This window comes from Ranitomeya imitator, chromosome 2 (assembly GCF_032444005.1).
Source record: "Ranitomeya imitator isolate aRanImi1 chromosome 2, aRanImi1.pri, whole genome shotgun sequence".
Taxonomy (NCBI): Eukaryota; Metazoa; Chordata; class Amphibia; order Anura; family Dendrobatidae; genus Ranitomeya; species Ranitomeya imitator.
This window is the reverse complement of record NC_091283.1, coordinates 580511976-580656154: the sequence shown is the minus strand read 5'-3', so window position 1 is coordinate 580656154 and position 144179 is coordinate 580511976. Positions and strand designations below refer to the sequence as shown.

General features: G+C 44.8%; 3 protein-coding genes across 7 annotated transcripts; 1 reads left to right on the top strand and 2 right to left on the bottom strand.

The window, feature by feature from the left end:
* Nucleotides 1-32558: 32558 nt before the first annotated feature.
* Nucleotides 32559-143807, bottom strand: WFDC3 (WAP four-disulfide core domain 3). Its single transcript, XM_069752232.1, has 6 exons — nucleotides 143651-143807; nucleotides 106082-106231; nucleotides 77025-77162; nucleotides 76254-76397; nucleotides 40057-40194; nucleotides 32559-33155 (listed from the first exon to the last, which is right to left on the bottom strand). Exons 1-6 carry the CDS (start codon nucleotides 143724-143726, stop codon nucleotides 33145-33147), a joined length of 657 nt encoding a protein of 218 aa, XP_069608333.1. The 5' UTR covers nucleotides 143727-143807; the 3' UTR covers nucleotides 32559-33144.
* Nucleotides 63439-65739, top strand: LOC138665067 (uncharacterized). The gene is made up of 2 exons (XM_069752230.1): nucleotides 63439-64003; nucleotides 64155-65739. Exons 1-2 carry the CDS (start codon nucleotides 63657-63659, stop codon nucleotides 65038-65040), a joined length of 1233 nt encoding a protein of 410 aa, XP_069608331.1. The 5' UTR covers nucleotides 63439-63656; the 3' UTR covers nucleotides 65041-65739.
* LOC138665065 (pneumococcal serine-rich repeat protein-like) lies at nucleotides 66852-75304 on the bottom strand. 5 transcript variants are annotated; one of them, XM_069752225.1, is made up of 7 exons: nucleotides 70932-75304; nucleotides 70480-70562; nucleotides 69593-69654; nucleotides 69420-69506; nucleotides 69067-69262; nucleotides 68760-68919; nucleotides 66852-67987 (listed from the first exon to the last, which is right to left on the bottom strand). In XM_069752225.1, exons 3-7 carry the CDS (start codon nucleotides 69635-69637, stop codon nucleotides 66886-66888), a joined length of 1590 nt encoding a protein of 529 aa, XP_069608326.1. In that variant the 5' UTR covers nucleotides 69638-69654; nucleotides 70480-70562; nucleotides 70932-75304; the 3' UTR covers nucleotides 66852-66885. The 5 variants fall into 5 exon arrangements, with proteins under 5 accessions (XP_069608326.1, XP_069608329.1, XP_069608330.1 ...); XM_069752228.1 differs by having other exon boundaries at nucleotides 70480-71014; nucleotides 71384-75304; XM_069752229.1 differs by having other exon boundaries at nucleotides 70480-71466; nucleotides 71836-75304.
* Nucleotides 143808-144179: the final 372 nt, after the last annotated feature.

The window sequence follows — 144179 nt, the reverse complement described above, 5'->3', positions numbered from 1 at the left end:
ATCTGGACCCTTAAAACTGTTGCTCCATTAGGCCTCAATGAGAATTTTAATTTTGCATCTTTTTTTGTGAACCGTTTATTTCCCCCCTTTTTATTCCCCCCATTTTAATCTTACTGGTTAGGTCTTTTATGTATGTTTTATTGTGCATATATATATATGGGCATGTGGTCATGTATATACATCTACTTATATTTGCTATCTTTATATTTTTTGGATGGCATTTTTTCCTTCCTTTTACTCACATGCGCTTATATGCCTGTTATATTTATTTTTCTATATTTTTTCGATCTTACATGTTTATAACAACTATTTAACTGGATATATGGTATATTTTGGTTGCTACGTTTTTTCCCCCTTCCTAATTTTTACTTTTTTATATTATCTATCTAGTTTATCGTATGGTGATTTGTTGACTAGTGTTTCATCCGGCACCAAGATGTTCATCCTGGACCTTCTTGAGTATCCACGTCATTATGGCTATCTGTCCACCCGAAGACTTCTGGCTCATATTTCCATTTTCTCCAGGATTTACCGGATGTCATAACCTTCTTATTTTATTGGACTTTTTGTGTACATATATAATATATATATATTTTTTTATATATATGTTTATCATTAGCATTATTATTCATTATCCTTCTCTCCCCTATTTTTGTCCGTGTATACCTATATATGGATACCTGCTTTGATGGTAATTGCTATTTTTTTCCATCATATATTTTTACAGGTTTTTGTGTATGTTTTTATATGTATTCATGCCATGCCCATTCACTTATTTTTTTATTTTGATTTTTTATTTATTTTTCCTGTGCATCTGTATGCGGACTATATACCCTTTTCAGGCATATATGGATAGTCTCTATATGCATTATATTCCTTTCTGCATATTCCGTTTATATTTTTATATTGGTTTTCATTTATATATATAATCTTTTCATTTTTATTTCCCCTCACACTTTTTTTCCCCCCGTCCCGTATTATTATTTTCCCTGTAGCACCATCCTTCATTTACTACTAATATTACTTTTTTCTGCCCATGATTGGGGGCTGTTGCTGTACGCATGCGCTGTCTGTGCCCCTTTGTTTGTGCGTTCCGGGTCCTTGGTACTTTGGTGGCTCCTTGCTGCCGATTCCGGGCCTTGGCTCACACATCTTTGGGTCCTCCTGATGACGCATGCGTCGCTATGCTTCTGTTCCCTCATCGGCAGGTTATATTCTCCCCTCCGATGGTGTGGGTGCCGCCGCCGTGCGCATGCGCCGCTCGGGTCCCGCTTGCTGCGCGTCCTGCGTCTTCGCTGCCTTGGCAACGCTTCTCTGCCGGGTCGTGTGACGCGGGCTCCGTGCACTTCCGGGTCTTTCGGGTGACGCATGCGCCGTTCCAGCGCTGGCCTCACTCATCGGCGGTATGTCCCCCTACACATATATATAGACCTCCGGTTCCTCCAGTACGCCACCCCCTGACGAAGGACACAGTTCGAAACGCGCATCGGGGTGCGCTGTACCTGGAGGACCGGACACTTAGTTGGCAGAGGTAATTATCGTTGGTGGCCGTATGGTCATTTCTACATTGAGCAGCTTCTGTGATCTTGGGCTCATTTTTTCACCACTCCTACACGCTGTGTGTTTACTGGTGTTTGATCACTTAGTAGTCCTTTTGTACTTCTAGCCTGATTTGCTTTATACTGCACGTTTATTTGCACCTTTTTCCATTGTGGACACTTTACACGTTATGTGTTCTTAAATTACACTTTCATTAGTATATATATATTTTTATATATAATTTTTCTACATAGCCCTCAATATAGCCTGCTCAGTGCCCATCCTTTCCCTCTATTATACGGCCATTTTTCTACATACGGATATTATACTAATATTGCCATCTATATACATAGTATACATATATATATTGCTCTTTATTTCTATTTTTTTATATATTTTTTGCTTTCTTTTTTATATACACCTAGCCCTCTTTGTGTCCGTTACTATATTGCTGCTATTATTTTTTTGCTGCTATTTTTATTATTCTGTCCTCCAGTTACAGGCACACTTTTTGTGGTTGCCTATTGTTGTCCTGTATAAAATATACATATTTATGTAATAAAGGCATTTTAGTTCATTGTACCTTTCCTTGGTTTTATATTTTTATATATTTTTTATTATTTTACCTGGGTATTCTTTATACACCCATGTAGGGTTTTATCATAATCTTGATTTCCATACTTTAGGTTCTTTTTTTCACTCTTACACCGAATGGTCTGCCATTCATGATTAAGTAGTGGTCCTCTTGTATTTGCACATTTTGCACAACCCTTTAATTATTACTATTTCAGCACATCTGTGGGTGCCATATCGTCAGTTATTTGATCGACCGCTACTTCTGTCCCATGGCTCGAAACGTGTAGACTTCCAAAGATGCGATTTCCATAGCTCAGAAAGCCAGCCTGATGCCTCCGTGCACCGCACCTTATGCTGAGGTATTTCTCACACCAGTGAGCTGATGACAGCTTCTACTTATGTTGTAACATATGTTTGTGTATATTTGTATTGCATTTTCACAAAAAAAAAGATTTAATTGTAATTAAACTCTAATGTAAATTTACTCCAAAATGGCCAGTTCATCATCTGAAATACAACCGCTACTGCTAGACACACAGCCAAATTTATCATGTTCTTGACAGAGGACAAGACACAGTTTCCCTGTCTCCACAGGTAAGAGATATCTATATATATGATTGTCTAAGGGTCACTTCCGTCTGTCTATCTGTCCCGGAAATCCCGCGTCGCTGATTGGTCTCGCCAGCTGCCTGTCCTGGCTGCCGCAACCAATCAGCGACGGGCACAGTCCGGCCGAGAATTAGTCCCTCCCTACTTCTGTCCAGTCAGTGCCCGGCGCCCACTCCATACTCCCCTCCAGTCAGTGCTCACACAGGGTTAATGACAGCGTTAACGGATCGCGTTATACCTCGGGTAACGCACACCGTTAACGCTGCTATTAACCCTGTGTGACCAACTTTTTACTATTGATGCTGCAGCATCAATAGTAAAAAGATCTAATGTTAAAAATTAAAAAAAAACAAAAAACCTGCTATTCTTACCTTCCGTCGTCCGCCGATGAGCACGCGGCTGCCGCCAGCTTCCGTTCCCAGAGATGCATTGTCTACGTCATCTGGGTAATTTCTCAATGCATCCTGGGAACGGAAGCTGGCGTCAGCCGCGCGCATCGACACAGCTTCGCTGGACCCCGGCGGGAGAGTATATAACTATTTTTTATTTTAATTATTTTTTTTAACAGGGATAAGGTGCCCACACTGCTATATACTACATGGGCTGTGTTATATACTACGTGGGCTACGTTATATACTACATGGCTGCTATATTATTATTATTATTATTTATTTATATAGCACCATTAATTCCATGATGCTGTACATGAGAAGGGGTTACATCAAAATACAAATATCACTTACAGTAAACAAACTAACAATGACAGTCTGGTACAGAGGGAAGAGGACCCTGCCCTTGCGGGCTTACATTCTACAGATATATACTGCGTGGGATGTGTTATATACTATGTGGGCTGTGTTATATACTGCGTGGCTGCTATATACTACATGGGCAGTGTTATATACTATGTGGGCAATGTTATATACTGCGTGGGCTGTGTTATATACTGTTTGGGCTGTGTTATATACTGCGTAGCCACTGTTATATAATGCGTGGCCTGTATTAACGCATCGGGTATTCTAGAATATGTCGTGGCCTGTGCTACATACTATGTGGCCGCTATATACATACACATTCTATAATACCTGATGTGTTAGAAACGGACCACCATCTAGTTTGTACAATAACCATTACAAATTGCTGCAATTGCAGATTTTTCCTAGAGGATTTTCCTCTTTATTTATATAAATTGTTACAAGTATACTATGGTGCCGTCGGCTGGCACTATTTCAGCTCACGTTCAGCTCATGCAAGTGTTTTCAATGAGGAGGCCTCTGTAGCAGATGCTTATTTGATGCACAAGCATCCAATTCCCTAGTCAGCCATGTGTATGAGCAGATTTTTGGAACTTGCATAAAATATTTTAGCATTGCTGTAGCCTGTAATATTAAAAGATCAATTGCGGAGAATTCATATCCAGACAAATACCATACATTACGATTCCAATAAGAAAGTAGAAATTACACAAAACATCAAGGGTTGAAGACTATCCATATCCAAAGATGAAGATCACCTTTTAGTTTAGGACAGAGATTTGGCAAATTTGTTTTTCTACAGTCTCACCATTCCTAACTACAATATCATAGATATAAAGAAGAAGGCCATATAGTCACTTTATGTGGATCAATGGCAAATTCCTATAATAGAGGGAAAGGTCTGCTTGGCCAAACAATAGGACACATAGTACGGTTCTTATAAGACTCCGTAGAAAATATTTAGAATTGAGAGTCCTCAGTGGTTGATACCTTTAATGGCTAACTGAAAAGATGGTAACAAATTGCAAGCTTTCGAGACTACTCAGGTCTCTTCATCAGGTATAGTCTAATATAAAATCTGAAGAATCACATATTTATACACCAGACAGTACAGAATGAAATAATGCAATAGATAAGACAAGTGAACTATTATTATGGGAGAATAACAGTTGTGGCCATAAATATTGGAACAGTTCATAGATAATACATACATACATACATAATACATTGATTCTGTGGTGAAACTTATAAAATTCATCCTCACCCGCAATTACTTTGAATTTGACAACAAAATATATCTACAGGAGACTGGCACAGCAATGGGAAGTAAAATGGCTCCACAATATACAAATCTTTTCATTGCCAAGATTGAAAGTGACTTTTTGTCCTCATGTCTCATCAGGCCTCTGGCCTACTACCAATACATTAATGATATTTTAATCATCTGGACAGAGTCTGAGCCACAGCTAAAGACGTTTCATTAATTAATTTTATCCCACCATCAACTTAACACTCTACTACTCCTGCACTGAAATTAACTTTTTAGGCTTGTTTCACACTAGCATCGGGCTCGGCCCGTCGCAGTGCGTCGGGCCGAGGTTACCGATGCTAGCGTTGTAAGCACCGCACAACAGGTGCAGCGGATTCAGATTTTCATCGCATCCGCTGCCCCATTGTGAGGTGCGGGGAGGAGTTCCGGCCGCGCATGCGCGGTCAGAAAAAGCGGTCCGTCGGCAGCAAAAAACGTTACATGTAGTGTTTTTTTGTGCCGACGGTCCGCCAAAGCATGACGCATCCATCGCACGACGGATGCGACGTGTGGCAATCCGTCGCAATGCGTCGCCAATACAAGTCTATGGGGAAAAAACGCATCCTGCAAGCACTTTTGCAGGATGCGTTTTTTCAGCAAAACGACGCATTGTGATGGATTGCAGTTAACGCTAGTGTGAAAGTAGCCTAAGACACAATCATTAAGCTACAGAACAATGAAATCGAGACATCCCTGTATCAGAAGCCAACTGACCATCCAACATACATTAAATGGAACAGTTTCCATCCAAAACACATAAAAAACTCTATTGTCTACAGCCAAGCCATTAGATACAATCGTATATGTTCCAACCCAATGGATAGGGATGAACACCTTGGTCGCCTCAGAAACACCTTTTTGGATCAGGGCTACCATCCAAGAACAATTCAAAACCAAATCACAAGAGCCACTAGAATATGAAGGAATCACCTGCTACATTACAAAGCTAAAGAAGAAAATAACCGGGTGCCTCTAGTAGTCACCTAAAATCTAATTCTGGAGGTGCTAAGTGGAGCTGCACGGAAATTACAACCTTTACTACCAAAAGATGCCCGATTAAAATCCATTTTTCCAGATCCCCTACTACTGTGTTTTAGGCAGCCCCAAAATCTAAGAAGCAGCATTGTCAGAAGCTCCTTGTCCTCTCCAACAGCTGCAGGAACCATTCCTTGCAACCAGAAAAAATGTAAAACCTGTCCATTTATAATGACCACGGACAAGATAAAGATCCCCAATTTACATCAGGACTACAAGATCCCAGGTACTTTCAGCTGCATCACATCTAATATGGTGTACTTAATTTCTTGTACTAAATGTCCAACTGGGCATCTGTATTTAGGGGAGACAGAGCAAAAGCTTAGAACAAGGATGAATTCTCATAGCCACAAAATAACAGCAAAAAGAATGGATCTACCTGTCGCCAAACATTTTTGTATCCCAGATCACAGCACCATGGACATAAAATTACATGTATTAAAAGGTAACTTCAAATCTCAGAGAGACAGAAGAGTCTGGGAGTATAAACTGATGACAACCTTTGACACTCTTAGTGCAGGAATGAATGTGGCGAATCGATTTATGTATTTTTACATCAATTAAGGAATTTGCTCCTCAGACCTTTTGGGAGCATCGCAACACAGAACCAGACCCCAATCAGAGGACAATAAAACATTCACACTCCTTATCTATGAACTGTTCCAATATTTATGGCCACAACTGTTTATCACTCTCCCATAATGATAGTTCTGCTCCACGTCACTTGTCTTATCTATTGCATTATTTCTGTGCTGAGTTCTGTATAAATATGTGATTTTTTTAGATTTTATATTAGTCTATGCCTGGTGAAGGGACCTGAGTAGTCTCGAAAGCTTGCAATTACCATCTTTTCAGTTAGCCATTAAAAGATATCAACCATGGAGGACTCTCAATTCTAAATATTTTTCTATCTACTGGTTAACACAGTACAAAGATATACAGTATATCTTTCCTGTATAAGACTCCATAGCAGATGAAGGACAACAATTAATCCTATTGTGGTATCCCACAAAGTGGCCATCTCCATGGGATACCAGATGCATAGTGTGCTCCATGCAAATACTGTGATTTCTGTGTGAACTGTATGTTGTAATATATTGTGAGACTTGCTGACACACAGCACAAAGGGGCTGCAGTGCTTACCTGTCCAGGTCTCTGAACTAGGGCACTCTAAAGGTACCTTCACACTGAGCAACTTTCCAACGAGAACGACAGCAATCCGTGATGTTGCAGCATCCTGGATAGCGATCTCGTTGTGTTTGACACGCAGCAGCGATCTGGATCCCGCTGTGATATCGCTGGTCGGAGCTAGAAGTCCGGAACTTTATTTGGTCGTCAGGTCGGCGTGTATCGTCATGTTTGACATCAAAAGCAACGATGCCAGCAATGTGTTACATGGAGCTAACAACCAGCGAGAACGAGAAGTGAGTCGCCGTTACGTCACTGGATCGCTCCTGCATCGTTCTGCAGTTGCTGTGTTTGACGTCTCTACAACGACCTAAACAGCGACGCTCCAGCGATCGGCTCGTTGTCTATATCGCTGCAGCGTCGCTGAGTGTGACGGTACCTTTAGGATGCAGCAAACCAATGTTTGCCCAGCACTATCTAAATGCATCCCATGAGGGCAAACACCTAAGTTTACAAGGCCAAAAATACTGGGCCTGGTTGCACCCTGAAAAAATGAAGTGCAAAAAACATGTATATAAATATGAGGCATTAGTCGATATTTTGGCCAAAATATGTAAGCTTGCAACCCACGTCAAGGGTCCTCACATTTGCAAGTCCTAACACTAAACTTCAAGTAAGGTAGTCGTGGGCGAGCTTCTGTCCCCACTCGCTCTGGCATCCTACAGACAAGGGGTGTCTCAGTCCTGGTGTGCTGCTGTGTATGTCGTACTTCCCACTTACTTCTGGCTGGCAGGCCTCTTCTGGAACCAGGGCAGCAAACAATCCAGAAGACATGTGGTTAATAAAAAACAAACTTTTTTGTTGAGAATGGCAGTCTGTACAGTATTTACAAGCAAGTTTAACCCCTTCATGACCTTGGGATTTTCCGTTTTTCCGTGTTCGTTTTTCGCTCCCCTCCTTCCCAGAGCCATAACTGTTTTATTTTTCCATCAATATGGCCATGTGAGGGCTTATTTTTTGCAGAATGAGTTGTACTTTTGAACGACATCATTGGTTTTACCATGTCATGTACTAGAAAACAGGAAAAAATTTCCAAGTGCGGTGAAATTGCAAAAAAAGTGCAATCCCACACTTGTTTTTTTGTTTGGCTTTTTTGCTAGGTTCACTAAATGCTAAAACTGACCTGATATTATGATTCTCCAGGTCATTATGAGTTCATAGACACCAAACATGTCTAGGTTCTCTTTTATCTAAGTGGTGAAAAAAATTCCAAACTTTTCTAAAAAAAAAAAAATTGCGTCATATTCCGATACCCCTTGCGTCTACATTTTTCATGATCTGGGGTCGATTGAAGGCTTATTTTTTGCGTTCCAAGCTGCCTTTTTTATTGATACCACATTTGTGCAGATACGTTCTTTTTATCGCCCGTTATTGCATTTTAATATAAATTTTTTTCTCACTACGTTGCTTAGTGATCAGGTTAATGCTTTTTTTTATTGATAGCTCGGGCGATTCTGAATGCGGCGATACCAAATATGTGTAGGGTTTTTGTTATTGTTTTATTTTGAATGGGGCGAAAGGGGGGTGATTTAAACTTTTATATTTTTTTCACATTTTTTTTTTACTTTTTTTTAACTTTTGTCATGCTTCAATAGCCTCCATGGGAGGCTAGAAGCTGGCACAACTCGATCGGCTCTTCTACATAGCAGCGATCATCAGATCGCTGCTATGTAGCTGAATTGCAGGCTTGCTATGAGCACCGACCACAGGGTGGCGCTCACAGCAAACCGGCATCAGTAACCATAGAGATCTCAAGGACCTCTATGGTTACTATGCAGAAGCATCGCTGACCCCCGACCATGTGACGGGGTCAGCGATGCGCTCATTTCCGGCCCGATGGCCGGAAGCATGGGTTAAATGCCGCTGTCTGCGTTTGATAGCGGCATTTAACTAGTTAATAGCGGTGGGTGAATCGCGATTTCACCCGCTGCTATTGCGGGCACATGTCAGCTGTTCAAAACAGCTGACACGTCCCGACTTTGATGTGGGCTCACCGCCGGAGCCCGCATCAAAGCGGGGGTTCTGACCTCGGACGTACTATCCCACTATCCCAGATCAGAAAGGGGTTAAAGAATAAGGCCCAATGGGTTGTCATTTTTCCCGCAGGTACTGGATACAACTTTAGCCCTGGTTCTCGGGATACGTGGCATATCCCCTTTCTGGCTTTTCAAGCCCTTGGGGATCTTCCTCACCTCTAACAGCATTTCTGGATTGTGATACCTTCCACTGCATGTAGTCTGAGTCCATGCTTTCATCTACCTTCACAAGCTGAGTGCAGCCCAGGCCCATGACGTCCATTTCGAGGTTACCCTTGGCCATTAGATGGAATCACATGGAAGGTATTTACAACAATCTGCTGTCCTGAATATTGAGCTCACTTGTCCCTAGCAGCCCACTATTCCTGATGCATATGCACTCCTGCCCTCTCATTAACTGAACTGTCACAATCTTCCTCTGCCTCTAACACTCAGTTTCCCCCCTTCCATCTGGGTTTGCCACTACAATTAACCCTGTTCCAGCTAGCTGCAGCCCCATGGGGTATTCTATCTGTATCACATACAAGTACATAAAACACATTTAACCCTTGGGGATCTGGAAGCAGTCCATGATCTTCCACCACTGTTACAGACAGGCAGCACTTGAAGCACTAATCTTTCCTCTTCTGCCGCAGGGACTTGTTTATATGACTCAGCTCTGCTTGTTATGTAGAAGTTTCTGGAAAGAGCTGGAGCAAACTCCCTGGAGGTTAGCTAATGATAAGAGTTGCAAGAGAGAGAACTCAGTAGAGGAAGGCAGACTGCAACAGGGAGACCCCGATTGCTGGGTCTAGAAGGGAACAAAAAAAAAGGAGGAGGACTGACAGCCTTCAGATTGAAAGGATTTCTGTTGCACCCCCATGAGGAAAAAAATGCCTCAGAAGAGGAGCACATCTCTGACATAATTAAGAAATATTGAGTGAATATTACCAGAAAGACAGCCTGAGAATCAGTGAATTAAATTAATAAGACAAGAGCCTGCATCACCACCCGGCGCACCTGGGCAAGACCCAAGGTCTTGGACAAATGGGGAACCACTCGCCGCTGGGGACACCAGCACGCTCCTCAAATACTCACCTCTCCCCGTTCCATGCTGCTTCGGTCTCTTCAGCGTATTCTGACTCTCTGTGACGTCTCAGGGCAGAAGGAGCGATGATGTTACTACAGTGCGCCCTATGCCGAGCATTGCATAGAGATGCAGAAAAAGAGTCCGCGTTGCCCAAGTTGAACCTTGAACACACAAGGTTAAAGCATGAATGCAGTTTATTGTGTTAACGCGTTTCAAGGTTTCCAAACCTCTTCATCAGGACCAAACACAATGATAGCATACAATTCAAAAAGTGAGGGAATATATTGACAAAGTATTCAAAAAAGTGTGCGCAGTAACGAACCTTTGTAGTCATATCATACCATGTCATTGTAGTATATACAGAGTAAAAGTAAACTACAAAAACATAAAAGTATGTAATTATGACAGATACGGATAAGAAATTAAATAATGGAATGATTAAATATATAGGAAACATTTAATTGTGTATGTTGTCATTTGGGGCCCATTATACTGTATAGGGTACTATATGGGACCATTATATACTATATGAAGCAATATATGGGGCCCATTATACTGTACTGAGCATTAAATGGGGCCATTTTACTTTATGGAGCATTGTATGGGCCCATTATACTGTGTGGAGCTTTATATGGGGCCCATTATACTGTATGGAGCATCATATGGGGACCATTATACTGTTTGGGGCATTATATGGGGCCCATTATACTGTATATTGCAATATAGAGCAATATATGGAGCCCATAACAGTGTATGGAGCAATATTTGGAGACCATAATAGTGTATGAAGCAATAAGTGGTGCTCCTAATGCTGTATGGAGGACTATGTGGTGCCCATAATAGTGTATGGAAGATTATGTGGTGTGCGACTTCAGACTTTTGAATTCCCCCAGAGCACGTACTGTGCGCTGCGAGGATTTGCCGGTTTCTGAGCTACTGTAGAATTTACAATAGATATCACTCATGTAATGTAAGAAGTGAAATTTTTAGCATTGTACAACACCTATATTTCTCTGCTGTATATGTGCATCAGGGATCGTGGTATACTATTTTGCCCGGGGCCCACAAAAACCTGGAGCCGATCCTGGATAAAACAAGTATACCACAGATATCTGCCAGTCAGCATGTATGGGTCAACCTTCAACTGTGAGTGTAAATTTGACCACCAATTACCTACTACTTCATGATTGGGGATTAGCTGCACAAGCAACTACCACCACCACCATACTCTACTTCCAGTGGCAGCTACTGTGCAAATCATCATTCATCACATTACCCTCTCTGAAGTGCGCAGATTTGGGATTCGTTATCAGCCCTGTGTTCAGATTCTCATCTCTAACTGTCTGATACGCACCTGGCGTCACGACAAACTATTTCCCACTGTTACATTTTTTTTTATATTTTATGTGGGAACGTTTGTGTGTGTGTGTGTGTGTAATTAGAGAGGAGGAAAAGATTCTTAGTGACAGAAAGCTTGGCCACCGTGATGCAGATTACAGACGACCAGGAGCACAATTCCCCCTCTGCCGTACACCACATGAGGTTACCGCACTATGGGTATACAAAGCATAACATCAATATACCTAATTTGGACGTGTCCGTGGGTCTGTGGACAATGAGTCATCCACAGTTGGGCGTAACCATGGATACATAAGGAGAGGAGCTCTCCCTTTTGGAGAGTTAAGGCATAAGCCTTTTTTGAATTTTAGCCTGTGAGGCAACACTGTGAGGCAACATTGCAAAGATGGATCAAATTGAGTGCGCTGCTGCATGTAGAGAAGCGAATTGCATACGGATGCGTAACCTGTGTCTTAATGAAACAGAAGATGAACGAAATTGTCGAAAAACTGCTGATGCAGCCTGACAGAGGGCGGCCAAAGAAAGAGAAACGAATGAAGTAACTGAATCTCGTAGAGCATCTAATGCTGCACGACAATGAGCAACACGCAACGCGCAAAGTGATACACATATTTCACAAAAAAGAGAACAAGATAGAATACGTGTCCAAAATGCAACAGCCACTCAACGACGGCAAGTTACATTTGCCGCTAGAGGACTTCTCAGTCAAATTGATGAGACACCTATTGAAGAGCACTATGCTGGCGAACTGATATTTCGATGTCACTTCTGCCAATCTAAAAATTTCAAAGACGAAATGGCGCAGGATAAAACATTCCCTTCCTGCTGCAAGAGACGGTGCATCCAATTACGTCCCATTCGTATGGATGATCAATTAGTCAAGTTGATGAACGGAGAGCATCAGCACTCCAATAACTTTATGGCTAATATGAGGCAATACAATAGCTTGCTTGCTTTGGCATCAATGCGAGCACAAGTAGCGCCACCTCCTGGGCATGGTCCATACTGTTTTCGAATTCATGGACAAATTTACCACAGAATTGCCCCATTGCATCCCGCCGTGGGTAGTACTCCCAAGTTTGCCCACATTTATATCTTGGACTGTGAAGAAGCATTAAGTACAAGAAGTAAAGCAAATAAAAAGTGCCTCCCAGCACTGCTATCATCTCTTGGAGAGAAAATGAAAGCAATTAACCCACTCACAAGAGCCTTCCCAATGAGGAGGGAATTTGAAATAGAGGAAGAGAGGATTGCTGAATTAGAAAATCGCGATCCACTCGAAATAACAATGTCAATTATAAATGACTTCAGTGATGACCAGAGGCACTACAATGCACCAAGGTGCAATGAAGTAGCTATAATTTATTAAAATGCAATGGGTGAACCCCCGTTTAATAGGGACATCAGAGTTCACCTCAAAAGTGAAAACCAAACTGTTCAAATCAGCTTTCTTCATAGAAAGTGTGATGCAATGACCTATCCACTTCTATTTCCATATAGGGACAGTGGATGGACAATAAATTTGACAACTCCAATTGCTCTAAGTGTGCAACATCAAGGAATTGGTGACATTCATCAACCATGCATACCAGTGGATCAAGATCGACAAGAAAAAAACACCTTGTTGCAGTACTATGCATACAGGCTTGCCATTCGTGACAAGTTTAATCCCCTTTTAAATGCTGGGAAGTTGACGCAACAATTTATCGTTGACAGTTATGTCAAAATTGAATCCGACAGGATCGAATATATAAAACAAAATCAAAAGACATTACGCTTCAACAGTTATGCCGGCGTTATGGATCACATCCATAGTACTGCATTACACCAAGGGCTAAAAGCTGGGACACCAGTAATTTTACCGTCCACTTTCATTGGAAGCCCAAGAGCTATGCAGCAAAATTACCAAGACGCCATGACAATTGTCTGAAAATTTGGAAAGCCAGATCTTTTTGTTACGATGACCTGTAACCCAAAGTGGAAAGAAATTACTGAAAACTTAGAACCATGGCAAAGGCCAGAGATCAGACCAGATTTGGTTGCACGAGTATTTAAAATCAAACTCCAAGCCGTGCTTAACAAGATTTTGAAAAAACACATTTTTGGCCGTGTATATGCTTATGTGCATGTAATGGAATTTCAAAAGCGTGAACTACCACATGCTCACATGCTCTTAATCCTCGGAGAGGAAGATAAACCGAGGGACAAGGAAATTATTGACGAATTGGTCTCTGCTGAAATCCCAAATGAGACAGCAAATCAAAAACTGCATGAGGCAGTGATGAAGCACATGATTCATGGCCCATGTGGTGAAGATCAACCTGGTGCTACATGCATGACAGATAGTCAATGCGCAAAAAAATTCCCAAAGGAATTTAATACAGAAACAAACTGACAAACTGATGGTTACCCACAGTACCGTCAACGTAATACTGGGAAAACTAGAGGAGGAACGTGAGAAATCGACAATAGATGGGTAGTTCCATACAACTCCTATTTATTACTCAAGTAAAATTGCCATATCAATGTTGAGATATGTGCTTCAATAAAAAGTGTTAAATATCTTTTCAAATATGTATACAAAGGACATGACTGTGCCAATATCAAGTTTGATACATTAAACTGGAATGAACCAGCCATGTACCTAGATTCTCAGTATATAAGCGCCCCTTAGGGCATGTGAAGAATCAGAAAAAATAAAATGCATGATGCTTCACATACCATTAAAAGGCTTGCTGCTCACCTTGAAAACATGCAGCAAGAGTGTTTCGAAGATGGCAATGTGGATATGGTTATTTAAGACTCAAAAGCCTCTACTCTGCAGGCTTATTTTGAGCTAAACAGAGTTGACGCTTCCGCCTATCAGCATTTGTACATTGAAATCCCTGAACACTATGTCTGGGATAGAAAAGCTGTACTAGAAGGATGGAAAAAATGACAGATTGAATTTCGGAAAACAATTGCCTGAATGTATACAGTCTCTTTAACAGATAGTGAGCTGTATTACCTAAGACTCCTTCACGTAAGAGGAGCAAAGTCTTATGCTGACTTAAGGACTGTCAATGGAGTCGTACATGACACGTATAAAAATGCGTGCATTGATCTTCATCTTTTTGTAGACGATTCTCAATGGGAAGACGGTATAACGGATGCAATCGCTTTCCAAATACCCTACCAACTTCGCAAATTATTTGCTATAATTTGTGTATATGGGGAACCAGCTAAACCATTGGCATTATGAGACACAGGTCTGTCTGGACTGTGGTCTGTCTCTAGAAGGATGTCTCTAAAAGGATAACAGCAAATATGACAGCAGAAATATGCCAGAAAAATAACCCCCTGCTATAGATGCTTCATTATTATTATTATTATTACTATACTTTGTTATTGCTATCAATCTGACAATCAATCTGCTTCATCCTCAGGTATGTCCGCTGTCTGCACCACCAATCCCATCACCATCACTCAACTTTCCTGATCTTTCAAACCGCACATACAAGCTCTCGCCACCTCCTGTCACCTCCAGCTCAAAAATATTTACAGAATCCGTCCTTTACATCAACACTCACTCGACCAAAATGCTTGTGCATGCCCTAATCATCTCTCGCCTACTACTGCAACATCCTCCTCTGTGGCCTACCTTCTAACACTCTCGCACCCCTCCAGTCCGTCCATAACTCTGCTGCCCGACTAATTAATCTCTCTCCTCGCTACACTCCTGCTTCTCCTCTTTGCAAATCCCTTCACTGGCTCCCAATTTCCCAGCGTATCCAGTTTAAACTACTAACACTGACCTACAAAGCCATCCATAACCTTTCTCCTCTGTATATTTCCATACTGATCTCTCAATATCTTCCCTCACGTAATCTCTGGTCCTCTCAAGACCTCCTTCTCTCCTCCACGCTTATTCGCTCCTCACCTAATCGCCTTCAAGACTTCTCCCGAATATCCCCCATCCTCTGGAATTCTGTGCCCCAACACATCCGGTTATCCACCAGATTTGGATCCTTCAAAAGAAACCTGAAAACCCACCTCTTCAAAGATGCTTACAGCCTGTAATGACCACACGGCCACCTCAACACCATCGGAGCTACTGCAACCCTCGACCTACTGTCTCCTTCCCCATAATCCTGTAGAATGTAAGCCCGCAAGGGCAGGGTCCTCTTCCTTCTGTATCAGTCTGACATTGTTAGTTTTGTTTACTGTAAGTGATATTTGTATTTTGATGCAGCCCCTTCTCATGTACAGCACCATGGAATTAATGGTGCTATATAAATAAATAATAATAATATGGCAAAAATATAAAACCGAATTTATGGAGGATTACACCAGGAGGTATACTCCAGAAATTGCTGAACAACTAGCTCTTCGTGATATTAATGAAGTGCTCTTAAGCAATAAAAACTCCTGTGCTGACTGTGGATTGCCAACTCCAGTAAATGTTTCAGATGAAATACTGGACCAACTGAATTATGCTGTAATAAAGCAGGAGGCTGAGCAATTGAAAGCTATGTTTAATGAAGCTCAGAAATCATCTAATCACCTTTTGATGCAATTATGCAATCAGTCAATGCTGCATCACAGCCAAACGACACTAAAGGTACCGTCACACAGTGGCATTTTGATCGCTACGACGGCACGATCCGTGACGCTCCAGCATCGTAACAATATCGCTCCAGCGTCGTAGACTGCTGTCACACTTTGCAATGTACGATGCTGGAGTGATAATTTCATGACGTATGTGCAATGTAGAAGCCGTTGGTTACTATGCGCACATCGTATACAATATCGTGCACACCTTAGTTACACCATGCGATCATGCCGCCACAGCGGGACACTAGATGACGAAAGAAAGTTTCAAACGATCTGCTACGACGTACGATTCTCAGCGGGGTCCCTGATCGCAGGAGCGTGTCAGACACTGCGAGATCGTAACTATATCGCTGGAACGTCACGAATCGTGCTGTCGTAGCGATCAAAATGCCATTGTGTGACGGTACCCTAACTCCAGTGGCAACCGTCACACAGGGTACCGTCACACAGTGAAACTTTCTTTCGTCGTCTAGTGTCCCGCTGTGGCGGCATGATCGCATGGTGTAACAAAGGTGTGCACGATATTGTATACGATGTGCGCATAGTAACCAACGGCTTCTACATCGCACATACGTCATGAAATTATCGCTCCAGCGTCGTACATTGCAAAGTGTGACAGCAGTCTACAACGCTGGAGCGATATTGTTACGATGCTGGAGCGTCACGGATCGTGCCGTCGTAGCGATCAAAATGCCACTGTGTGACGGTACCCTTACTCACACTGTTTTTTTCTGGACAGCCCAGGAGGCAGTGGGAAGACATTTTTGTACAACTGCTTGCACAAGACACTACAAGCAGAAATTAGTCTAATTGCTCAGCAGCCTCCACTGGATTGGTGGCTACATTGCTACAAAACGGTAGCACCTACCATTCCAAGTTCGACCTTGGAATTACAATAAATGACACAGTGTCAAAAATTAAGCCAACCTCACTTCAAGCAAAGGAGCTAAGGGAGTCATCTGTCATTATTTGGGACGAAGTAACAATGACTCCCTGCTTTAATATGAACGCTGTGGATAATTTGTTCCAAGACATGTGGAAAAAAAGACCATTTGGTGGAAAAGTTTACATAAACAGTGGTGACTTTCGTCAACCCTACCAATAGTGGAAGGTGGAAAAAGAGCCCAAATTGTACAGTCCACCATTAAATACTCAAAATTCTGGAATCAGTTTTCATGGTTCTAGTTACAACAGAATATGAGAACATCTCAGGACGAAGTTGAGTACAACTCATGGTTACTGAAACTTGGCAAAGGAGAGTTGTCAAATATATATGGTCTACCAGAAGACACAATTGAAATCCTGAATTCTTTTATTGAAGAGGGTGATTTAATTACAGCTATTTTTGGTGACTCAATTGAGATTACCGATGCAATGGTAGAAGCAATTGCCAATAAAGCAATTCTTAAGCCATTGAATGATGACTTTCACGCCTTGAACAACAAAATTCTTAGTCAAGTTTAAGGTGAACACTCAACATATCGCTCTGTCGACACAATTGCAGAAGAGGAGGGTATGATTCTCACAGATTACCCTGTAGAGTTTCTAAATTCTTTGCATCGCACTGGGATGCCTCCTCATGAACTAAATCTGAAACCAGGAGCTGTAATTATGTTCCTGCGTAATCTTAACAGAAAGTGTGGCCTTTGTAATGGCACAAGGCTTTATGTGAAAAGCTTAAAATCAAATGTTATTCATGCCGTTGCTTTAAATGGAAAAGCAAAGGGTCAGACAGTTATTATTCCAAGAATTGACCTGATTTCCAAAGATAAAAACTTGCTAGTCCGGATGCGACGGCGTCAGTTTCCTGTCATGTTGGCTTTTGCAATGACCATCAATAAATCTCAGGGACAGTCCTTGGCTATTGTTGGAATGTATTTGCCTCTCCCAGTGTTTTCACATGGGCAGTTATATGTGGCTTTCTCCAGGGGAAGGAAAAGCCAACAAATAAGGGTCAAAATATTTGAGACCAGAAGCAAAGTAAACTTATTCCTAACGTTGAGAAATGGTTTAATGTAACTGTGTGTACAAAGAAGTCTTTTATTAAGCTTTTTAACAATTGTAAAAGCCAAAAAATTTTGTACACAAAAGCGGCACTAACTCCTAGCTGTGGTCTAAGGACCAAACATTGGGCATGGGCAGGGAATAGGGGGCAGATCCCAAGTGCGCTCAACCATGTGAAATAGCTTAGGCTCAGGAACATTGAGGAATAGGGCTAAGTTATAGCTCTACCCGTTCACTTTCTTCATGAATAGCGCTATCGGATAGCTCTACCTGAACAGTGTTAACTACAGAGCATTTTCATACACAAGGTAGGAGTGGCAGGATAGGTACACCAGGTATTTATGTTTGCTATTAGTCTGCAAATATGCCTGTCTGCTGCGTGGGTACACCCCATTGCGTGGTTCGTAATCACCGCGCGTACACGAAGGGCGCGCAGTCACTCGTTAATTCTAGATTGTTAGTTTGGGAAAAGTGGATATAACTATAACAACCCAAAAACGTAAGGATTTCCCTCCTGCAATCAAAGAAAATATGAGTGATTAACACATCAGGCATTTCAGTTGGAATACTCATTAATCATATATGCTGGGTTAAAAACAAATCACATGCTGAGCAAATGTGACAATGCAAAGCCATTACACAATGTTGTTTTCCAGCCTCCTGACCTGGTTATCTGCTCTCCTTCTGTTCTCTATATGGACTTGTATTCTGGTTTTATTACAGCAATTTGTACATGTCCCAATGATCTACTGAGACAATCTTTTAAAAACAGAAAGAGAAATAATGGAGCTTGGTGATATGGAGAACAGCATTCCTAGCATGCTAATAAAATGAAAACTATTGTATGCATATTAGGATGAAACTTTATATTAAGAACTGTAGTTAAAAGACATTAGGGAGACAATGAAAAACCAAGCCCAGATTAGTTATCTAACTGAATTGTAACATCGTGTACATGTAATTACTTAAGTCTGATGTCTTTATAACAATCTAAGGTGCATTCGCATTATAAATTTAGAGTTTTTTTTTACAGGTGCTTTTCATTGCACTTAAAGAGAACATATCAGCACAATTTTGTAATGTAATGTGAAGACATGGCCGTAATGGGCCTGGAATACTAATTAAATTGGTATGCTTGGTGAATAAATCCGCTTTGTTGTTCTTCTTTAATCACCATTTAAAGTTTTCTATTACTTAGATTTCAGTGTAATGGGGCTGGGCTGTACACCGGGTCTCCTCCCTGTTTGTGGTTCCCCAGTCCCTCGGCCTGCCCCCAATACGTGAATGACCTGCCCCCAGTCTGTGAATAACTTGCCTCCTCTGTTTGAAATATCAGCAGTAACCTATTATTAAAAGACCAGACGCAGGCGGAGGGAGCGGGGAATCAGAGATTGAAGGCAGACAGAGGGGCCGGGGAATCACAGAGAGGTATAAGACCAGTGTACAGTCCGACCCCTGTGCACCGAAATCTAATTAGCAGAAAACTTCAAAGGGTGATTAAAAAATAACCACAAATCGAATTTCTTCACCAAATGTATCAGTGTAATCACTTTTACAGCCCCATTACAGCCATGTATTTATTTTACAATACAAAATTGGGCTGATAGGTTCTCTTTAAAGATGTCACATCAATTCAAGACAATTCCTTTGCAAACTGAAGCTGACCAGATGATTAGATGATGTGGATCTGACTTTAGCAACTATGGACATCCAGGCAAAGTTATAACTAAAGGAGCCACAACCCCATCGCAAACTTTTGAAACTACTCCCCCATCATACCAGGTTCTCTGAAAAAAACTTTCTTGCCAAGTAATGTTTTAAAGAAAATATAGATATAAATATTATAATGTATTCAAATATATTATTTCTGGTTAAAAGCATCACTAAAGCAGTTCAGTGTACTCCACTCTGAACCAGTGTACAGGTGGACAATTTGCATGAAAAGGAAACGTTAGGCAACAATTTCTTTAGGCAAAATTCAGACATTGGTGTATTACAGGCCAATTGTTAGGCTCACCTGGTGAGGCGGGTCCACAATGTCACAGGTCAGGGTGGACACATGGACCCCAGGTGTCAACACAGCAGGCTGTCAGGCTCGTGGTATGAGGAGGACATGGATAACTGGCAATGCAAGCAATAGCCAAACTGGCAATGCAGGACATGCTGGCAGTCATAGAAGTAGGAGGACAGAAGTAGGAAGATGGCAGGTGTGAAGCAAGCACGCAGATCAACTGTCTTCAATAACAGTTCAGAATGTTTACAGTAGGTAGTGGGTTAAAAGGCAACAGGGGCAAATAGTATTGCAAACAGGCTTTAGTTCAACCTGCTATAATGATGAAGAGTTCTTAGAAGTCTGAGGGAACAGCAGGAACCAAAGACTTGGATAATGTCAGATTTAAACACGTCTGTAGGACACAGTTGGGGTTTAATTTTCAGGCATGAGGTGTGTCCAAACAGGCCTTAATAGGCCTAGAGAGATGATGTGTGGATGGCACATGAGGCCACTTGTAAAACCTGATGTGGAGCAAAGCAGAGTGCAGCAGCCATAGGGGAAGGACTCGGAGCCCTGCCAAGCCAAGATAGATGCGTAATACAAAATATTGACCAAAATGTGTGAACTGGCTATTGGTCTCCTGACCCAAACTTAGTAGCTTCATATATGAGGCTATGAGGCCATCAAGTTCCGGTCAAGAGACCCTAGGCCAGTCTGTGCTTTGCTATCTGTACTCCAACCTTTTATCACAGATGTCTTAATATGGCCTTATTTGTAAAGATAAATCCAGCACAGCACAATCGATGGAGAAAGGAGATGTTTAGAGATGTACTGTAAAACCTCATACTGATGTAGAGCTAAGTCTGACTCATTTCAAGCTTAAAGGGAACCTGTCACAAGGTTTGGCCAATACGAGTTATGGCCAACCTTTTAAGGGCTGACATACAGCATTCTATAATGCTGTATATCTGCCCCCAACCCAACCTATAAGAGAAGAAAAATAAGTTTTGTTATACTTACCTGTGGGGCAATTTGGTCCGATAGGTGTCGCTCTTCTTGAACCGGTGCCTCCCATTTTCTTACGTTCCCTGTCCTCCTGCTTGCTTCATGTGGATGATGTGTCCCTGCGTCATCCACAAAGTCTCCTCGACACAGCATTCCTGCGCAGATGTACTTCTCTCCCCTGTTGAGGGCAGAGAAAAGTTTTGCAACGCGCAGGCGCCAGGAAAGGTCAGAGAGGCACGGCGCCTGCCCACTGCAGGACTTTGCTGCAGGACTTTGCTGTGCCCTCAACTGGGCATATAAGTACACCTGTGCAGGAGCGTGATTCCGGGGAGCCTGAGTGGATGACACGGGGATGTCGAAGCAAGCAGGAGGATGGCATTGCAAGAAGATGGGAGGTACCGGACCAAGACCAGCGACGCCCATCGGACCGGACAGCCCCCCCAGGTGAGTATAATAGAAGTTATTTTTCTTCTCTTACAGGTCGGATCGGGGGCTTATATACAACATTATAGACAGGGCTGGTTTTAGACAAAGTGGGGCCCTGGGTAAAAGTTTAAAGTGGGGCCCCAAATGCTAACATATTGCACCATCACACAGAAACATTTACAAGCACTAAGTTCAGACAGCTAAACGTGATCGACAATATTGAAGTAGTTCGACACTTGTTTCCCGGCCTCCTTACGGTAGGTGCACACGTTCAGTAGCTGGTAGCACTTCCAGCTATTGAACGCAGGTGAATCCTCATGTGTTCATTGGACCGTGCAGATTCATTTCGTCCAATACATTGTACAGGTGAAATTTATTTTGCAGAGACAAAGACAAATAGACATGCTGCAGTCCCATATAGTGCATATAGTAAAATGCACTTTCCATGGTCCTTGGTAGAGTATAATACAGGCCCCTCAGAGTATACTGCGGCCCCCCCTGAGAGTATACTGCAGCCACCCCCATAAAGTATAATGCAGCCCTCTCAGAGTATCATGCAGCCCCTTAATAGTATAATGCAAACCCCCTCACACTGTATAATGCAGCCCTCTCATAGTATAATGCAGCCCCACACACACAGTATAATGCAGGCCCCATACACAAACACACAGTATAGTGCAGCCCACTTTACACACAATGTAATGCAGCCCCTCCACACAGTATAATGCAGCCCTCCAGAGTATAATGCAACCCCCTCAAAGTATAATGCAGCCTCCACACACAGTATAATGCAGGCCCCGCCCCCACACAGTATAATTCAGCCCCCCACAAACACACACAGTATACTGCAGCCCCCACACACAGTATAATGCAGTCCCCTTCACAAACAATATAATGCAGCCCCCCACACATAGTATAATGAAGCTCCCAGAGTATAAAGCAGCCCCCTCAGTGTATAATGCAGCCTCCAGAGTATAAAGCAGCCCCACCCTCTGAGTATAATGCAGCCCTACACACCATATAATGCAGACCCCCAAACACACACAGTATAGTGCAGCCTCCCACACACACAGTGTAGTGCAGTCCCCCCCACACACAGTGTAGTGCAGCCCCCTCTGAGTATAATGGAGCTCCCTAAGAGTATAATGCAGTCCCCCACACACACACTTTATAATGCAGTCCCCCCACACACAGTATAGTGCAGTACCCCCACACACACTATTGTGCGGCAGACACACACACTATAATGCAGACAGACAGACACACACACACAGGCATATAGTAACATATAGTTAGTAAGGCCGAAAAAAGACATTTGTCCATCCAGTTCAGCCTATATTCCATCATAATAAATCCCCAGATCTACGTCCTTCTACAGAACCTAATAATTGTATGATACAAAATTGTTCTGCTCCAGGAAGACATCCAGGCCTCTCTTGAACCCCTCGACTGAGTTTGCCATCACCACCTCCTCAGGCAAGCAATTCCAGATTCTCACTGCCCTAACAGTAAAGAATCCTCTTCTATGTTGGTGGAAAAACCTTCTCTCCTCCAGACGCAAAGAATGCCCCCTTGTGCCCGTCACCTTCCTTGGTATAAACAGATCCTCAGCGAGATATTTGTATTGTCCCCTTATATACTTATACATGGTTATTAGATCGCCCCTCAGTCGTCTTTTTTCTAGACTAAATAATCCTAATTTCGCTAATCTATCTGGGTATTGTAGTTCTCCCATCCCCTTTATTAATTTTGTTGCCCTCCTTTGTACTCTCTCTAGTTCTATTATATCCTTCCTGAGCACCGGTGCCCAAAACTGGACACAGTACTCCATGTGCCGTCTAACTAGGGATTTGTACAGAGGCAGTATAATGCTCTCATCATGTGTATCCAGACCTCTTTTAATGCACCCCATGATCCTGTTTGCCTTGGCAGCTGCTGCCTGGCACTGGCTGCTCCAGGTAAGTTTATCATTAACTAGGATCCCCAAGTCCTTCTCCCTGTCAGATTTACCCAGTGGTTTCCCGTTCAGTGTGTAATGGTGATATTGATTCCTTCTTCCCATGTGTATTACCTTACATTTATCATTGTTAAACCTCATCTGCCACCTTTCAGCCCAAGTTTCCAACTTATCCAGATCCACCTGTAGCAGAATACTATCTTCTCTTGTATTAACTGCTTTACATAGTTTTGTATCATCTGCAAATATCGATATTTTACTGTGTAAACCTTCTACCAGATCATTCATGAATATGTTGAAGAGAACAGGTCCCAATACAGACCCCTGCGGTACCCCACTGGTCACAGCAACCCAGTTAGAGACTATACCATTTATAACCACCCTCTGCTTTCTATCACTAAGCCAGTTACTAAACCATTTACACACATTTTCCCCCAGACCAAGCATTTTCATTTTGTGTACCAACCTCTTGTGCGGCACGGTATCAAACGCTTTGGAAAAATCGAGATATACCACGTCCAATGACTCACCGTGGTCTAGCCTATAGCTTACCTCTTCATAAAAACTGATTAGATTGGTTTGACAGGAGCGATTTCTCATAAACCCATGCTGATATGGAGTTAAACAGTTATTCTCATTATGTTAACTATATGTTACTATATGTTACTTATAAAATGTGTCCCCTCATACCATGAAACCGTCCCGGAGATGGCACTTTCCTTCGTAATGAGACGCAGCACAGCCATTATTCCCCCCCCCCGCCCTTCCTTGGCGCCGGGTGCCGCCTCCTCAGCGTTGTTTGAATCTGTCCCGTAGCCTGCGCTGTTATGTTAAACTTTGGCCATGCGCAGTTAGCACTGCCCTTCTTCTGACATCATTTGGTGTCAGGCTGACTGCACCTGTGCGGCCGCGCTGCCCGAGATCCCGCCTCGCAGTGTCTTCTGATTTTATCACACTGTGGGGCTGGGATTCCTGGGCATGCGCAGTGCATATCTTCGCCTCTCACTCATCTCCTTCCGGCTTCTTCAGACTGTGCGGCATCACGGCCATGGCATTCAATTAGGGATCAGCTGACGCCGCACAGTCTCAAGAAGGCATAGGGTGATGAGTGAGAGCCTGAGGCGAAGATATGCACAGCGCATGCCCATGAATCCCAGCCCCGCAGTGTGAATAAATCAGAAGACACTGCGAGGCGTGATCTCTGGCAGACACATTTTATAAGTGTTTAGTTCTGCGTTTGCAAGGAACATAATTAAAAGAGCCACACACAATACTTACCTCTCCTCCTTGTTTCCCTGCTGCTCTGATTTCTGCAGTGCGTCTCAGCGTCTCATCAGTTTCACTGCTGAAACACGCTGTGTCAGAGGCAGAGGGGGAGTGTTGGTTGAGGGAGAGTCACATGACACTCTCTCCTCCATCACTGCTTTCAACTTTATGGGCAAATAGAGACTGATAAAAAGTGATAATGGGCAGCATGGTAGCTCTGTGTTTGGGGGGGGGTTTCCTCTGGGTACTCTGGTTTCCTCCCACATTCCAAAGACATACTGATAGGGAATTTAGATTGTGAGCCCAATAGGGGACAGCTATGATAATGTGTACAAACTGTAAAGCACTGCGAATATGTTAGTGCTATATAAAAAAATTAAGTTGAATGCGATAAGTTGAATGCGCAATGTGGGGAGGGTGGCGCCGGGCCCTCTTACTCCATCTTACTCAGGGGCCCCATAGCGGCTACTAGCTGGGGGCCCCTGGATGAGTGGGGGCCCTAGGCGGCTGCCTGGTCTGCCTGCCCCTAACGTTGGCCCGGATTATGGAATGCTGTATATGAGCCCTGAAAGGCGGTGACCGTAACTCGTAGGGGCCAAAACTACTGATAGGTTCACTTTAAGCATGTATTTTACATTTTGTTTCAATAAACTCCCTCTAAAATTTGTATACGTTTATATTTTAGAGAGAGAAGGTAGGCTGTAGGACACCAATAGGCACTAGAGGTGAGCAAATGATTCAATTAACTGAATTTGCGCCAAATTTTCTGGAATTCAATAAATCAAATTCAAATAGTAATTGGCTTTGTGCAAATCTCCTAAAATAGCCACCATCATTTTACACATTTCAGAAGATTTTATAAGCCAGGGAAAACTTATATGACGTCAAGCACGGCCGAGTAGACTTCCCAATAAATGCCTTACTGCTATCAAATCACTGGGTGTTGTTCAGCCAATCGAGAGAGATTATCATGACAGTGATTAATCTGGATAACTAGAGAATGTCACAGCTTAAGGTACCTTCACACATAACGATATTGTTAACGATATCATTGCTTTTTGTGACGTAGCAACGATATCGTTAATGAAATCGTTATGTGTGACAGCAACCAACGATCAGGCCCCTGCTGGGAGATCGTTGGTCGTTGAATAAAGTCCAGAACTTTATTTCGTCGCTGGACTCCTGCTGACATCGCTGGATCGGCGTGTGTGACACCGATCCAGCGATGTCTTCACTGGTAACCAGGGTAAACATCGGGTAACTAAGCGCAGGGCCGCGCTTAGTAACCCGATGTTTACCCTGGTTACCATCCTAAAAGTTAAAAAAAACAAACAGTACATACTTACCTACAGCCGTCTGTCCTCCAGCGCTGTGCTCTGCACTCCTCCTGTACTGGCTGTGAGCGTCGGTCAGCCGGAAAGCAGAGCGGTGACGTCACCGCTCTGCTTTCCGGCCGCTGTGCTCACAGCCAGTACAGGAGGAGTGCAGAGAAGCCCAGCGCCGGGGACAGACGGCTGTAGGTAAGTATGTAGTGTTTGTTTTTTTTTACTTTTAGGATGGTAACCAGGGTAAAGATCGGGTTACTAAGCGCGGCCCTGCGCTTAGTTACCCGATGTTTACCCTGGTTACCGGCATCATTGGTCGCTGGAGAGCGGTCTGTGTGACAGCTCTCCAGCGACCAAACAGCGACGCTGCAGCGATCCGGATCGTTGTCGGTATCGCTGCAGCGTCGCTTAATGTGAAGGGGCCTTTAGCCGTAGAGATAGGGAGTGAAAGTCATAAACACAGAATAAACTGTACAGATAGTGTGTGAGACAGTGAAGCAGTAGTTTAGAGCATGAGGAAAAGAGAAATAATACAGAGATTTAATTGATAGGGAAAGAGGGACAGGAAAGCTGGCAGCTGCTGCTTTCTTGATAAGTATGGTCACAATGCTGCTGATTTACTTCGTTTCAGTAACAAAAATTTTTTTAATTTATGCAGAAGCTGGCCACCAATATTTCTCAATAAAAAATTATCTCTGACAACCTGTCTCGCAAAGTTTCTGTGTGTCAAAGGACTTATTTTTTTGCACACCTGTTTTATTAGTCTAATTTGACTTACATACGTGGCACCAATACTGTGACCTGTTTCCACTATTATTTTTTGGAGTTTAGCTAGCATTTATTGGCTGTTCCATTTGGGAAAGAGTGGAATATTGTTAAAAAGAATATAATAAAAATAGTCATTTAACTCTGTGCCTCACAAAGTGTGCATGTCACAAACTACAGAATTTTTGCACACTGGCTTTATTAGTCAAATTTGTATGTACACACCTCACCAAATACTTTGGCAAGCTTCTTCTGCAGTTTTTAGGTGTGTACCTGGCATTTCTTGGTCACTCCTTTTTGAAATGGGAGAATGTGTTAAAAAATTAAAAAAAGTAAAAAATACAGACATTTTACTTTGTGACTGTGTGCTACACAAAGTGTGCTTGTCATGAACTACTGCTTTTCTTCCATAACAAAGGGTATTGGAGAGTTGTGATGAACAAGCACTAAAATGCTCGAGTGCTTGCTACTCGAATCGAGCAGGTCAGACACTCGAACGAGCTCAACTCGAGTAACGAGTATAATGGAAGTCAATTAGGTTAACGAAGAAAGAGGTCAACGACCCTTTATATGCTAGTTTCAAACTTGCAGCTCCACCTCATAGCTGTTCCTGACCTGGTCATTTCCTCTCTCTATAAAATCTGGCCAGACCTTCAATTGCTTACCAGTTAAAGTTTTATTTCTGAGCTCCTTGGAGTTGCTATACAAGTTGAAGATTATTGTTGCTGCTGGACATTGTTGCATGCTATTTTGGGGTGTTTCCTTTCCTCATTGTCCTATTCCCATTTGGTTTGTACATTCTTACTCTTCCTTATATACCTCTCTACCTTTGGTGAGTGTTTTGCATGTTTCAGGAGGGGACAGCTTAGGGAATAACAGGAGAACAGTAACGCTGTTGGCCCAAACATCCTCACCTTCAGAGATAGCTTTGGGAGCAGGGATAGTTAGGGTCCTAGTCCTAGGGATGGTTTAGGGCCCCTTTCACAAATCACGTACAGTCACAGCATGACAATATTTCATCTGCTACATATGTATGCGGAGTCTCAACTATTGACTATACGCTTGCATGGAACTATATGTCTCCTTTTCGACGTGTAGCATCTATATTTGGTTGTGCGCCCTCTCTTTTTGTACATCCCCTACTGACTACCTTGATCCCTAATAAATTGTTAATTCTTTATATTTGAATGATTTATAGACTACTTGGTAGTTTTTTCTCATTTTTATTGTTCTTGGTGTGTTTTTTAACTAACTCGTCCTATTGGCATAATTGTCCAATGACATGTTTATGTAAGAGAGATGGACTGTTCTGTTGTGTTCCTACCTCTGAAGACAACAATTGCACTATGTGTACAGTATCATGTGGTTTTACATGTAATATGACTAGTGTTGTGCATCTTCTATATTGATGGTAGTGTACAATGTATAAGTAAAGTGTCAATTTACCATGTGAGTAGCTCCTAGTGCAAGGTAAGCACAGGATTAGACTAGGCATAAGTCCTGTTCACATAGTTAAGTTGCTTAGCAATAGCATAGGACAATAAGATAAGTACAATAGCTTTAGTCTATAGGATAGGATATAGTCAATGGCTAGAACAAGCCCAGTGAGTGGGGGCTAGTGTTAGTAAAGAGTGGCACTTCCTGTTAGTGGAACATTAAGGAAAGTACCGTAACAAGGTTAAGGTGCGGTGGGCTTCTAGGGCCAGCATGTGTCCTAGCCCTAGTGGAATCCCAAACGGATGCCCCTGTCATGGCAAGTGCCCAAGGTCTGGTATAGGGGCTGCTGGGCACATTGTTCCCACTAGCGTACAGTGATAGATGGACAGGGACCCGTGTAGACGGAAGGTGGAAGATCCTTGGTGCACTGCTGAAGTGGACAGGAAATCTCTGAGGCTCCCTGACGGAGTCACTGGCAGGGCTGCCACTAGGAATTTCGGGGCCTCATACTGGCAACATTTTTGGGCCCCCTTGAGACTCCGACCAGGCTCCACCACAGCACTGCCTCCACATCTCAAACCTTCCACAATCCCATCGCCCACTCTTGGAAAAACTCATCTTCTGCACCACATCCTCATCAATCTGATATTAACAGTTCCCAGCAAACCAGATCACATACATAGCCAGCAGCTTTTGTTTTGGCCAAAAGAATTTTTAAGCCGCCACCACGATAAGGTAGACTCTTTTGGTCAGGCCCTACTCTACTCTAACCTATTAAACATTTCTTAAATTATCCAATACTCTTTTAGGTATATTTTTTATTTATGTTTCTTTATGGGAATGAGTCACATATATTTTTTAGAATGACCATAAATACCACATACAAGGGACAAATACCATCACACCATGACCAGACGATACAAAGTCATGGAATAATATCACATAAGAGGAACAAATACCTCCATACTGTGACTAGATCACATATTACCATCACATAGTGACCAGATAATACCACATACAGGGAGAAATACTGCCATACCATAACCAGATCACATACTACCACCACATAGTGACCGAATACTACAATACCGATCATTAATAAAAAAAAAACCCACAACACTAATGCTATTATACAAAGGAGCTCTGTATATAATGTCAGTGTACAGGTAATACAGTGATCACCTGTGACATTATATACAGAAGCTCTGTATATAGTGTCAGTGTACAGGTAATACAGTGATCACCAGTGACATTATATACAGGAGCTCTGTATATAGTGTCAGTGAATAGGTAATAGAGTGTATAGTGTCAGTGTACAGGTAACACACTAGCTCACCAGTGACATCTCTAACTGAAGTCCTTCATCTTTGCTTTTCCTTTTCATGCAGCACAGACTGCCATCATTTCTTCTAGCTAGGACTCGTCTCTGCATAAAATAACACATAGTTACCTAGAGCACCGCTTCAAGAGCACATTCTCCACTTTTCCCTTTCTTCTACACTACACAGCTGAATATAGATGTGCACCGACCATTAATATATAATTAGTTATTATTAATCCAACACTGTGCCCCCACCAACTATAAATAGCCATTTCCCCACTTAATAAATATATACATTAATTAACCCCTGTACTCTTTCCCCCAATACATTACCAGTCACTGCATCCTCAACGACCCCACAATGTGCCTCCCGCTCCCCCGATTCATTATATTTACATGCCCCTTCCGCCCCAATTCATTGTCATGTCTTTTCTCTCTCCCACCCTCTATTCATTATCAGCTGCTCTATCCCCACATTCAATACATCATTTACTCTCCCACCTTCAAAATTCATCATTATTTGCTCTCCCCAGGTCCTCATTTGCTCTCGCCTTCCCCCACCTTCAATTGAATTGCTGTCCCCGTCCCTCACTTCATCATTTGCAGTCCCCTTCAATTCATCATTTGCTGTCCTCTTCCCCCCTCACTTCATCATTTGCAGCCCCCCTTCCCCCCTCACTTCATCATTTGCAGCCCCCCTTCCCCCCTCACTTCATCATTTGCAGTCTCCTTCCCATAAAACCATGTGCAGTCCCCTTCTGTTCATGTGCAGTCCCCGTCCCCTCCCTCACATCATTTGCAGCCCTCCTCCATCATTTGCAGCCCCCATTCCATCATTTGCAAATTACAGCCCCCCTCCATCATCATTTGCAATCCCCTTCCATCATTTGCAGCCCCCTCCATCATTTGCAGATCCCCTTTTCATCATGTGTAGACTCCCCCTTTCATCACATGCAGACTCCCCCTTTCATCACGTGCAGACTCCCCCTTTCATCATGTGCAGACTCCCCTTTCATCACGTGCAGACTCCCCCTTTCATCACGTGCAGACTCCCCCTTTCATCACGTGCAGACTCCCCCTTTCATCATGTGCAGACTCCCCCTTTCATCATGTGCAGATTCCCCCTTTCACCATGTGCAGAACCCCTCCTTTCATCATGCGCAGATACCCCCTTTCATCATGTACAGAACCCCTCTTTCATCATGTGCAGATCCCCCTTTTATCATGTGCAGTCCTCCCCCCCCCCCATCCCCTTTTCATCATGTGCAGATCCCCTCCTCGTCCATTTAATAAAGAAAAAAAATCCTTTTTCACACTTACCTTACAAGCGATCCCCAGCAGGCGCAACTCCTCTTCTTGTCACAGTGTCCTTGTACATGTCGGCGCATACGCAATGACGTTATCGCATATGGGCCGACACCAGACCAGAAGTTCAGGGAGGGTGGAGGGAGTCGGAGCTGCGCAGACATCAAGGTAAGATGGCTGTGCACAGTTCCCCCCAGAAAGCTCTGGAGCCCCTGCGCCAACGTGTGTGTTGCAGGTCTGCAGCGCACAGCACATTAGTGCAGGATGGGGCCTGATGAGCAGTAGCACAAGAGGTGGGGCCCTGCGAGCCCCCCTGTGTGCCAATGGTCATCGGGCCCCATACAGCAGTAAGGGCAGTAATGCCCTGATGGCGGCCCTGGTCACAGGGCTTAGAGGTAGCCTACGATGAATAAGTGGTAGCGCTGAAGATGCATTGTACTAAGAAAGTAAGAAACATGAAGTGTGTGCCCTATCCCGCATAGTACACCCTGTTGCAATGAACTTGATGTCACCTGAGATGTGTGTGGCGGAGACAGTGGAGGCTTGCGGCCCAGAAGTGAGAGTGATGCACCTCACGCCTGATGGCACACTGGGACTAAGATAATGTTTTCTTGTAAAATGCCAGAGCATAACTGGACAGCAGCTCTTGAAAACTTGACATAAACATAACACATTTATATGTATAGAGATCTATATTCCACATATTTCCTGCATTTATGCATATTCTTCCTTTGTACTCTGTATGTGTATATTGTATGTTTAGGAAAAGGTATATTCTGATAGCAGTTTTACAATTATTTTCTACTGGTATATATTTGTCATCCAATCCATGAATAAAATATATTCCACTATTAAAGTACATTCCCTCTAAAAAGTTAAAGGCAAACTGAAATCTAAATTAGCTACCGTACTTTTTTTATTTTTTTCCTTTTTGAGCAACTTCCTCTGATATATGTGCATTAGATCTGTTGTTAGTACCAATGTTAGTAATGTACACACTTGTACTACGTCTAAACTTTTTAATGTTGTGTTGTCTTTCCAAACTATTACCTTCTAGGGCTCATTTAGACATCAGTGTTATCAGAGTTTCTTCAGAGATTGGTCTGATTTTTATCAGTTTTTCTCATATGTAAAAAAGAAAGGAGTTTCTCCACTTCCCCCCATCTAATTTAGTGAAAATCGGACGGCACTTGAACCAAGTCCTGTTCAAATTTCTCCCAGACCCAAAGACTTGAATTGCCAATTTTGAACCGGCACTTGGAACAACCTCGGACATGTCTCTATGATTTTGCTTGTAAAAACATCAGACCTGTGAACAGCCCCATTCACTGTTATAGGTTCCTGCGCTATCCATGAAAAACAGCATTCGTCAGCAAAAACCTGATGTCTGCATGAGCCCTTAAACTGATTAAAACATGGATTTAAAATTCTTGCCATACTATGATCAATTAGGAATATTTTGTTAGGGAAAATTCCATTCTTGGTAACAAGGTTGTGATGCCCTCTAGTGAGAAGTTTGCAGTACTGCAGTGTCCCTTTATTGCTGTGCTCAGTCTCTCTATAAAGTGTCCAGGCTGGTGGGAAAATATCATCTAAATATATTGAGAGATCATTTGTATCAGATCTTTGTAAATGAATAAATGTATTGTTAATAAAGAAAGCCTCACAAAAAACGTCACACATATGTGAACAATAAAATGATTTATTTTCTTTATTTTATGGGGGTTTTTTTGTTTGTTTTTTTCAAACAAATTACAAGGCAGAAAAAGTTTTTCAAGTCAGACTAATAGAAGTTTCCAAGAATTTTATTATTTCAATTATGTGGGTGAACAAGGATATCTGCAGGTACCTGCTGACAGGCAGTGCAGTGGAAAATGTGAAACATTGTTCGTTTTTTGTCTGATAGTGTACAGAACTTACTACATCATAAAGGGCCATCATTTTTTTTTCACTTGTCTGCTTTGTAAAATCAAGTTTTGGCCTGTAGTGTCACCTGAGAAATTTGCTTTGATAGGACCCCCTAATTGTCAGACATAATATAATCACATGGTATAATTAGTTGTATGTCCCTGTAATGCAAGGACATCCTGGGTCACCCAAAGTAAGAGGATCGTGTAATAATAATCTAGAATTCCCTAGGATTTTCAAACCAAACATCTCTTTTATACTTCTAATAATACAGTTATATATTAAACAACTAATAAGCACAACAGGAAATAGTGTAGTTTATTAGTCTGGAAATAAGACATATTCTCTGTTCTTTGTCCACTCCTTACTTGAATCCTGAAGGGAAGAAAAAAAGCAAAAAAAAAGGATCAGAAACCTTTTTTTTCCCCAAGGAATGTTCTGCAAAATAAACTTTTGCCATTGTGCCTATTTGACATCTAAGGCGACCTCACAGTGGCAGATAATGAAATCATTCAGTGTCCAGATAGTAATACCAAACATTTGCCTAAATAAGTCTAGGTGTTTTATCAGCAGGAGATTATCACCACAGGACAATTGGCGCGAGGAGCATCGGTAAACGCTTTGCCTGGATCCGGGGGCCAATGGAGGGTGAGTATATAACTATTTTTTTAACAGGGATATGATGCCCACATTGCTATATACTACGTGGGCTGTGCAATATACTATGTGGGCTGTGCAATATACTGCGTGGGCTGTGCAATATACTACGTGGGCTGTGCAATATACTACATGGGCTGTGCAATATACTGCGCGGGCTGTGCAATATACTGCGCGGGCTGTGCAATATACTATGTGGGCTGTGCAATATACTGCGTGGGCTGTGTCATACACTACGTGGGCTGTGTTATATACTGCGTGCGTGGGCTGTTATAAACTATGTGGCTGTGTTATATGCTATGTGGGCTGTTATACACTCCATGGGCTGTGCTATATACTCCGTGGGCTGTGCTATATACTCCGTGGGCTGTGCTATATACTATGTGGCTGTGCTATATACTACGTGGCTGTGCTATATACTACGTAGCTGTGCAATATACTACGTGGCTGTGCTATTTACTACATGGGCTGTTATATACTACGTGGCTGTGCTATATACTACGTGGCCGGCCGCGAACAATCAGCGACAGGCGCAGTCCAGCGCGGGATTTGAACCACGCTTCGCGGCCGACTGAATCCTGTGTATTCAATGTATTATTCTAAAATCTTCATAAATAAACTACATACATATTCTAGAATACCCGATGCATTAGAATCGGGCTACCATCTAATGTCTTATATTCTAGGTTCTTCAAAGTAGCCACCTTTTGCTTTGATGACTGCTTTGCACACTCTTGGCATTCTCTTGATGAGCTTCAAAAGGTAGTCACCGGGAATTGTTTTCACTTCACAGGTGTGTTCTGCCAGGTTTAATAAGTGGGATTTCTTGCCTTATAAATGGGGTTTGGACCATCAGTTGTGTTGTGCAGAAGTCTGGTGGATACACAGCTGATAGTCCTACTGAATAGACTGTTAGAATTTGTATTATGGCAAGAAAAAAAAAGCAGCTAAGTAAAGAAAAACGAGTTGGGGATTTATTCAAAATTGAAAGCATACTGAACCAGCATGGCTACCACAGCATCTTGCAGCGGCATGCTATTCCATCTGGTTTGTGTTTAGTTGGACCATCATTTATTTTTCAACAGGACAATGACCCCAAACACACCTCCAGGCTGTGTAAGGGCTATTTGACCAAGAAGGAGAGTGATGGGGTGCTCCGCCAGATGACCTGGGCTCCACAGTCACCAGACCTGAACCCAATCAAGATGGTTTGGGGTGAGCTGGACCGCAGAGTGAAGGCAAAAGGGCCAACAAGTGCTAAGCATCTCTGGGAACTCCTTCAAGATTGTTGGTGATGACTACTTCTTGAAGCTCATCAAGGGAATGCCAAGACTGTGCAAAGCAGTCATCAAAGCAAAAGGTGGCTCCTTTGAAGAACCTAGAATATAAGTCATAATTTCAATAGTTTCACACTTTTTGTTAAGTATATAATTCCACATGTGTTAATTCATAGTTTTGATGCCTTCAGTGTGAATGTACAATTTTCATAGTCATGAAAATACAGAAAAATCTTTAAATGAGAAGGTGTCCAAACTTTTGGTCTGTACTGTATATATATATATATTCCTCCGGGCACTCCGGTTTCCTCCCACATTCCAAAGACATACTGACAGGGAATTTAGATTGTGAGCCCCAATGGGGACAGCAATGATAATGTGTGTAAAGCGCTGCGGAATATGTTAGCGCTATATAAAAATAAAGATTATTATTATTATTATTATATATATATATATATATATATATATATTATTTTTTTATTAATATTTCGTTTTAAAATGATGTGTAGATGACTTAAAGAATTTCTCTTTGTAAATGCTCATGTTAAAATCGCATTGCAGTCTCATAGCAATCGCACTGCATTCGGATGTAGATCGGGTGCTAGGTGTGAAAAATCAGATTGTACTCGCCCAAAAAATGCATGACACTCGCATGACAATTGCATTACACTCGTCCAACTCTCCTGCATCAAAATCGGACCGTTTTTTAAATCACTAGCGTGTCTCCAGCCTTAAAGTCACTTTTCTTTTTTTTTTAATTGTAATATTTGTTAACTTTTTTTGTGAAAAATGAATCATAATGGCACATGTTAATTTTGGCTCTTTATTTTTGTCTTTAACCTTTTTTTTTCAACTTTTATTATTATTTTATTCACTTATGTAGCAACTTTAGTGCACAACTTGTATGCTCCAGTAAATGCTGCAGAATTTGTGCAAGAAAAATGCACACGTATATGAAATAACAGTTGCGCAAAAATTTTGCAACTTGTTAAAAAATTGCAATTGATAAATCAGCGTAAAACCTCCGGAAACCTTAATCCTCTTCCATAGTGGAAAACAGAAAAAAAATGAAGAAAAAAAGGTGAACACATGAAATAGAGTTTAAAAAAAGGTGCAAATTAAAGAGGAAAGTATATGGAGCCAATGAATAATAGGCAAAAACAACAAAATAAAGGAACATCTTTAACAAAAGATAAATAAAAAAGGGCTCAAATGCAATAACGAACCCGGCCTTTAATATGGAAGTCAGGTTGAAAGCTCCACGTGCCGGAGTCATAAGTGACAGTGTCCCCCCAACCTTTTGTAATGAAAAGTAATGCTTCCATTTTCATTAGTAAAATATTTCCAATGATTAATTTTTTCAAATCTGTATGACAATCAATTGCAGTAATAATGGATTATAAGTAGAAAGAATTGGAAAATATCCAGGAGCATGTGCAGGTTTTAGTCAAAAATTGAACGATGCCTCTAAATTGAGGGCTTGTTGTAAACTCTACATAGCTAAACCTTATTGGCCCATTGTATTGGACTTCAGCTCCGTTACAGACCTGCTAAAAAAATGCCATGCAAAGCCATTTTGGGTAGAAAATCACTATACTTTCAAGGAGGAAAAAGCCATATTTGTACATTTAAAAATACTAACAAAAGTAAAGTAAAGAGGTTTTCCAGCATTGAGTAAAGAGTCTGCTCTTCTCAATGCATTGTACTTGGTATTGTGGCTCAGTCCCAGTAGGGTAGCTACCGGTAGGGCGGTCACCCTGGGCCCCACACTCTGAAGAGCCAACCAATCCCAATATGTAGTAGCTGTAATAGTAATATTAGCTATTAGAAATGTAGTGTAGTTCTTCAGATTCGCTATGTCTCTTTCCTCATGTGCAGGACATTACAAGACCTTTAGGTGACAGTGACAGTTTGGCCTCCTTCACACTTTCTGGTGATTTCTGTACTGGAAAAAGCAGTACTGGTGAGATCTGTGGTCCGTGTCTGTGTGCCATCCGTGTGTGGGATCAGCGCAAACTGTACCACTTTTTCCCAGGTGCCATGTGTTATGCATGTGTCATCCATGTGCACATATGTCGCACGCATTTTGTTTGTGCTACACAAAAAAATACATGTCTGTGTTTTTTTCCACACACGGTACATGTGAAAAATCAGACATGAGCGCACCACTATTGAATACAATGGGTGTGCGTGTGTTTGTATTTGCGGTCCTTAAAAAATGGACATGTGAAGGGGGCCTTAGTCAGCTAGTTGATAGTGGTCATAACATGGATACCTAAAGTCCTGCATTGCCTGCACTTGAGAAGATACATAGCGAATCAGAGGAACTATACTACATTTCTAACTGGAGATATTATTACACCTACTACATATTGGGATAGGATCTTGGGAGATGGGAATACCCCTTTAAACTCTGCGACAGAGCAGGGAGAGATAGTCTCCCTGCACTGCAACTCTCCGCTCAGTAGGCCACAAATCGTTTTAGCCCTGAGGTCTATAGAACGATAGGTTCAGGGCGGAGCAACGCGATGACGTCATCGCACCTCACCACACACTGGACATTAGAATCACGGCGCGATTACATCATTGCATCGGACTGACCTTGCCTGAATTAGGTGAGTATATGATGTTTGATTGGGTTTTTTTTAATTTAACAATGTGTGATTATGTCTTTATGTATGGGGGCTACTACTAAGGGAGCCACAATAGACTGGGGGGACATAATAGTGTGAGGGCTACTACTAAGGGTGCCATAATAGTGTGGGGGCTACTACTAAGGGGGCCATAATAGTCTAGGGGGCTACTACTAAGGGAGCCATAATAGTGTGGGGGCTACTACTAAGGGGGCCAAAATAGTATTGGGCTACTACTAATGGGGCCATAATTGAGTGGGGGCTACTACTAAGGGAGCCATAATAGACTGGGGGACATAATAGTGTGAGGGCTACTACTAAGGAGGCCATAATAGAGTGGGGGATACTACCAAGGGGGCCATAATAGTGTGGGGGCTACTACTAAGGGGGCCATAATAGTGTGGAGGATACTACTAAGGGAGCCATAATAGTGGGGGGGGGGGCTACTACTAAGGGGGGCATAATAGTGTGGGGGCTACTACTAAGGGATCCATAATAGTGTGGGGGGCTACTACTAAGGGGGCCAAAATAGTATTGGGCTACTATTAAAGTGGCCATAATTGAGAAGGGGCTACTGCTAAGCGAGTCATAATAGACTAGGGGACATAATAATGTGAGGGCTACTACTAAGGAGGCCATAATAGAGTGGGGGATACTACCAAGGGGGCCATAATAGTGTGGGAGTTACTACTAAGGGGGCCATAATAGTGTGGGGGCTACTACTAAGGGGACCATAATAGAGTGGGGGCTACTACTAAGGGGGCCATAATAGACTGGGGGATAATACTAACAGGGACCATAATATTAAGGGGGCAATAATGGTGTGGGGGCTACTACTAAGGAGGCCAGAATAGAGTGGAGGATACTACCAAGGGTGTCATAATAGTGTGGGGCTACTACTAAGAAGGCCTAATAGTGTTGGGCTACTACTAAGGGGGCCACAATTGAGTGGGTGTTACTACTTAGGGAGCCATAATAGATTGGGAGATACTAAGGGGGCCATAATATTGTGGGGGCTACTACTAAGGGACCATAATTGAGTACTGTAGGTGCTACTACTAAGGGAGCAATAATAGACTGGGGGCTACTAACAAGGGTGCCATAATAGTGTGGGGGCTACTACTAAGAGGGCCATAATAGTGCAGGAGCTACTATTAAGGGGGCCATAATTGAGTGAGGGCTACTACTAAGGGGCCATAATTGAGTAAGTGCTACTACTAAGGGGGCCATAATAGTGTGGTGGATACTACTAAGCAGGCCATAATACACTGGGGGATACTACTAAGGGAGCCATAATAGACTGGGGAATAACACTAAGAGGGCCATAATAGTGTGGGGGCTACTACTAAGGGGGCCATAATAGTATGGGGGCTACTACTAAGGGGGCCATAATAGAGTGTGGGCTACTACTAAGGGAGCCATAATAAACTTAGGGATACTACTAAGGGGGCTATAATAGACTGGGAGATAATACTAAGGAGGCCATTAGAGTATGTGAGCTACTACTAAGGGGGCCATAATAACGTTGGGGCTACTACTAAAGAGGCTATAAAAAAACAATTTTAAAATGGTGTCCACCGCGCCTATCCAGTAGCAGCTCTCGGCTATCTCTGAGAGCTGCTACTGCGCAGGTGCGGGCAGCGCCATTTCGGATGAGGACATTTTTTTTCTTCAGCAAGAAGGCGCCACTGGCGCATGCACAGTGGCAGCTATGATTTTTTTATTTTTGTCTATCTGAATAACATAAACCACTTTTATTATTGGGACACTAAACATGCAATTCTGCTGCAGCGCATGTGCCATGGCCGGCATCTGCCTGTAGAAGGGTTTTTTTTCCATCAGTATGTACAGACATTCATTATGCAAACTAGGGGGCAGATCACTGAGGGATCAGAGACCAGTCAGCAGTCTGTATTATGAATATCTAGTCAGAGCTCTCAAAACTGAAAATAAAGATTAAGCAACAACCACAAAACGGATTTCATCAACCAAGGTATCACTTAAGGCTACGTTCACATTTGCGTTGTGCGGTGCTGCGTCGGCGACGCAATGCACAACGCAAACCAAAACGCATGCAAAACGCATTGTTTTGCGACGCATGCGTCCTTTTTTTGGCATGATTTTGGACGCAAAAAAAATGCAACTTGCTGCGTCCTCTGCGCCCTGACGCGTGCGCCAAAAAAGATGCATGCATCACAAAATGCAATGCAACGCATGTCCATGCGTCCCCATGTTAAATATAGGGGCGCATGACGCATGCGTCGCCGCAGCTGCGCCCGACGCAGCCCGGCAGAACGCAAATGTGAACGTAGCCTTAATCAGTATAACAGCGCCGACCTGACACTGTGTGTAGGTTACTGTGCACAATCCTGCTGATAGGTTCCCTTGAAGTGAGCACTTATTGTTATAGGGGCACTTAGGATATTTTGACTGTCAAAGTGGCACACAGGGGACATTATTACCTTCTAGGGAGCAAAATGTGGGCACTGTTTTCTAGGGCACTTGCACAGGGCATTAATATATTTTTCACATCGTAGAGACAGACTGAATTCTTCAGCCCAGGTATCATTTTAATCAGTATAACACTGCCACCCTGACAGTGTCTGCAGTTTACTTACCAAAATCCTGCTGAGAGGCTCTCTTTAAACTATTCTCCTATTTGAACATCAATCAGGTTTTCAATGTAAGTATATTGAGTTTAGGACATACCGTTCCATGGATTTGTACAATATTTTCCCAACACTGTATCGCAGCACTTTTTAGGATATTTACAGTCATAGTCAGTAACACATAGGTCTGTTTCAGTTGCTGTGACTTCTGACTCAGATGGGCATTCACCGGATCTCTCTTAAAAGAAAAAAAAGTCATCAACAGCTACAAAAAGACAGCTTTGAGATATTTCTTTTTTTTAACTCTTTTTATTGAAAGGTTCAACATGATAAAAAGTTACAAACATATAATATCAAAGTATAAGGTCAGAGTGATTCAAACATTTACCTTTATCCATTCAATACAAAAACATGGATGTAACATCACTGTTCTGTCTCTGCCATCAAATTTGTTACCTCCGATTATCTGTTTGCATAATTTGCAGGTTTCTCAGTATTGATCTATTCATACCTTTATTTATCTGTAGTGCTTTTGCTCCCTCTAATGGTCAGAGTCATGTTTACAGTTCTATTTTCTGTTTTTGTATTTTCCATGTCTGATTCTCCTCCCCTTTGCAATGCATTATGGTAGCTCAGCCTCCATCTCCCTCCATTTTCTCTTCACTTCCTTCAGTCTGCTTTCAAGGAAAGACGCTTGTACTTCATCCCCCTTGCTATTGCATTGCCGGTATGTCTTTATGTTTTCTCTAGATAATTCCTGCTCTATATTAGCTTAGCCTAGCCAGTTGTACTCCTAGTTCAGTTACTAGCTTTCTAAATGTTATGCATAATGTATATCATGTGTAGTACAGTATGTATTTCTTCTATACCATGCACTGATTCTATGTATATTAGGGTTGAGTGACTTTTACTTTTTTAGGATCGAGTCGGGTTTCGCAAAACCCGACTTTGTCAAAAGTCGGGTCGGGTGAAATCGGACGATTATCACGAAAAGTCGGTGATCGACCGAAACACGAAACCCAATGTAAGTCAATGGGGAATCAAAGTCGGCAGTGAGTGGAGGACAGGAAAACACCTACAGTGCCCAATTTAATGTCAAAAACATCAATTCTTATCACTTAAGCTTGTGAATCTTAATTTACCTTATAATAATAGTTAGGCATTGAAAATTGGGGGTCACTTGGCTAACGTTGTGGGGGGTAGGCAGTGACGCTGCTACCATGAGGTGATTTGAGCTCTTTGGCTCAGGCAGCAGAAGAGAGGGGGCGGCACATTCTGTAGTATTATACTCACCTACTCCCGGCGCGGTCCCTGGATGTCCCTGCTTCTTCCAGCGCTGCAGATTCTTCCTGCACTGAGCGGTCACATGGTACCGCTCATTACATAAATGAATATGCGGCTCCACCTCCCATAGAGGTGGAGCCGCATATTCATTTATGTAATGAGCGGTAACTGTGACCGCTCAATACAGGAAGAAGATGCAGCGGTGGAAGAAGCAGGGACGCAACGCCAGCAGTAGGTGAGTATACGGGGAGGGGGAGCGCAGCGCTGCGCGATATTTACCTCTCCTCACTATAGGGGGCAAGTGACTGTGCGGAGCATCTTATGGGGCCATAACACTTGTGCAGCATTATAAGGGGCAAGTGGCTGTGCGGAGCATCTTATGGGGCCATAACTCTTGTGCAGCACTATAAGGGGCAAGTGGCTGTGCGGAGCATTTTATGGGGCCATAACTCTTGTGCAGCACTATAAGGGGCAAATGGCTGTGCGGAACATCTTATGGGGCCATAACTCTTGTGCAGCACTATAAGGGGTAAGTGGCTGTGCAGAGCATCTTATGGGGCCATAACACTTGTGCAGCACTATAAGGGGCAAGTGGCTGTACGGAGCATCTTATGGGGCCATAACACTTGTTCAGCACTATAAGGGGCAAGTGGCTGTGCGGAGAATCTTATGGGGCCATAACACTTGTGCAGCATTATAAGGGGCAAGTGACTGTACGGAGCATCTTATGGGGCCATAACACTTGTGCAGCACTATAAGGGGCAGTGACTGTATGGTGCATCTTATGGGGCCATAACGCTTGTGCAGCACTATAAGGGGCAGTGACTGTATGGAGCATCTTATGGGGCCATAACGATTGTGCAGCACTATAAGGGGCAAGTGACTATGGAGCATCTTATGGGGCCATAACACTTGTGCAGCACTATAAGGGGCAAGTGGCTATACGGAGCATCGATCTTATGGGTCCATAACGCTTGTGCAGCACTATATAGGGCAAATATCTCTATGGAGCATCTTATGGGGCCCTTATTACCCTTCATGCAGGATTATATGGGGCATATTTTAATATGGAGCATCTAATGGGGCCCATCAAACTTTATGGAGCATTATATGAGGCTCCTGATTCAATATGGATATTCAAAAACATTTAACCTACTGATGTCTCAATTAATTTTACTTTTATTGGTATCTATTTTTACTTTTGAAATTTACCAGTAGCTGCTGCATTTTCCACCTCCACCCTAGGCTTATTCTCGAGTCATTAAGTTTTCCCAGTTTTTTGTGGCAAAATTAGGGGGGTCGGCTTATACTACTCGGGTCGGCTTATACTCGAGTATATACAGTAACTGGATTTGCGCTGCTAGGTTTTTGGGTTTTTTTTTGGTTTTTTTTATAAAACTCCGGGGTCAAGTGCCCGCCCCCCCTCCTCCCTCCCTCCAAAAGCAGGGACTGTGTGGGGGGGTGCCATTTTTCTGTTCGCCTCAGGCAGCAGAGAGGCTAGGTTCACTACTGGGGGTAGGGCTGGTTCAAGTTTTTCGTGGGCCCAGGAAACGCGGACTACGTCACGGCGGTGGAGCAGGGAGAGATAAGTATTAAAACTTTGCAAGTGCTGTGATCCCGAGCAAGCAGGGGGGCCCACTTGTTCGCATTGGCACTGGCACAGGGCCCCTCAAAGTACGGCGGTGTGTTTGATGGTGGGGGCGCCTCCCACCGCAGAGACACTTTTGCGTACTATGAGGGGCCCTGTGCCAGTGATGTCGCCAACGAGTATGCCCCCCCACCTGATGAAGGAACCTGCACTTTCATCTGCACCTTCCTCTTTGTTCCCGTGTAAGGTGGTATAGTATGCGGGAAGGGGAACCTGACTTTCAGCAGGGTCAGATTCTGGCTGTGTAGAGTGCAAGGGGAATGTAGTGGTCTGGGTCAATGTACCAGCAGACTCATGTAGCAGTGGCTGGCCAATGGGCAGGATGAGGAGGAAACACAGATATAGTCCCAAAGAATAAAGTAGGCTAAATGCAGTTCAAAATTGGTAACATGACTAAACAGGCGGCATAGCTTTGTTCAGTGGAGAAAAACTGTAATGAGTGGCAGACACAGTTAGTAGGCCCAAGTAATAAAGTGGGCCAAATGCAGTTCAAAATTGGTAACAGGAGTAAACAGGGGGCACTGCTTTGTTCAGTGGAGGAGAACAACAAGCAGCGGCAGACACAGTTAGTAGGCCCAACCAAACAAGTAGGCCAAATGCAGTGTAATATCTGATATTGGCCGAAAGCCTGAAGATTGAAGCTCAGCTTTGTTCAGTTGAGAAAAGCAAGCAGCCACAGACACCGTTAGTACGCCCAACCAAACCAGTAGGCCAAATGCAGTTTAATATCTGATATGGGCCGAAAGCCTGAAGATTGAAGCTCAGATTTGTTCAGTGGAGGAGAACACCAAGCAGCCGCAGACACCGTTAGTACGCCCAACCAAACCAGTAGGCCAAATGCAGTTTAATATCTGATATAGGCCGAAAGCCTGAAGATTGAAGCTCAGATTTGTTCAGTGGAGGAGAACACCAAGCTGCGGCACACACAGTTAGTACGCCCAACCAAACCAGTAGCCCAAATGCAGTTTAATATCTGACATAGGCCGAAAGCCTGAAGATTGAAGCTCAGATTTGTTCTGTGGAGGAGAACACCAAGCAGCAGGCAGACACTGTTAGTACGCCCAACCAAATCAGTAGCCCATATGCAGTTAAATATCTGCTATGGGCCGAAAGCCTGAAGATTGAAGCTCAGATTTGTTCAGTGGAAGAGAACACCAAGCAGCGCTAGACACCGTTAGTACTCCCAACCAAACCAGTAAGCCAAATGCAGTTTAATATCTGCTATAGGCCGAAAGCCTGAAGATTGAAGCTCAGATTTGTTCTGTGGAGGAGAACACCAAGCAGCGGCAGACACCGTTAGTACGCCCAACCAAACAAGTAGCCGAAATGCAGTTTGATATCTGATATAGGCCGAAAGCCTGAAGATTGAAGCTCAGCTTTGTTCAGTTGAGAAAAGCAAGCAGCCGTAGACACCGTTAGTACACCCAACCAAACCAGTACGCCAAATGCAGTTTAATATCTGATATAGGCCGAAAGCCTGAAGATTGAAGCTCAGCTTTGTAAAGTGGAGGAGAACACCAAGCAGCGGCAGACACCGTTAGTACACCCAACCAAACCAGTAGCCCAAATGCAGTTTAATATCTGATATGGGCCGAAAGCCTGAAGATTGAAGCTCAGATTTGTTCAGTGGAGGAGAACACCAAGCAGCGGCAGACACCATTAGTACGCCCAACCAAACCAGTAGCCCAAATGCAGTTTAATATCTGATATAGGCCGAAAGCCTGAAGATTTAAGCTCAGCTTTGTTCAGTTGAGAAAAGAAAGCAGCCGCAGACACCATTAGTACGCCCAACCAAATCAGTAGCCCATATGCAGTTTAATATCTGATATGGGCCGAAAGCCTGAAGATTGAAGCTCAGATTTGTTCTGTGGAGGAGAACACCAAGCAGCGGCAGACACCGTTAGTACGCGCAACCAAACCAGTAGCCCAAATGCAGTTTGATATTTGATATAGGCTGAAAGCCTGAAGATTGAAGCTCAGCTTTGTTCAGTTGAGAAAAGCAAGCAGCCGCAGACACCTTTAGTACGCCCAACCAAACCAGTAGGCCAAATGCAGTTTAATATCTGATATAGGCCGAAAGCCTGAAGATTGAAGCTCAGCTTTGTAAAGTGGAGGAGAATACCAAGCAGCGGCAGACACCGTTAGTACGCCCAACCAAACCAGTAGCCCAAATGCAGTTTAATATCTGATATATGCCGAAAGCCTGAAGATTGAAGCTCAGATTTGTTCAGTGGAGGAGAACACCAAGCAGCGGTAGACACCGTTAGTACGCCCAACCAAACCAGTAGGCCAAATGCAGTTTAATATCTGATATAGGCCGAAAGCCTGAGGATTGAAGCTCAGATTTGTTCTGTGGAGGAGAACACCAAGCAGCGGCAGACACCATTAGTACGCCCAACCAAACCAGTAGCCCAAATGCAGTTTGATATCTGATATAGGCTGAAAGCCTGAAGATTTAAGCTCAGCTTTGTTCAGTTGAGAAAAGCAAGCAGCCGCAGACACCGTTAGTACGCCCAACCAAACCAGTAGGCCAAATGCAGTTTAATATCTGATATAGGCCGAAAGCCTGAAGATTGAAGCTCAGAATTGTTCAGTGGAGAAGAACACCAAGCAGCGGCAGACAACATTAGTACGCCCAACCAAACCAGTAGCCCAAATGCAGTTTAATATCTGATATAGGCTGAAAGCCTGAAGATTGAAGCTCAGCTTTGTTCAGTTGAGAAAAGCAAGCAGCCGCATACACCATTAGTACGCCCAACCAAACCAGTAGCCCAAATGCAGTTTAATATCTGATATAGGCTGAAAGCCTGAAGATTTAAGCTCAGCTTTGTTCAGTTGAGAAAAGAAAGCAGCCGCAGACACCATTATTACACCCAACCAAACCAGTAGCCCAAATGCAGTTTAATATCTGATATAGGCCGAAAGCCTGAAGATTTAAGCTCAGCTTTGTTCAGTTGAGAAAGGCAAGCAGCCGCAGACACCGTTAGTACGCCCAACCAAACCAGTAGGCCAAATGCAGTTTAATATCTGATATATGCCGAAAGCCAGGAAATTGAAGCTCAGATTTGTTCAGTGGAGGAGAACACCAAGCAGCGGCAGACACCATTAGTACGCCCAACCAAACCAGTAGCCCCAAGGCAGTTTAATATTTGATATAGGCCGAAAGCCTGAAGATTGAAGCTCAGCTTTGTTCAGTTGAGAAAAGCAAGCAGCCACAGGCACCGTTAGTAGGCCCAACCAAACGATTATATGAAGGAAAGCCACCTATGCCAAGCATGGTATCCATCCACAGACAGCTGTTTCGGGGTTTTGCCCCACACCAGATTCCTACTCCACACTGATGAGGGGCAAAACCCCGAAACAGCTGTCTGTGGATGGATACCATGCTTGGCATAGGTGGCTTTCCTTCATAGGATGCTGCCCTTCCCGTGGTTGTTCCTTCCCGGGGAAAGGCCTGGCTATTCACTGCTTGCGTTGAGAAACACGTGATGGTGTCTCCGCAGCTTCTTTACATGCATCTGCATATTTCCCATAAGGGATGGGGGCAGTGTTCTGGAATCACTGCGTTGAGAAACACGTGATGGTGTCTCCGCAGTGTTGGATGTTTTGGTCTCCCCGAGGCCAATCATCTGTGCCTTTACAACCAAACGATTAGGCCAAATGCAGTTTAATACTTAATATAGGCTCAAAGCCTCAAAATTGAAGGTCAGCTTTATTCAGTGTAGGACACCAAGCAGCGGCACACACCATTTGTAGGCCCAACCAAACAAGTAGGCCAGATGCAGTTTAATATCTGACATCGGATGAAAACTGAGGCTCAGCTTTTTTCATTAGAGGACAACTGTAATGGGAGGCAGACACAGTTAGTAGGCATAAATAAGAAAGTAGGCAAAATGCAGTTCAAAATTGGTTAGTGGAGTACACAGGCGGCATAGCTTTGTTCAGCGGAGGACAGCTGTAATAATTGGCTCAGACAGACAGAGTAGGCCTACAATTAAAAAAGGTGGCTAATTGCAGTTCAAAATTTGTAACAAGAGTACACAGTCGGCATAGCGTGGTTCAACGGAGAAGGACAAGTGTAATTTGTGGCTCTGACACACTGAGTAGGCGTAAAATAAAAAAGAAGGCTATATACAGTTCACAATTGGTAAGAGGAGTACACAGGCGGCCTTGCTGGGTTCAGCGGTGGAGGACAACTGTTGTGAGAGTCTGACACAGTTACTAGGACAAAATAAATAAGTAGGCTAAATGCTGTTCTAGATTGGTAAGAGGAGTACACAGGCGGCATAGCTTGGTTCAGCGGAGGACTACTGTAATAAGTGGCTCAGACAGACAGACAGACAGAGGCCTAACCGAAAAAAAGGTGGCAAAATGCAGGTCAAAACTGCTAGCAGGACAAAGCAGGCGGCCTAGCTTGTTTCAAGGGGCGGACAGTTGTAATGTGTGGCGCCGACAGACAGACAGACAGAGGTCTAAAATAAAAAACGGTGGCTTCATGCAGTTCTAAACTGCTAGCAGGACTAATCTGGCGGCCTAGTTTGTTTCAGGGGGGACAGTTGTAATGTGTGGCGCCGACAGACAGACAGACAGAGACCTAACCTAAAAAAAAGGTGGCTAAATGCAGGTCAAAACTGCTAGCAGGACTAACCAGGCGGCCTAGCTTGTTTCGGGGGGGACAGTTGTAATGTATGGCGCCGACAGACAGACAGACAGAGGCCTAACCTAAAAAAAGGTGTCTAAATGCAGTTCAAAACTGCTAGCAGGACTAACCAGGCGGCCTAGCTTTTTTCAGGGGGGGCAGTTGTAATGTGTGGAGCAGACAGACAGACAGACAGAGACCTAACCTAAAAAAGGTGTCTAAATGCAGTTCAAAACTGCTAGCATGACTAACCAGGTGGCTTAGCTTGTTTCAGGGGGGGGGACAGTTGTAATGTGTGGAGCAGACAGACAGACGGACAGACAGACAGAGGCCTAATCTAATAAAAGGTGTCTAAATGCAGTTCAAAACTGCTAGCAGGACTAACCAGGCGGCCTAGCTTTTTCAGGGGGGGGGGGTCAGTTGTAATGTGTGGAGCAGACAGACAGAGGCCTAACATAAAAAAGGTGGCTAAATGCAGTTCAAAACTGCTAGCAGGACTTAGCAGGCAGCTTAGCTTGTTTCAGGGGGGGATAGTTGTAATGTTTGGAGCAGACAGACAGACAGACAGAGGCCTAAAATAAAAAACGGTGGCTTCATGCAGTTCAAAACTGCTAGCAGGACTAACCAGGCGGCATAGCTTGTTTCAGGGGGGGACAGTTGTAATGTGTGGTGCAGACAGACAGACATACAGACAGAGGCCTAAAATAAAAAACGGTGGCTTCATGCAGTTCAAAACTGCTAGCAGGACTAATTATTAGGCACAAATAAGTAAGTAGGCTACATGCAGTTCACAATTGGTAACAGGAGTACAGAGGTGTCATAGCTTTGTTCAGCGGAGGACAACTGTTATAAGTGGCTGACACAGTTAGTAGGCCAAAATACTAAAGTGGGCTAAATGTCAGCCAAGGAATTGGTCATAAATAAACTGGTGGCATAGCGAGGTACAGGGGTGGGCTCCTCTGCAGAGTTGCAGACAGGGGTAGTTGGCGCAAAGTATTAAGGGGTCTAAATGGAGGCCAGGACACCTGTATATTTTTACTATCATGTATCATTGCAACAAATTTGTTATGGCAGTGCCATTTAAGGATTTAACAGCACAGACTACACAGTGGTGGGGCAGGGAGAGGTAAGTTTTGCAAGTGGTAGAGTGCAGTTCGAGCTGGGGAGGAACACTCTCTCGTGGGCGGTGGTACTGGCACAGGGCCCCTCATATTACGATGGTGTGTCTGACATTGGTTGTGCACCACCACCGTCAGAGACACTTCATTGTACTATGAGGGACCCTGTGCCAGTGCCGTCGCCCAAGAGTGGGCACACCCACCTGTCCAGGCAAATGGCACTCGCACGGGTGCTTGCGCCAGATGGTGACCACGGCCCTGTGGGGGGAGTCAGCCCATTTAGGGAGGCATAAAAATGGCCTATGGTAGACATTCAACAGCTGCAAATGGAGGAATTGGAGAAGTAAGTAAGAGGAGGACAAAAGCAAGACATTTTTCAGGCAAGCTATGTGTCAGCAGGGGAAGGTGGGGCAAAATAATTTGAAATCCATGATTGGTTCATTTTAATGAAGGTTAGATCATCAACATTTCGGGGAGCCAGACGTGTCCTTTTTTCGGTCAGTATTGAACCAGCAGCACTGAAGACTCTTTTTGAGAGCACACTAGCAGCTGGGCAAGCGAGCTCCTGTAATGCATATTCTGCCAATTCGGGCCAGGTGTCTAGTTTTGATGCCCAGTAATCTAAGGGTAATGACATGTGAGGAAGAACATCGATATTGGCGGAAAAATAGTTGGTAACCATACTGGACAAATGCGGTCTCCTGTCACTTTGAATCGATGCAGCAGTACCTGTCGTGTCTGCGGTCATTGCAAAATCACTCCACAACCTGGTGAGAAATCCCCTCTGTCCAATGCCACTTCAGCTTTGTGCACCTCTAACACCTCTGCCATGTTGCCCCCTACAGCTCGTGTGAGAACCATCAGCGCCGCTGTGTGCTGGGAATGCCTGAACCAAACGGTCTACAAGAGTTGCTTGTATGGTAGCCAATATTTGCTCAAGGTTCTCATGTGGCATGATATTTTGTAATTTGCCTTTGTATCGTGGATCCAGGAGGCAGGCCAACCAGTAATCGTCATCGGTCATCATTTTGATCTACAAAAAAAAATCTACATCACTTGTGGCCCGCAAAAACCCTGTACCTGACCTTGCAATGCCACCAGTTTCTATTGACCCCCTGAGAAGCATCCTCCTCCCATATATATTCAGCCCCATCATCCTCCTCCTCCTCCTCTTCATCCGCCACCTCGTCCCGGAGACTTCCCTGACTAGACAATGGCTGACTGTCATCAAGGCTTCCCTCCTCCTCGGCCGCAGACGCCTGCTCCTTGATGTGCGTCAAACTTTGCATCAGCAGACGCATTAGTGGGATGCTCATGCTTATAATGGCGTCGTCCGCACTGACCAGCCGTGTGCATTCCTCAAAACACTGAAGGACTTGACAGAGGTCTTGGAGCTTCGACCACTGCACACCAGACAACTCCATGTCTGCCATCCAACTGCCTGCCCGTGTATGTGTATCCTCCCACAAATACATAACAGCACGCCTCTGTTCGCACAGCCTCTGAAGCATGTGCAGTGTAGAGTTCCACCTTGTTGCAACGTCTATTATTAGGCGGTGCTATGGAAGATTCAGCGATTGCTGATGGTTAAGAATACGGCTGGAGTGTACGGGCGACCGGCGGATGTGCGAGCAAAGTCTGCGCACCTTCAGGAGCAGGGCTGGTAAATCAGGGTAATTCTTGAGGAAGCACTGCACCACAAGGTTCAAGGTGTGAGCCAGGCAAGATATGTTTCATTTCGGAAAGGGCTATTGCAGCCATACAATTCCTTCCGTTATCACTGACTACCTTGCCTGCCTCAAGATGTACACTGCCCAGCCATGACTGAGTTTCTTGCTGCAAGTACTCGGCCAGTACTTCAGCTGTGTGTCTGTTGTCGCCCAAACACTTCATTTGCAGCACAGCCTGCTGACGCTTACCACTAGCTGTTCCATAATGGGACACCACGGGTGCAACACTGGCAGCTGCTGATGGAGTGTTTGTGTGACTGCGCTCTGTGGACGAGCTTTCGCTTCTGGAGGAGGAGGAGGAGGCGGTGCAAACGCCTACAGCCAACTGTTTCCTAGACCGTGGCCTAGGCAGAACTGTGCCACTATGGCTGTCCCCTGTGGACCCTGCATCCACCACATTAAATCAGTGTGCCATGATGGACACGTCACATCCCTGGCCATGCCTACTGGTCCATGCATCAGTTGTGAGGTGCACCTTTCTACTGACCGATTGCCTTAGTGCATGGACAATGCATTCTTTGACATGTTGGTGGAGTGCTGGGATGGCTTTTCTCGCAAAGAAGTGTCGACTGGGTAGGTCAGAGCGTGGTACTGCGTAGCCCATCAGGGCTTCGAAAGCTTGGCTTTCAACCAACCGGTAGGGCATCATCTCTAACGAGATTAGTCTAGCAATGTAGCCGTTCAAACCCTGTGTACGCGGATGAGAGGAAGAGTACTTTCTTTTCCTATCGAGAGTCTCTTGTAGGCTGAGCTGGACTGGAGAGCTGCATATGGTGGAACTATAATTTTTTTCATTTTTTGACTAGCACTTGCTCATTTACTGTGACTTCTTTGCAACAGAGTATTTTTGACCTCGCTGTGCTCTTTTTGTGTCTTCAAGTTTCTTGGTGGTGTGAACAGGTTTCTACAGACTTGTTCACTGTGCAAGTAGCCCATGTGTTTTGGTTCTATAATTCTTCTCTTGTTTCTACAAGACTGGGGAGTCCACCACTCCTCTGTGGGCCATTTGCACTAAAGCTGTTCCATCCTGCATGTCCACATGGATATTTTCTCTCTGAACCCTGCTTATACAGATACTATACAGATGATCAGGTTTTTAAATACATCAGATAGGGATTATATACATTAGATAGGACTGCTCTATTATGGGTATACCTTGGCGATTGGTGGAGCAGCTTAATATACATTTTTTTGCAAAAAAATGTATTAACTAAATACCCTGTATTTTTTTCATTTTTTGGCTAGCACTTGCTCATTTACTGTGACTTCTTTACAACAGAGTATTTTTGACCTCGCTGTGCTCTTTTTGTGTCTTCAAGTTTCTTGGTAGTGTGAACAGGTTTCTACAGACTTGTTCACTGTGCAAGTAGCCCATGTGTTTTGGTTCTATATGGTGGAACTAGCGGGGGTGGTGGTGGGCATGGCAGATTGAGAGAGGCTTGGTGATGGTATTCTTGATGTGGGCCTACCTACAGTGTTTCCAACCAAGAACCTTGTGATTCCCTGACTGCTTTGGCCTTGCGACAATACCTCCACATTTGTTACTGGTGGTGTCATAACCGGTGGGCTTACAGTGAGGGAAGCAATGTTGCATTGCTGATTAACTTCAATATGAGCAGGTGCATCAACGGAGTTTGGTAGTTAGTCCATGCTTCCAAGTGCCTGCTGGTTAGATGTCTATGCATGCACGTTGTATTTAAACTTTGTAGATTCTTCCCTCTGCTAAAGGTCTTGGAGCATTTCTTACATATAACTTTGGACTGATCATTCGGATCTTGGTTAAAAAATTGCCACACTGCACTCGTCCTACTATGGAATACCTTTTCAGGCTTTGCACACCGTGCTACTGTCACCGGATTGCAACGCTGTCCTACACCTGTTGTGGTTTTTGACACACGTTTTGGGCCTGATGCGGGCCTGCCAGATGACAGCTTTTGCAATGTAGATGGCTGCTGCAGATCATCCTCCTCTGCTTCTGAGCTACAGGCAGCGGCACCCTCTTCCCCCAATGGCTGCCAATCAGGGTCAACAACTGGGTCATCTATCACCTCCTCTTCAATGTCATGTGCACCGTCCTCTGTGTCACCGTGTAAGGTGCTATAGCGTTCGGGACTGGGCACCATAGTCTCATCAGGGTCAGATTCGGGCTCAGTACACTGCGAGGGCAAAGTAGTGATCTGAGTCAATGGAACAGCATAATAATCAAGCTGTGGCTGTGCATCTGTGCACTCCATGTCCGATTCATCTTGTAATGGGCTGTTAACAATTTCCCGTTCTAACCCACGCATGGTATGTGTAAAGAGCTCCATGGAGTAAAGTGTAGTGTTGCCTGCCGCATCCTTCACTTTTGTTTTGGGTGAAGGACACAAGGAAGCAACTTTTTCCGGACCTGGAGCAGCCACTGACGACTTGCTGGTTTTAGATTTCGAAGCTTCTGAAGAGGAGGTGAAAGAGCTAGAGGCTGAGTCAGCAAGGAAAGCCAAAACTTGTTCCTGCTGCTCCAGCTTTAAAAGCTGTTTTCCAGCTCCCAGATAAGGGAGCCTTCGAGGCCTTGTGTAGCCAGACGATGACGCTGCCTCAACACCTCGAGCCTTCGGTGCTATCTTGCTTTTCCCAGTACCACCAGATGCTCCACTACCACCACCACCATCAGTACCAGCTGGCAATGACCGCCCACGGCCTCTTCCACCAGACTTCCTCATTTTTGCGGAAATGTTACCAAAATAACAACCGTTATATGCTACTGTTAAACAAGGTAGAAGGTGTATATTAACTTTTGGAGAATTTATATCTCCCTTTTTTTGGCGGGAAGACTGCAGGAAAAAACAGGCCCTGTGTATTACACCACACAATGTACAAGGCAGAATGTGGCTGGCAGATATACGCCAAACAGAACTCACGTAGATCCACTAAGTGGCAATTTAAAGCTCCCTTTTTTGGGGGGGGGAGACTGCAGGAAAAAACAGGCCCTGTGTATTACACCACACAATGTACAAGGCAGAACGTGGCTGGCAGATATACGCCAAACAGAACTCACGTAGATCCACTTAGTGGCAATTTAAAGCTCCCTTTTTTGGGGCGGGGAGACTGCAGGAAAAAACAGGCTCTGTGTATGACACCACACAATGTACAAGGCAGAATGTGGCTGGCAGATATACGCCAAACAGAACTCACGTAGATCCACTAAGTGGCAATTTAAAGCTCCCTTTTTTTGGGGGGGGGAGACTGCAGGAAAAAACAGGCCCTGTGTATTACACCACACAATGTACAAGGCAGAACGTGGCTGGCAGATATACGCCAAACAGAACTCAAGTAGATCCACTAAGTGGCAATTTAAAGCTCCCTTTTTTTTGGGGGGGGGGAAACTGCAGGAAAAAACAGGCCCTGTATATTACACCACACAATGTACAAGGCAGAACGTGGCTGGCAGATATACGCCAAACAGAACTCACGTAGATCCACTAAGTGGCAATTTAAAGCTCCTTTTTTGGGGGGGGAGTCTGCAGGAAAAAACAGGCCCTGTGTATTATACAACACAATGTACAAGGCAAAACGTGGCTGGCAGATATACGCCAAACAGAACTCACGTAGATCCACTTAGTGGCAATTTAAAGCTCCCTTTTTTTGGGGGGGGGGGGGGAGACTGCAGGCAAAAACAGGCCCTGTGTATTACACCACACAATGTACAAGGCAGAACGTGGCTGGCAGATATGCGCCAAAGAGAACTCACGTTGATCCACTAAGTGGCAATTTAAAGCTCCCTTTTTTTGGGGGGGTAGACTGCACGAAAAAACAGGCCCTGTGTATTACACCACACAATGTACAAGGCAGAACGTGGCTCGAAGATATACGCCAAACAGAACTCACATGGATCCACTAAGTGGCAATTTAAAGCTCCCTTTTTTTGGGGGGGGAGTGTGATGTGCTGCTGCAGTGCAGTATAGGGCAATCTCCACCAGGGGGTGCTGGCTAAGGAAAAGAGGTTGCACACACAGCACAGTAACACTGAACAACAACACAGGTGTCACAGGTAATGAAAGGGACATGAAACAAGCCAAGGTCATACACGGAGATAACAGCGCGGTACAGAAGGGGCGAGCAGAGAATCGTCGGGGACAAGCAAGATGTCAGAACCTACCGGGAACGTGGTAACCAAAACGTGAGACAGAGACGGAGTCGGGGTACAGGCCAAAGGTCAGAACAAGTCATAAACGGGTGTAGGCCGTCAGAGGCAAACAGGAACACATTAACAGGGATCAGGTCAGGAGCTCAAACCTTGCAGCATGAACTATAGCTGACACTGGCCCAATGGCTACAGAGGACTGAAATAGTTCAGCCAGCTCCAGGGTGAGGCAGAGAGGATTAACTCCCACATGACCAGTCCAGAGACAAGAGCTGAACATAATCTCAGAACTGGATCATGACAGGGAGACTGCAGGAAAAAACATATAATAGGTAAATAACTTGGCACTCAACTTGTGGATGGTGATGATATTAAGAAATGTTTTTTTATTATTTGGATAGCAGTCCAAATTAAACGTTTCGGTCAAATATTAGACCTTCTTCAGTAAACTGCATTACAAATACATGACAGAATATAAACAATAGTAAGTATACAAAAGCAATAACAAATAAAGAGAAGTAAACAATAAAAAATAAGATAAATCTCACAATCATTGTGTGATATGTGATGGATTGGAGGGCAGGAGAGATAAGGTAGGGGTAGAGGAATATCTTTTACATACCCGACTGCTTATGTGACGAAAATGTAAGATATCACTGGATGTAGAGTAGGTCCTATGGTGTGATTTCAAACGGACCTCTATGGGGAAATAATAGTGAAAAGGGAAACTATGTAGTAAGGTGTGCGGTATATCTAGCAGAAATAGTAAATAGTGACGGTATACTTACCGGTAAAGAAAAGGATCAATACAACTTCTGAGCCTAACATTCCAGATTGGAAGTAAAAAACGTGGCTGTAATATAACATATAGAGATACTAAGATAACTAGCATGGAGGGATATACCCAAACCTATGGGGAGTATATAGAGATTCTCACCTAGTATAACTAGCTCAACGTGAACAAGAGGCTGGGTATCTCCACTGTGGTTTCAGGAGATAGGTTGATACCCAGTATAATAGCTGTAATATAGGGTATATAACAAAAGAGAATGTATAAGTGCCATCCCTATACATGGGAACGTGTTGTTTAGTATAAGAAATATGATTCTCACCATAAATAAGAAAAGAGACTGTATCTCGTATATTCTGGCATCAAGTCTGAGGGAGGAATAAAATACATAAGAATATGATGTGGTCCTATGTATATACCACTTAGTGGGAAAATGGGCCCCAAAAAAAGAAAGATGTGTAGAATATAGCTCACCTATTGATTAAAGCTCACTAGGAATCCTCATAAAGTGGGCGCACTTGTTAAGTCCGCTGCCTGTGGTACAGCCAGAGTGTTAGACATGTCCGTACTATATATCTGGAATGTCCGTGAGGTAAAGGTATTATAGAACCTTGGAGGAAGCTTACCAGTCTATGGTGGGTGAGTGGTGTACCTCAACGCGGTGTCCGCCGCTAGTTGAATGGCATAGTGCCTGTGGAGCATGTTTAAATAACTACAGGGCGGGACCATGTGTGCCGAAACCGGTAGTGCGTCATGGATCGTGACGCGAACTTCCGGTGTACCAGGGTCCGTTCCGCTGTCATGGAAACTGACAGCACAAGCGGTCACCTGATCGCTGCATGTCAGGAGTCTAGAGAATGGTAGTGAGCGTGATGCGGTGAGTTGCTACAACAGGAAGTGCGTCACTGGTCATGACGCAAACTGCAGGAAAAAACAGGCCCTGTGTATTACACCACACAATGTACAAAGCAGAACGTGGCTGGCAGATATACGCCAAACAGAACTCACGTAGATCCACTAAGTGGCAATTTAAAGCTCCCTTTTTTGGGGGGGGGGTGGAGACTGCAGGAAAAAACAGGCCCTGTGTATTACACCACACAATGTACAAGGCAGAACGTGGCTGGCAGGTATACACCAAACAGAACTCACGTAGATCCACTTAGTGGCAATTTAAAGCTCCCTTTTTTTTTGGGGGGGGGGGAGACTGCAGGAAAAAACAGGCCCTGTGTATTACACCACACAATGTACAAGGCAGAACGTGGCTGGCAGATATACGCCAAACAGAACTCATGTTGATTCACTTAGTGGCAATTTAAAGCTCCCTTTTTTTTGGGGGGGGGAGACTGCAGGAAAAAACAGGCCCTGTGTATTACACTACACAATGTACAAGGCAGAACGTGGCTGGCAGATATATAAAAAATACAAGGGCTGTAGTAGAATTTCAATCTCTCCACAATGATCAAAGGACAAGTATGGCAGCAATAAAAAGGACTGCTGCACACAAAAGAGTGTGGACAAAGAAACAAGAGAACTGTGCAGAAAGAAGCAACAGGATTTTTGCTTTGAAAAAAGCAGTTGGTTTGCACAGCGGCGTACATACAGCAATGCAGCTTTCAGGGAGCCTTATAAGGCAGCCTAAGAAGCTACAGAGCTGATGCATTAAAAAAAAAATCCACTGTCCCTGCAAAGAAAAGGTGGTGTTGGACAGTGGAAATCGCTACAGCACAAGCGGTTTGGGGGTAATCTTCCCTCCCTAACTATATCCCTTCTTCTGACGAAGCTGCAGCAACCTCTGCCTATGCTCAGATCGGCAGAAGTAAGATGGCGGTCGGCGTGCACTCCCCTTTATAGCCCCTGTGACGCCGCAGAAAGCAAGCCAATCACTGCCATGCCCTTCTCTAAGATGGTGGGGGCCGAGACCTATGTCATCACGCTGCCCACACTCTGCGTGCACCTTCATTGGCTGAGAAATGGTGCTTAAAGCGTCATATGAAACGCGACTTTGACGCGCAGATTGCAGACCTCATGGCCGATTCCACAGTGGGATCGGGTCAGGTTTCACGAAACCCGACTTTGCCAAAAGTCGGCGATTTTTTAAATTGTCCGATCTGTTTCGCTCAACCCTAATGTATATCATTGTTTACAGTTTCACCGCATCAATATACCACTACGTTTAATAAAGCACAGACTCAACCACAGTCTCCTTATTGGACTCCGGTATAGCGGTTTAGCTGCCTGTACAGCTACGTGAGCCTGCCTTATTTAGTGAGGACAGAACAATAACTCTCTCAATAATAAGCAAATAAAGAAAAGCGAACAAACAAATTGCAACATAATATATTAGGACAATTTCTGTTATGAAGCATTGCACTCTCAACTAAATAACTGGTTCCTTATCAAAATTCAGAACATGTACTAATTCGGGCCATATTAGAAGTCTATGTATATCATGAATCACATTCCATGTGTTTAAAGGTACACACATCAGGGCTCATAACATGAGATTGACGAAGTCATGGCATTAGGGGATAAGTGCATTAACCCCTTTCTGACATCGGACGTACTATCCCGTCCATGTGGGGTGGGCCCCTATGACCATGGACGGGATAGTACGTCCAGCGCGATCGGCGGCGCTCACGGGGGGAGCGCCGCCGATCGCGGCCGGGTGTCAGCTGTTTATCGCAGCTGACATCCGGCACTATGTGCCAGGAGCGGTCACGGACCGCCCCCGGCACATTAACCCCTGGCACACCGCGATCAAAGATGATCGCGATGTGCCGGCGGTACAGGGAAGCTTCCCACAGGGAGGGGGCTCCCTGCGGGCTTCCCTGAGCCCCCCGCAGCAACGCGATGTGATCGCGTTGCTGCGAGGGTCTCACCTCCCTCCCTGCTCCCTCCAGCCCCGGATCCAAGATGGCCGTGGATCCGGGTCCTGCAGGGAGGGAGGTGGCTTCACAGAGCCTGCTTAGAGCAGGCACTGTGAAGGCTGCAGCGCTGCATGTCAGATCAGTGATCTGACAGAGTGCTGTGCAAACTGTCAGATCACTGATCTGTGATGTCCCCCCCTGGGACAAAGTAAAAAAGTAAAAAAAAAAAATTTCAAATGTGTAAAAAAAAAAAAAAAAAAAAATATTCCAAAATAATGAAAAAAAAAATATATATTATTACCATAAATACATTTCTTTATCTAAATAAAAAAAAAAAACAATAAAAGTACACATATTTAGTATCGCCGCGTCCGTAACGGCCGACCTATAAAACTGGCCCACTAGTTAACCCCTTCAGTAAACACCGTAAGAAAAAAATAAAAAAAAGAGGCAAAAAACAACGCTTTATTATCATACCGCCGAACAAAAAGTGGAATAACACGCGATCAAAAAGACAGATATAAATAACCATGGTACCGCTGAAAACCTCATCTTGTCCCGCAAAAAACGAGCTGCCATACAGCATCATCAGCAAAAAAATAAAAAAGTTATAGTCCTGAGAATAAAGCGATGCCAAAATAATTATTTTTTTCTATAAAATAGTTTTTATTGTATAAAAGCGCCAAAACATAAAAAAATGATATAAATGAGGTGTCGCTGTAATCGTACTGACCCGAAGAATAAAACTGCTTTATCAATTTTACCAAACGCGGAACGGTATAAACGCCTCCCCCAAAAGAAATTCATGAATAGCTGGTTTTTGGTCATTCTGCCTCACAAAAATCGGAATAAAAAGCGATCAAAAAATGTCACGTGCCCGAAAATGTTACCAATAAAAATGTCAACTCGTCCCGCAAAAAACAAGACCTCACATGACTCTGTGGACCAAAATATAGAAAAATTATAGCTCTCAAAATGTGGTAACGCAAAAAATATTTTTTGCAATAAAAAGCCTCTTTCAGTGTGTGATGGCTGCCAATCATAAAAATCCGCTAAAAAACCCGCTATAAAAGTAAATCAAACCCCCCTTCATCATCCCCTTAGTTAGGGAAAAATTAAAAAAATGTATTTATTTCCATTTTCCCATTAGGGCTAGGGTTAGAGTTAGGGCTAGGGTTAGGGCTAGGGCTAGGGTTAGGGCTAGGGTTAGGGCTAGGGTTAGGGTTAGGGTTAGGGCTAGGGTTAGGGCTAGGGTTAGGGCTAGGGTTAGGGCTAGGGTTAGGGTTAGGGCTAGGGTTAGGGCTAGGGCTAGGGTTAGGGCTAGGGTTAGGGTTAGGGTTAGGGTTAGGGCTAGGGTTAGGGCTAGGGTTAGGGCTAGGGTTAGGGTTAGGGCTAGGGTTAGGGTTAGGATTAGGGTTAGGGCTAGGGTTAGGGCTAGGGCTACAGTTTGGGTTGGGGCTAAAGTTACAGTTAGGGTTTAGATTACATTTACGGTTGGGAATAGGGTTGGGATTAGGGTTAGGGGTGTGTCAGGGTTAGAGGTGTGGTTAGGGTTACTGTTGGGATTAGGGTTAGGGATGTGTTTGGATTAGGGTTTCAGTTATAATTGGGGGGTTTCCACTGTTTAGGCACATCAGGGGCTCTCCAAACGCGACATGGCGTCCGATCTCAATTCCAGCCAATTCTGCGTTGAAAAAGTAAAACAGTGCTTCTTCCCTTCCGAGCTCTCCCGTGTGCCCAAACAGGGGTTTACCCCAACATATGGGGTATCAGCGTACTCAGGACAAATAGGACAACAACTTTTGGGGTCCAATTTCTCCTGTTACCCTTGGGAAAATACAAAACTCGGGGCTAAAACATATTTTTTGTGGGAAAAAAAAAGATTTTTTATTTTCACGGCTCTGCGTTATAAACTGTAGTGAAACACTTGGGGGTTCAAAGTTCTCACAACACATCCGCTTACATCCCGCATGGTGGGCATAGCCACATGAGGAAAGTAAGCTTATCAATGCATTGCTTTGTGTGTGGAATCCCCGCGATTCCGCACAAATAATGAACATGCTGCGTTTTTTTCCAGAATGCGATTCCACCGAGGAAAAAAACGCAACATGTGCACAAAAATTGCAGATTCATTCTAATAATAGGATGCTTAATGTATGCATTTTTTTGCGGTTTTATCGCATTTTTATAGCGAAAAATCCTGAACGTGTGCACACAGCCTATGCTTAATGTATGCATTTTTTTTGCGGTTTTATCACATTTTTATAGCGAAAAATCCTGAACGTGTGCACACAGCCTAAAAGTGTGCATTGCATTTGTTGTGAGAATTCTGAAGCCTGCGATGCCAGGATTCAGCTCTGCAGGTTCCAGTAGTCATCACATGGATTTTTTACTCATATGCGATTTTCATACTTATGGTCCTGTGGCAACAGGTTTCTCTTCCTGCTTCTCTCAGTTTTTCACTGAGCATTGAGAGCATTAGGGAGAGCAACTCGTCGGTACATGACTAAGTGTGTAAATCGCATATGTGCTTGGGGGGGATGCCACCAAACTGAATTCTTGCTCCTGGTGCCAGAAAATCTAGATACAGCTCTGTGCCGCTGCCAAGTCTTCCAGGCATAGACCAACCCTCAATATGATGTAAAAAATGACAAGCGCACAACTCTTTAGAAAAATGTAAATGGTGATTTTATAGCCCCTATGGGGCCAGCAAATGAGAAAGCTGATCACTGGGGGATGATATTAATAATCTGGGAAAGGAGCCATTAGCCCTAAATATTCCCAGGCTATTAATAACAGCTCACAGCTGTTTACTCAGCCTTTATTGATCAGTTTACAGGGAAACCCCAGAAAAAAATGACGTGGGGTACCCCTATAAATTCTAACCAGTAAAGGCTAAGCAGACAGCTGTGGGCTGATGTTAATAGCCGGCGAAGGGGTCATTTATATTGTCCCCCCTCCTAGATTAATAATATCAGCCCTCAACCGAAATTGTGCATGAATAAATGCGCCAAATCTGGCGCTTAGCCTGGCACTTCCTACTTGCCCTGGTGCGGTTGTAACCAGAAAACATGAGCTCTCTGGAATATTGATGCAAGATGTGCCATTAACGACTGCGACAGGAAGGCATGCCTGCGACAGAGGAGGAACAGTGCCAGTGAGAAGGGCCGTCACTTCCAGCTATCACCTACGGTACTGGGGCTGGCTGGGACTAGGATCGCAGGTTGGGAGGGGGCCGGTTGATGTGTGGCTTTAATAAACTACATCACGAAGAGACTTGCGGCCTCGCAAGAAAACCTGGTGATCCCTGCTAGAGCCAGAGCTTCAAGTGAGAACTCACGTGGTGACTCCCAAGACTGGGCGCTCCACTAACGTTAATTACTGAGAGACATTCTAGCTTGTTCATAACCTGTTTTAATCCTCTGTATTGTTAAATTGCATATTTATTTCATTGTTGTATAAAAATACCAATATATCAACCTAAAAAAAATACACAGCCAGAATAAAGTCCTTGAAAGAAAGACACAGACTCCTTTATTTTAAATAAGCACTCTCCATCCTCTTTTACCTATTTATTAGTGTAAAATTAAAAATAAAACAAACACCATATTCCTCATCAGTCTAACGATAATCCATTTGTCCCACACTGTTAACTATCTCTGCTTCATCTGGATGCTTTTGCTGAACGGTGGCATGATGCGACTGTTCAGCCTGGCATCCAGGAGACACTGGGTTAAGAGTCAGAGTGCAGTTCAGTGACCCGCGGTGACGTCATTTACGTTACCGCATGTCCCTGCAGGAAAAGGGAAAAGTTTTTTTTTTCTCCTTCCCTGAATTCCCACATGCACATGTTTTTTAGAACATTATACAGCCCTACATTTTCTCTCATTCAGTTTTTGTCTAGTTGTTTTTATATAAATGTCTGCAATTTTGTCACATACATGGCTTTGTTGATGCATTTACTTAACATGGTCACTGATGGTTAGGCCATCTGTCTCAGGTGTGCTGTTTTACTACTTCCATCTGCATTGGTCGACATATACCATGTGATCTTGATTCTGTCTGTATATATATGTTCTACCTTGCATATTATGCACTACCATGAAGAAGGCTCCTTAGGCGAAACGCGTTGTCAGTGTGCTGCTGGTGACTCCATCTTTGTTTTTGAATTAGATTCATTTTTGATCATAACGTTTTTTTCTGGATTTTATCATATATGCCTCGCTAGATTTCTAATCCCTTTCATATTGAATGCTGAAGATTTTGCATTGCTCCAGGCCATTTGCGAGGGACTTCTCATCTGTATTCCTACAACATGGTGAGCTGGCTGTTCTTTTTTATTTTTTCACAAGGCTTTTATGTGGAACTGTATCAACTGCCTTTGCAAAGTTCAGATAAATCACATCAGCTACACTATCAGCATCCAGATTTGCACTTAGCTTTCCAAAGAAACCCAACTTGTTGGTTAGACACAACTTATCTTTCATGAATCCGTGCTGGATGTCTTTTATTATATTATTCTCTGCAATATATCTCTGCAGGTCATCTCTAATGCCCTCCAAAACTATGCACACTACTGATGTCAGACTTATTAGACGGTAATTGCCTGGATCCACCTACTTACCTTTCTTAAATATCGGTACCACATCAGCCATCTTCCAATCCTGTGGCAACACCCGTTACAAGAGTGTCTAATAAGATGAGATACAAGGAACTTATCTAGATATGTTGTGAGAACTTTCAACACCCAAGTGTTTCACTACAGTTTATAACGCACAGCCGTGAAAATAAAAAATCTTTTTTTTCCACAAAAATTATTTTTTAGCCCCCCAGTTTTGTATTTTCCCAAGGGTAACAGGAGAAATTGGACCCCAAAAGTTGTTGTCCAATTTGTCCTGAATACGCTGATACCCCATATGTTGGGTAAACCCCTGTTTGGGTGGGGTTTCGGTGGGAGACTGAACCCTGGGGTTGCGGGGAAGAGGCCCTCGTTTGCATGTTACTATTTCCTGGAGCAGAACAATATTGTATCATACAATTATTAGGTTCTGTAGAAGGACGTAGATCTGGGGATTTATTATGATGGAATATAGGCTGAACTGGATGGACAAATGTCTTTTTTCGGCCTTACTAAGGCTACGTTCACATTAGCGTCATGCGACGCTGCGTCGCCGACGCAACGCAGGACGCATCGGAAACGCACGCAAAAACGCAACTTTTATGACGCAAGCGTCTGACGGATGCGTCGTAAAACGCAGCGTTTTTGGTGCGTTTTACCAAAAAACGCAGCGTTTTACGACGCATGCGTTGGCAAACACTGATTGGATCTTGAGCCACAATTTAGTGTCTAGACACTAGATAACACCACCAATGAATAGAAGAGGGTGGGTCTAGTGTCTAGACAATCGATAATGTCACCAATGGGTAGATGGGGGTGGGTATTAATGTCATAGTGGTATATATACCCCCGCATACCTTATTTCCAACCATACAGCATCAAGATGGATCGTTCCATGGAGAGTATCTACCTCACTTTTGAGCTGGAATTAGCCCTTGCTATAGCTTATGCTTTTGCCTGTCATGAACAGAGGAGAAGAGACAAACTACGGAGAAGGAGTCGGCGGCGTTTTTGGCTTCACCCTATAGTGGAAGTCCGAGAGAGTCGTGGAGCGTACCATTGTCTTTTTGGCGAATTAAATGAGAACCAGGACAAATACTTAGAATACACCAGGATGACAAAAGACAGCTTTCGATATCTGCTGCGTCTGGTGGAAGGAACCATTTCCAGGCAGGACACGCAGCTCCGTAAATCGATTTCCCCTGAGGAGCGTCTGCTGGTGACTCTACGGTACGTAATGGAATGTGAAGGATTTATATGTTCTAGCCCTTTTTTAAATTAACATGTTTTTGTTTTGCGGGGTGGGGGATTGTAATTAAAAATGGAAAATTCATTCATAACAATTAAATTAATTATATTTATTTATTTTTCTTCTTGTCAGTTTCCTGGCTACCGGAGAGACATTGAGATCACTGCATTTCCAGTTTCGGATTGGAGTCTCAACACTGTCGGGTATTATTGCAGACACATGCCGCGCATTGTGGGACAACCTCCGGGAGGAATTTTTGCCCATCCCTACACAAGAAATATGGCATGCCAACGCCCAAAAATTCCACAAAGTTTGTTCTTTCCCTAACTGTATCGGAGCTGTGGATGGGAAGCACATTAGGATTACCAAGCCGTCAAGAAGTGGATCTCTTTTTTATAATTATAAAAAATACTTTTCCACTGTGCTGATGGCAATTGCTGGTGCGGACTGCAGGTTTCTCGCTGTGGACATTGGAGCCTTTGGTCGTGCAAATGATTCACGGACATTTAAGGAGTCTGATATGGGCCAAAGATTGTACAATAACAATTTTAATTTCCCCCATCCACGACCTCTTCCCAACACTGACGGCCCGGACCTGCCATTTGTTGTTGTTGGTGATGAGGCTTTTCAAATGAGTGGCAACCTACTGAAACCGTACTCCAGTCGTGGGTTGGACCGTACCAAAACTATATTTAATTATAGACTGTCCAGGGCCAGAAGAACTGTGGAGTGCGCCTTTGGCATCCTGGTCTCCAAATGGCGTATATTAGGATCCGCTATAAATTTGAAAATTGAGACAGTGGATGAGGTGGTGAAGGCGTGTGTGGTTCTCCACAATTTTATTATTGATAAAGAGAGAGTCAACGTGGAACTCGATGAACACATACAAAATCCATTGCCTGATTATCAAGATCATCCTCTGCGGACAACTGTGGAGATTGCTCATATGAGGGACCAATTTGCTGCATACTTTGTTTCCGATGTTGGCCGTGTTTCATGGCAAGATGAAATGGTCTAATTCTGTATGTTTTATTATGATGTCATGTAAACACTGTTGTGTTCATCATTTAACCATCCTATGTATGGTGATTCTATGGTTATTGTTTTAATGTTCCCTGGATGTATAATGTGTTGTGTTTTCAAATACACTTCTTGAGCCTTTCAGTTTTTAAAAAAAAAAAATTCATACGTTTATACATATTAATAAAATTTAAAAAATCCAAATTTATTGAAATTTATTGAATTTATTGAAAGTACTAATGTGTGTGCCACAAAATTTGTGTGTTTCATAGTATTGAGGCATAACATAATCGGCTCCCACCTTGTCAACCATTTTTAATCCTGCAGACTATTTGCATATGGAACAAGGCTTGACAAGGAGGGAGACGATCATGTTTGCTAAACTCTACAGAGTGAACACTATTGTACTCAGGATGCTATAATACGTCCAGAGTCAAATAGTGGTGACACTGTCAACATTGCTTCCATCTCACCTGAACAATATTCTTAAGGTACATTTAATAAAACTATTATCCACCGATACCGACCAGTGATACGACTGGACCGAGATCGTTGTTTAGTTGTCGCATGGTTGCTGGAGAGCTGTCACACATACAGCTCCCCAGCAACAAAAAAAGAGCAATCTGTGTAATGCCACACTCACGATATTTACTATTGTTAATGTAATGTTAATTACAAAAAAAACCTTAAGGCCCCTTCACATTTAGCGACGCTGCATCGATACAGACAACGATTCGGATCGCTGCAGCGTCGCTGTTTGGTCGCTGGAGAGCTGTCACACAGACCGCTCTCCAGCGACCAACGATGCCGGTAACCAGGGTAAACATCGGGTAACTAAGCGCAGGGCCGCGCTTAGTAACCCGATGTTTACCCTGGTTACCATGCTAAAAGTAAAAAAAAACAAACACTACATACTTACCTACAGCCGTCTGTCCTCCAGCGCTGCGCTCTGCTTCTCTGCTCTCCTCCTGTACTGTCTGTGAGCTGGAAAGCAGAGCGGTGACGTCACCGCTCTGCTTTCCGGCTCACAGACAGTACAGGAGGAGTGCAGAGCACAGCGCTGGAGGACAGACAGCGTTAGGTAAGTATGTAGTGTTTGTTTTTTTTACTTTTAGCATGATAACCAGGGTAAACATCGGGTTACTAAGCTACGGTGTGTGAAACGTCCATCGCCGTCAGCTTCCCGTACTGTGCCAGCCCTAAAGCACAGCACAGCGTTTAAGGCAACGGTGTGCTCAGCTTTACGGGCGGGAATCACAGTGTCAGTGCGGAAAGATGACGGCGAGGGACTTGGTAGACACCTTTTTATATTAGTGGGGTATTGTAAACTTTTTATTTCAGTGATTAAAACAGTGCACTACCCAATTTTCCCTTGTTTAAAACAAAGACATCGCTGGATTGGTGTGAACTCACCAATCCAACAATGACAGCTTCTGATAAGTTACCCAAAAAATATTCCAAATCATTTGCTGATAACCAAAAAATCACAGCAGGGGCTCAATCGTTTTACGATTTCAGAAAAGACAAAGTTAAAACAACTATATCCATACTGAAATCGTTGTGTGATGGTACTTTGTAAACGTGACATATTGAGCAATGCTGTTTGTGTTTGTAACATCTGAGTACAATGAACGACAGCCATATAAGAAAATGTTAAAAAAAATAGAGATAATATTGTCACACATTGCACATCTGGTGTTACAAAGACACGATTTGTGTGTACGGCGCAAGGTGTGATTTGGTGCAAACTTTATTTGAGACAATAAAAACCAAAATTTTTTTTAAAAAAAATATAACAAATTTATTTTGTGTTACAAAAAAAAAAAAAAAAGGGAACCCGGTTTTAAGGGGTGCCAATGTCCGCAACCAAAGGGGATTCATATCCCCCAGTTTTTTGTGATGAGGAGACCGAGGAGGAGGAAGAGGGGGAGGAAGCAGCATACTCTATGACACTAGACGGGATGCCGACATCAGTCCAGCCAGTGGATGGTGGTGGCGAGACTGCAACAGAAGCAGGTGAGAGAGGAGGAGGGACGACCAGTGTCCTTGGCTGGCTACTCCGGCTCTGGGTCGACCCAGGCTGTGTAGATGGTGTACTCCTGGTTGACCCAGGCTGGGTAGTGGGTGTACTCCGTGTAGACCCAGCCTGGGTACTTGGTGTGCTCCGGGTCGACCCAGGCTGTGTTCTGGTGGTACTTTGGGGAGCAGCCATAGCCAAGGACGTAGTGCTTGTGGTCGTCATGGTCTTCTTCTTCTTCTTTTTCCTCCTCTCTCCCTCTGGGTGGGGGTCGGCTTCCCGTCTGTGCCCCCTTGAAGGCCTGTCAGGCTCGGAACTTTGGGGCTCAGTTCTGTGGTGGCGGTGGCGGCGGCGGTGGCCCTCGGCACGCGGACCTCTGTGGTGGTGCTCTGCAGCAGGAGTCGGAGTCATGGCAGCCAGCGATGGTACTGCGGGCATATTTGTCGCTGACTGCATGACCCGAGCCTGCTGCAGAGCACTGACATATAAATTGTTGCAGCCCTGCATGAACGAAATCTGGAGTTCCGGCGTAAGATGTTCCACCATGCCGTTGTGAATGGCACTAAAGAAATGTTTTGCCGGCCTCGAGAGATCCGTTTCGATGTTTTCAAGACGCCGTTCGATATTGCACATTTTATCGCACAGCGCCTTGAAACCATTCTGAAATACGGTACTCAGATGTAAAAATTCGGACATGGGCGCCCTGTCCGAGGCCCGCTGACGCTGTCGGGAAGACCCAAAGGACGGAGCAACAGAGGCCTCGGCCAGAGGAACATCTGATGGACCGGCTGCCGGTTCGCCAGATTGTGTTGTTGCAGACCTGCTCTCGCTGTGGGATGGCCGCGACAGTTCAGATGGCGCTTCACAAAGGACCGCTCTTGAGGGTCGTCTTGAGGATTGGACAGTCTCGCGGGTGCTGCTGTGTGTTCTGTGAAAACATAAGGAAACCATTAGTATAAAAAATATCACATTTCACATGCGTCAGAACATTTTACCGCCAGGTATCCATTACCGCCATTAATATTACACTATTTTTAATATTGACACTGCATATGCACCATCAATATTAAACAAACGGTATTTATTTAATTCTAAAGAGTCACCCATGTTTTTAGTTTGCAACGCCAGACAATTATGCTTAGGTTGGAACTGCCATGACGTCACGGTCATGTGAACGAGACGTCATCACAGGTCCTGCGAGCTGAGCAACCATGGGAACCTAACCAGCTTTGCAGTGGAATGTATGCCGTATCTATTATATTTAACTTTATTATGTATAAAAAATCGTAGATACACCTGGCAAGTGTGAGAAGATAAGAAATGAATAAAAAATTCAAGGTCAACGAGTGGTGAAAAGTTTAAAAAAAAAAATTTATTAACTTCAATCAAAAGCAGAGGATGAAACATCTGCACAATACAATAAAAAAACTATCTACGCGTTTCAGGTCTGATGTTCCCTGTCACCTGAAACACGTAGATAGAGTCTATTGTATTGTGCTGATGTTTGATCCTCTGCTTATGATTCAAGAGGAGAAAAGTATGTATTTTTGCACAACTCTGTGAACTAGCCTTTTTTTACTTCATTTATATACTTGGTACTTGGCAAAATAAATGGCTGGGCAATAAGCAACGTGACTGGAATGTAGTATGTGAATATGCATGTTGTGAAAACTAGGTGTGTGAATAGGTACTATACTTACTCTCTGCTTTCAAGGACCGGTCGCAAGAACTGCAGTATACGGTTATGCTTGTACACCGAGGTCCTTGAAGCGCCAGCACCACTACGAGCCTGTCCCTCCTTTTTCAGGCCCCTCTTGAAACGGTCCTTCATGGAGCGCCATCTGGTCCTCAATTGTTTAACTGTGTATTAAAAAAAAAAAAAAAAAAAGGTTTTAGATAATATATCGAAAAAGATTACGCAACCGTGTGCAATCCCAATCAAAGACATCACAGACGGTTGTGTAATCCTGGCATGATGGGTCACAGCACTATTTTTTAAATACTTACGGAAACTGGCTTTGGCCTTGGCGTTAGCGCTGTCGAAGCCATCCCACAGCGTTTGTGCCACCTCCAACCACAGACGCCGCAATATGCCCTGGTCCGCGTGCTGGGGGTCACGGCTGTCCCACAACGGGCCCCGTGCTTCTATTGATGCCACCATTAGGTCAATGTTAAGTGGCTCATCCAGGGCCCGTTGTGAAACCTAGAAAAGAATGGAAAATATGAAGGTTTGAAAGAGAAAAAAATTGTCCCTATCTCCTCCACCGACACCTACTACACACAACACCACACCCTACCACCACCCCCCCAATACCCGCAAAAAAAAAAAAAAAAATTAAAGGTTTGAAATAAATACTTACGCTCCGTCCTGCAACCACAGCTTGGCCCCGTGGTCCCTGCTGCTGCTCCCTCTCTTCCTCCTGGTTCTCCTCCTCACTTGAAGAAGCCTGCAAAATAGTTTAACAAAAAGTTGAGTGACCCATCTACAAATGACAGCGAAAATATAGCAAGCAATAGTAGATCATGTACTCACCGGACTCCTCAGCGGTGGGGTGCCGGAATCACTGCCGCTGGCCATGACTAATTAAAGCAGTTCTGAAATTAACAAAAAAATAACATTGACTATGCTCCTATGCACTATCATGCAATAAATAATATTAAAAAAAAAAGGCATTTAAACCACAAATAACATTGCACTCCAACTGAACTAACGATGAGCAAACTACACTGCCACATTGATTAGATTAAAGAAACAATGGCAGAGACAACCCAATGCCAGAGTACAAAAGGCTAAAGATAAGAAAATTAACAAGTACACAATGTAGTAATCCCAAAAGATTTTTTTAAAAAAGAAAAATTACAGTATGCACGGATCAACACAAAAAACACAATATGTGGTTGTAATAAAAAATATTTCAACACGAAAAAAAATAAGGGCAGAAACATAAATACTTTACAATGAAACCAACAGTGCCGGAGAAAATAGAAGGGGATACAACGCCATACATCGCAACCAGAAACATACAACTATGTATTTACACAACCACAGTGCTGAAAATAATACACAAATTGCAATAAAAATGTAATAAAAGGCCGCAAAATCATTCTATACTACCATACTTTACAAAACAACCGACAGGGCCAGAGACAATGAAACGCCATCATATAACGGAAGAATAAAACAGCACAACTGAATACAAAAACAACACCAAACCAAAAAATGGAAACTCAAAATCAATCTTGGAAAGAACACTAATCAAGGCCGCAGACAATGAAACGCCATCCTATACACAATGCCGTACATCAAAACCAGACCAAAAAGACCACAATATCTTTAGCCACAGTGCAGAATATAAAACACTACTTGCAAAAATAATTGTAAAAACATGTAGAAAATGCACATAATCATTCTATACTTACATCTCTGGACAGCGGATGAGAAGACAGTTGCTCTGATGTGTCTGGTCTGATGTTGCCTAATAATTCTTTACACAACCACAGTGCTGAAAATAATACACAAATTGCAATAAAAATGTAATAAAAGGCCGCAAAATCATTCTATACTACCATACTTTACAAAACAACCGACAGGGCTAGAGACAATGAAACGCCATCATATAACGGAAGAATAAAACAGCACAACTGAATACAAAAACAACACCAAACCAAAAAATGGAAACTCAAAATCAATCTTGGAAAGAACACTAATCAAGGCCGCAGACAATGAAACGCCATCCTATACACAATGCCGTACATCAAAACCAGACCAAAAAGACCACAATATCTTTAGCCACAGTGCAGAATATAAAACACTACTTGCAAAAATAATTGTAAAAACATGTAGAAAATGCACATAATCATTCTATACTTACATCTCTGGACAGCGGATGAGAAGACAGTTGCTCTGATGTGTCTGGTCTGATGTTGCCTAATAATTCTTTACACAACCACAGTGCTGAAAATAATACACAAATTGCAATAAAAATGTAATAAAAGGCCGCAAAATCATTCTATACTACCATACTTTACAAAACAACCGACAGGGCCAGAGACAATGAAACGCCATCATATAACGGAAGAATAAAACAGCACAACTGAATACAAAAACAACACCAAACCAAAAAATGGAAACTCAAAATCAATCTTGGAAAGAACACTAATCAAGGCCGCAGACAATGAAACGCCATCCTATACACAATGCCGTACATCAAAACCAGACCAAAAAGACCACAATATCTTTAGCCACAGTGCAGAATATAAAACACTACTTGCAAAAATAATTGTAAAAACATGTAGAAAATGCACATAATCATTCTATACTTACATCTCTGGACAGCGGATGAGAAGACAGTTGCTCTGATGTGTCTGGTCTGATGTTGCCTAATAATTCTTTACACAACCACAGTGCTGAAAATAATACACAAATTGCAATAAAAATGTAATAAAAGGCCGCAAAATCATTCTATACTACCATACTTTACAAAACAACCGACAGGGCCAGAGACAATGAAACGCCATCATATAACGGAAGAATAAAACAGCACAACTGAATACAAAAACAACACCAAACCAAAAAATGGAAACTCAAAATCAATCTTGGAAAGAACACTAATCAAGGCCGCAGACAATGAAACGCCATCCTATACACAATGCCGTACATCAAAACCAGACCAAAAAGACCACAATATCTTTAGCCACAGTGCAGAATATAAAACACTACTTGCAAAAATAATTGTAAAAACATGTAGAAAATGCACATAATCATTCTATACTTACATCTCTGGACAGCGGATGAGAAGACAGTTGCTCTGATGTGTCTGGTCTGATGTTGCCTAATAATTCTTTACACAACCACAGTGCTGAAAATAATACACAAATTGCAATAAAAATGTAATAAAAGGCCGCAAAATCATTCTATACTACCATACTTTACAAAACAACCGACAGGGCCAGAGACAATGAAACGCCATCATATAACGGAAGAATAAAACAGCACAACTGAATACAAAAACAACACCAAACCAAAAAATGGAAACTCAAAATCAATCTTGGAAAGAACACTAATCAAGGCCGCAGACAATGAAACGCCATCCTATACACAATGCCGTACATCAAAACCAGACCAAAAAGACCACAATATCTTTAGCCACAGTGCAGAATATAAAACACTACTTGCAAAAATAATTGTAAAAACATGTAGAAAATGCACATAATCATTCTATACTTACATCTCTGGACAGCGGATGAGAAGACAGTTGCTCTGATGTGTCTGGTCTGATGTTGCCTAATAATTCTTTACACAACCACAGTGCTGAAAATAATACACAAATTGCAATAAAAATGTAATAAAAGGCCGCAAAATCATTCTATACTACCATACTTTACAAAACAACCGACAGGGCCAGAGACAATGAAACGCCATCATATAACGGAAGAATAAAACAGCACAACTGAATACAAAAACAACACCAAACCAAAAAATGGAAACTCAAAATCAATCTTGGAAAGAACACTAATCAAGGCCGCAGACAATGAAACGCCATCCTATACACAATGCCGTACATCAAAACCAGACCAAAAAGACCACAATATCTTTAGCCACAGTGCAGAATATAAAACACTACTTGCAAAAATAATTGTAAAAACATGTAGAAAATGCACATAATCATTCTATACTTACATCTCTGGACAGCGGATGAGAAGACAGTTGCTCTGATGTGTCTGGTCTGATGTTGCCTGTTGTGTAGCCGGCAGCAGAAGTGACAAACAATCCTACATTTTCTTTATATATGGGGGATGTTTTTCTCACTGTTTGCACTGTCTAGACACTGTCTAGACACTTTTTTGTTTCATTTTATGTTACGACGCATGCGTCGCACAACGCATGCACGACGCACACCCGCGACGCAAGTGCGTCGTCAATACGTTTCAATGGGAAATTGTAACGCATTGACGACGCACGAGCGACGCGCGCGTTTTTTTGGCGCTCCGAAAATGCAACATGTAGCGTCTCCGACGCCACCCAGGTGCGGTGTTACGACGCATGCGTCGTGCGTTTTACTGAAAACGCACGACAACGCAACGCATGCGTCCCCAATGATAAAGATAGGGGCGCATGACGCATGCGTTGTCGTGCGTCGGCGACGCAGCGTCGCATGACGCTAATGTGAACGTAGCCTAACTATGTTACTATGTTACTATGTTACATGGGAGAGCTCGGAAGGGAAGGAGCACTGTTTTACTTTTTCAACGCAGAATTGGCTTGAATTGAGTTCGGATGCCATGTCGCGTTTGGAGAGCCCCTGTTGTGCCTAAACAGTGAAACCCCCCCAATTCTAACTGAAACCCTAACCCAAACACACCCCTAACCCTAATCCCAACCATAACCCTAACCACACCCTTAACCCTAATCCCAAACCTAATCCCAACCATAAATGTAATCCAAACCCTAACTTTAGCCCCAATCCTAACCCTAACTTTAGCCACAACCCTAAACCTAACCCCAACCCTAACTGTAGCCCTAACCCTAACTTTAGCCCCAACCTTAACCCTTACTTTAGCCCCAACCAGTTATGATCTGGTGGCCTTGGAGCAGCATGAGACGTACTCTGGAGAAGGTGGCCCCTGTACTGGCAAACCCTGAACCTAGCAGCGCAACTAGAAGTAGCCGTGGGGGGTACCTAACACTCCCTAGACCCCTCGACACAGCCTAAGAAACTAACTACCCCTAAAGACAGAAACAGGAAACCTATCTTGCCTCAGAGAAAATCCCCAAAGGACAGACAGCCCCCCACAAATATTAACTGTGAGAGGAGAGGGAAAAAACATACGCAGACATGAAATCAGGATTTAGCATAGGAGGCCATACTAGCTAAATAGAAAGAATAGAACAGAGTACTATGCGGTCAGTATTAAAACACTAGAAAATATCCACCACAGAAAATACAAAAACACCACATCTGACTAAAGACATTGAGGGTATATCTGCATCTCCAGAGACACAGCAAGGCTGCAAAAAATACTTCACAGACAAAGCTGGACAAGACAAAACATGAAAATGCACAGAACTCTAAGGTCCACAGCAGGTGGACAGCAAAAACAAAGCCAGGACTTATCTTTGAAGAAAAGCACAGCGAACAGGAGAGACCAGAAGGGATGTGAATCCTCCAAAAACAATGGACAACTGGCAGGGACTAAAGAGTCCTGCAAAGCTATATACCCCAGTCAGTTTTGCAATTAGTAGATACACCTGTCCAATCCTGCAGTCCAGTCACAACTGCATTACCCTCTACAACCACCAGAGGGAGCCCAAAAGCTGAATTCACAACACCAACCCTAACCTTAACTTTAGCCCCAACCCTAAACCCAACTTTAGCCCCAACCTTAACCCTAACCCTAATGGGAAAATGGAAATAAATACATTTTTTAAAATTTTATTATATTTCCCTAACTAAGGGGGTGATGATGGGGGGTTTTATTTACTTTTATAGCTGTTTTTTTTAGTGGATTTTTATGATTGGCAGCTGTCACACACTAAAAGACGCTTTTTATTTTATTTTTAATGTTTTGCGTCTCCACATTTTGAGAGCTACAATTTTTCCATATTTTGGTCCACAGAGTCATGTGAGGTGTTGTTTTTTGCGGGACGAGTTGACATTTTTACTGGTACTATTTTCGAGCACATTACTTTTTTTATCGCTTTTTATTCCAATTTTTGTGAGGTATAATGAACAAAAACAGCTATTCATGAATTTCTTTTTTGGGGGGGCGCTTATACCATTCCACGTTTGGTAAAATTGATAAAGCAGTTTTATTCTTCAAGTCAGTACAATTACACCGATACCTCATTTATATCATTTTTTTATGTTTTTGCGCTTTAATACGATAAAAACTATTTTAAATTAAAAAATTATTATTTTTGCATCGCTTTATTCTGAAGACTATAACTTTTTTATTTTTTCGCTGATGATGCTGTATGGCGGCTCGTTTTTTGCGGGACAAGATGACGCTTTCAGCGGTACCATGGCTATTTATATCTGTCTTTTTGATCGCGTGTTATTCCACTTTTTGTGGTATGATAATAAAGCGCCGTTTTTTTTCCCTCGATTTTTTTTTTACAATGTTCACTGAACGGGTTAACTAGTGGGACAGTTTTATATGTTGGGTCGTTACGGACGTGGCGATACTAAATATGTGTACATTTATTGTTTTTTTTTATTTAGATAAAGAAATATATTTATAGGAACAATATATATATATTTTTTCTTTATTTAGGAATTTTTTTTTTTTACACATGTAAATATTATTTTTTTAACTTTCTTACATTGCCCCAGGGGGGACATCACATTACTTTGCAATGCACTGTGTCAGATCAGCGATCTGACAGGCACTGCAGGGAGGCTTCCCGACACCTGCTCTGAGCTTGGAAGCCACCTCCCTGCAGGACCTGGAAGGTCCCCCGTGGCCATTTTGGATCCGGGCCTGCAGGGAGGAGGAGGTAAGAGACTCTCAGAGCAACGCGATCACATCACGTTGCTCCGAGGGTCTCAGGGAAGCACGCAGGGAGCCTTCTCCCTGCGCAATGCTTCCCTATGCTGCCGGAACACTGCGATCATCTTTGACCGCTCCTGGCACATAGTGCCGGATGTCAGCTGCGACAGTCAGCTGACACCTGGCCACAATTGGCCGCGCTCCCACTGTGAGCGCGGCCGATCGACTATGACGTACTATCCCGCCACTGGGAATTAAGTCCCAGGTCACCTCAACGGGATAGTACGTCATATGGGATAAAGGGGTTAAATTTATGTTAAGTGTCACCAGTTACCATGACATGGCCCCAGTCTCAACGATTAAGCTCTTCCCTTAATTTGATGAAATCAGCTTTCCTAAAGTTCCAGGTTTTTGCATTTTCCCTTTGTAATACATTGAAACTTAACATATTATGGTTGCTGCATCCCAAATGCTCCCGGACATGTAGATCAGGATCAGAATCAGATCCAACAAACTATCTACTCTGGTTGGTTCATCTACCAACTGACCAAATGAGAGAGGTAATTGTCATTTTCCTAATTAAAACCCTGTGAGATTATACTTGTTGTAAATGTTTTTGAAATTATGAAAATATTAGTTGACATTGAAATGCAGGTTTTCATTAAACCTATTAGCCTCATCAATGAAAATTTAGCAATATTTACCGTCTGAAGGCTTCTGGCATCTTTTTGCACAGCCATATGGGCAACACTTTTCATCCTCCGGACATCCAGCGTCATTAACACAAAAATCACGCTGTGCCACTATACACTGTGCCAATTTTTCCATATGACAGAAACCTGGTTTCTCTTAAAAAAAGAAGCTAAAAATCAGAATCAACATTAGAAAGAAAAATACAATAATGCAATGATACAATGAATAGTTGCAGTTAAGATGGTGTTTTAAAAGGTATGGGCACTTTCTCTGTTATGAGGGTCTAATGCTACCAATTTCCATTAAAACCTGCTTACTCCAACACTCGTCAGCTGCATATGTTGCCCCCTATATTTATAGCCATGGGCACATAAATCCCATATAAAATAGCCACAACTGAGTGAGCAATGATCAAAAAGAAAAAATCATGACCAGTGTCAGACTGGGGTGAAAAGTACCCACCGGTAACAGTGACTCTGGTGGTCCATTGTTTAGCTGCATGCAAATATTACATTACCCTCATTCACAAATTTACCTGTGCTCCTATATAATAATACACTGGGTAGTTTGTTAAATGAGTGATGATATACTTCCTTTGTCTGTACAAAGTGAATTATTATATCGTGCCATCTACTGCTCATATATTGGGGTAAGGGACCCGCTCCAGCACAGCGGCATACCGGGAGATTTACCAATTTCCCTGTGGGCAGTCCGAGTCTGATCACGATAACAGTATATGAAATTAAAAGTAAAATATGGTGTATATGCATATAATAACTTACCTTCAATTGAGGGCAGACAGTTAAATCCACAGTTATTAAAGCAACACTTAACTCCAGCAGCACACTCACTGTCAGAAGTGCACATATCATTACATTGGTCAGAACTGGTGGAACTTACAGGGCATGGACCACACCTCTCTGTATAGAAATAGTGGAAATATACTAATTAAATTATGTTTTGCAAAAAAAAAATACACAAACAAAACCTCATATGTAGTTGCACTAATTGATCAAAATGGATTAATAAAGAAAAAGAGCACAGTTTTTGCCCCAAAGGGCATATGTACAAAAAAGTCAAATAAAAATTAATCCAGAAGAACTCCTACTTTATCAACTTGTTAAAGGGGTATGATCCCCATTTACTATTATTTTACTTCTATATAGATGGATAATTATGTTAAACCTTAACGACTTTAAGTGACCTTATTCCGGATCGCTGTTTTAAACCGGCGGTCAGGGATAAGTGAATAGCGCCCCGTCTGTACATAAATCCCACAGGTGACAGCTGTACATGACAGCAGTATACGAGTACCACAGTGCATGAGACCAACGAGCAAAGTAAAAAATATACCTGTCCCACAGTCGGACTAAGTGAAAAAGTAAAAAAAACTACATAAGTTTTTACATGAGTAAAAAAAAAAGTGCAAAAAAAAACACACACAAAAAAAGCACAAAAATAAATAAAAAAACATGCACATAACTGATATCACTGCATCCAGAATGACCTGTTCTGTAAAACTGGTATGTTATTTATTCCGTGCGGAGAACACAGTAAAAAATAATATGCCAAAAATATCACTTTTTCATCATACTGATAAAACATTTTTTTAAAAGTGGTCAAAGAGACATATTTAAAAAAAATGGTAAAAATGAAATGACAAATCGTCCCTCAAAAAGGAGCCCTAATATGGCTCATTCAGAAAAAAAAAAAAAAAAAGTTGCAGCTTTCAAGATATGATGATGCAAAAGCAAATCAATTTTTGTAGAATATCGCTTTTAGAGTGTAAAAGTAGCAAAGCATTAAAAAATATATACGTGGTATTGCTGTAACTGACAACCAAAAAAAACAACAATATCCTAAAAAATATCTTTTTAATGAGTAATATTAAAATCTTAATAAATAGTTAAATACGTAATGACCACCGACATTGATGTTAGATAGAATATATCCTTATTTCATTTGGTTCGGTAGTTTACCTTTATTGCTGTAACTGTACTGACCTGAAGAATAAATTGGTCTTATCACTTTTACTGCGTAGTGAACCGTGCAAAAAAATAAAAAATAAATACAGGCAATTATTGAATTGCAGGTTTTTGCTCATTCTGCGTCCAGCAAATGTGAATAAAAGAGATCATAAAACATTATGTTCCCCAAAATGGTACCAAAAAAATCTCTAACTTATCATGCAAAAAATAACACTTCATACAGCTCTGTTTGCCAAAAAATAAAACAGTTAAAAGTCTCAGAATATGATGACGAAAGAACTATTTTAATAAAAAGGAATTTTTCTTTGTGATAGCAGCAAAATATTTTAAAAAATATATAAATCGGTATTGCTGTAATTGTACCGACCCAAAGAATAAAGTTGTCTCACATTTATCCTGTGCCCTCCGTTGAGCACTTACCTCAGAGTTTTTGTGTAAACCCCTAAAAATGAAATTCAGATGAAACCGCCGACTGAACCCATTCACTTACAAGGCACATTGAGTCACTTTGGACTCTGTCTGGTCTTTGTTCCAGTGGTGTCCCATCATTTTAGGTGTCTTTTTAGTGCACCAGTGTTGGCGACCACAGTTCTTTGAACGCCTGAACAGATGGATAGCACCAGATCAGACACCAAATGGAGATCAAAGAGTCTCAATCTGCCTCTTGGTGGGTCGTTCTGTTGAATGTTTCATCTGAACCACATTTTTGTGAGATTCATACAGAAACCTTGATGTAACTGCTCAGAGTAGAACGCTAGAATGTGATCTAGCCTAATACTGGAAGCATTCAAAAATAGGTCTTTTTCAAGCATTAAATGAATGCTTGAAAAAGACCTATGGCTGATCAAAACGTTGCTTCTATGGCAGAATATATGGAATCTTGAAGTTTTTTTCACCTGAATTGGTCGCTGTCCCTTCCTTGTATTGAATTTTTTCTAAGTGGACTCTTTGGATCTTGTTTGACTGTACATATGGCAGATATGGGGTTAATCTATGTGCCGTTTGTAATTGTCCAATATTGGAATGCTGCGAGCCACCATCATTTCTTTGGAAGTGAGGATATAACAATATTTTGTCCCTACAGCTGAACTTCTAACTAGAAAGCTACAGTACATATATTTAAACTAGGATTTACCTGCAGATTAACACTATGGCTGCACGTAATACATTTTTTTCACTGGTTCCATGTAATATGTTGTTTCATTTATATTGCCTTGTACTGATCAAAAGTTCTAGCTTGTATTGCAGCTCAGAGCTCAATTTACAGTTTTGAACTTTCCAGATTAAAGTGAACTGGTCACTTAAAAAAATGCTATTAGCCTGCAGATATAGAGTTAATCTGCAGATTAAAAGCGTTCTGAACCTGCCCAGGGCCCACACTTGGATCCCCACTGCCTGAAGGAAAATAACTTTATTCCTAACCGGAATAATTTAGGTTTCAGTCACCAGGTGGCGCCGGTTCAGTCACCGCTCAGTGTATAGAGAGCGGCGGCTGTAACCACATCGTTGACACTGACTGTCAGCCAGCCCTAATGCTAAGCTGCTGTCAGTCAGTGGTGGAAGCGCGGTTACAGCTGCCGCTCTCTATACACTGAGTGGAGACTGAACATGTTCCGGCTCTGCAAGCAATAACTGAAACCAGAATGCTGCCAGGAGGAATAAAGATCTAAGTGCCGATGCTAGGCATTTTCAGAACGTTACTAACCTGCAGATTAACCCCATATCTGCAGGTTAATAGCAGTTTTTCATGTGACAGGTTCCCTATAACATCCTGGGAGATCTAATGAAGCATGGAAAATGAAAATGCAGCGCTGAAGTCTAATACAGGATCATACAAAGAATTATTACAAGATACGAGTTTGTCAATTTATTATCAAAATAAACTGTAAAATTGAGTCTTAAGGTGAACTTACTTTTCTTAAAAAATCTCAGGTATTTCTTAGATATACAGTGCTCAGCATTAATGAGTACACCCCAAAAAAATTGTTAAAAAACCTTTTGCTTCCACCAGAAGTACCATTTTGTATGGGATATTATACTATAAAATACTCCCACAAAAGTGGGCCTTTAAATGCAAACAAGATTTGCTACTTTACACACCCGAAAATTATTCCAAACCAAGTTGCAAAAATGAGTACACTCCAATGAAAGTCTTAGTAACAAGCTACATTTTAGACTACAAAATTCTAATTATGTTACGCACCTGTTCCGGATCCGTGCTTTGCTCCCCTCACCCCAATCCGCCAAACTCTGTGGTGCTCCACATCAGGCATTGTAGATAGCCCAGCGTTCTCCCATCTTAGTATCAGCCCAGATCTATATAAGGCTTACTGAGGCGAGACACACCCTTGTGTCTTGGTATTGCAATAAGACGTCTGTGTTAGTGGACATTGGCTTGCTACACACCTGTACAGCCTGCCTGCAGTTTCCTGACATTCTACATCAGCCTGCAACTTCCGCCTGCATTTTCTTGATGTTCTACGCCTACCTGTGGTTTCTTGACATTCTCTGCCTGCCTATGGTTTCCTGACGTTCTCCGACTGCCTGCGGTTTCCTGACAGCCTCCGACTGCCTGCAGTTTCCTGACAGCCTCTGCCTGCGGTTTCCTGACAGCGCCGACTGCCTGCAGTTTCCTGACAGCCTCTGCCTGCGGTTTCCTGAGGTCCTACACATGCCTGCGGTTTCCTGACAATCTAAGACTGCCTATGGCTTCCTGAAGTCCTCCGCCTGCCTGCGGTTTCTTGATGTCCACCTCCTGCCTATGGTCTCTTGAAATTCTATGCCTACTTGCGGTTTCCTTATATCCTCTAAATGTATGCAGTTTCCTGACATACTTCGAGAGGCCCACGGTTTCCTGATGTACTCTACCTGCCTGTGGTTTACTTACATCCTCAGTTTGCCTTGGTTTTCCTGACACTACTGTCTGCCTGTGGTTTCCTGACATCCACAGCCTGCATGTGGTTCCTCTGTTTCTTGGCTATCCATATCCGGTGTGCCCCTCCTATCTGCTGCCCTGACGCCTGTGGTCCGTGTGCCCACCCAGACCTTGGACTTGGAGGATCCACCTCACTTAGTGAGTCTAACAAATTTGCAAGAATTCAACCGCAGGTAAGTCAAATTATTCATTAAACAGGTGTTCAGCAGACAGGTAATGACCTAAACAGAAGCGCCTCCTGATGATAAGGGTTGAAGACAATCAACAAGGAAGATCACTGCCATTAGCCAAGGAAGAGTAAAAGTAATTCAGTGTCCAAGTATATCTCCTGATCTAAACCCAACTGAAATACCTATGGGGAATTCTGAAGAGATTAGTTGAACATGAATCTCTATCCAGCATCCAGGATCTTAAAGTGGTCGTTCTGAATGGAAAAAGATGTTGAAATATGTCACCAACTTGTTCATTACATGCCTAGAAGACTTGGTGTTGTTCTTAAAAATCATGGAGGTCATACAAAATATTAAATGCAGTAGTTTTGATGTGGGGTGTATTTGTAACACCCCAGGTAACCAGTTGTTATAGTGATGTTGCCTTCCTTTCGGGAGGGTGATGTCATGCCTGGAGGCAAGGAGGATTCCCTTTAACAGGTAGTACACCTACATGCAACACATTCTGATTCCAGGCCAGAAGGGGGAGCTCTGAACCCGGTTTCAGGGGAGCTTCCCCCAGATATAGATATATTCTGGCTTGGAGGAAGAGTTAAGCAGATTGTAGCAGACGTTGGAGGAGAGAGGAGTGTGAGCAGAGAGTGGGGTCATGCAGCCACGTGTGGTGCTGCAGCTCCAGGACAGAAGAGAACCAGACGGGGTGCATTGATAGCAAGTGTCAGAGGGGAGAAGCAAAGGAGAACAAAGGAGTTCAGAGGGGAACTGTGATTGGGCAGCCTCTGAGCTGAAGTGCCATAGCCATTATCAACGTCCAAAGGTGAAACTGAAGGCTGGCAATAAGATTTTATTTGCCTTTTATTCCATGGCACTTTACATGTGAGGAGGGGTATGCATAATAAAAACAGGTACAATAATCTTGAACAATACAAGTCACAACTGGTACAGGAGGAGAGAGGACCCTGCCCGCGAGGGCTCACAATCTACATTTCCAACATTTCAACAGCAAAGCAGGATCGGGCAAAAGGAAACACAATAACTTCAGTGGCTGCACGTTTTTTGGAGATGTATAAAAGTAGCACTAGGGGTCTGAGAATCATGGGACTTGAAGGCATTAATGTCAATATCAGGGGTGGCAATGTCACGAACCAATTATTGAGGTGTGAATCCAAATGGATATACGAGCTACGAAGTCTTGCACCTGTTGGATTGAATGAAGAACTCTCGTTCACAGGCTACTACAAGCGACTTTAACTGATGCCTTGGAAGTTATTCCTCCTCCTTCCTCTCTCCTTCTCCCTCCTTTCGTTTCTGGACTAGATTTGAGACTTTATTTGAAATCACTGTAATTCTTTATTGTGTCATCAGTATCCACTATACTTGGTGGTTTTTAGACATCTTAACCCTCCCCATGAGTATTGTTTAATTTATGGGGTATGGATCATGTATCTCTGAACTACTAACAATAATTTGTTTTGAGTTAGGTTGCCTAGGTTTTGACTTGATTAATTATTTGGGAAGTTGATTGGTACCCAATATAAAAAAGTGGTCACATTTGACCATTTGGAAACATATACCCTGCCCCCTCCCCTTTGTTTGGAACAGTGTATTTAATGGGTATTTGAAGTTATCAACAATGTTTAAGGCAATCAACATCTGTATGAGTTGATATATTTTGACAATTATTGGATCTGTATATTTATCAGGCAATAATAATAAGTGTCAATGCATTTCTATTATACTTTACATCGGCCTCTCATATGTGTTGCTAATTTGGAGGGATTGGATATTTTTGTGGATATGGAACTGTAATAGGAATAGGCCTTGACAAATAGTTGGTGCACACTCAATTGAGTCTTGACAAGCCGATTGGTACCCAATATAAAAGGGTGGTCCTAGTTGACCTCCATGATGCCAACTTGAATTCGTGCAACCTCGTTATTATATAACTAAATGTCAAATTGAGTAATATGTCTCTCGTGATAACTATATGCAAATGAAGTTAATAATAAATGAGTTAAGTTATAATAATATCTTGTTTTTGTGGGTGCCTATGGATTCCACATCCCTTCCCTGCATCTTTTTCTTTTCTTTTTTTTTTGTCTAATTATTTCAGGGGGTTTTGGATATATAATTCGCTGTAGCATATAAAAAACCTCTTGGTTTGAGGAGCGCTGATTGAGGGCGCATGCGCAGTCGTTTGGTTGTGTTTATCTTATAGTAAACACACGAGCCTCCATTCAAGGAAACCTTGTTGTGTAAGGCGATCGTTCGCGCATGCGCAGTATGACATACGCCACTCCATCTCCATGGTGACTTATGCCCATGCGCGATGGATGTTCGCAAAGTACTGCAGTGCGCAGGCGCCGGGCCTCTGACCTTTCCGGCGCCTGCGCACTGCAGTACTATCCTCTGCCCTCAAGAGGGCAGAGCAAAGTACGCCTGCGCCGGAGCCGTGGCTGAAGATCAGAAGAGGACGTCTTGTAATGAAGATGGGAGGCGCCGCAGCAGACCAGAGACGCCCATCCGACCTGACCAGCAGCGGGACCGCCCCTGGGTGAGTATAATATAACGTCTTTTTCTCCTTTTTCAGGTAACATCGGGGGCTTATCTACAGCATTACAGAATGCTGCAGATAAGCCCCTGATGCCGGTGGGCTTACCTCACCCGCGATTTTCGGGGTGACAGGTTCCCTTTAAATACTGTCTTTTTCACTTGGGTGCCCAGGGCCACGTGACACATCCTTTTAAGTACCAGACCCAGTACCGAGTACCCCACGGCCCTGGCGGGCGTTCCATATTCATTTTTGCATCAACTAATTTGAGTGAAACTGAAGATTTTTTTGTAAAAGTTAATTTATTGGCCTTATTTTCATATTATAGGTTAAAATCGTTTCTATGAAACCCAATCTTCTCAAAATTTTCAAAATTGTTCTTGTGTTCAGTGAGATATTTATTAAAATTTTATTTTTCAAAGGGGTGTACTTGTTTATGCTGAGTACTGTATTTATCCATGTCCTTACTTGTTAACAATCACCTTTTGTGCTAACATAGCTGGGCTACCTGCTGTACTTATTGTCCCATCTCAACACACTAGAATATATGTCAGACATTTTGTAAACCAGTACAGCACATAGATTTTGAGAAAAAAATAACATATTCAGAAATTCTGCCTTCACAGAGCTAGGCCTCATTCGAACATCAGTAGTTTTTCACATATGCCAAAACCAGTTTGAGTTTCATCAGTGTTTTGGATCTGAGCTTCCTGATCTGAGTTTGGTCACTATGTCAGTTTTGCCATCAGTGTTTAATCAGATTTTTTTTTTCAAATAAATGAAAAAAATAATCTTGGACAGCACATGGATTGTACACTAGTGATGAGCGAATATACTCGTTACTTGAGATTTCTCGAGCATGCTCGGGAGTCCTCTGAGTATTTTTTAGTGCTCGGAGATTTAGTTTTTCTTGCCACAGCTGAATGATTTACATCTGTTAGCCAGCACAAGTACATGTGGGGGTTGCCTGGTTGCTAGGGAATCCCCACATGTACTTATGCTGGCTAACAAATGTAAATCATTCAGCTGCGACAAGAAAAACTAAATCTCCGAGCACTAAAAAATACTCGGAGAACCCCCGAGCCTGCTCGAGAAATCTCGAGTATATTCGCTCATCACTATTGTACACTGATGTCATTTGTGTGCTGTGCAAGATTTTCATTGACCTATTGACTTGTATGGGTAACTTTTATAGGTGACTTGGATCAAATATGGACATGTCTCTGTGGCATCCCAGGAGTCTGGGTACCACAGTGGTATTGCCTTCATCTCGGGGAGGGTGATGCCATGCCTGGAAGCGAGAAGGATCCCTTTAACAGGTAACACATACATGCAATATGTTCTGACTCCAGGCCATAAGGGCAAGCTCTAGACCCGGTTTCAGGGGGAACTTCTCTATATATGTTCTGGCTTGGAGGAGGAGTTAGTGCAGTCTGTAGGAAAGTGTGAGGGAGAAGGAGCACAGGAGAAGTGAGGAGCTGGAGGGGAGCTGCAACTGAGCTCCCTCCACGCTGAAGCGCAGGAATCGGACACTGGGAATCCGAGGCTGTGTGGGACTGCATCCCCACAGCAGAAACCAGAGGGCAGGAGATTTAAAGTTGCCTGTCCACAACTACACCTGAAGGCACAGCAACATATAGAGCCCAGAGTTGCTGCAGTAGAGACACCTGTGAAAAGGCTTGCATTGCCTGCCATGCGGGTACTGTCCTAGGACAAAGAAAGAGAGGACCTTGTGAGAAGCCTCAGGCAGCAACGGACACATATTACAGCGCATTAAGGAAGGCTTCGAAACCCACCTGGTTAAATGGACTCTTAATGGCTTCCAGGCAGCCCGGACCTCACCATCACCTGAGATTCGCACCCTGGACTGTGGCTGTATACCACCATTAAAAGTTAAAGAGACTGCAACCTTATGTCCTCCAATTCTTTCCTGCACTACACCATCTGTCATCTTTACCCACTACATTGGGAGCACTGGGGATCAAGCTTCACCTGTGGGAAGCCATACATCCCTGCTGCAGTACCATCATCCCAGTGGACCCCTTTTAGCAGCGTCTGTCATCCCTGACCAAATACCACAGGTGGTGTCACAAACATTCTTTATTCAAAACAACCCCTTTAAAGACTTTCCCTTTAACTTGGAAGCCCAGGGCCACGGACCGGGTCACTGCCACCGTGACTACTCCTTTAATGACCATCGGACCCAGCCCGAGTACCCCAGAGTCCTAACGGGCGATCCATCTCCATCATTATTTGCGGACAAAAAGACATGGACACGTGAACAGCCCCAAAGACTTGACATTGCTATTGGTCGATACCCAGAAGGAATTATCCCCTTCTTTTACCTTAACATCCCACACATTTTACGCCGAATGACCCACTCCAAATAATGACAGACTCTAAAACTTGGATAATAATTGGCCACAGTGGCCTTTATTATAAACATACAATAACAGTAAAAATAACATAGGGAGGAGTCCTGAAGCTCCAAACTGGTGGTCAGCCATAATAGAGAGTGGACAAAACATACCATAAATTTACTCCCAGCCGTTACCACCCAGGCTCGGGAGCACCAAAATACCCCAAAGGGTTAACCATGTCCACTTAAAACCTGGGAATGCGGCCCACCGTTGCCAAGATCCCCCCCCTCCCCCCCCCCGGACCACCAGGCCTGAAACCAAAGTTTACACCAACTGAAGAATCCGTACCCTGACGGATCCCCCATGCCAATTTAGCACCAACTCAAAGGACCCCTCCCACCGCCACAACGAAGGTATTTGCACACCTCAAATACCCGAGACCCCCACACTTGACCGCTATAGCCCTTTCGATACCGTTCTGCAAATCCAGGGCCCACAAGTCAATGCCCACCGCATTCAGGTGAACACCATCACCAAGGAGAAAAGTTTTCAAGTTCAAAGTGACGGACAAACAAACCTCCGTTCCTAACAACAAACTTAGAAACCGCCCCATTAACCTTAATTCTGGCCTTATTAACCTTATCCATGGATCTGGCGTGCCGCCAACATCTCCTCGGGACGATATCCAACCACACCACAAGTAAATCCCGAAAGGACACCCATAACCTGAGAAGGTAGTGTTTAATATCCCGGATCAGCTCCCGAAAGGGGCGGATCCCAAAATCATTTTCTCCAATATGTAAAACCAAAATGTCAGGAGGTCTGTCCAGACGAGCGCCATTATGCACTTCCTGCATAACCCCATTCCAACACAATCCCCGAAAACCCAACCACCTGACCACGGCCACATCCTTGGAAAAACCGAGTTGACGTCCGTCCCGCCGAACGTCCACACGTCTCGCGCCCCAATACACGTATGAGTGGCTGACGATCCAAACCAACAAGGGATGGGGACCTGGAAAACACAAATAACTTAGATTCCACAAAATTTACCACAAATACAAAAACAACATGGACCCCCCCAAACTTTCAGGGTCTAACATAGCTCCTGTAACGCCCCAACTCCCATCTCCCGATCCTCTCTACAACCTTGGGTGCCAAACCTCCCAGAGCCGCCTCTGTCGTGGCACCAATACGGAAAGAGTGAGCCACAAAACGGGAAGCATCCAGCCCCATCCCAGACAATGCCCGCCTAAGAACCGCCACAAACTGAAATTTGGACAGAAAAGACCCATTCTCATAACACAACAAAGGTCCAGCCCTAGAAGGCTGAAAACTATTAAAAACTTGCCAACAACTGACGGGACACATGAGCAAACCCACAACAGCACCCAAAATTACCCGTTTACCTCTACCATCCTGGTCCGTCTTTGAACTACGCAACCAAAATTGTAAACCGCCTTTGGTAAGCACCATGTCCCTCGCCAAAAGCCCCCCTTGCTTGTACGTGTTAGGAGACATGATCTCCCCAACCCGCAAAGCACCGATAAACGCCAGGGAAAACGCTAAACGGAAAAGAGCCACCTCAAAGTTGGATATACAAATCTCGTCCAGCTTCGCACCAACTCTTTCCAGCAGGCTAAAAGAAATCGGATGCCTCCGATCCCCCATCCCGCATTCCTTCTAAAACCTTTTACCGCCTGCCTTACCAGAAACAACTTTGTCAAATCCCGTAATCCCCTAAGCTGGAAACCAAAAGCCAAAGCCGACCTAACTCTCTCCACCTTCGACGCCGACCACCCTTCATCGGCACCACGTCTCAACCACAACAAAGCCCCCACATGATCGTCACCTGCGTTAGCTGCCCCGCAAGACACCAACCAGGACTCCCAGTCACCCCATACCGACCGGTACGCCGCCCATGTGCTGTGTGCCAAAGACGCATGAATCAAAGGTCCTGCAGCCCGGATACCACGCTCCATAGTTCCTGAGGGCATTCCAACCCCGCCTCCTCCGCATCTGGGGCCAAAGCACAAAAACGTTCCCACTGGAATCGAGACAAAGAGTCAGCCATGGAGTTCTCAACCCCAGGCACATGAGACGCCGTAACATACGCATTGATCAACATGCAAAACAACACCAACTGACACAAAACCCTGATGACTGGCGGAGAAGATGCCGTTAGGCTGTTGATAACGCAAACAACTGCCATGTTATCACAATTGAACCGAACCCTGCGATTGCGCAAATCCTCTTTCCACAAATAAATGGCAACCAAGATAGGAAAAATCTCCAACAAAGTCACGTTTTTTACCAACCCGGAACCGAACCAGTCATCTGGCCACCTGGAGGCACACCACCGACCACCAAAAAAGGCGCCAAAACCAACACCACCCGAGGCGTCCGTGAACAGCTCCAATTCCGAGTTGGCCACCACTTCCTCCATCAGCAGCGATCGGCCATTGTACCGCGCCAAGAAACTGTCCCACACCTCCAAATCTGCTTTGTGCTCGCTAGACAAGCGGACAAAATGATGGGGGGCCTTAGCCCCCACCGTAGCACCTGCCAGCCTGTGAGAAAACACCCTCCCCATAGGGATGATTCTGCACGCAAAATTCAATTTGCCAAGAAGGGACTGAACCTCGCGCAAAGGCAACTTTTTTAAGCGACACGCACGAGCCACCTCGCTTCTTAAACCAACCACTTTTTCCTCAGGTAACCGAAACTCCCATTCAACGGAATCGATGACAATGCCCAAAAAAGAAATACATGTACTGGGCCCCTCGGTTTTTTCAGGCGCCAAAGGAACGCCAAACCGTTCTGCCACCCAAAACACCAAAACACTGTCTGCAATGCCACGTCACAACAACCGGACTGAGCAGGCCCGATGCACAAAAAGTCGTCCAAATAATGTATCACCGAGTCCAAACCCATTGCGTCCAGCCTCACCAGCGTCACCCCTTTTGAATTACCATCGGGCTTTCCCTTTTTTTTTAAGCACTTAGCGCCGCCATGGGAGGATCCGCTGCAATGCGAGCACGCTTGCTTAAACTTACAAGTGGCCCCGAATTAGCACTGGCCGTCATTAACCTGCCAACATAAACCGTGCTTCTGGCCCCCGATTGCCCAGACTGACTTCCTGATCCAGAAGAACTTCCTTGCACTGCGGTTTGGCCTGCATTTCCGGCCCCGCCCTGAAAGGAATGACCAAATTTCGTCGGCGCCATTACCCGCAACCACAAACCAATGTCCTTTTGATCCCACCGGATCGCCGGACGAACCGCCTTCCGCTGCCTAAACTGTTCGTCGTACCGGAGCCAAGCCTGACCCCCATACGCCCTGTGCGCCTCGCCTATCGAATCCATGTAACAGAATAGTGCTGAACAATTCTCAGGCGCCTTTTCGCCAACTACGCTCGCCAGAATCGCGAACGCTTGCAACCAGTTCACAAAACTCTGCGGGATAAGACGCCACCTCCGCTTTTCCTCATCCTCTTTCTTACTGTCCTCCTTTTTGCTCTTGTCCAAATTAAATTTTTCTAACGGAAGAAGCGAAAAAATTTCCATGTATTCGTCTTTCCAGATCTTCTCCCTCACCTCCTTTTTCAAATGAGCCCCAAGCGGCCCTTCAAAACAGACATAAACCTCACCCTGCGCTTTATCATCCAAACGAATCCCGCCTTCCTTCTCCTTCTCGGTCTGCACAGACACCGACATGGGATCATATGAGATACTGGGCGCCAATGCACCCCCTCCCGACACCCCCAAACCCAAATCCGTAGGACCAACCCACGTGGCCAAAGGGGACGGCACCGACCTAACGCCTCCCAATCGTTCGAGCAACTCACGGACACTAGACAACAACTCACCCACCCCTTCGTTCCCCGAAGCCGACCGAAGCTCCCCAAAAACCGCCGCCCCACTCGCCTGACTAACCCCAACCGCCGGGGACAAAGATAGCACCGGTAACAAAACAGACATAGGGTCTTGCTCACCAGGCTGCAGAGGAGCCGGGGTCCCCTCAGCCGCCAACATCCCGCTCGCACGGCCGTCATCTCCTCCCGCTCCAATGAACCCCGTGAGGCTGCGTCTCACCGCGCAATGAGGAACGAGAAGATCCGGCCCCGTCCAGGCCTGCTACCAACGATCCCGATGCGGCCCGGTGGGAAAGGACACCCGGCGCTCTGGCCCACCGTAGGATGCATGCTCCTCGGACCCCCGACCACGGCATCTTCCGGATTCACCCGACGACCCTGGTGACGATCCCGGCTCGCTGGACGGGCCCGGCAGCCCCGGGGAACCGGCGGCGCTGCCGGCCGCTGCAGTAGTGCCTCTCCCCCGCTGTCGCTGTGCTGTGGCAGGAGCAGGTTGCCCGGTAGGAGCTGCACCGCGGCGACCCGCCGTGACGTCACCGGCAGGTGAAGATCTGGCACGTGGAGGCCCCGCCCCCCGAAGTGCAGGAGAAGCAGGCCTCTCCACCACCGCAGGCCCCAGCGTGGCAGGCGGATTCCTCCCGGACCGGGCCCTGCTAGGACGCTTGCGGGCGGGCGCTCGGTCCGGAGGGTCCCTGGAGGGACTCCTGCGCCTGCGCTGGGGTTGGAGGGCATCAGGGTACAGCCACTCCGGAGGCCGTACGCGCCGGGAGCGCCGCTCACCGCTGGACGCCTCCTGCACATCTCCGCTGCCGCTCCCCAGTATTCCAGCCACCTGGGCTTCCAGCCCCCCCCCACCCTATAAACCCCACCCCCCTATAAACCCCCTCCTCATGCATACGACCCTCCTCCCATAATTAACCCCTACCTCTTCTGACCTTCTGCTCCCAAACCCCTGTCATGACGGCCTACACGTACGCCGTCTGTGGGGGAGGGGACGGCTCGCTTCGGCCTGCTCTACAATGTATGTGTTCTATTCTTGAAAAACAAAGAACACTACGTAATTCGTGGACATATGAATGAGGTCTAAGACTCAAGTGTCTCTTGGCATCAACTATTAACATTATCCTGTTTTATAGCTTTGTTAATTGGATATAATATTGCATAGGTTTTTGCAAAATTCCTTTTTTAATGGGATATGGCCCCCTATAAGACTTTGATCAAAATGTTTGACTCCCATAAAATGATAAAGTCTATATGCAGCTCCCATGCTGAAGCCATACCTGCAGTGGCAGCACTCGCTCTCCCCGGGACTCTGGTGTGGTATTGTGACACATGATGCCAGCACCCAATCAGCGCTGGCGTCACTGTCCCCACCTTCGGACAAATGGAACATGAAGAGGTAGTCTGGACTGCAGCTGATCTTGGATTCTCTTCCTGCTCAATTCGACAGGAGGCGAGGCCAGTGACGCCAGCGCTAATTGTGCGCCAGCATCATGTGTCACAACAACAGCATGGGAGCCCCAGGAGACCGAGCGCTTACCTCTCGGGAATGGCACCAGCACGGGAGATGAGTGTAAGCATTATTATTTTATGGGGGCCAAGTGAGTGGTATAAGAAGTTGTCCAAGTAGTGGACAACTTCTTTAATCAAGGGTCTTCACTAGTGATGATGAGCGAACGTGCTCACCACTGCTTGATATGAGAGAGAGAATTACCTGCCTCCTCAGCCCTCTTGACTTTCAGTATACTCGGTACTCGAGTTGGGCCTGTCCAAGCATCCGACCTGTTCGATTCGAGTACCGTGGACTAGGGTTGAGCGACCTTGACCTTTTTAGAGTCGAGCCGTGTTTCGCGAAACCCGACTATCTTAGAAGTCGAGTCGAGTGGAATCGGCCGATTATCGCGAAAAGTCGGGTATCGCCCGAAACACGAAACCCAATGCAAGTCAATGGGGGAGCATAGTCGGCAGTGAGTGGAGGCCAGGAAAACACCTACACTGCTCATTTTAATGGCAAAAACATCCATTCTTGTTAAAGAAGCTTGTCAATCGTAATTTACCTTATAATAATTGGAAGGCATTTGAAATTGGGGGTCATTTGGCTAAAGTTGTGGGGGGTAGGGCTGGTTCAAGTAATTAGTGGGCCCAGTAAATCTGGACCACGTCACGGCAGTGGAGCAGGGAGAGGTAAGTATTTCAACTTTGCAAGTGCTGTGATCCTGAGCAAGCATGGGGGGCCCACTCGTTGGCATTGGCACTGGCACAGGGCCCCTCAAAGTACAGCGGTGTGTTTGCATGGCGGGGGCGCCTCCCACCGGCAGCAACACTTTTGCGTACTATGAGAGGCCCTGTGCCAGTGACGTCGCCAACTAGTATTCCTCCCCCCACCTGATGAAGGAACCTGCACTTTCATCTGCACCTTCCTCTTTGTCCCCGTGTAAGGTGGTATGGTATGCGGGAAGAGGAACCTGACTTTCAGCAGGGTCACAATCTTGCTGTGTAGCGTGCACGGGGAATTTTGCGTTATGGGTCAATGTACCAGCAGACTCATCTATCACTTGCTGGGCAATGGGCAGGATGAGGAGGAAACACAGATATAGGCCCAAAGAATAAAGTTGGCTAAATGCAGTTCAAAATTGGTAACACAGGACTAACCAGGGGGCATTGCAGTGGAGGACAACTGGAATGAGAGGCTGACACAGAGAGTAGGCCCAAATCAGTAAGTAGTCGAAATGCAGTTCAAAATTGGCAACCGTAGTAAACAGGCGGCACAGCTTTGTTCAGTGGAGGAGAACAGCAAGGAGTGGCAGACACCGATAGTAGGCCCCAACCCAACTAGTAGGCCAAATGCAGTCTAACATTAACAACTACTTAACGAGAGCCTGAAAATGGAATTTCAGGACAGGAAACCAGGAGAACAGCAAGGAGTGGCAGACACCGATAGTAGGCCCCAAACCAACTAGTACGCCAAATGCAGTTGTTCCGTTTAACCACAATTTAATGAGAGCCTGAAGATAGAAGTTCTGGAAAGGCAACCTGGAGAACACCTTGGAGTGGAACACACCATCTCTCTACACCCCATACCCAATTTGTAGGCCTAATGCAGCGTAGTTTCCAACAACTACTAAACGAGAGCCGGAAGATCGAAGCTCAGGAAAGGCAACCTGGAGAACACCTTGGAGTGGAACACACCATCTCTCTACACCCCATACCCAATTTGTAGGCCTAATGCAGCGTAGTTTCCAACAACTACTAAACGAGAGCCGGAAGATCGAAGCTCAGGAAAGGCAACCTGGAGAACACCTTGGAGTGGAACACACCATCTCTCTACACCCCATACCCAATTTGTAGGCCTAATGCAGTGTAGTTTCCAACAACTACTAAACGAGAGCATGAAGATCGAAGCATTGGCGAGGAAACCTGGGGAACACCTTGGAGTGGAACACACCATCTCTCTACACCCCATACCCAATTTGTAGGCCTAATGCAGCGTAGTTTCCAACAACTACTAAACGAGAGCCGGAAGATCGAAGCTCAGGAAAGGCAACCTGGAGAACACCTTGGAGTGGAACACACCATCTCTCTACACCCCATACCCAATTTGTAGGCCTAATGCAGCGTAGTTTCCAACAACTACTAAACGAGAGCCGGAAGATCGAAGCTCAGGAAAGGCAACCTGGAGAACACCTTGGAGTGGAACACACCATCTCTCTACACCCCATACCCAATTTGTAGGCCTAATGCAGTGTAGTTTCCAACAACTACTAAACGAGAGCCGGAAGATCGAAGCTCAGGAAAGGCAACCTGGAGAACACCTTGGAGTGGAACACACCATCTCTCTACACCCCATACCCAATTTGTAGGCCTAATGCTGTGTAGTTTCCAAGAACTACTAAACGAGAGCCGGAAGATCGAAGCTCAGGAAAGGCAACCTGGAGAACACCTTGGAGTGGAACACACCATCTCTCTACACCCCATACCCAATTTGTAGGCCTAATGCAGTGTAGTTTCCAAGAACTACTAAACGAGAGCCGGAAGATCGAAGCTCAGGAAAGGCAACCTGGAGAACACCTTGGAGTGGAACACACCATCTCTCTACACCCCATACCCAATTTGTAGGCCTAATGCAGCGTAGTTTCCAACAACTACTAAACGAGAGCATTAAGATCGCAGCAATGGCGAGGAAACCTGGGGAACACCTTGGAGTGGAACACACCATCTCTCTACACCCCATACCCAATTTGTAGGCCTAATGCAGTGTAGTTTCCAAGAACTACTAAACGAGAGCTGGAAGATCGAAGCTCAGGAAAGGCAACCTGGAGAACACCTTGGAGTGGAACACACCATCTCTCTACACCCCATACCCAATTTGTAGGCCTAATGCAGTGTAGTTTCCAAGAACTACTAAGCGAGAGCCGGAAGATCGAAGCTCAGGAAAGGCAACCTGGAGAACACCTTGGAGTGGAACACACCATCTCTCTACACCCCATACCCAATTTGTAGGCCTAATGCAGTGTAGTTTCCAACAACTACTAAACGAGAGCATGAAGATCGAAGCATTGGCGAGGAAACCTGGGGAACACCTTGGAGTGGAACACACCATCTCTCCACACCCCATACCCAATTTGTAGGCCTAATGCAGCGTAGTTTCCAACAACTACTAAACGAGAGCCGGAAGATCGAAGCTCAGGAAAGGCAACCTGGAGAACACCTTGGAGTGGAACACACCATCTCTCTACACCCCATACCCAATTTGTAGGCCTAATGCAGTGTAGTTTCCAACAACTACTAAACGAGAGCATTAAGATCGAAGCAATGGCGAGGAAACCTGGGGCACACCTTGGGGAGGCAGACACCGTTAGTAGGCCCTACCAAAGTTGTACCCCCAATGCAGTTTTAAAATTCCTAGAGGCTGAAAACAAGACTATTGACGCTCAGCTTTTTTCAAAGGAACACAGCTGAATTGAGTGGCGCAGACAGACACAGGTAGTAGGACTTAACCCAAAAATGTGGCTCACTGCAGCTTAAAAAAGTTACAGGGGTACACAAGCAGCAGTGCTCTGGGCAGTGGAGGACAATTTCAATAGTGGACCGCAGACAGACTTTGTACGCCTACTATTAAAAAAAGGATGCTCTATGCAATTAAAAATAGGTTCCAGGGGTCCACGGGCAGCAGTGGTGTGGTCAGTGGACGAGTATTGGAAGGAGGGACCGCAGACAGGCGTAGTAGGCCTAACATAACAAAATTAGGCTGTAGACACTGTAAAATTGGTTCCAGGGGTACACGTGCAGCAGTGGTGTGGTCAGCGGAGGACAATTTGAATTAGGGACTACACGTAACTTTTTGTGGACATGCCTACTGGTCCATGCGTCTCTTGTCAGGTGCACCTTTCTACTGTTTGATTGCCTGAGTGCTATGACAATGCAGACTTTTTCATGCTGGTGGAGGGCTGGGATGGCTTTTCTCGCAAAAGAAATGTCGACTGGGTAGCTTGAACCGTTGCACAGCGTAGTTAATCTGGGCTTTCTAAATATAAAACAAAGAAAAAAAGGAGGCTACATGCACTTTCAGCTGGGTTCCAGGGGTACACGGCCAGCATTGGTCTGGTCAGTGGAGAACTATTGGAAGGAGTGACCGCAAACAGGCAACGAAGGCCTAACATAATAACACATTGCTGTTGGCAATTTTAAATTGGTTCCAGGGGAACACGGGCAGCAGTGGCCTGGTCAGTGTAGTAGTAGTAGAAAGAACGGACCGCAGACAGGCATCGAAGGCCTAAAATAAAAAAATTGGGCTGGCTGTAGGTAATTTTAAATTGGTTCCAGGGGTATACGGGCAGCAGTGGTGTGGTCAGTGGAGGCCTAGTGGAAGGAGTGACCGCAGACAGGCATCGAAGGCCTAACAATAATAACACATTGCTGTTGGCAATTTTAAATTGGTTCCAGGGGAACACGGGCAGCAGTGGCCTGGTCAGTGTAGTAGTAGTAGAAAGAACGGACCGCAGACAGGCATCGAAGGCCTAAAATAAAAAAATTGGGCTGGCTGTAGGCAATTTTAAATTGGTTCCAGGGGTACACGGGCAGCAGTGGTGTGGTCAGTGGAGGCCTAGTGGAAGGAGTGACTGCAGACAGGCATCGAAGGCCTAAAATAAAAAAATTGGGCTGGCTGTAGGCAATTTTAAATTGGTTCCAGGGGTACACGGGCAGCAGTGGCCTGGTCAGTGTAGTAGTAGTAGAAAGAACGGACCGCAGACAGGCATCGAAGGCCTAAAATAAAAAAAATTGGGCTGGCTGTAGGCAATTTTAAATTGGTTCCAGGGGTATACGGGCAGCAGTGGTGTGGTCAGTGGAGGCCTAGTGGAAGGAGTGACCGCAGACAGGCATCGAAGGCCTAACAATAATAACACATTGCTGTTGGCAATTTTAAATTGGTTCCAGGGGAACACGGGCAGCAGTGGCCTGGTCAGTGTAGTAGTAGTAGAAAGAACGGACCGCAGACAGGCATCGAAGGCCTAAAATAAAAAAATTGGGCTGGCTGTAGGCAATTTTAAATTGGTTCCAGGGGTACACGGGCAGCAGTGGTGTGGTCAGTGGAGGCCTAGTGGAAGGAGTGACCGCAGACAGGCATCAAAGGCCTAAAATAATAACACATTGCTGTAGGCAATTTTAAATTGGTTCCAGGGGTACACGGGTAGCAGTGGTGTGGTCAGTGGAGGCCTAGTGGAAGGAGTGACCGCAGACAGGCCTCGAAGGCCTAAAATAAAAAAATTGGGCTGGCTGTAGGCAATTTTAAATTGGTTCCAGGGGTACACGGGCAGCAGTGGCCTAGTCAGTGTAGTAGTAGTAGAAAGAACGGACCGCAGACAGGCATCAAAGGCCTAAAATAAAAAAATTGGGCTGGCTGTAGGCAATTTTAAATTGGTTCCAGGGGTACACGGGCAGCAGTGGCCTGGTCAGTGTAGTAGTAGTAGAAAGAACGGACCGCAGACAGGCATCGAAGGCCTAAAATAAAAAAAATTGGGCTGGCTGTAGGCAATTTTAAATTGGTTCCAGGGGTACACGGGCAGCAGTGGTGTGGTCAGTGGAGGCATAGTGGAAGGAGTGACTGCAGACAGGCATCGAAGGCCTAAAATAAAAAAATTGGGCTGGCTGTAGGCAATTTTAAATTGGTTCCAGGGGTACACGGGCAGCAGTGGCCTGGTCAGTGTAGTAGTAGTAGAAAGAACGGACCGCAGACAGGCATCGAAGGCCTAAAATAAAAAAAATTGGGCTGGCTGTAGGCAATTTTAAATTGGTTCCAGGGGTATACGGGCAGCAGTGGTGTGGTCAGTGGAGGCCTAGTGGAAGGAGTGACCGCAGACAGGCATCGAAGGCCTAACAATAATAACACATTGCTGTTGGCAATTTTAAATTGGTTCCAGGGGAACACGGGCAGCAGTGGCCTGGTCAGTGTAGTAGTAGTAGAAAGAACGGACCGCAGACAGGCATCGAAGGCCTAAAATAAAAAAATTGGGCTGGCTGTAGGCAATTTTAAATTGGTTCCAGGGGTACACGGGCAGCAGTGGTGTGGTCAGTGGAGGCATATTGTAAGGAGTGACCGCAGACAGGCATCGAAGGCCTAAAATAATAACACATGGCTGTAGGCAATTTTAAATTGGTTCCAGGGGTACACGGGCAGCAGTGGTGTGGTCAGTGGAGGCCTAGTGGAAGGAGTGACCGCAGACAGGCCTCGAAGGCCTAAAATAAAAAAATTGGGCTGGCTGTAGGCAATTTTAAATTGGTTCCAGGGGTACACGGGCAGCAGTGGTGTGGTCAGTGGAGGCATATTGTAAGGAGTGACCGCAGACAGGCATCGAAGGCCTAAAATAATAACACATGGCTGTAGGCAATTTTAAATTGGTTCCAGGGGTACACGGGCAGCAGTGGTGTGGTCAGTGGAGGCATAGTGGAAGGAGTGACCGCAGACAGGCTTCGAAGGCCTAACATAACAAAAATGTCAATACAATGGTATTGTCAGTGGCAGGCATTGAAGGATGTCAGCGCATAGACTAAACATTGGTGGAGCTGTGAGATAATTTTGCAAGTGGTAGAGCACTGTTTGAGCTGGGGGGGGAACTGTCTTGTGGCCGGCGGTACAGGCCCAGGGCCCCTCATATTACAACGGTGTGTCTGACGTTGGGTGCGCACCACCACCGCCAGAGACACTTTATTGTACTAGGAGGGACCCAGTGGCAGTGCCGTCGACCAAAAGCGGGCACACCCACCTCTTCAGACAAACAGCACTCTCACGGGTGCTGTCGCCAAGTGTCGATACCACGGCCCCGTGTGGGGAGTTTGGCCATAGAGTGAGGTGTAAACATGTCGTATGCTGGACAATCAGGTGCAGAAAATTACGAGATTGGAAAAGGCATTCAGAATAGTCCACAGGCAAGACCTTTTCATAGGAAAGCTAGGTGTCAGCCGGGCAAGGTGGGGCAAAAGATTTCGAAATCCAGTTGTGGTTCATTTTAATGAAGGTTAGATCATCTACATTTTGGGTAGCCAGACGAGTCCTTTTTTCTGTTAGTATTGAACCTGCAGCACTGAATACTCTTTCTGATAGGACACTAGCTGCCGGGCAAGCAAGCTCCTGCAATGCATATTCTGCCAATTCTGGCCAGGTGTCTAATTTGGATGCCCAGTAATCAAATGGGAATGACGGTTGAGGGAGAACATCGATAAGGGATGAAAAATAGTTTGTAACCATACTGGACAAATGTTGTCTCCTGTCACTTTGAATTGATGCTGCAGTACCTGTCCTGTCTGCGGTCATAGCAAAATCACTCCACAACCTGGTCAGAACACCCCTCTGGCCAACGCCACTTCTGATTTCTGCCCCTCTAACTCCTCTGGTCTGATGGCCCCTGCAGCTCGTGTGAGAAGGATCACGGGCGCTGTGTGCAGGGAATGCCAGAAGCAAACGGTCAACAAGAGTTGATTGTTTGGTTGCTAATATTAGTTCCAAGTTCTCATGTGGCATTATATTTTGCAATTTGCCTTTATAGCGAGGATCAAGGAGGCAGGCCAACCAGTAATCGTCATCGTTCATCATTTTAGTTATGCGTGTGTCCCTTTTGAGGATACGTAAGGCATAATCCGCCATGTGGGCCAAAGTTCCAGTTCTCAAATCTGCGGTTGTGCTTGGTTGAGGGGCAGTTTCAGGCAAATCCACGTCACTTGTGTCCCTCCAAAAACCAGAACCCGGCCTTGCCGCGCCACCAATTTCCAGTGGCCCCGGAAAAGCTTCCTCATTAAAAATATAATCATCCCCATCATCCTCCTCGTCCTCCTCCTCCTCTTCGCCCGCTAACTCGTCCTGTACACTGCCCTGGCCAGACAATGGCTGACTGTCATCAAGGCTTTCCTCTTCCTCAGCTGCAGACGCCTGATCCTTTATGTGCGTCAAACTTTGCATCAGCAGACGCATTAGGGGGATGCTCATGCTTATTATGGCGTTGTCTGCACTAACCAGCCGTGTGCATTCCTCAAAACACTGAAGGACTTGACACATGTCTTGAATCTTCGACCACTGCACACCTGACAACTCCATGTCTGCCATCCTACTGCCTGCCCGTGTATGTGTATCCTCCCACAAAAACATAACAGCCCGCCTCTGTTCGCACAGTCTCTGAAGCATGTGCAGTGTTGAGTTCCACCTTGTTGCAACGTCTATGATTAGGCGATGCTGGGGAAGGTTCAAAGAACGCTGATAGGTCTGCATACGGCTGGAGTGTACGGGCGAACGGCGGATATGTGAGCAAAGTCCACGCACTTTGAGGAGCAGGTCGGATAACCCCGGATAACTTTTCAGGAAGCACTGCACCACCAGGTTTAAGGTGTGAGCCAGGCAAGGAATGTGTTTCAGTTGGGAAAGGGAGATGGCAGCCATGAAATTCCTTCTGTTATAACTCACTACCTTGCCTGCCTCAAGATCTACAGTGCCCAGCCACGACTGCGTTTCTTTCTGCAAGAACTCGGACAGAACTTCCGCGGTGTGTCTGTTGTCGCCCAAACACTTCATAGCCAATACAGCCTGCTGACGTTTGCCAGTAACTGCCCCATAATGGGAGACCTGGTGTGCAACAGTGGCAGCTGCGGATGGAGTGGTTGTGCGACTGCGGTCTGTGGACGAGCTCTCGCTTCTGCAGGAGGACGAAGAGGAGGAGGAGGGGGTGCGAACGGCTACAGCCAACTGTTTCCTAGACCGTGGGCTAGGCAGAACTGTCCCAAACTTGCTGTCCCCTGTGGACCCTGCATCCACAACATTCACCCAGTGTGCCGTGATGGACACGTAACGTCCCTGGCCATGCCTACTGGTCCATGCATCTGTTGTCAGGTGCACCTTTGTGCTCACAGATTGCCTGAGTGCATGGACGATGCGCTCTTTAACATGCTGGTGGAGGGCTGGGATGGCTTTTCTGGAAAAAAAGTGTCGACTGGGTAGCTCGTAGCGTGGTACAGCGTAGTCCATCAGGGCTTTGAAAGCTTCGCTTTCAACTAACCGGTAGGGCATCATCTCTAACGAGATTAGTCTAGCTATGTGGGCGTTCAAACCCTGTGTACGCGGATGCGAGGCTAAGTACTTCCTTTTTCTAACCATAGTCTCATGTAGGGTGAGCTGGACTGGAGAGCTGGAGATCGTGGAACTAGCGGGGGTGCCAGTGGACATGGCAGACTGAGAGACGGTGGGAGATGGTATTGTTGCCGCCAGTGCCCTAGATGCAGTTTTTCCTACTACGAAACTGGTGATTCCCTGACCCTGACTGCTTTGGCCTGGCAAAGAAACCTGCACAGATACTGCAGGTGGTGCGGAAAATGGTGGCCCTACACTGCCGGAAGGGATGTTGCGTTGCTGACTAGCTTCATTGGCCGAGGGTGCTACAACCTTAAGGGACGTTTGGTAGTTAGTCCAGGCTTGCAAATGCATGGTGGTTAAATGTCTATGCATGCAACTTGTATTGAGACTTTTCAGATTCTGTCCTCTGCTTAAGGTAGTTGAACATTTTTGACAGATGACTTTGCGCTGATCAATTGGATGTTGTTTAAAAAAATGCCAGACTGCACTCTTTCTAGCATCGGATACCTTTTCAGGCATTGCAGACTGAGCTTTAACCGGATGGCCACGCTGTCCTCCAACAGGTTTTGGCTTTGCCACGCGTTTTGGGCAAGATACGGGCCCGGCAGATGGAACCTGTTGCGATGTTGATGCCTGCTGCGGCCCCTCCTCCTCCGCTTCAGAACTGCTGCCGCCTGCACCCTGTTCCCCCAATGGCTGCCAATAGGGGTCAAGAACTGGGTCATCTATTACCTCTTCTGTAGCTCGTGTGCAACTTCGTCTGTGTCACCGTGTCGGTCGGTGGTATAGCGTTCGTGATGGGGCAACATAGTCTCATCAGGGTCTGATTCTTGATCATTACCCTGCGAGGGCAATGTTGTGGTCTGAGTCAAAGGACCAGCATAGTAGTCTGGCTGTGGCTGTGCATCAGTGCACTCCATGTCAGATTCAACTTGTAATGGGCATGGACTGTTAACTGCTTCACTTTCTAAGCCAGGGACGGTATGTGTAAAGAGCTCCATGGAGTAACCCGTTGTGTCGCCTGCTGCATTCTTCTCTGTTGTTGTTTTTGCTGAAGAGGACAAGGAAGCGACTTGTCCCTGACCGTGAACATCCACTAACGACGCGCTGCTTTGACATTTACCAGTTTCACGAGAGGAGGCAAAAGAGCTAGAGGCTGAGTCAGCAAGATAAGCCAAAACTTGCTCTTGCTGCTCCGGCTTTAAAAGCGGTTTTCCTACTCCCAGAAAAGGGAGCGTTCGAGGCCTTGTGTAGCCAGACGACGAACCTGGCTCCACAGCTCCAGACTTAGGTGCAATATTTTTTTTCCCACGACCAGCTGATGCTCTACCACTACCACTACCCTCATTACCAGCTGACAATGAACGCCCCCGGCCACGACCTCTTCCACCAGACTTCCTCATTGTTTTAAAAACGTAAACAAACTAACGGTATTTGTTGCTGTCACACAACTTACACGGTGAGCTATAACTTCAGTATGATTTAGCTACCCCTTTACAGGTGAGTGAGACCACAACGAAAATCAGGCACAATGTTACACACTCTGTTGTTGGTGGCAACAAATGAGAGAGATGCCACACACGCTGGACTGTCACTGAAGCACAAATGTAAATATTAATCTCCCACTGATTTTTTTTTTTTTTTTTTTCAGGGAGACTTTAGGAAAAAAAAAAATAGAATAAAATGATTTTTTCAGGAAGAATTTAGAAACCAAATAAAATAAAATAATTTTTTCAGGGAGAATTTAGAAAACAAATAAAACAAAAAAAGGCTTTCTATGGCCCACTGAGTGAGAGATGACGCACACAGGAGTCAGGAGTGGCACACAAGCCCAGAGGCCAATATTTATCTCCCACTGATTGATGTAGTGATTTTTTCAGGTAGATTTTGGAACCCAAACAAAGCTAAAAAAATAATAGGCTTTCTATGGCCCACAATTGGAGAGAGAGAGAGAGATGGCACACCCAGGAGTCAAGACTGGCACACAAGCAGAAAGGGCAATATTAATCTCCCACTGATTTGTTTGTTTTTTTTTTTTCAGGGAGACTTTAGGAAAAAAAAAATAATAGAATACAATGATTTTTTCAGGAAGAATTTAGAAACCAAATAAAATAAAATGATTTTTTCAGGGAGAATTTAGAAAACAAATAAAACAAAAAAAAGGCTTTCTATGGCCCACTGAGTGAGAGATGACGCACACAGGAGTCAGGAGTGGCACACAAGCCCAGAGGCCAATATTTATCTCCCACTGATTGATGTAGTGATTTTTTCAGGTAGATTTTGGAACCCAAATCAAGCTAAAAAAATAATAGGCTTTCTATGGCCCACAATTGGAGAGAGAGAGAGAGAGAGATGGCACACCCAGGAGTCAAGACTGGCACGCAAGCAGAAAGGGCAATATTAATCTCCCACTGATTTTTTTTTTTTTTTTTTTTTCAGGGAGACTTTAGGAAAAAAAAATAGAATAAAATGATTTTTTCAGGAAGAATTTAGAAACCAAATAAAATAAAATGATTTTTTCAGGAAGAATTTAGAAAACAAATAAAACAAAAAAAGGCTTTCTATGGCCCACTGAGTGAGAGATGACGCACACAGGAGTCAGGAGTGGCACACAAGCCCAGAGGCCAATATTTATCTCCCACTGATTGATGTAGTGATTTTTTCAGGTAGATTTTGGAACCCAAATCAAGCTAAAAAAATAATAGGCTTGCTATGGCCCACAATTGGAGAGAGAGAGAGAGATGGCACACCCAGGAGTCAAGACTGGCACACAAGCAGAAAGGGCAATATTAATCTCCCACTGATTTTTTTTTTTTTTTTTTCAGGGAGACTTTAGGAAAAAAAAATAATAGAATAAAATGATTTTTTCAGGAAGAATTTAGAAACCAAATAAAATAATTTTTTTAGGGAGAATTTAGAAAACAAATAAAACAAAAAAAGGCTTTCTATGGCCCACTGAGTGAGAGATGACGCACACAGGAGTCAGGAGTGGCACACAAGCCCAGAGGCCAATATTTATCTCCCACTGATTGATGTAGTGATTTTTTCAGGTAGATTTTGGAACCCAAATCAAGCTAAAAAAATAATAGGCTTTCTATGGCCCACAATTGGAGAGAGAGAGAGAGAGAGAGAGATGGCACACCCAGGAGTCAAGACTGGCACACAAGCAGAAAAGGCAATATTAATCTCCCACTGATTTTTTTTTTTTTTTTTTCAGGGAGACTTTAGGAAAAAAAAATAATAGAATAAAATGATTTTTTCAGGAAGAATTTAGAAACCAAATAAAATAAAATGATTTTTTCAGGGAGAATTTAGAAAACAAATAGAACAAAAAAAGGCTTTCTATGGCCCACTGAGTGAGAGATGACGCACACAGGAGTCAGGAGTGGCACACAAGCCCAGAGGCCAATATTTATCTCCCACTGATTGATTTATTGATTTTTTCAGGTAGAATTTAGAACCCAAATCAACCAAAAACATAAATAGGCTTTCTATGGCCCACTATTTGTGAGAGAGATGGCACGCTCAGGACTGGCACACAAGCCCAGAGGCCAATATTAATCTCCCACTTTTTATTTTTTTTCAGGGAAAATTTATAAACCCAATAAAAAAATAAATAAATAGGCTTTCTATGGCCCACTATCTGAGAGAGAGAGATGGCACGCTTAGGACTGGCACACAAGCCCAAAGGCCAATATTAATCTCCCTTTTTTTTTTCAGGGAGAATTTATAAAACCAAAAAAAAAAATAAATAGGCTTTCTATGGCCCACTATTTGTGAGAGAGATGGCACGCTCAGGACTGGCACACAAGCCCAGAGGCCAATATTTTATCTCCCACTTTTTTTTTTTTTGTTCCAGGGAAAATTTATAAACCCAATAAAAAAAATAATAAATAGGCTTTCTATGGCCCACTATCTGAGAGAGAGAGATGGCACGCTTAGGACTGGCACACAAGCCCAAAGGCCAATATTAATCTCCCACTGATTGATTTATTGATTTTTTCAGGTAGAATTTAGAACCCAAATAAAGCAAAAAAAAAAAAAAGGGCTTTCTATGGCCCACTGAGTGAGTGATGATGCACACAGGAGTCAGGAGTGGCACACAAGCCCTGAGGCCAATATTTTTCTCCCACTGATTGATGTAGTGATTTTTTCAGGTAGATTTTAGAACCCAAATCAAGCAAAAAAATAAATAGGCTTTCTATGGCCCACTGACTGAGAGATGGCACACACAGGAGTCAGGAGTGGCACACAAGCCCTGAGGCCAATATTTTTCTCCCACTGATTGATGTAGTGATTTTTTCAGGTAGATTTTATAACCCAAATCAAGCAAAAAAATAAATAGGCTTTCTATGGCCCACTGAGTGAGAGATGGCACACACAGGGATGGCACTCTAGCAGAAATGTCAATCTTAATCTTCCACAAAAAAAAAAAAAAAACAGGGAGTGTCCAACAATTACTATCTCCCTGCAGTAATCTCAGCCAGGTATGGCAGGCAGCAATAAGGAGTGGACTGATGCACAAATTAAATAAAAAGTGTGGACAAACAAAAAAGATAGCTGTGCAGAAAGGAAGGAACAAGAGGATTTGTGCTTTGAAAAAAGCAGTTGGTTTGCACAGCGGCGTACACACAGCAATGCAGCTATCAGGGAGCCTTCTAGGGCAGCCCAATGAGCTACAGCGCTGAGGGGAAAAAAAAAAAAAATGTAGCTTCCACTGTCCCTGCACACCGAAGGTGGTGTTGGGCAGTGGAAATCGCTACAGCACAAGCGGTTTGGTGGTTAATGGACCCTGCCTAACGCTATCCCTGCTTCTGACGAAGCGGCAGCAACCTCTCCCTAAGCTCAGATCAGCAGCAGTAACATGGCGGTCGGCGGGAACGCCCCTTTATAGCCCCTGTGACGCCGCAGACAGCAAGCCAATCACTGCAATGCCCTTCTCTAAGATGGTGGGGACCAGGACCTATGTCATCACGCTGCCCACACTCTGCGTTTACCTTCATTGGCTGAGAAATTGCGCTTTTCGCGTCATTGAAACGCGACTTTGGCGCGAAAGTCGCGTACCGCATGGCCGACCCCGCATAGGGGTCGGATCGGGTTTCATGAAACCCGACTTTGCCAAAAGTCGGCGACTTTTGAAAATGAACGACCCGTTTCGCTCAACCCTACCGAGGACTAGAGCATTTTAGTGCTCAATCATCACTAGCCTTCACAGACCTAAATCTAGATTAGACAGCACATAAATATTGCATACAAATGTGTAGTGTAATTTAAAACATCTGAATTTTCAAATTTCATTAATGTTGTACATCTAAGCCATTCATTGTTGTATCGTGAACACATACTGACCACTAGCAGGGGGTTTGCAGATTTTGTAGCTGTTGTCTTCACAGCATTTTTGGTTTCCTGGACAGCCATCGTCATTTTGACAGAATTCATTTGGAATAAATTTTGATGTAACGTTTCTTTCTGGGGGGCAAACTCCATCCTTTTCATGCTCTTGAAAACAAAGTTACAAAATGAATAGATTACTTGTTTTATGTATTCAAAGACGAGTTTCAATTTTTGAAAGTGATAGTCTATTGCTAGGATTCAGCGAAAGTGATGCACGCTTCCACTATATGAGAAATACGATTGCTGCATGTGTCTAATATGTGAATAGTGTGTGTTTAATGCATTTAATGTGTGAGTGGTGAGTGTTCAGTGTGTCTGATATGTCAACAGTGTGCATTTAATGCATATAATTAGCACTGAACACGATGCTATATTGAGGGGATACTAGCCCTGGCTTTATAAAATATTACTATCCTTAACTTTGCATAATATGAAACAGCAGAATAATTCATATTGCATAATGGTACAAATTATCACAATGTTTTTGTTCTACAAACTTTGATGTTCAGAGAAATCTTGAGATTCTCTGGGAGCAGAAAAAAAGGAAGAAAATGTCATTATAAATACATTTCTAAATATTTTAAATCAGCAAATCACAATTGTTTTGTCTGGGGAGGTAAACTAATCACAACAGAATGAAAATGACAGAAACTGCCCTAGAATGTTAGGACTGACACCTGTGAGCATGTGCAGTAGGCAGCTCCATGTTTAGGAACATGTGCTCCTAGTGGATATTTGGATGCAATACTGGAGACACCAGGTGTGCAGAGTTAAGAAAAAGTCACTTAGGGTATGTGTCCACGTTCAGGATTGCATCAGGATTTGGTCAGGATTTTACTCAGGTAAAATCCTGACCAAATCTGCACCTGAGGTCACTGGCAGGTCACTTGCGTTGTCCTTGCGTTGTTTCAGCAATGTAAGGACATGCTGCGTTCTTAAAAGACGCGCCGCATGTCCGTTTCCGCGGGTCTGCCGCATGCATCTTTTAATGCATAGTGGAGATGGGACTTCATTAAATCCCCTCCACTATGCTGCAACATCTGGACGCTGCGTGTTTGATGCTGCGGCTCAATGCAGCGTCAAACACGCAGCGTTTCCTGAACGTGGAAACATACCCTTAGACTGCTGTCCACCCTGTCTATCTGATCTAAAACTAGAAATGACAGGAGTGCTAAGGTAATAAAACACTGTTCACACTGCTGCCCACCTGGTCAATCTGATCAACTACTGGAGATTGCAGGGGTGCTGAGGAAAGAAGAAGCTGCTCACACTGTTGTCCACCCTTTTGTTTTGATCTAACACTGGAGATAGCAGGGGTGTTGATGTAACAAGAGGCTGCTCATACTGATGTCCTCCCTGCCCATCTGATCTAATATTGGCAATAACAGGGTTGATGAAGTGAGAAGAGGCCACTCACACGTTGTCTCTCCTGTTATTAAGATCTAATACTGGCGATAACAAAGGTACTGAGATTAGAAGAGGCTGCACACACTACTGTTCATCCTGTTGTTCTGGACAAACACTTGAGATACCAGTGGTTTTAAGGTAAGAAGAGGCCATTCACACTGCTGTTCACCCTGTCTTTCTGATCTTAATTTGGAAATACCTGGAGTGTTGAGGTTAAAAAAAAGACTGTTCCCACTGCTGATCACCCTGATGTTCTGATCTACTACTGTAGAACTCGGGTGTGCTGAGGTAAGAAGCGGTTGATCATACTGATGTCCTACCTGTCTTTCAGATCTAATACTGGAGATGCCAGAGGTGCTGAAGTAAGAAGAGGCTGCTCACACTGCTATCCACTCTGCTATTTTGATCTAATACTGGAGCTATGAGGGTTGCTGGAGTAAGAAGAGACCATTCATATTGCATATTGTCAGCCCTGTCTGATTTAATACTGGAGATATCAGGAGTAAGGAGGTAAAATATGCCTTCTCACCCGTCACCCTATTCTGATGTAGTAGTGAAGATACCTAGCTTGCTGAGGTAAACCGAGGCTGTTCACAATGCTGTCTAACCTGTCTATATAATCTAATACAGGAGATACTATGGAGGCAGAGGTAAGAAGAGGCTGTTCACACTGCTGTCTATCTGATCTAATACTGAAGATACCAGGAGTGCTGAGGTAAGAAATGAATGCTCACACTACTGTTCAACCTTTCTTTCTTGGGGCACGTGTCTGCCTATACTGCTATGACCACATAGGTAATTACTGCTTATGGCAATATTTAGTTGCACCAGACATCAGTGATCTAGTCTTTATCTTGCACTTCTTTATGATTATTATCTGCACAGTGCTCTGGTCTCCCATTGGAAAGATGGAGACAACCTCTTTATCTTCCTAATTCTGGTGACCCATTGTGGTCATACTAAGTTTACAGCACATGCACTTTATTATTATTTTTGTACCTGGTGCCATTATATATGTGCGAGTTGCAAGACCTCTTTACCTGTTTAAAACAATTGTGGCATTTGCCACACTGACATCCCATTATATATACCTTGATATAGACATATATGCCCCCTCACCGTTTTCTATCTGGGGTCTCTTAACTCTATTCTTGCAAGCTGCAGATCTACAGTGAGATTATGTATTTAGTTATATATGCATGCTTTGATACTTTGTAAGCACACTAGTGTATATACATATATCCAGTATTATATTTACTCCAGTTTGGATCAAAGTGTACATCCAGTTGTTTTGAAATAATGAGTACATCCAGTGTTTTATCCATGCTATGTGTCTATTGATGTCAGCATCGCATGTTCTTTTGTTTTTGGTCATTGTGTGTACTGGCAGATATAAACTTGGCATTGTCATCACCGTGTTGCCAATTTATGCTTTCCTCTTTTTTGTCTTCAATACGTTTTGTATTACACTTATCCATTAATGTTTAATTTTATTTTTGTTCATTGGACCTTATAGTTCGTTTTTTTCCTCTTGATTTCATTCTCTATTTTCCGAATGGCCTGCCATTCATTCCCTAGCAAGTATTGCACCATTATATTTCGATCATCACTTGATAGTTATATCTATTTTTATTTTTAAAAAATGTCTTGCTTTACTCAGTGTGTAATTGTTTCCTTTCTTTCTTATGTATACTGTAGATACAAGGCTTGCAGAGCTAAGGAGAAGCTATTCTCACTGCTGTCCAGCCTGTCTTTCTGATGTAATGTTGGAGATACTAGAAGTGCTGAGGTAAAAAGAGACTGCCACATTCCAGTCAACCCTATTATGCTCATCGAATAATGAAGATATCAGGGGTGCTAAGAGGCTCCTCAGAAGGCCGCTTACCATGTCTTGCGGCTCTAAGGCCGGGGTCACACTAGCGTGTTTTACGGACGTATGAGAGGCGCAGAAAATACGCATTGCACACTGACCAATGATTCTCTATGGCCCAGCTCCTATCTGGCGTATTTTACGCATCCATATTTTATGGTCTTCTACGGCCGTAGACAATCGCAGCATGCTGCGTTTGTCAGCGTATTGCGCAAAAAATCCACCAATGAAAGTCAATGGGGGCGAGAAAAATACGGATTACACACGGACCAACAGTGTGACTTGTAATGCAGTCCGTTAACGCTGCCATTAACCCCTATTATCAGGCGCATCGCCAATGCATGCCATAATGGGCATGCGCTAGCGATGTGCCGTCATTCTGTGATGGACCCTCGGACACAGGCTGCAGCGTTTCCGGTTCCGTCACCGCATAGCGTGATCTTTTTCGTCACTTGTGTTAACACAGTTCGTTTAACGCATTCGTTGAATGGACTGCAGTAACGCAATGTGAACCCAGCCTAAGAAGAGGCCGCTCACATTGCTGTCCCCGCTGTCTTTCTGAAGTCATTCTGTAGATACCAAAGGTGTGTAGGTAAGAAGAGGCTTCTCACATTGTTGTACATCACTTCAATCTGAATAACAATAGATGCTATTGGTATCTCTATGCCATTGCAGCGGAGTTACCTACTGCATATGCTCACAGATATCTTTTCTAACATTGAAGGACAGGCTTCTATCAGTGTAACAAGACTGCAGACATTTTAAATCTATATTGATTTCCTTCCTAGAAAAAAATCTATTATAATTTGCTAATTAAAAGATTTAGAAATTTATTTACAATGACATTTCTTGGGTATTTTATCTTTTCCTTTCCCAGAGAACCCAATTTACTCCGCTCTAGCCACGCTCTGATATTATGACTTTTCATTTTAGGTTTTAGCTTGGTATTCAAGTACCATATCGGATTAAAAAATGAATAAAAAACATAGGTAAGCCGTTACTTAAACAACCAAAGTGACATCTCTAAATAAATTTATATATGAATATTGGGCATTTGGAAGGTACTACTTCTCCGTGCAAATATTCAGGGAGTCTAAGGCCAGGGTCACACTCAGCATAGGGAAATACGGTCCGTATTTTACATGTGTAATATGCAGAAATTATCCCAAAACAGTGATCCGTATGTCATCCGTAGGCAGGGTGTGGCAGCGTATTTTACGCATGTCATCCTCCGTATGTAATCCGTATGGCATCCGTACAGCGAGATTTTCTCGCCAGCTTGCAAAACGGACATACAATGGATCCATGGGCTCAAATATTCATGAAAACATATATACAGTCTATATATATCTATAATATAACGCTGGGAGCGTCACTCTGTCCGAAGCCTTTATAGACTGCGCAGGCGCAAGCGCCGGCGCAGTCTGGCCCCCACAGAGTAACGCTCCCAGGAGATCGCGGTATGCGTAAGCACTGAACGCATACTGCGATCTCCACCGGAGAGTCAGGGACCGCCAGGAGGGTAAGTATATTCACCTTTCCCCGTTCCAGCGCTGCGTGCGGCTCCGTCTCCCGGCTCCTCTACTGTGACAGTTCAGAGGGCGCGATGACGAATTTAATGCGCGCCGGCGCCGCCCTCTGACCAGTCACAGGCAGAGGAGCCGGAGTGTATCTTCAAGAAAATGGCGCCGGAAAGAGCGGACTGCGCAGGCGCCGATTCCTGCTGCCGGAATCGGCGCCTGCGCAGTCCATGCTTTCCGGCGCCATTTTCTTGAAGACACACTCCGGCTCCACTGCAGGTGTGTCTTCAAGAAAATGGTGCCGGAAAGCGCGGACTGCGCAGGCGCCAATTCCTGCTGCCGGAATCGGCGCCTGCGCAGTCCGCGCTTTCCGGCGCCATTTTCTTGAAGACACACCTGCAGTGGAGCCGGACGATAGGTGAGTATGGTATATTTTTTTTTTATATGGCAGCAGCATACGGGGGCATACACACTGGAGTGTCTTATGGGGGGCATATAATACAATGGTGGCGCAGGATGGGAGCAGCACATGACAGAACGGGGGCAGGATGGCAGCAGCACATGACAGAACGGGCGCAGGATGGCAGCAGCACATGACAGAACGGGCGCAGGATGGCAGCAGCACATGACAGAACGGGCGCAGGATGGCAGCAGCACATGACAGAACGGCCGCAGGATGGGAGCAGCACATGACAGAACGGGCGCAGAATGGCGGCAGCACATGACAGAACGGGCGCAGGATGGCAGCAGCACATGACAGAATGGGCGCAGGATGGGAGCAGCACATGACAGAACGGGCGCAGGATGGGAGCAGCACATGACAGAACGGGCGCAGGATGTCAGCAGCACATGACAAAACGGGCGCAGGATGGCAGCAGCACATGACAGAATGGGGGCACAGGATGGGAGCAGCACATGAAAGAACGGGGGCACAGGATGGGAGCAGCACATGACAGAATGGGCGCAGGATGGGAGCAGCACATGACAGAACAGGGGAGCAGGATGGGAGCAGCACATGACAGAACGGGCGCAGGATGGGAGCAGCACATGACAGAACGGGTGCAGGATGGGCGCAGCACATGACAGAACGGGCGCAGGATGGCAGCAGCACATGACAGAACGGGCGCAGGATGGGAGCAGCACATGACAGAACAGGGGAGCAAGATGGGAGCAGCACATGACAGAACGGGGGCGCAGGATGGGTGCAGCACATGACAGGATGGGAGCAGCAAATGACAGAATGGAGGCGCAGGATGGGAGCAGCACATGACAGAACGGGCGCAGGATGGGAGCAGCACATGACAGAACGGGGGCGCAGGATGGGAGCAGCACATGACAGAACGGGGGCGCAGGATGGGAGCAGCACATGACAGGATGGGGATGCAGGATGGAGCAGCACATGACAGAATGTGGGCGCAGGATGGAGCAGAACATGACAGAAGGGGCGCAGGATGGGAGCAGCACATGACAGAACGGGCACAGGATGTCAGCAGCACATGACAGAACGGGCGCAGGATGGCAGCAGCACATGACAGAACGGGGGCACAGGATGGGAGCAGCACATGAAAGAACGGGGGCGCAGGATGGGAGCAGCACATGACAGAACGGGCGCAGGATGTCAGCAGCACATGACAGAACGGGCGCAGGATGGCAGCAGCACATGACAGGATGGGAGCAGCACATGACAGAACAGGGGAGCAGGATGGGAGCAGCACATGACAGAACGGGGGCGCAGGATGGGAGCAGCACATGACAGGATGGGAGCAGCAAATGACAGAATGGAGGCGCAGGATGGGAGCAGCACATGACAGAACAGGGGCGCAGGATGGGAGCAGCACATGACAGAACGGGGGCGCAGGATGGGAGCAGCACATGACAGGATGAGAGCAGCACATGACAGAACAGGCGCAGGATGGGAGCAGCACATGACAGAACAGGGGAGCAGGATGGGAGCAGCACATGACAGAACGGGCGCAGGATGGGAGCAGCACATGACAGAACGGGCGCAGGATGGCAGCAGCACATGTCAGAACGGGCGCAGGATGGGAGCAGCACATGACAGAACAGGGGAGCAGGATGGGAGCAGCACATGACAGAACGGGGGCGCAGGATGGGAGCAGCACATGACAGAACGGGGGTGCAGGATGGGTGCAGCACATGACAGGATGGGAGCAGCAAATGACAGAATGGAGGCGCAGGATGGGAGCAGCACATGACAGAACGGGCGCAGGATGGCAGCAGCACATGACAGAACAGGCGCAGGATGGCAGCAGCACATAACAGAACGGGCGCAGGATGGGAGCAGCACATGACAGAACGGGCGCAGGATGGCAGCAGCACATGACAGAACGGGCGCAGGATGGCAGCAGCACATGACAGAACGGGCGCAGGATGGGAGCAGCACATGACAGAACAGGGGAGCAGGATGGGAGCAGCACATGACAGAACGGGGGCGCAGGATGGGAGCAGCACATGACAGAACGGGGGCGCAGGATGGGAGCAGCACATGACAGAACGGGGGCGCAGGATGGGAGCAGCACATGACAGAACGGGGGCGCAGGATGGGAGCAGCACATGACAGAACGGGGGCGCAGGATGGGAGCAGCACATGACAGGATGGGAGCAGCAAATGACAGAATGGAGGCGCAGGATGGTAGCAGCACATCACAGAACAGGGGCGCAGGATGGGAGAAGCACATGACAAAACGGGGCGCAGGATGGGAGCAGCACATGACAGGGTGGGGATGCAGGATGGAGCAGCACATGACAGAATGTGGGCGCAGGATGGAGCAGCACATGACAGAACGGGCGCAGGATGGGAGCAGCACATGACAGAACGGGCGCAGGATGTCAGCAACACATGACAGAACGGGCGCAGGATGGCAGCAGCACATGACAGAACGGGGGCACAGGATGGGAGCAGCACATGAAAGAACGGGGGCACAGGATGGGAGCAGCACATGACAGGATGGGAGCAGCACATGACAGAACAGGGGAGCAGGATGGGAGCAGCACATGACAGAACGGGGGCGCAGGATGGGAGCAGCACATGACAGAACGGGGGCGCAGGATGGGAGCAGCACATGACAGAACGGGGGCGCAGGATGGGAGCAGCACATGACAGGATGGGAGCAGCAAATGACAGAATGGAGGCGCAGGATGGAGCAGCACATGACAGAACGGGCGCAGGATGGGAGCAGCACATGACAGAACGGGCGCAGGATGTCAGCAGCACATGACAGAACGGGCGCAGGATGGCAGCAGCACATGACAGGATGGGAGCAGCACATGACAGAACAGGGGAGCAGGATGGGAGCAGCACATGGCAGAACGGGGGCGCAGGATGGGAGCAGCACATGACAGGATGGGAGCAGCAAATGACAGAATGGAGGCGCAGGATGGGAGCAGCACATGACAGAACAGGGGCGCAGGATGGGAGCAGCACATGACAGAACGGGGGCGCAGGATGGGAGCAGCACATGACAGGATGGGAGCAGCACATGACAGAACAGGCGCAGGATGGGAGCAGCACATCACAGAACAGGGGAGCAGGATGGGATCAGCACATGACAGAACGGGCGCAGGATGGCAGCAGCACATGACAGAACGGGCGCAGGATGGGAGCAGCACATGACAGAACGGGCGCAGGATGGCAGCAGCACATGACAGAACGGGCGCAGGATGGGAGCAGCACATGACAGAACAGGGGAGCAGGATGGGAGCAGCACATGACAGAACGGGGGCGCAGGATGGGAGCAGCACATGACAGAACGGGGGTGCAGGATGGGTGCAGCACATGACAGGATGGGAGCAGCAAATGACAGAATGGAGGCGCAGGATGGGAGCAGCACATGACAGAACGGGCGCAGGATGGCAGCAGCACATGACAGAACAGGCGCAGGATGGCAGCAGCACATAACAGAACGGGCGCAGGATGGGAGCAGCACATGACAGAACGGGCGCAGGATGGCAGCAGCACATGACAGAACGGGCGCAGGATGGCAGCAGCACATGACAGAACGGGCGCAGGATGGGAGCAGCACATGACAGAACGGGGTCGCAGGATGGGAGCAGCACATGACAGAACGGGGGCGCAGGATGGGAGCAGCACATGACAGAACGGGGGCGCAGGATGGGAGCAGCACATGACAGAACGGGGGCGCAGGATGGGAGCAGCACATGACAGAAGGGGGGCGCAGGATGGGAGCAGCACATGACAGGATGGGAGCAGCAAATTACAGAATGGAGGCGCAGGATGGGAGCAGCACATTACAGAACAGGGGCGCAGGATGGGAGAAGCACATGACAAAACGGGGCGCAGGATGGGAGCAGCACATGACAGGGTGGGGATGCAGGATGGAGCAGCACATGACAGAATGTGGGCGCAGGATGGAGCAGCACATGACAGAACGGGCGCAGGATGGGAGCAGCACATGACAGAACGGGCGCAGGATGTCAGCAGCACATGACAGAACGGGCGCAGGATGGCAGCAGCACATGACAGAACGGGGGCACAGGATGGGAGCAGCACATGAAAGAACGGGGGCACAGGATGGGAGCAGCACATGACAGGATGGGAGCAGCACATGACAGAACAGGGGAGCAGGATGGGAGCAGCACATGACAGAACGGGGGCGCAGGATGGGAGCAGCACATGACAGAACGGGGGCGCAGGATGGGAGCAGCACATGACAGAACGGGGGCGCAGGATGGGAGCAGCACATGACAGAACGGGTGCAGGATGTCAGCAGCACATGACAGAACGGGCGCAGGATGGCAGCAGCACATGACAGGATGGGAGCAGCACATGACAGAACAGGGGAGCAGGATGGGAGCAGCACATGGCAGAACGGGGGCGCAGGATGGGAGCAGCACATGACAGGATGGGAGCAGCAAATGACAGAATGGAGGCGCAGGATGGGAGCAGCACATGACAGAACAGGGGCGCAGGATGGGAGCAGCACATGACAGAACGGGGGCGCAGGATGGGAGCAGCACATGACAGGATGGGAGCAGCACATGACAGAACAGGCGCAGGATGGGAGCAGCACATGACAGATCAGGGGAGCAGGATGGGAGCAGCACATGACAGAACGGGCGCAGGATAGCAGCAGCACATGACAGAACAGGCGCAGGATGGGAGCAGCACATGACAGAACGGGCGCAGGATGGCAGCAGCACATGACAGAGCGGGCGCAGGATGGGAGCAGCACATGACAGAACAGGGGAGCAGGATGGGAGCAGCACATGACAGAACGGGGGCGCAGGATGGGAGCAGCACATGACAGAACGGGGGCGCAGGATGGGAGCAGCACATGACAGAACGGGGGCACAGGATTGGTGCAGCACATGACAGGATGGGAGCAGCACATGACAGAACAGGCGCAGGATGGGAGCAGCACATGACAGAACAGGGGAGCAGGATGGGAGCAGCACATGACAGAACGGGCGCAGGATAGCAGCAGCACATGACAGAACAGGCGCAGGATGGGAGCAGCACATGACAGAACGGGCGCAGGATGGCAGCAGCACATGACAGAACGGGCGCAGGATGGGAGCAGCACATGACAGAACAGGGGAGCAGGATGGGAGCAGCACATGACAGAACGGGGGCGCAGGATGGGAGCAGCACATGACAGAACGGGGGCGCAGGATGGGAGCAGCACATGACAGAACGGGGGCACAGGATGGGTGCAGCACATGACAGGATGGGAGCAGCAAATGACAGAATGGAGGCGCAGGATGGGAGCAGCACATGACAGAACGGGCGCAGGATGGCAGCAGCACATGACAGAACGGGCGCAGGATGGCAGCAGCACATGACAGAACGGGCGCAGGATGGGAGCAGCACATGACAGAACGGGCGCAGGATGGCAGCAGCACATGACATAACGTGCGCAGGATGGCAGCAGCACATGACAGAACGGGCGCAGGATGGGAGCAGCACATGACAGAACAGGGGAGCAGGATGGGAGCAGCACATGACAGAACGGGGGCGCAGGATGGGAGCAGCACATGACAGAACAGGGGCGCAGGATGGGAGCAGCACATGACAGAACAGGGGAGCAGGATGGGAGCAGCACATGACAGAACGGGGGCGCAGGATGGGAGCAGCACATGACAGAACGGGGGCGCAGGATGGGAGCAGCACATGACAGGATGGGAGCAGCAAATTGTTGCAGAGTGCGTCTTCTTGCAGTCACTGCTGTACTTAGGAGAGCTTCAATCAGCAAGATATCTTGAGTAAACAGTATTTACTTCATACTGGATAAACATGAGATACAATTCAGTGTCACACAGTCCGTGCACTGAAGACAACACATTCATGAAGAAAAGCAAAACCGAAAGTAATAAAAGCAACCAACCACTGAGAGCTTCCCTCCCCACATTACAGCAAGTATATAACTTTACACACTATCGCCATCTGCTGTCTGGTTAGTATAAAGTCCTCCTTTTACTTATAATAAGTCCTAATCTGTTGCATATGCCAACACCCTTTCTCAACAGTAAGGACTTATTCAATCAAACCCAACTTTTTTATTAGTCTCTGATGTTTATCAGCATTCAACGCCTTCGTGAAAATGTCTGCTGTCATTTCTTCAGTAGGACAGTACTCTAACTTCAAGTCTCCTTGTTCCTGATGATCTCTCAAGAAATGATATTTCACATCAATATGTTTGGTTCTTGGATTGACTCTTTCCATCTGAGCAAGAACAAGACATCCTTGATTGTCCTCTTTTAGTTTTGTTGGTGCCAACTGTGGTTGTCCTAATTCTGTCAACAATTGTCTTAACCACAGTACTTCTTGACTCGCGTGTGCTGCGGCAACATATTCTGCTTCTGTTGAAGATAGTGTCACAATTGACTGTTTCTTACTTGTCCAACTTATTGGTCCACCTGAGAGGAAAAAAATATGTCCACTGGTAGATCTTCTGTCAGTTGGACCTCCAGCCCAATCTGCATCAACATATCCTGTTAAAATGCAATCATCGCTTGTGGGTAATTTCAGCTTAACATTGCTAGTTCCTTTCAAATAACGTATTACTCTCTTCACGGCATTCCAATCAGCTTTATTTGGTTTTGATACCTTTCTACTCAGGATTCCTACTGCTGCTGCGATGTCTGGTCTTGTAACGGTCGCTAGATACAGTAGTTTTCCTATTGCTGTTCTGTATTCTTCATTATTTGGTAGCATATTTTGTTCACTGTTCATCTCTTTGAGATAATTAGTTTCCATTGGAGACTTTACTGTTTTTGCATCTTTTAATCCAAATTTTTCTGTTATGTCTTGAATCATGTGATTTTGATTCCATCTTCTTCTCTTTCTACTTGTATTCCTAGGTATTGTTTTACATTTCCCAAGTCTTTGATTTCGAAATGTCGCTTCAGGATTTTTAGAATGTTTTCGTTATCCCTTTCTTGTTCAAAACACATCAAAATGTCGTCTACATATATGAGTATGTAAATCCATCTATCAATCAGCCTTTTTGTGTATAAGCATGGATCAGCTTTGCTTCTTTGAAATTTTTCATTTGTAAGTACTTCCGTGATTTTGTCATTCCACGCTTTAGCTGCTTGCTTTAAATCATATATGCTTTTCTGTAGTTTACAAACTTTGTTTGGATTTCTTTCATCTTTGAATCCTGGAGGTTGTTCCATATAAATGTCTTCTGTTAAATCTCCATTCAGAAAAGCTGTCTTTACATCCAGATGCCTCAGTTGCATCTGTTTCATTGCTGCAACTGTAAGTAAAGTTCTTATTGTAGTGTGTTTGACAACTGGAGCAAATGTCTCATCATAGTCTTCTCCTACAGGCAGTTTAGATATTTCTTCCCAAGAAGTAGGCTCATAGATTTTTCTTGTGCTTGTCTTGTATGAGAGACGTTTTGGTGGTTTTCCTTTGTTCTCTCTCATTGAACGTCTTGGTTCTGTGTCTGTTTGTAGTTGTGATTCTTCACTTTCAGTATTTTGTTCTTCATTAATTTCTACTTCTTTCTCATCAGATATTTCTTCAGTTGTGTCATTATTGGTTTTCTCATTTTTTGTTTCAACTGAAATCATAATGTCTTCATTTAAATCTTCAATGAATGTCACACTGTTACTCACCGTAACTCTGTCTGTTTTGGGATCTAGGATTCTGTATCCTTTGCAATTTTCACTATATCCAACAAATATTCCTTCCATGGATCTGTTTTGAAGTTTGGAACGTTTTTCTGTTGGAATGAATATGAAAACTTTACATCCAAAAACTTTTAAATGATTGACACTTGGTTTCATACCTTGCCACAGTTCATATGGAGTTTTCGTCAGTTTTCTGGAAAAAAGTCGGTTCTGTAGATAAGTAGCTGTCATTGCTGCCTCACCCCAATATTTCTCTGGTAGTTTGGAATCAGTCAGCATACATCTTATCATCTCTGTTAGAGTTCTGTTTTTCCTTTCTGCTACTCCATTTTGTTCAGGTGTGTATGGAACCGTTTTTTGGTGTTCTATTCCATTTTGTCTTAAGTCGTCTTCTATTCTGTGACCTGTAAATTCACCTCCATTATCACTTCTGATGACAATTGGCTTCCTTTGAAATTTGTTACTTGATCTTGTTACATAGTCTACAAGTTTATCAAAAACTTCACTTTTGTTTTTAATTAAGTATGTGACTGTGTATCTTGAGTAATCGTCTATAAAAGTCAACATGTATCTATTGCCTCCTGATGTAGTCACTTTCATGGGTCCACATACGTCAGTATGCACCAAATCAAGTGGTCTTTCGCTTTTCATCTCACTTTCTTTTGGAATAGATATCTTTGTGGCTTTGGATTTTATACAACAATCACATCTTATGGTAATTGAGCAATCTGATATCTTTAAATCTTTTGTCAATTCTTTTCTCTGTAGTTCCCTTATACTGTCAGGGTGTCTATGTCCTAGACGTCTATGCCACATGTGAATACAGTTTTTGTGATCATGTGTACATACCTTCATCTGTTCCTTTGGTGTGTCAAAATGATATAATTGTTCATCTGCCTTGACTTTGGTTATCACCTTGTTTCCTGCAATAATTGCACACTCATTGTCTTTGAATTTCACTGTTAGGGTACCGTCACACAGTGAAATTTTGATCGCTACGACGGCACGATTCGTGACGTTCGAGCGATATATCTGTGACGTTCGAGCGATATCGCAATGTCTGACACGCTCCTGCGATCAGGGACCCCGCTGAGAATCGTACGTCGTAGCAGATCGTTTGAAACTTTCTTTCGTCGTCTAGTGTCCCGCTGTGGCGGCATGATCGCATGGTGTAACATATATCGTATACGATGTGCGCATAGTAACCAACGGCTTCTACATCGCACATACGTCATGAAATTATCGCTCCAGCGTCGTACATTGCAAAGTGTGACAGCAGTCTACGACGCTGGAGCGATATTGTTACGACGCTGGAGCGTCACGGATCGTACCATTGTAGCGATCAAAATTTCACTGTGTGACGGTACCCTAAGTCCTTTTTCTGTTAAACGTTTCACAGATAATAATCCGCCTTCCAATTTTGGAACATACAACACATCTTGTACAAGTATCTTTGAATCTTGTCCGAACTTGTTTGAACAATTTAGCATACCATGTCCGATACCTTCTGCGGTTATTTTGCTTCCATCTGCGAGATAAATGGCTTCTTTCTTATCTAAATCAAGATTAGTAAAGAAATTCTTGTCACTTGTCATATGACTCGTTGCTCCTGAATCAATAAACCAACCAAGTGATGATTTCTTGTCTGTTACTTTAAATGTGCCATTCCAATTATTCTCACATGAATCGGAAATTGTGTTTTTTACTTTCTCTGTATGCTTTTTATGTTGTAATTTTTGTTGTTCTGCTTTCCATATGGTACAGTCTTTCTTTAAATGACCTTTTTTCTTACATCTGAAGCATTCTCTTGTCTCTTTATTATAGGGTTTTTTGAATTCTGTAGCTTTAAGAGCGTTTTCACTGTCCTTTTCAGTAGAAGAATCATTTCTTTGTTCTTTTCTTCTCTGATATTCATCTATTAGTCTTGTTTTCACAAAATCTAATGTAATGTCAGTTTCTGGTCTCGTCTCAAGGGCATTTATCAAGGCTGTATACGAATCTGGTAAACTGCACAACAATATAGCTGCTACATGACTTTCTTTAACATCTTCACCAATAGATCTTAGCTGTGATATCACTTCCATCATTGAGAATATGTGCTTCTGCATATCGTCATTTGCACTCAATCTCATACTGTACAGCTTTCTTAATAAAAATAACTTGTGATTCAAGCTAGGTCTTTCATACAGTTTTCTTAATGCTTCCCACATTCCCTTAGCTGTTTCTTCATTTCTTATATGTATTAATTGAGCATCATCCACTAATAAGCTAATGGTGGCTCTAGCTTTTATATCCTTCTTATCCCATGTCTGATTATCTTGATCTGGTCTTGCTGTAACAATTACTTCCCATAGATCATCCTTAGATAACAACATCTCTATTTTGAATTTCCATAACTGATAATTTTCACTATTCAGTTTAGCTACTGTAAATTTCAGTTCTGTGTTACTCATCATCTTTATATAGTCTTACTTGTTTAGAGAGTTGTACTGAAGATATTCTCCTGTATGTCCTGTGAATTCTCTGCAATTATATCCAGCTCCTGGGATGCTGAATTCCTCTGTCACTCTGTATCTGGATTTAGTTCCTTCTGTTTACAGAGCTTATCTGTGTGCTCCGTTATCTGGGCTATAAACCAGGATCCTTCTGCCTGAGCTTGTAGTTCAGACCTGTAGTGTCTGGGGTGCCTGGGGTTATCTGGGGTGCCTGGGGTGTCTGGGGTTATCTGGGGTGCATGGGCCCATAACCTGTTGCAGAGTGCGTCTTCTTGCAGTCACCGCTGTACTTAGGAAAGCTTCAATCAGCAAGATATCTTGAGTAAACAGTATTTACTTCATACTGGATAAACATGAGATACAATTCACACACAGTCCGTGCACTGAAGACAACACATTCATGAAGAAAAGCAAAACCGAAAGTAAGAAAAGCAACCAACCACTGAGAGCTTCCCTCCCCACATTACAGCAAGTATATAACTTTACACACTATCGCCATCTGCTGTCTGGTTAGTATAAAGTCCTCCTTTTACTTATAATAAGTCCTAATCTGTTGCATATGCCAACACAAATGACAGAATGGAGGCGCAGGATGGGAGCAGCACATGACAGAACAGGGGCGCAGGATGGGAGCAGCACATGACAGAACGGGGGCGCAGGATGGGAGCAGCACATGACAGGATGAGGATGCAGGATGGAGCAGCACATGACAGAATGGGGGCGCAGGATGGAGCAGCACATGACAGCATGGGGACGCAGGATGGAGCAGCCCATGACAGGATGGGGACGCAGGATGGGAGCAGCACATGACAGGATGGGGACGCAGGATGGAGCAGTACATGACAGAACGGGGGCGGAGGATGGGAGCAGCACATGACAGGATGGGGACGCAGGATGGGAGCAGCACATGACAGGATGGGGACGCAGGATGGGTGCAGCACATGACAGGATGGGGGCGCAGGATGGAGTCCCGTATTTAGCAACTGGATAAAATTTAACCTTTATTAGGTATATACTAAAATGCCTATATGGCACATAAATATGAACCACAAAAAAACATATATATACAAATGGGAAACTAACGTGAAAAGTGCCCTGTTACCTACACAGAAAGGGGAAGGACAAGACAAGACTAACAATAAATACCAGACACTAAACAGCACCGACAAAATATAATCACTGCCAATCTACATATGTTACCTTATGATCCCAGGAACATTTGTCTCCTTGGGATCACCAAAAGTGGGCTGACGATGAGCAGGGTGTGGGTATTAGACAACGGATGTGACCTTATGTTAGGTAAAACTCCTTGCAACCGTGTCTCTACAAACCCAAAATATATTGCCCTTGCTTATTGACTATAATAGGACAAAACAGAATCTATACTATGTGTCCTAAACAATCCAAAAATACTTCATGTGTAAATATACAAATAAACGCTCCACATTTAGATTGGTGTCAGTGCAGTATAGCAGCCTATACAAGAAACACATTTACAGATACCACAGAAAATTAAATTCACTACCCATCTATCAAACTGGGATACATATAACTCATTTCACGATATACATGAGTGTTCCCTATGGGTAAACCTGTGGCACTTTACAGGGTTAAATGATGGTGGAGCACACGCTCAGAAACGCTGCATTGTATGAAACCCAAAATCAATAGACAAAACCCATATGTGTGGGTGGATCTCACCGCATTTTCAATGCTGCCGTCTCAAGCCATTTTTTTTTTTTATTTATATTTAATACAGCGCTAGATAGCTTAAAAGCCGGTAATTCAATTGCCGGCTTTTGCTATCTCCTTCTCAAACCCGACAGGATATGAGACATGGTTTACATACAGTAAACCATTTCATAGCCCTTATTTTTTTACATATTCCTCATTAGTAATGTTACAAGTGTATGTGTGTAAAATTTGGGGGCTCTAGCTGTTAAAATAAAGGGTTAAATCACGGAAAAAATTGGCATGAGCTCCCGCACAATTTTCTCCGCCAGAGTGGGAAAGCCAGTGACTGAGGGCAGATATTAATAGCCTAGAGAGGGACCATGGTTATAGGACCCCCTTAGCTAAAAACATCTGCCTCCAGCCACCCCAGAAAAGGCACATCTGGAAGATGCGCCTATTCTGGCACTTAGCCTCTCTCTTCCCACTCCCCTGTAGCGGTGGGATATAGGGTAATAAAGGGTTAATGTCACCTTGCTATTGTAAGGTGACATTAAGCTAGGTTACTAATGGAGAGGCGTCAATAAGACACCTATCCATTATGAATCTAATAGTAGTAAATGGTTAATAAAACACACACATTATGAAAAAAGTATTCTATTGAAATAAAGACACATGGTGTTGTAATAGTTTATTATACTCTCAATCCAATTGAAGACCCTTGTCACCTGAAACAAAGTTAAAATAAAAAACCAACAATATCCCATACCTCTCCGACGCTCAGTCATGTCCCACGATGTAAATCCATCTGAAGGGGTTAAATAATTTTACAAGCAGGATCCTGGGACTGAGTATACTAATTGTCTTTTCTACACAAGGAAAAATTCAGATTTTTCAATGCTACTAATAGGGTAGGTAGTTAAATGTCTAACTAAATAAAGAGCTTGTAAACATGACTAGGCGTTTTCCACAGCTCCTTGAAGATACTGGTTCTTACATGCAAGATCCACAAAATCCAATTGCTGTAGGGAATCCTACAAGCATTGTTTCCTGTAGTTGTTGATGGGTCAGAATTAGTGTTGAGCGATACCATCCGATACTTGAAAGTATCGGTATCGGATAGTATCGGCCGATACCCGAAAAATATCGGATATCGCCGATACCGATATCCGATACCAATACAAGTCAATGGGACACCAAGTATCGGAAGGTATCCTGATGGTTCCCAGGGTCTGAAGGAGAGGAAACTCTCCTTCAGGCCCTGGGATCCATATTAATGTGTAAAATAAAGAATTAAAATAAAAAATATTGATATATTCACCTCTCCGGCGGCCCCTGGACATCACGCTGGTAACCGGCAGGCTTCTTTGTTTAAAATGAGCGCGTTTAGGACCTGCGAATGACGTCGTGGCTTCTGATTGGTCGCGTGCCGCTCATGTGACCGCCACGCAACCAATCAGAAGCCGTGACGTCATTCGCAGGTCCTAAATTCCTAGAATTAGGAGTTTAGTGAATGAGAATGACGTCGCGGCTTCTGATTGGTCGCGTGGCGGTCACATGAGCGGCACGCGACCAATCAGAAGCCGCGACGTCATTCGCAGGTCCTAAACGCGCTCATTTTAAACAAAGAAGCCTGCCGGTTGCCAGCATGATGTCCAGGGGCCGCCGGAGAGGTGAATATATCAATATTTTTTATTTTAATTCTTTATTTTACACATCCCTATGGATCCGATACCGATACCCGATACCACAAAAGTATCGGATCTCGGTATCGGAATTCCGATACCGCAAGTATCGGCCGATACCCGATACTTGCGGTATCGGAATGCTCAACACTAGTCAGAATCTATGGAATGCTGACATGTCACTATGCCTTGCCAGAAATTGAGTTGCAAAGTAAAGCTGCAGTCACACATTCAGTATTTGGTCAGTATTTTACCTCAGTATTTGTAAGCCAAAACCTGGAGTGGAACAATTAGAGGAAAAGTATAATAGAAACACGTCACCACTTCTGTATTTATCACCCACTCCTGGCTTTGGCTTACAAATATTAATGTAAAATACTGACCAAATACTGAAAATGTAAACATGGCCTGAGGGCAGTCTCACACGTCCAGATAATTCTGGTACCGGAAAAATTGGTACCGGAATTATCCGTGTCCATGTGCCCGTGCGTTTCTGTGGCACATCGGTGTGGCACACATGCGGCACACGTGTGCCGCCCGTGTGCCCACTGGGTACCACATGCACCGTGCTGGGTACCACACGCACCAGCATCTGTTGCTGAAGCCGCCATTCATAGCTTCCCTGCAGCAGCGTTTGCTGCAGAGAAGATATGAATAAGGGTATGTGTCCACGTTCAGGATTGCATCAGGATTTGGTCAGGATTTTTCATCAGTATTTGTAAGCCAAAACCAGGAGTGGAACAATTAGAGGAAAAGTATAATAGAAACATATGCTCCACTTTTGCATTTATCACCCATTCCTGGTTTTGGCTTACAAATACTGATGAAAAATCCTGACCAAATCCTGATGCAATCCTGAACGTGGACACATACCCTAATAGTGTTTAAAATAAAGGTCCTGGCCGCACCTTCTACTGTATGAGCGGTCACGTGGGGCCGCTCATTTACAGTAATGAATATGCAGCTCCACCCCTATGGGAGGTGGAGCCGCATATTCATGACTGTAATCGGCGGCCCTACGTGACCGCTCATACAGTAGAAGGTGCGGCCAGGACAGGAAGCAGCGCCAGCGAGGGAGCGAGCCGGATGAGTATTTTAATTACAGCGGCGGGCGCACAGGGGGTGGGAGGGGGGTGGCGACATGGAGCTTTATTTTAAACACGAGAAACTAAAAAAAAAGGAATATTCATATCTTCTCTACAGCAAACGCTGCTGCAGGGAAGATATGAATGGGGCTTCAGCACCATTGGGGGGGACAGCGCTTACTGTAGCGCTGTCTCCTGCACGGCACACGGACTGCACACAGACAACGTCCGTGTGCGGTACGTGTTTTACACGGACCCATTGACTTTAATGGGTCCGTGTAATCCGGGCGCTCCCACGAACACTGACATGTCTCCGTGTTTGGCACACAGAGACACGGTCCGCAAAAAATCAATGACATCTGCACAGATGCATTGATTTTAATGTGTCTACGTGTGTCAGTGGCTCCGGTACGTGAGGAAACTGTCACCTCACGTACCGAAGGCACTGACGTGTGAAACCGGCCTAAGAGAGAGATGATAACTGCTTAAATTCTGTAGCATCACAGTGTAATTCTTTGGTGCATATGTGTTACGGGCTTACCGCAACAGAGAGGAGCCAAAAGACCGCAGCGTCTGATTTCTCCTACTCCTGCACTAATGAGAAGCACTTCACCTTCTTACTAAAAGGTGTAAATTTCTTCTGACAGTGCAGGGGTTAATCTGCTCTGTTGCGACCTCTTGGAGCTTAAAGGCTATCAGTTGTGCACTATTAGGCACTCCCATCTCCTATATATTCTGGGTCCTGGCTAGTACTCATTGTCAGGGATAGCTTATGCTGCATGGCTGGAGGTTGTGGGTGATTGCTATAGGAGAAGGAGTTTAGTGGGTTTATCTGTGACTGTTGTTAGTCAGGTTGGTGTACTACGGTATAATACTACTCCCCTCTTCCCTGGGTAGGGGAAGGGTACAAACTGAAGGTGGATTCAGGAGCTAAGGCAAGGTAAGTGGTCCTGGTGTCTTCGCCAACAGAAGTAATCCAGGAAGCAGGGCGAACTAGGATGCCCCAAGCATTAGGGACAGGGAAAGAGCCGCTGGTCCCGGGACACCCGACAGCAGAGTTGTGACACACAGGGTACTAAAGGGGTCCATTTTGACCTCTTTTGATATTGTAAGAATATACATATACAACTGTAATGCTGTACATAAGCCGCCGATGTAACCTGAAAGATGAGAAAAACAAGTTAGATTATACTCACCCAGGGGCGGTCCGGTGCGGTCCGGTCCAATGGGCGTCGCAGGTCCGGGTCCGCTGCCTCCCATCTTCATACAATGACGTCCTCTTCTTTGCTTCCTGTCGTGGCTCCTGCGTAGGCGTACTTTGTCTGCAAAGTACTGCAGTGCCCAGGTGCCAGGCCTCTCTGACCTTTCCCGGCGCCTGCGCTCTGTAGTACTTTGCTCTGCCCTCAACAGGGCAGACAAAGTATGCCTGCGCAGGAGCCGCAACAGGAAGCAAAGAAAAGGACGTCATTGTATGAAGATGGGAGGCAGCGGACCCGGACCTGCGATGCCCATCTGACCGGACCGCACCGGACCGCCCCTGGGTGAGTATAATCTAACTTGTTTTTCTTATCTTTCAGGTTACATCGGGGCTTATCTACAGCATTACAGAATGCTGTAGATAAGCCCCTGATGGCGGTGGCCGCAGTTTATAGGCCAAAAATGGGGTGACAGATTCCCTTTAATCACAAAAGTGGATTATGGACTATACAAAATGTTGGGGGATCTTTTTGGTTGTCCACTGAACGTTGCTAATTCCTTTTGCAAACATTGCATCTGGTCTTGACATTCTAATACATTTTGCCTGCACAAACTTTGGATGTACAAATGATGGACTCAGCTACGGGCTTTAGTGTGTCTCCTATACTGTATATGTCAAGAATTATTTAGCTCAGTTAAAGAATATAACTGTGTCCCATCACTTCAGCAATTTCTTGGGATAATGGATAAAAGATTACATTTTCCCTATTTCGTGGGGATTGGCACCTGTGTATCTATGGGGGCAGGTGGGAGATTTGCCCCTTGCGCAACTGGCAGGGGGTGCCATCAGGCTGCCTGATGCAGCAGTCCGATTTGTTTCTGCATTGACTGCATTGTGACACTCTTGTAATGGGAGTCGGCTGTTCTCTGAGCTGGCTGTCAAGCTCAGAGAAGGTGCATTGGCTCCCAGCAATCAATTGTTCTCACATCTTCCTGATCGAGTGTAATTGAAGCCCTGACTGCCGGCACTTCCATGCCAGATGAACTGCTCATGCTGCTGGCATCACTTGCCGGCGCCACAGAGGCGCACTCAACGTTGGTGTTAAGTGCCCTAGTTGAGCTGAAGACGCCAAAGATTTATTGTAATAGGGAGTGGAGAAATCTGACGATAAAGTATGGGTAGCGGGCAAAGGGATGCAAACACAGTACAGAGAGTGATGGAGGATTGGTGCAGGTGCAATATGGGGAGAGAGGGAAGGGAGATGGTTGCAGACACAGTATTGGGAGTGAGGGGCATGGTGCACAATATTGTGAGCTAGGAAGGATGCATGCAGACACAGTATGGGGAGCAAGGAAGGATGGGTGTGGATATAGTATTGGGAGGATGGGTGCAGACTGTTGTGAATCCTGTGGCAGAGCTCCCTCCTGTGGTCACAAGTGGTACTTCGGCTGGTTCTCTCTGTGAGCTTCTGTTGGTGGAGGAAAGTGGTACTGCGGCTTCTGAGTTTCCTTCCTCAGGTGATGTGGTGAAGTCGTTAGGTGCTGCTCTATTTAACTCCACCTAGTGCTTTGATCCTGGCCTCCAGTCAATGTTCTAGTATTGGACCTGTTTCCTCCTGGATCGTTCCTGTGGCCTGCTGCTCTGCATAGCTAAGTTCCTCTTTGCTATTTGTTTGCTGTTTTTTTCTGTCCAGCTTGTCAATTTGTTTTTTACTGCTTGCTGGAAGCTCTGGGACGCAGAGGGTGTACCTCCGTGCCGTTAGTTCGATACGGAGGGTCTTTTTGCCCCCTTTGCGTGGTTTTTTGTAGGGTTTTGTGTTGACCGCAAAGTTATCTTTCCTATCCTCGCTCTGTTCAGAAAGTTGGGCCTCACTTTGCTAAATCTATTTCATCTCTACGTTTGTCTTTTCATATTAACTCACAGTCATTATATGTGGGGGCTGCCTTTTCCTTTGGGGTATTTCTCTGAGGCAAGGTAGGCTTATTTTCTATCTTCAGGCTAGCTAGTTTCTCAGGCCGTGCCGAGTTGCATAGGGAGCGTTAGGCGCAATCCACGGCTGCCTTTAGTGTGGTTGGAGAGGATTAGGGATTGCGGTCAACAGAGTTCCCACGTCTCAGAGCTCGTTCTTGTTTTTTGGGTTATTGCCAGGTCACTGTATGTGCGCTGACCTCTATGTCCATTGTGGTACTGAATTACCTTTCATAACAGTACTGGAGGCCCTAAGTACTAATGATTCTCAATAGAGGGAAAAAAGAAGTTCTGAGACCATTTTTTTTTTCCCTGCACTGTGTTTTGCCTTTTTTTTTCCCTAGACATTTGGGTGGTTCAGGACACAGGTGTAGCAATGGACATTAAAGGTCTGTCTTCATGTGTGGATCAGCTCACGACAAGAGTACAAAGTATTCAAGACTTTGTGGTTCAGAATTCTATGTTAGAACCGAGAATCCCTATTCCTGATTTGTTTTTTGGAGATAGAACTAAATTTCTGAGTTTCAAAAATAATTGTAAACTATTTCTGGCTTTGAAACCTCGCTCCTCTGGTGACCCAGTTCAACAAGTTAGGATCGTTATTTCTTTTTTGCGTGGCGATCCTCAGGACTGGGCATTTTCCCTTGCGCCAGGGGATCCTGCATTAAGTAATATCGATGCATTTTTCCTGGCGCTCGGATTGCTGTACGATGAGCCTAATTCTGTGGATCAGGCAGAGAAGAATTTGCTGGCTCTGTGTCAGGGTCAGGATGAAATAGAGGTATATTGTCAGAAATTTAGAAAGTGGTCCGTACTCACTCAGTGGAATGAAGGTGCGCTCGCAGCTATTTTCAGAAAAGGTCTCTCTGAAGCCCTTAAGGATGTCATGGTGGGATTTCCTATGCCTGCTGGTCTGAATGAGTCTATGTCTTTGGCCATTCAGATCGGTCGACGCTTGCGCGAGCGTAAATCTGTGCACCATTTGGCGGTATTACCTGAGCTTAAACCTGAGCCTATGCAGTGCGATAGGACTTTGACCAGAGTTGAACGGCAAGAACACAGACGTCTGAATGGGCTGTGTTTCTACTGTGGTGATTCCACTCATGCTATTTCTGATTGTCCTAAGCGCACTAAGCGGTTCGCTAGGTCTGCCACCATTGGTATGGTACAGTCAAAATTTCTTCTGTCTGTTACCTTGATCTGCTCTTTGTCATCGTATTCTGTCATGGCATTTGTGGATTCAGACGCTGCCCTGAATTTGATGGACTAGGAGTATGCTAGGCGTTGTGGGTTTTTCTTGGAGCCCTTGCAGTGTCCTATTCCATTGAGAGGAATTGATGCTACGCCTTTGGCCAAGAATAAGCCTCAGTACTGGACCCAGCTGACCATGTGCATGGCTCCTGCACATCAGGAGGTTATTCGCTTTCTGGTGTTGCATAATCTGCATGATGTGGTCGTGTTGGGGTTGCCATGGCTACAAGTCCATAATCCAGTTTTAGATTGGAAATCCATGTCTGTGTCCAGCTGGGGTTGTCAGGGGGTACATGGTGATGTCCCATTTCTGACTATTTCGTCATCCACCCCTTCTGAGGTTCCTGAGTTCTTGTCGGATTACCGGGATTTATTTGATGAGCCCAAGTCCGATACCCTACCTCCGCATAGGGATTGTGATTGTGCTATCGATTTGATTCCTGGTAGTAAATTCCCAAAAGGTCGACTGTTTATCTGTGCCTGAGCACGCCGCTATGCGGAGTTATGTGAAGGAGTCTTTGGAGAAGGGGCATATTCGCCCGTCATCGTCGCCATTGGGAGCAGGGTTCTTTTTTGTAGCCAAGAAGGATGGTTCACTGAGACCTTGTATAGATTACCGCCTTCTAAATAAGATCACGGTTAAATTTCAGTACCCTTTGCCATTGTTATCTGATTTGTTTGCTCGGATTAAGGGGGCTAGTTGGTTCACCAAGATAGATCTTCGTGGTGCGTATAATCTTGTGCGTATTAAGCGAGGCGATGAGTGGAAAACTGCATTTAATACGCCCGAGGGCCATTTTGAGTATCTAGTAATGCCATTCGGACTTGCCAATGCTCCATCAGTGTTTCAGTCCTTTATGCATGACATCTTCCGAGAGTACCTGGATAAATTCCTGATTGTGTACTTAGATGACATTTTGATCTTCTCGGATGATTGGGAGTCTCATGTGAAGCAGGTCAGAACGGTGTTTCAGGTCCTGCGTGCTAATTCTTTGTTTGTGAAGGGATCAAAGTGTCTCTTTGGTGTTCAGAAGGTTTCATTTTTGGGGTTCATCTTTTCCCCTTCTACTATCGAGATGGATCCTGTTAAGGTCCAAGCCATCCATAATTGGACTCAGCCGACATCTCTGAAAAGTCTGCAAAAGTTCCTGGGTTTTGCTAATTTTTATCGTCGCTTCATCTGCAATTTTTCTAGTATTGCTAAACCATTGACCGATTTGACCAAGAAAGGTGCTGATTTGGTCAATTGGTCTTCCGCTGCGGTGGAAGCTTTTCAAGAGTTGAAGCATCGTTTTTCTTCTGCCCCTGTGTTGTGTCAACCAGATGTTTCGCTTCCGTTCCAGGTCGAGGTTGATGCTTCTGAGATTGGAGCAGGGGCTGTTTTGTCGCAGAGAAGTTCTGATTGCTCGGTGATGAAACCATGCGCCTTCTTTTCCAGGAAGTTTTCGCCTGCTGAGCGTAATTATGATGTGGGCAATCGAGAGTTGCTGGCCATGAAGTGGGCATTCGAGGAGTGGCGTCATTGGCTTGAAGGAGCTAAGCATCGCGTGGTGGTCTTGACTGATCATAAGAACTTGACTTATCTCGAGTCCGCCAAGCGGTTGAATCCTAGACAAGCTCGTTGGTCGTTGTTTTTTGCCCGTTTTGACTGTGATTTCATACCTTCCGGGCTCTAAAAATGTGAAGGCGGATGCTCTGTCTAGGAGTTTTGTGCCCGACTCTCCGGGTGTATCTGAGCCGGCAGGTATCCTCAAAGAGGGAGTAATTGTGTCTGCCATCTCCCCTGATTTGCGGCGGGTGCTGCAAAAATTTCAGGCTAATAAACCTGATCGTTGCCCAGCGGAGAAACTGTTTATCCCTGATAGGTGGACGAATAAAGTTATCTCTGAGGTTCATTGTTCGGTGTTGGCTGGTCATCCTGGAATCTTTGGTACCAGAGAGTTAGTGGCTAGATCCTTTTGGTGGCCATCTCTGTTGCGGGATGTGCGTACTTTTGTGCAGTCCTGTGGGATTTGTGCTCGGGCTAAGCCCTGCTGTTCTCGTGCCAGTGGGTTGCTTTTGCCCTTGCCGGTCCCGAAGAGGCCTTGGACACATACAGGGGCGGACTGGGCCGGGTGGCAGGAATGCATATGCCCCCCGGGCCGGTGCCTGAGCAGCTGGACAGGGCCGCTGGAGGACCGGCAGCGATTTCCGCCAGCCGGCCCTTTAAATCTTGTAAAGGCAGGTCCTGTGTGTGCGCGCGCGCATTGCCGGCGGCTGAGAAGCGCCGCGGCGGCCGTGCTAGTGCACGAGCACGGCCGCGTTCCTAGGTCCTGCGCGCGCTCGTCTGCTGCCTGTGCCAGCGCAGGCACACAGGAGATCAGACCACGAAAGATTTGAAATGTCCCGCGCGCGCGCATAGGGCGCCTCCAGGCTCCACCTGACTGTGTGTGCGTCTGACGCTGGCCGGCCTGCACCAGCGTCAGAGAAAACTGGCTGCTCACCACTGCCTGTCTGCCTGGGATCCTCTTCATCGCCGACGCTGGCCAGGACCCGTCCCACCTCAGCCCTTCATCCTCCCGACCTCACCAGGGACCTGGGTTAGTCCCAACTCCCAAGATGAATTTTTTTTATGTATATACAGCAGTTGCACCTATATAATGTGTATAGACTGCTATATATGCATTATATAGGTGATACTGCTGTGTATAATCACTATACTACCTATATAATGTATGTATAGCAATCTATATCTTATATAGGTGACAGCTACTGATGCATATATATACCTTATATAGGTGACACTGTGGGGTGTGTTTATGTATATATATATGTACATGTATACACAACAGCAGTATCATCTATATAACATATATACATCAGTAGCAGTATTGCCTATATAACATATAGACTGCTATACGTAAATTATATAGGTGGTATAGTGATTATAAACAGCAGTTGCACCTATATAATGTGTATAGACTGCTATATATACATTATATAGGTGATACTGCTGTATATAATCGCTATACCACCTATGTAATGTACGTATAGCAGTCTATATGTTATATAGGTGACACTGCTACTGATGCGTATATACCTTATATAGGTGACACTGTGGGGTGTGTGTATATATCACACCACTGTATACACAGCAGTATCACCTATATAACGTATATACACATCAGTAGCAGTATTGCCCACATATATAAGATACAGATTGCTATATATACATTATATAGGTGATACTGGCTGCTACTGCTGTATATAATCGCAATATCACCTATATAATGTATATACAGCAGTCTATATATAGGCAATACTGCTACTGATGTGTATAGTTGTAGTATCACCTATATATTGTATGTGATAATGTGACTGCTGTACATACATTATATAGGTGAAACATATATATATATATCAGTTTCACCTATATAATGTATGTATGTACAGCAGTCACAGTATCACATACAATATATAGGTGATACTACAACTATACACATCAGTCGCAGTATCAACTATATATTGTATATACAGTAGTTTCAATGTGATATATATTCAGCAGTCGCGGTGTCTCTTATGTGATGTATGCATCATAATATAGTATAATGCTGTCTTAAATATGTATATATATATATATATATATATATACAGTATATAATTGTCTAAGGGTCACTTCCGTCTGTCCTTCTTTCTTTCTGTCACGGTTATTCATTTGCTGATTGGTCTCGCCAGCTGCCTGTCATAGCTGCCGCGACCAATCAGCGACGGCCACAGTCCGGAAGAAAATGGCCGCTCCTTACTCCCCGCAGTCAGTGCTTGGCGTCCGCATACTCCCCTCCGGTCAGCGCTCACACAGGGTTAATGGCAGCATTGACCGCGGTGTAACGCACTCGGTTACCGCCGCTATTAACCCTGTGTGACCACATTTTTACTATTCATGCTGCCTATGCAGCATGAATAGTAAAAATATCTAATGTTAAAAATAATAAAAAAATAAAAAATAGTTACATACTCACCCTCCGGTGGCCCCCCCGGATCAGGAACCGGCCTTTTCCGCTCCGCGTGACGTCCCGGTGACCGCTGCATGCATTGCGGTCTCGCGAGATGATGACGTACGTTCTCGCGAGACCGCAATGCAATCTTCAGACCGGACTGCACGCCAAGCATCGGGGAACGGACGCTTCGATCCGGAGGCTCCAGGAGGTGAGTATGTAACTATTTTTTATTTTAATTCTTTTTTTTTTTAACAGGGATATGGTGCATACTACGTGACTGGCCAATATACTACGTGATTGTGCTGTATACTACGTGACTGGTCAATATACTACGTGATTGTGCTGTATACTACGTAACTGGGCATACTGCCCAGCCACGTAGTATATTGCCCAGCCATGTAGTATATTGCCCATTCACGTAGTATAAAGCACAGAGCCACGTAGTATATTGGCCAGTCACGTAGTATACAGCACAGAGCCACGTAGTATATTGGCCAGTCACGTAGTATATTGCCCAGCCACGTAGTATACTGCCCAGTTACGTGGCTGGGCAGTATACAACGTGGCTCTGTGCTGTATACAACGTGGCTCTGTGCTGTATACTACGTGGCTCTGTGCTGTATACTACGTGGCTCTGTGCTGTATACTACGTGGCTCTGTGCGTAGCTGGGCAATATACTACGTAAACTACGTGGCTGGGCAATATGCTACGTGGCTAAAGAGCACCATGTAAATGGACCTGTGGTCGATCATGCGCACTTCGGCGCCATTCACATGTGGCTCTTCAAATAACGCCTTTAAGAGGAGTGTTGAAGGGCAGGACAAAGTATAGCAAAATTCACTTTTCGGGGGTGGGGAGTGTTTGAGTATGTGGACTGGTGGGGTTTTTTGTGGCAGGGCTGCTTTTTTGTCCCTGTCCGGCCGTGTGTGTGTGTGTGTGTGTGTGTGATTATACAGTGGGATTGTGCGTGTGTGCACTATATATACAGTGGGGCTGTGCGTGTGTCAATTATACATTGGGACTGTGCGTGTGTGTTTTATATATATATATATATATATATATATATATATATATATATATATATATATATCTCGCATGTTTGCCGTCACAGGACAACCTGTTCCCGGCGCAGGCACCGGAGAATCCTCACAGAGCATAGTGCGCACGATATGAGGATTCACACATAGTGACTGTAGACATGTAGCTTAAAGGGAACCTGTCACCCCGAAATTCGTGGGTGAGGTAAGCCCACCGGCATCAGGGGCTTATCTACAGCATTCTGTAATGCTGTAGATAAGCCCCCGATGTTACCTGAAAAAGGAGAAAAAGACGTTAGATTATACTTACCCAGGGGCGGTCCCGCTGCTGGTCAGGTCGGATGGGCGTCTCCGGTCCGCTGCGGCGCCTCCTATCTTCTTTCCATGACGTCCTCTTCTGATCTTCAGCCACGGCTCCGGCGCAGGCGTACTTTGCTCTGCCCTGTTGAGGGCAGACAAAGTACTGCAGTGCGCAGGCGCCGGAAAGGTCAGAGGCTCGGCGCCTGCGCACTGCAGTACTTTGTCTGCCCTCAACAGGGCAGAGCAAAGTACGCCTGCGCCGGAGCCGTGGCTGAAGATCAGAAGAGGACGTCATGGAAAGAAGATGGGAGGCGCCGCAGCGGACCGGAGACACCCATCCGACCTGACCAGCAGCGGGACCGCCCCTGGGTGAGTATAATATAACGTCTTTTTCTCCTTTTTCAGGTAACATCGGGGGCTTATCTACAGCATTACAGAATGCTGTAGATAAGCCCCTGATGCCGGTGGGCTTACCTCACCCGCGATTTTCGGGGTGACAGGTGCCCTTTAAGATCCGACAACCCCTTTAAGGATGGGCCGCTACTCATGGGCCACTGCTGTGTACTTGCCCCCCAGGCTAAAATTTGCCAGTCAGCCCCTGGACACATATCTCTATGGATTTTATTTCAGATCTTCCCGTCTCTCAAAAGATGTCAGTCATTTGGGTGGTCTGTGATCGCTTCTCTAAGATGGTCCATTTGGTACCCTTGTCTAAATTGCCTTCCTCCTCTGATTTGGTGCCATTGTTTTTCCAGCATGTGGTTCGTTTACATGGCATTCCAGAGAATATCGTTTCTGACAGAGGTTCCCAGTTTGTTTCGAGGTTTTGGCGAGCCTTTTGTGGTAGGATGGGCATTGACTTGTCTTTTTCCTCGGCTTTCCATCCTCAGACTAATGGCCAGACCGAACGAACCAATCAGACCTTGGAAACATATCTGAGATGCTTTTTTTCTGCTGATCAGGATGACTGGGTGTCCTTTTTGCCTTTGGCTGAGTTCGCCCTTAATAATCGGGCCAGCTCGGCTACTTTGGTTTCACCCTTTTTTCTGCAACTCTGGGTTTCATCCTCGTTTCTCTTCAGGGCAGGTTGAGTCTTCGGACTGTCCTGGTGTGGATACTGTGGTGGACAGGTTGCAGCAGATTTGGACTCATGTAGTGGACAATCTGACTTTGTCCCAGGAGAAGGCTCAACGTTTCGCTAATCGCAGACGCTGTGTGGGTCCCCGACTTCGGGTTGGGGACTTGGTTTAGTTGTCTTCTCGTCATATTCCTATGAAGGTTTCCTCTCCTAAGTTTAAACCTCGTTTTATTGGTCCGTATAGGATTTCTGAGGTTCTTAATCCTGTGTCTTTTCGTCTGACCCTTCCAGATTCTTTTTCCATACATAACATATTCCATAGGTCATTGTTGCGGAGATACGTGGCACCTATGGTTTCATCTGTTGATCCTCCTGCCCCGGTTTTGGTGGAGGGGGAGTTGGAGTATATTGTGGAGAAGATTTTGGATTCTCGTGTTTCAAGGCGGAAACTCCAGTATCTGGTTAAGTGGAAGGGTTATGCTCAGGAAGATAATTCCTGGCTCTTTGCCTCTGATGTCCATGCTCCCGATCTTGTTCGTGCCTTTCATATGGCTCATCCTGGTCGTCCTGGGAGCTCTGGTGAGGGTTCGGTGACCCTTCCTCAAGGGGGGGGGTACTGTTGTGAATTCTGTGGCAGAGCTCCCTCCTGTGGTCACAAGTGGTACTTCGGCTGGTTCTCTCTGTGAGCTTCCGTTGGTGGAGGAAAGTGGTACTGCGGCTTCTGAGTTTCTTTCCTCAGGTGATGTGGTGAAGTCGTTAGGTGCTGCTCTATTTAATTCCACCTAGTGCTTTGATCCTGGCCTCCAGTCAATGTTCTGGTATTGGACCTGTTTCCTCCTGGATCGTTCCTGTGGCCTGCTGCTCTGCATAGCTAAGTTCCTCTTTGCTATTTGTTTGCTGTTTTTTTCTGTCCAGCTTGTCAATTTGTTTTTTACTGCTTGCTGGAAGCTCTGGGACGCAGAGGGTGTACCTCCGTGCCGTTAGTTCGGTACGGAGGGTCTTTTTGCCCCCTTTGCGTGGTTTTTTTTTAGGGTTTTGTGTTGACCGCAAAGTTATCTTTCCTATCCTCGCTCTGTTCAGAAAGTTGGGCCTCACTTTGCTAAATCTATTTCATCTCTACGTTTGTCTTTTCATCTTAACTCACAGTCATTATATGTGGGGGCTGCCTTTTCCTTTGGGGTATTTCTCTGAGGCAAGGTAGGCTTATTTTCTTTCTTCAGGCTAGCTAGTTTCTCAGGCCGTGCCGAGTTGCATAGGGAGCGTTAGGCGCAATCCACGGCTGCCTTTAGTGTGGTTGGAGAGGATTAGGGATTGCGGTCAACAGAGTTCCCACGTCTCAGAGCTCGTTCTTGTTTTTTGGGTTATTGCCAGGTCACTGTATGTGCGCTGACCTCAATGTCCATTGTGGTACTGAATTACCTTTCATAACAGCAGACACAGTGTTGGAAGTGATGGGATTGGTACAGACACAGTTTGGGGAGCGGGGGGATGTATGAGGGGGATGGGTTTGGACACAGTGCAGAGAGCAAGTGGTGAGGGACAAATTTGAGGACAGTAAGAGGAGTGAAGAATGTGTACACAGTATGGTGAGTGTATGAGGAAACAGTATGAGGGGGTAATAAATGAAGACACAGTAAGGTGAGGAGAGATGTATGAGGAAACATTGGTGCGGGCACAACATGGGAAGGGAAATGGGATGGATGCGGACACAGTATGGGGAGCGGGGTGATGTGTGAAGGAGACAGAATAGATATCAAGGGGGAAATATGTAAAGAGACGGTATGGTTGGCAGGGGGTAGGATGTGTGAGGAGTCAGTATGGGGGAGGGAGGAAATGTATGAGGAGACTATTGAGGGGAATAGTGTGAGGAAAGGATATTGGGGGAGAAAAATGTAAGAGGGCAGAGAATAAAGACTGGGTAATGTGTGGGTGACAGTATAGAGAGGGGGCAGCATGAGGGGACAGTATGCCAAGGAGGGGGGAATGTGGTGAGGAGGCACAGTATATAGACTGGGCACTATAGGGGGGACATAATGTGAGAGGACAGTGTGAAGAGAAGGCCAGTGTAGAAAGGAGAGGGTAGAGTGGAATGCATGATGTACCATAAGAGGAACAGTGTGTGAAAGTTATATTTTGTGCAGAGGACACAGAGAGAGGCAATTATTTATTCAAGGGCTCAGCATAGGGCAGATATTTTTATGCAGGAGCATTATAATCACGCTGCTATATTTAAGGGCATCATGTGCTGATGTGCTGCTGAAAAACGGAGAAGATGCAAGTATGCAGAGATGAGCTGCGAATGTGAAAAGTCATTATGGCATCTGGACAAAATGAATAAAAGTCTCACAAAGGTGTTGGGACTTTGGGCACTAACCAGGTCCCTAGAACTAGGGGTGCCCTTGTTTAACCCTGACCCCAGAATTACTCCTAAAGGTGGAGGCCTCGCTACACTAATCCTTGCACTGCTAGCAAAGAAGAAACTGCACTGATTAATATGATGGTGAAGTACTTCTAACCAGTGCAGGAGTGTGTGAAACCAGACAACGCAGTCTTCTGGCCCTTCTCTGTCATGGTATCGCTGTGAGAAAAAAAAGAGAACAATTCCAATCCGAGACAATGTCACCCATAAGATACCTAGTTGTAAATGTTTGTTTGTGGTACTAATTTTCATCAGTAATGTGGATTGTTAAGGACATACTCCCAGTATGTAAGTTCATGAGATACAAATGTATATGGGTCTGACCTGTTATTACAATTACCGTATTTTTCAGACTATAAGATGCACTTTTTTCCCAAAAAATTGTGGGGGAAAAGGTGGGTGCATCTTACAGTCAAAATGTACTTACTTAGGTTTGGCGGGGCCCGGTGGTGCGGGGGAACTTCGGCGACATTTTGGGAAAGCCCAAAGCCCCTGCACTTCTATTGCCTCAATGATGAGGTCTCCAGGAAAATGGCCGCCGGAGGCAGCGCATATGCAGATTGAGATCTCGGCTCCGAGATCTCGTCTCCCGAAATCTCAATCTGCGCATGCGCTGCCTCCAGTGGCAATTTTCCCGCAGGCCACAGCATCGAGGGAATAGAAATGCAGGGCCTCGGGGCTTTCACAAAATGTCGCCGTAGCCCACACCACCGATCATCACTGAGCACCACCAAACCTGCAGCACCAGACTGGGATCCGGACAGCACCACACTGAGATCCGGCCACCACCAGACTGGGATCTGTGCAGGACGAAACTGGGGTATGAGCTGTGGAGCCCCCGCACCATCGAGAACCTGCATACCAGTCTGGGTCATATCATCGCCGGACCACTAAGCACCCACTGTGACTCTGCTCCATCAGCGCTGCCGATCATCCCCGGGTAAGCTGAATTCAGGACTGTAAGATGGACCCCCATTTGATGCATTCATTTTTCCCCATTTTCCTTCTGAAAATTTTTGGTGTGTCTTATGGTCCGGTGCGTCTTTATAGCCCCATAAAAATACGGTAATGTACCATGAACTGATGGTTGTTCTGGTGATGTATTCGAGTACTGATCCTGGTTAAGGTGATTTATTCATTTAATTATGGTGTTTCTGGTGATGTATTTCTGTACTGATGTTGGTTTTGGTACTGAATTCTTGTATGAAAGGTGGTCCTAGTAAAGTATTAATGTACCAATGGTGGTTCTATTGATGTATTCATGTACTGATTGTGGTTCTGGTGATGTATTGATGGGGATTATGGTGATGTGTTTCTGTACTGCTGGTGGTTCTGGTGAAGCATTTCCCTACTGATGAGGGTTGTGATGCTGTATTTCTGTACTGATGGGGGTTCTACTGACGTACTTCTGTACTGGTGATCATTCTGGTGATGGATTCTTGCGCTGTTATTATTTCTGATCCTGTACACATGTAACAATCCATAAATTTCAAGATTACGTTATACATGTCTATGTTAATAAAATTTTGCGTCATCTAATAAGGGTTGATATGTTTTTATTTATATTAGTAGCATTAAAGGGGTTGTCCAAGTTTGCAATGAAAGTCTGCAGTTACTCTATGTCACTGCAGACTTCTGAATTCTCACAGCGTGCACTGCATGCTGTCAGGATTCTCTGGCGCCAGCGGTGAGAGCAAGAGGTCACAAAACCGCAAATATGCAATTTACATATATGTCATCATGTGCCGACTAGACATGCGTGGCCTCGCTCAAAGAAAATTAATTGAGCAAGGCAGGACACATGTAGTCGGAATGTGGTTGTAAGTTTCCCAATAGCATACTTTCGCTCACATGACCGTCTACTCTTGCACCATCATGGGAGAATCGTAAAAGTGTGCAGTACATGCTCTGTGAGAATTCAAAAGCCGGCAGTCATCTAGACTGACAGCAGACTTTCATCACAAACCTGGACAAGTCATTTAATTATAAAATTAAGCCCGGTAGCATGCCAATCCTAAAAGCATGTAATATACTCAATGCCAGGATTCATCTCTGCTTGCTAGTTCCAACAGTCATCACATGGCTACTTCACTCATATGTGATTTTCATATAACAATCACATGACAGCTAGATTTTCTTCCTGCTTCTCTCAGTTTTTCACTGAACATTGAGAGAAATGGGAAAAGCACATCGCATATGAACGACTACTCAAGCCGCATGAAGGAAGAGGGTGCCAAACTGAATTCTTGCCCCTGGTGTCCGAAAACCTAGAAACACCTCTGGGAATGGGAGGTAAGAACCAGCTGAATTTTTATACCATCTAAATTCCATCTATCTCAATATATTTGTTTGTCTATTTAAAAAATTCAATTCAATTTCTATTAACGAACATCTACATACTACTGAGCTTCATAATAAAAATGCAAAATGAAACATTTAACTTACTTTTTAACCACTTAATCCCCAGAGCTTTTTTCAGCTTTGCGTTTTTCGCTCCCCTTCTTCCCAGAGCCATAACTTTTTTATTTTTCTGTCAATATGGCCATGTGAGGACTTATTTTTTGCGGGACGAGTTGTACTTTTGAACGACACCATTGGTTTTACCATGTCATTCACTAGAAAACGGGAAGAAAACTCCAAAGGCGGTGAAATTGCAAAAAAGTGCAATCCCATACTTGTTTTTTGTTTGGCTTTTTTGTTAGGTTCACTAAATGCTAAAACTGACCTGCCATTATGATTCTCCAGGTCATGACAAGTTCATAAACACCAAACATGTCTAGGTTATTTTTTATCTAAGTGGAGAAAAAAAATTCCCAATTTTGCTAAAAAAAAAAAAAAATTGTACAATTTTCTGAGACCCATAGCGTCTCAATTTTTGGGGATCTCGAATTGAGTGAGGGCTTATTTTTTGCGTGCCGAGCTGACGTTTTTAATTATACCATTTTGGTGCAGATACGCTCTTTTGATCGCCCGTTATTGCATTTTAATGCGATGCCGCGGCAACAAAAAAATGTAATTCTGGCGTTTTTGAATTTTTTCTCACCACACCGTTTAGAGATCAGGTTAATCCTTTTTTTACATTGATAGATCGGGCGATTCTGAATGCGGCTATATCAAATAGGTGTAGGTTTGATTTTTTTATTGTTTTATTTTGAATGGGGTGAAAGGGCGGTGAATTGAACTATTTTTTTTAAAATTCTTTTCATATTTTTTAAAACATTTTTTTTTACTTTTGCCATGCTTCAATAGCCTCCATGGGAAGCTAGAAGCTGGCATAGCCTGATCACCTCTGCTACATAGGAGCGATGCTCAGATCACTCCTATGTAGTAGAATTACTGCATTACCATGAGCGCCGATCACAGGGTGGCGCTTACAGCAATCTGGCATCGACAACCATAGAAGTCTTCAGGAGACCTCTGGTTGTTATGCCAACGCATTGCTGACCCCCGATCACGTGACGGGGGTCAGTAGTGCATGCATTTCCGGCCCGATGGCCAGAAGTGCTTGCTAAATGCTGATGTCAGCGGTTGACTGGCATTTGACCAGTTAATAGCAGCGGGTGGATCGCGATTACAAAACAGTTAACATGTCCCGGCTTTGATACGAGCTCACCACCAGAGCCCACATCAAAGCAGGGGATCTGCCACTATATCGACCACATTTAGAATAGTCTGTACAACTTTAGTCTCCATTGAGGTCTCCAGAAGGATATAGTCGAACTAGAGTGGGTGCAGAGAAGAGCGACCAAATTTAATAGGGGAATGAGTGTACAGCAATATTAAGAAAAGTTCTCAAACTTATGGCTATTCAGTTTGGAAAAATGTTATCTTAGAGGTGCTGTTATTACAATTTTTTTTTTTAATATACTTTTTATACCTAGGCCCGAAACAATAACAAAGGGGCATCCTTGCTATGAAACGTAATAGAACAGGTTACGAGTACTACGTTCTGTGTTGGGATTTTGATCCAGAGAACTAGTCTGATTGCCATATGTGGAGTTGGGAACTATTTTTTCCCCTAATATGGGGCAAATAGCATCTGCCTCATAGGGTTTTTGTCTTTCCATGAATCAATATGGTAGGCTTTTGATTGAACTTGATGAACTTTTGTCTTCTTTCAGTTGTAAACTTTTGAAACTGTTGGCATTCATAGACAGTACAGTGAAAGGAAGCCATTGATCCCTTACCTTTTCAGTAATTTCTGATGTGGGGGCTTATAAGAGCCTCATTTTGGTAATGGTTTGTGATATACTGCATCCTTAGGCACATTTTGTAGCACTTATGTGAGAAAAAGCATGATTTGGGGCTTTAGAAAGAAGCATAAATAGTGCAAGTTATGTATTTCAACTCAATTTAAAAGTTGGTACTAATGTGTACAAACTACTTATATTTTAAATGGTATCTACTAGATCTAGCATTTATAGTACTCTTTATAACTTACCTGCTGATGATATTCTTAGAGCAACAAAACTGAGCAAGAGCCCCAGGACGGAGAGTTGAAATCTATTCATCGTCATCTTTGTGATGGGGATGGCAGTTGTAATGATTTGTACAGTGCCAGCCTGTTATAAATATGTAGGCAGTGTGGGTTGTGGCCTTGCGCAAACAATGGAAAGGCAGAAACACTGAGATTTTATTTGTGTTCTGTACCTTACACTAATAGTCACATCCACATAATGATTGCAAAATTGCAAATTGCAAAACTTCCCATGAGAACATTTGATTGTGAACTCTGGTTACTGAACTTCAAGGTAGCATAGGAACATGCAAAACCTGTTGGCCTGCTACGCTAAGTGAGCTGACCTCATTACCTAGTAAAGAAAGAAATTGAAAATTAAAAGTAGTTTACCTGGGTCTAGTTGAAGAAGGGGTACTAGGTTCTTCCAGCAGTCATTCTCATTACATTTCCCAGTCAGTGATGTCAATTCTTCTATATTATTTCAAAACACTCTTTTTCGGTGATCACTTTG

Bases quoted from the DNA above. Each gene is read 5' to 3' on its own strand.
- LOC138665067 (XM_069752230.1), top strand. From the start codon at position 63,657: ATGGATCGTTCCATGGAGAGTATCTACCTCACTTTTGAGCTGGAATTA. The intron at 64,004-64,154 runs GTACGTAATGGA...TCTTCTTGTCAG, and splicing joins CGTCTGCTGGTGACTCTACG to TTTCCTGGCTACCGGAGAGA.
- LOC138665065 (XM_069752225.1), bottom strand. From the start codon at position 69,637: ATGGCCAGCGGCAGTGATTCCGGCACCCCACCGCTGAGGAGTCCG. The intron at 69,263-69,419 runs GTAAGTATTTAT...ATTCTTTTCTAG, and splicing joins CTGTGGTTGCAGGACGGAGC to GTTTCACAACGGGCCCTGGA. The intron at 67,988-68,759 runs GTAAGTATAGTA...ATGTTTTCACAG, and splicing joins CCGGTCCTTGAAAGCAGAGA to AACACACAGCAGCACCCGCG.
- WFDC3 (XM_069752232.1), bottom strand. From the start codon at position 143,726: ATGACGATGAATAGATTTCAACTCTCCGTCCTGGGGCTCTTGCTCAGT. The intron at 77,163-106,081 runs GTCAGTATGTGT...ATTTCTATACAG, and splicing joins CTGCAAACCCCCTGCTAGTG to AGAGGTGTGGTCCATGCCCT. The intron at 40,195-76,253 runs GTAAATATTGCT...TTTTCTTTTAAG, and splicing joins ATGCCAGAAGCCTTCAGACG to AGAGATCCGGTGAATGCCCA.